This window comes from Phacochoerus africanus, chromosome 12 (genome assembly GCF_016906955.1).
Source record: "Phacochoerus africanus isolate WHEZ1 chromosome 12, ROS_Pafr_v1, whole genome shotgun sequence".
NCBI lineage: Eukaryota > Metazoa > Chordata > Mammalia > Artiodactyla > Suidae > Phacochoerus > Phacochoerus africanus.
Window position 1 is genome coordinate 19,638,674 of NC_062555.1, and position 117,491 is coordinate 19,756,164.

Below are 117,491 nucleotides of genomic sequence, written 5' to 3' on the forward strand. Positions count from 1 at the left end.
TCTGCCTGCCTCACTCAAACTGAAGCAATAATACAGTAAAGATCAGCGAGATGCCCCATGGGGAGGGTTTTGTAGAGTGTTCATGACCACGACTCAGCTGAGGCCTGCCCCTGGCGGAGGCTAAAAAGCCCTCTGGGCATAAGCACCTCTGCTCTTTGCAGGTACATACTGCTGAGTTGAAAAATCAAAGCCCAGAGAGGTTATAAAGCTCTTGCTGGAGGTTAAGCCACTAATTACGGACTCAAATGAAGACACATTCAAGAATCTGCACCCTTCCTAGGGCTGGAGATTTGACCCAGAGTGGGGAGGGACCTGCCTGAGCTTGTGCAGTGTGCCAGCCACAGAGGCACCCTGACCCCCACCCAGCCTCGCGTTTATAACGAAATGTTCACTGAGCCACTCTTATGGGCCAGATACCAGGCTGGTGTTGGGGGAGCAGAGAACAAGTCAGATCCAGCTTCTGCCAGTCTCCTGGCAAGTACACAGGGATCCCATTCAGCGCCTAGAAGGTGGGCTGGGAGGGGGTGGCCTGCAGGAGACCTGACCTGCTCTTGGACTCAGGGCTCCTTTGGGGTGTTCATAGCACACTTCTACATGGGACAGAACCTATCTAGCTCAGGTCAGGAACTTCAGTGACTGTGTGGGAGAAAAGGGGATGTCACCTGGATGGGGGTGGGGTGGGGGTTGTTCCTGTCTGGCTCCAGGACATGAAATGCACTCAGACACAGTTCAGTAATTTACCTGAACAGACTCCTGCTTTGAGGAAACGCTGGGGCTACAATAGGAAGAGCCCCCACCCCCCACCCCCAGCTTTTTAGGGCTGTACCCTCAGGCATATGGAGGTTCCCAGGCTAGGGAGCCAATGAGAGCTACAGCTGCTGGCCTATACCACAGCCACAGCAACATAGGATCCAAGCAGTGTCTTTGACCTACACCACAGCTCACGGCAGTGCCAGATCCTTAACCCACTGAGCGAGGCCAGGGATTGAACCCACAACCTCACGGTTCCTAGTCGGATTCTTTTCTGCTGTGCCACAACTGGAATTCCAGAAGAACCCTTTCATTTTATTTTTTTATTTTTTGGTGGTGCCAGTGGTGTGGGGCTGGGACTGAACCTGAGCCACAGCAGTGACAATGCCAGATCCTTAACCCACTGAGCCACCAGGGAACTCATAGGGAGAAGCCTTTCAGAGTCTGAGATGGGAGCTCCCTAAGTAGCTCAGCCAGGCCCTCCTCATCCAGGCCCCTGCAAACTCTGCCCCTTTAGCACTCAGACCCAGGGGCTCAGTACCCCCAAGTAAGAGATACACACACTCAACCATATTCTCCACAAAAACTCACTCCTTTCTGGATGCGCCAGAGGCTGAGGTGGGCTCACGTTTTTCTGATCCTCTCCTAACCTAAAGCTTTACAAAACAGGAATTCCCATTGCTGTGACTGAGTGATATCTAACCCAACTAGTATCCACGAGGACGCAGGTTCGATCTCTGGCTTCCTTCAGTGGTTAAGGATCCTGCGTTGCTATGAGCCCTGGTGTAGGTCACAGACACGGCTCGGATCCTGAGTTGCTGTGGCTGTGGCACAGGCTGGAAGCTACAGCTGCAATTCGACCCCTAGCCTGGGAACCTCCATATGCCTTGGATGTGGCCCTAAAAAGGCAAAAAATTAAAAAAAAAAAAGTTTTGCGAAACATCTTTGGGTCCAAGATAAAAGCTGTCCCCAAGTCGCCACTCAGACCGGATCTCTCTCAGGCCCTTCCTGGAGTGAGCCAAACTGCTTTTTTCTTCCACACCCAGAGTCAGCATCAGATGCTTCCTAAGTAAGGCTGGCTCCAGGAAAGGAGGGTCTTTCTAGAACTGGAGCATCCAGGTTTCCCCCAGGGAAATTCTGGGCATATTCTGAATCCTTCCAAACCTAGAACACACGGAAGATTAAAAAAGTTTGACAATGGCTGTACAATAAATACAGACACCGTTAATTTAAAGTCCTAAGGTTTAGCAATGGTAATTTCTGCTGAGCCACAATGGGAACTCCTGAACTGTTTTCTTAAATCCCACTCAGGGACACTCTTAGGGCTATGGCTGCAACTGGGAAGTCTCTTCCCAGACTTATAAAAGAACAGTTCCCAGCTGACCCTCAGACTGGCTCTTTGCCACCAGGGCGGACATGACCTCTAGCACCTCCTCCTCTGGGGAAGACTTAGCACCAGATCCCACAAAATTCCTATGGATGCCCCAGGTCTCTACAGAGCCCCCCAAAACTTGCCCAGGATGATGGGGGAGAGGAAAGGAACTTCTGGGTGAAGAACTGTTTGCAGAAGGAAAGCAGTGCAATGAGAAGCTTGATTTTCTCTCTTCTAGCTCTTCCTCTAGTCCCTGGCTTTGGCAGGGGGCAGGGAGGGAGGGGTCCCTGTCCCCAGACTGATCCCTGGCACTGGGGCTTCAGGCTCTCTGACAGGCCCTGCTACTTTACTTTTATTTTAGTTTAGTTTAGTTTAGTTTAGTTTAATGTCTTATTCTATTCTATTCTATTCTATTTTATGGCCGTATATGGAAGTAATCAGGCCAGGGATTGAACTAGCACCTCTGCAGTGACCTGAGCTGTTGCAGTTGGATTCTTAACCCACTGTGCCACAGTGGGAACTCCAGGCCCTGCTTATTCTTGCACGTATCTGAGGTCCCTCTTCTCCCAAAGTCCTTCTCATGGCCTACCTAAAGCCTGCCCCCCTGCAAGTCTCAGCCCCGCCACCCATCATCCAGGAAGTGTCCCTGCACCCACCAAGCCTGCCCTCTTCTCTCGACGTCCTCTCCACCCCACCCCCCCATCCTCCCATGGCAGAGTCTTCTGTGGTTGTGCAATAAATGCTGACTTGGTGGCTGTGATTTGTGCAGCTTGTGGCAGAGTCTGTGGAGGAAAAACCCAGCTCCTGATCATGCTCATTTCCAGGACCGCGCCCCTTCCTCCAGACCAGCTCCAAATACCGAGTCAATACAGCATTTACTGCACAACCACAGAAGGCTCTGCTGTGGGAGGACAAAGCCAGCAGGCGCCTCTCTCCTCTGGGTTCATAAAGCAAGTGCCACCTCAGGCCAGCAGTTCCTGCCTCTCCAAAGCCGTATTTTTGTCCTCATGCTCAGTGTGTCTTCTACTTCTTTCAAAGATATTGCCTATTGCTTTTTAAAACTTCTTACTCTGGAACAATCTCGAGCATACACAAAAGTAGAGAGAAGAGCATTGTGAATGATTATGACCCAGCTTCAACTGTTATCAATTTATACTCAATCTTTTTTTTTAATGGCCACGCCCATGGCATATGGAAATTCCCCTTCCAGGGATTGAATCTGCCTGCAGCTGTGGTCACGCCAGATCCTTTAAATCAGGACACCAGGCCAGGGATTGAATCTGTACCTCTGCAGCAACCAGAGCTGCTGCAGTTGGATTCTTAACCCACTTTGCCAGGGTGGGGACTTCAATTCATATCCAATCTTTCTTTTGTCTGTCTTGTTTTTTAGGGCTGCACCTGTGGCATGTGGAGGTTCCCAGGCTAGGGGTTGAATCAGAGATGTAGCTGCCAGCCTACACCACACCCACAGCAACACCAGATCTGAGCCACTTCTGTGACCTATACCACAGTTCACAGCAATGCCGGATCCTTAACCCACTGAGCGAGGCCAGGGATCGAACCTGTATCCTCCTGGATGCTAGTCAGATTCATTTCCACTGAGCCACAATGGGAACTCCCATACCCAATCTTGTTTCTCTTATATTTCACCTCTTTTCCCCGACCCCCAAAATTGATTATTTTGAGGCAAAGCCCAAACATCTTATTATTTCATCTGCCAATATTTCCATGTATCTCTAAAAGACAGTCTTTTAAAAAATATAATACAGGAGTTCCCGTCGTGGCGCAGTGGTTAACGAATCCGACTAGGAACCATGAGGTTGCGGGTTCGGTCCCTGCCCTTGCTCAGTGGGTTAACGATCCGGCGTTGCTGTGAGCTGTGGTGTGGGTTGCAGACGCGGCTCAGATCCCGAGTTGCTGTGGCTCTGGCGTAGGCCGGTGGCTACAGCTCTGATTCGACCCCTAGCCTGGGAACCTCCATATGCCGAGGGAGCGGCCCAAGAAATAGCAACAACAACAACAACAACAACAACAAAAGACAAAAGACAAAAAAATGTATATATATAATACAAATCACAATAACTAAAAAATATTATTAGCAATTCCCTAATATCATCATATCATCTTGTATCTAATGTTTAAATGTCCCACCTATTTTTTTTTTTTCTTTGCTTTTTAGGGCCGCACCCACAGCATGTGGAGGTTCCCAGGATAGGGGTCGAATCAGACTACAGCTGCCGGCCTACACCACAGCCATAGCAATGCTGGATCCTTAACCTACTGAGTGAGGCCAGGGATAGAACCTGAAACCTTAGGGTTACTAGTTGGATTTGTTTCTGCTGCGCCACAACAGAAACTCTGAGAAATGAATTTTTACGAATGGTTTGTTGGCATCAAGACTCAAATGTTTCATTGTGTTGCCGTGTCTCTTTGGCCTCTTTTTTAATTCTAGGTTTTCTCTCTCTCTCTGCCATTTATTTGATGAAGCAGCTGGTTTTGTCCTGAAGAGTTTTCTACAGCCTGGGTTTATTTCGTATTCCTGTGGTGGTATGTGACCAGCTCATGTTCCCTGTATTTCTTTTGGACTGGCAGGGAGCTCTAACAGCTGGATGAGATTCTGGTTCTAAATTTTGGAAAGAATGATTCATAGGTGGCCACGTGCATTTCCACAAGGAAGTAGAGTTAACATCCATTGCTGCTTAGGTCCACTATTTCATTAAAAGTTGCTGGAGTTCCCATTTTGGCTCAGCAGTAACAAACCCAACTAGCATCCACGAGAACGCAGGTTTGATCTCTGGCCCCATTCAGTGGGTTAAGTATCTAGCGTTGCTGTAGCTGTGGTATAGGCCAGGGGCTGCAGCTCCAATTCGACCACTAGCCTAGGAACTTCCATATGTCACAGGTGTGGCCCTAAAAAGCAAAAAAAAAAAAAAAAAAAAGTTGCAGTTGGGGATATTCTAACTAGCATTCCTTTTTGTATCAGCAGGATGCTTGTATAAGGAGAAACTGTTCTTTATCAAGAGTTTGTACAAGGACCTAACGTATAGCATAGGGAAATCAATATTCTGTAATAACATATGGGAAAAAAGATTGCATATATGTATATGTAAAACTGATTCACTTTGCTGTACAAATACAAATTTGTATTTGAAACAAATACAACATTGTAAGTCAACTATACTCCAATTTAAAAAAAAAGGTAAAGAAAAAAAAGAGGTTGTTTCCCTTGAATCACAGTTACACAGAAAAGGCAGGATACACACTTGCTTTTTTCTCTTTGTTTCCAGTTTTCAGAATAAAGGGTTTGTTCCCTAGAACCCTCTGAGGCTGATGAAATTTTGGGTTTTGTGATCATTATGAAATAATGGATTTTAATATACTTGATGGGTTTCAATCTATTGCTCCTGGTATTCTTTTTTTTTTCCTTCGCGGCTGCCCCGAGGCATGTGGAGTTCCCAGGCCAGGGATCAGATCTGAGTCACAGTTGCGACCTACACTGCAGTTGCAGCAACACCGGATCCTAACAAACTGTGCCAGGCTGGGGATTGAATCTGTGTCCCAGGACTCCAGAGATGCCGCCAATCCTGTTGTACCACAGTGCCAACTCCTTAGTATTCTTATTGGTGTTCAAACTGTCCCAATGTTTGACCAGCACGAGCCCCTTCTAATTCTTTCTTGAGCATGATCCCTCAGCAGTGCTCAACAGTTTTGCCATTTTCAGACATGAATAAATATTCCAGAGCCATACATTTGCTGTCCCAGGCCTAGAATGAGCCGTTCCTCGAGGGAACATTTTTTTCCTTTTAATAGCAAATGGCATATAGAGACCAAAAGTTTCAGTGCTAATGAGCGTAAATAATCCTAGAATCAGCAACCGAATTAAAAGCAGGGCCCCTTTGGCACCGTGTACATGTGATAAAACCAAGGCGAAAGCATATTTTTGGCCATGCAAGGGAGTGGGCTAAGTCTAGGTCTATGCCTGGGGCCTCAGGGTGCTGGGCCAGCTGTATGGGGTGGGCTTCTCTCGTGCAGGATGGCCATTAGCCCAAGAAGCCAGGCTGAAAAGCAGAAGGCCCTGCAGTAAGGAGATTCTCTTGCCCATGCTGGTACTGCAGCTTGGGGCCCTGAGTGGAGTCCGCACTGTCTGAGAAAAGAGGAGATCAAGGTTACTTCCTCTTCCATCCAAAGGAGTCTGTGTGCTGGGACTGTGAAAAGCTCGATGTCCAGCCGCCTGAGAGACTGGATCTGTTTATTTAAAACTACCCTTCCTGGAGTTCCCTGGTGGCTCAGTGGGCTATAAATCCTACTGAGAAGGTCATTGCTGTGGCTCTGGTTACTGGGTTTGATCCTTGGCCCGGGAACTTCTGCTTAAAAAAAAATAAAACCACCCTTCCTTATCACATGTACACGGTGCCAAAGGGGCCCTGCTTTTAATTCGGTTGCTGATTCTAGGATTATTTACGCTCATTAGCACTGAAACTTTTGGTCTCTATATGCCATTTGCTATTAAAAGGAAAAAAAATGTTCCCTCGAGGAATGGCTCATTCTAGGTCTGGGACAGCAAATGTATGGCTCTGGAATATTTATTCATGTCTGAAAATGGCTAACATGGATTAGAATCTATTTGAGGAGTTCCTGTCGTGGTGCAGTGGTTAACGAATCCGACTAGGAACCATGAGGTTGCGGGTTCGGTCCCTGCCCTTGCTCAGTGGGTTGACGATCCGGCGTTGCCATGTGCTGTGGTGTAGGTTGCAGACGCGGCTCGGATCCTGCATTGCTGTGGCTCTGGCGTGGGCCGGTGGCTGCAGCTCCAATTAGACCCCTAGCCTGGGAACCTCCATGTGCCGAGGAATCGGCCCAAGAAATGGCAAAAAGACAAAAAAAAAAAAAAAGAATCTATTTGAACGTACCTTATTTTATCCTATATCTGCCAAACTGGACTATCTTTAGGTGGTATTTTACTTGCACAGTTTTTCTGATTTTTTAAATTATTATTATTTTTTGGTCTTTTTAGGGCCGCACCCACAGCATATGGAGGTTCCCAGGCTGGGGGTCAAATCAGAGCTGCTAGTGCCAACCTATACCATAGCCACACCACACCAGATCCGGGCTGTGTCTGCAAACTACACCACAGCCCATGGCAATGCTGGATCCTTAACCCACTGAGCGAGGCTAGGGGTTGAACCTGCATCCTCATGGATACTAGTCAGATTTGTTTCTGCTGAGCCATGACAGGAACTCCCAGTTTTTCTCATCTATTATAGGCTTATACTATATCTAGTAAAAGGCAATATATTGGAAATGCATACGTATACATGCTGGCTGTGACACAGAGTCTAGAATTGATCCTTGGTTACATGGGGTATCTGCTAAAACTTACATTACTTGGAGGCAGAAAAGATAGGCATTGGAAGTTTCTGTGGTTTCCTGACACCTCTCTCTCTACTTGTCCTGGTTCAGTTTAACTTCATGCAAAACACGTGATATGCACTAATTCAATCCCACAGCACACCCCTCAGAGTCACAATTCTGAAGCTATGTTTCATTACCTCCTAAGAAAAGAATACAATGATCAAAACGAAATAGCATTTAAGCCAAAAGGCAGTGTGGAAAGTATCATTAACCTTTAATCAGCACACAGTCACACTGTCACTTTGGAGAAAGACCATTCATGAAAGCTACAGGAATATTTCCCACACTACTCAGCCAAACTTATATGAAACTGGCAGAAAATTGAGGTAATCGTTTTGATGACCCGGGGTTCGGTTTAAACAATAAAAATGAGATTCTAGAATTCAGATCTACTGTATGATTTTGCATCACCTAAGTACCTCTTTGTAGCTACATATAAAAACTATCATGGACCTAGCGATTATGGGACTAAGTCAACCAGACAAAGACAACATCACTTACATGTGGAACCTAAAAAAAAATGATACAAATGAACTTATTTACAAAACAGAAATAGACCTTCAGACATAGAAAACAAACTTATGGTTAACAAAGGGGAAGGTGAGGAGGGATAAATTAGGAATTTGGGATTAACATTACATACTAATGCATATAAAAGAGATAGCCAAGAGGGACCTACTTTATAGCACAGGGAACTCTACTCAATATTCTGCAATAACCTATAAGGGATATATATATATATATCTGAATCACGGTGCTGTACACCTGAAAATAACACAATGTAAATCAACGATAATTCAATAAAAAAATTGTCAAAGAATTATTTACTGGATGATGGTATCATGATGATATTAGAGTGATTTACTGTCAAATACAGTAGCCATTAGCCATATGTGGCTACTTAAATTTCAACTACTTAAACTAAAATAAAATTAAACATTCAGTTCCTTGGTGGCACCAGCCCCATTTAAAGTGCTCAATAGGGAGTTCCCGTCGTGGCGCAGTGGTTAACGAATCCGACTAGGAACCATGAGGTTGCGGGTTCAGTCCCTGCCCTTGCTCAGTGGGTTAACGATCCGGCATTGCCGTGAGCTGTGGTGTAGGTTGCAGACGCGGCTCGGATCCCGTGTTGCTGTGGCTCTGGCGTAGGCCGGTGGCTACAGCTCTGATTTGACCCCTAGCCTGGGAACCTCCACATGCCGCGGGAGCGGCCCAAGAAATAGCAACAACAACAACAACAAAAGACAAAAGACAAAAGCCAAAAAAATAAAAAAAATAAATAAAGTGCTCAATAGGCATGTTGCAGAAATATATGTCAGACAAGTCTGAGGATCAAATTCTCTGTTCGTTGTCTCCGTTTTTCTTTTCAAGCATGTAGATATAAACATGGAAAATTTACGGTTTCCTTTCTCTGAGGTTGAAATGTTCTGTAACTTTATTACTCAGCTCTGGGAATCGGGGCCATGAAAAACATGCAGAAGCATCTTTCCTACTCAGAAGCTTTTGGGTAAAAATAAATCGAAAGAAGAAAAGGAATCATCCTTTTAAAAAATGCAACATGCTGGGTTCAAAATCTGTTTTGTGTTTGTCATTTGAATTATATGACGTTGCCAAAACACCAAAAAAAGCCTTCTTACCATTTTATAAAAGCTTCTTAACATTTTATCACTTTGCTGGCACATTAATACCTTTGGGGGGGGGGGGGCGTGATGTCTCTCGATCTCTTGTAACCTCTGGTTCTGAAATAAACTTCAGAAACCGAAGAGGCCGAGGCAGCAGAGGAGAAGAAATCAAAGCGAGGCCAGGATCAAAGGGGCAAACAGCTCTCGGATCTCAAGGTGGAAGTAGAGCCATCGACTCCCCTGGGCTGCCTTTTCCTGACTCTCTCTTTAACAAACCCCCGGGGCTCCAGAGCCGGGCCTCAGGGCAGCGCCGAAGGGAAGAGGGTACTTAGCACTTGGAAAGGCAGGCCTCTGTGATGTTCAGGGGAGTCAGTGGCAGGAGCCATGGTGGGAAATGTGGAGGAAGCAGAGCAGGACAGCAACCCTGAAAGCCTCCATCCTCCTCGGCCTGGGCTACCAGTCTTGGCTCCACAGAATAATCTTTTCTTTACCTACCGCTTTTCTCCTGCAGTTTTAATTATATTCACTAGTCTTCCCCGCTTCTACAGGGAGCGGCCCTGAAAACTGTCTTCCATTGCAACTTGTCCTTTCCTGTGTCTACTGCAATAGGCCTTAAGGACAGAACAAATTGAAATAATGACCAAAAGCTCTCAGCAAATCAAGTGGTGAGGAGCGGAGCAAATCAAGTGGTGAGGGGAATCTGACCCCTGACCTCAGTGAGCCTCATCTTCAGCTAACCCTGAACTTCGCTTTGAAACTGGTAAACTGACTCGCTTTGGTAGAAGGCAGTACTTTACAGAGTCTGTTTAACATGTACTGAAATTTCATAGATTAACTATTTTAGGAAAATAACTTGCAATAATTAAATTGTCAAGGATCGAGCTCTTTCTATTTTGTATTTGGAGAAATAGAAGAATGAGCAAATTATTCGTTGTGTGTTTGCAGCAAAGTAATTGAGTAAGGAATCTAGAACTTGGACTTAGCAAAATCCACTTATGATTTTCAAGGTGTCTGTCGAACAAACGAGCTGCAGAAAGTAACTGTAGAGGGAAGGTACACTTCAGAGCTTCTGTAGAGACCCTATAGAGCTTACCTCTTGCTGACCTTAGTCAACAAAAATCCCAGGAGAACTGGGAAATCCATTCCCACAGTGAATTAATATCTCTCTCCAGGTACATGACATTCCACGCTTTGCTTCAATTTTGAAGAACTACCTTTTTTTAAAAAAATTCGGATTTCACCAGTTTTTCCACTAATGTCCTTTTTTTCTTTTCCAAGGACCCATTCAGAATACAACATTGTACTTAGTTATCAAAAACACACACACACACACAAAAACAGGCTTTAAAAGTGTTCTTGGAGTTCCTGTCGTGGAGCAGTGGTTAACGAATCAGACTAGGAACCATGAGGTTGCGGGTTCGGTCCCTGCCCTTGCTCAGTGGGTTGATGATCTGGCGTTGCCGTGAGCTGTGGTGTAGGTTGCAGACGCGGCTTGGATCCCGTATTGCTGTGGCTCTGGCGTAGGCTGGCAGCTACGGCTCCGATTGGACCCCTAGCCTAGGAACCTAAATATGCCGTGGGAGCGGACCAAGAAATGGCGAAAAGACAAAAAAAAAAAAAGTGTTCTTAACGCAACAGCAAAAAAGCCAACAGCCCAATTGAAAAATGGGTAAAAGACCTGAATAGACATTTCTCCAAAGAATATATACAGATGGCCAATGAGCACATGAAAAAATGCTCAACGTCACTGATTATTAGAGAAATGCAAATCAAAACTACTACAAGGTACCACCTCACACCAGTCAGAATGGTCATCATTAATAAGTCCACAAATAAATTCTGGAGAGGGTGTGGAGAAAAGGGAACCCTCCTACACTGTTGGCAGGAATGTAAACTGGTACAACCACTATGTAAAACAGTATGGAGGTAACTTAGAAAACTATACATAGAACTACCATATGACCCAGCAATCCACTCTTAGGCATATATCTATCCAGACAAAACTTTCCTTGAAAAAGACACATGCACCCGCATGTTCATTGCAGCACTATTTACAATAGCCAAGACATGGAAACAACCTAAATGTCCATTGACAGATGATTTGATTAAGAAGATGTGGTCTATATACACAATGGAATACTACTCAGCCATAAAAAAGAACAAAATAATGCCATTTGCAGCAACATGAATGGAACTAGAGACTCTCATACTAAGTGAAGTATGCCAGAAAGAGAAAGTCAAATACCATATGATTTCACTTATATCTGGAATTTAATATATGGCACAAAGGAACCTTTCCACAGGAAAAAAAAAATCATGGACATGGACTTGTGGTTGCCACGAGGGAGGGAAAGGGAGTGGGATGGACTGGGAATTTGGGGTTAATAGATGCAAACTATTACTTTTGGAATGGATAAGCAATGGGATCCTGATGTATAGCACTGGGAAGGATGTCTAGTCACTTGTGATAGAGCATGACAATGTGAGAAAAAAGAATGCATACATGTATGTGTGACTGGGTCACATTGCTGTGCAGTAGAAAATTGACAGAACACTGTAAATCAGCTATAATGGAAAAAATAAAAATCATTACAGGAGTTTCCATCGTGGTGCAGCGGAAATGAATCCACCTAGGAACCATGAGATTTCGGGTTTAATTCCTGGCCTCGCTCAGCGGGTTAAGGATCCGGCATTGCTGTAAGATGTGGTGTAGGTTGCAGACGCAGCTCAGATCCTGAGTTGCTATGGCTGTGGTGTTGGCCAGCAGCTACAGCTCTGATTAGATCCTTAGCCTGGGAACCTCCATATGCCTCAGGGTGAGGCCCTAAAAAGACAAAACAAACAAACAAAAAATCATTACAAAAAAATAAAAAATAAAAATAAAAAAAATGTTCTTAGGTGGTTCCCATTGTGGTGCAGTGGAAACGAACTTGAAAAGTATCCATGGGTCTGGTCCCTGGCCTCTCTCAGTGGGTTAAGGATCTGGCATTGCTGTGCGCTACGGTGTAGGTCACAGACGTGGCTCAAATCCCGAGTTGTGGCTGTAGCTCTGATCTGACCCCTAGACTGGGAACTTCTATATGCCTCGGGTATGGTCCTAAAAAGCAAAAAAAAAAAAGAAAGAAAGAAAGAAAGTCCTTAGAGCAGTCCCTTGGTGGCTCTATCGGTTTTAGCGATTGGCATTGTCACTGCTGTGCCTCAGATCCCTGGCCTGGGGAGCTTTTGCATGCCCCAGGCGCCACCAAAAAAAAAAAAAAAAAAAAAAAGGTAAAAATGTACTTAGGATAGTAATATAAACCCATGATTTAAAAAAATAATAAAGTAGCATCAAAGGATATAAAATAAAATTTCCCTCTCCAAAGCCTCACTCCGAGGTCCAGCCCTGGGTTTTCACTGTCTCCTTCTTACTGAGGGTATTTTTTTTTTTGTCTTTTTGCTATTTCTTTGGGCCGCTCCCACGGCATATGGAGGTTCCCAGGCTAGGGTTGAATCGGAGCTATAGCCTACGCCAGAGCCACAGCAACTCGGGATCCGAGCCGTGTCTGCAACCTACACCATAGCACAAGGCAACGCTGGATCGTGAACCCACTGAGCAAGGGCAGGGACCGAACCCGCAACCTCATGGTTCCTAGTCGGATTTGTTAACCACCGTGCCACGACGGGAACTCCTGAGGGTATTTTTTAGGTTTATATAAGCACACACCAATAAAACTTCATTTTAAGCAAAAGGAGACAGGGAAAGGCTGAAATCTTATTTCAACATAGAAGACTGTAATTCTGTACCAACTCTCAGGAGAAGTCCTAAGAAGATAATGCTGGTTTGGTCAGTTTGGAGGAATCTCAAGCGGCAGATTGAACACTGCAATTTCTTACCAGCGGTTTAAAAGACAGATTTCTTACCAGTGGTTTCAAAGACTGTCCTATATGTTTAAAGTCCTTCATCACTTCGTCACCGGGCACTCCATTTATCTCTGCAGGTCCATTTTCCTGGCCTTACTGCAAACTGGCGGGCTCAGGGGCCCCTCACCAGTGAGCAGACAGCAGCCAGGGACTGAGACCTGGACAAAGGAACTGGGAGTGGGGAGGGGGGATTTCCACACAGACCAGAGAATTCCGATGCCTCTTGACCTCCGGGCGGAGTTTCTGGGTTGCTAGGCCATCTGGCTGATAAGCCTTAGCTGGCAGCCAGCAGCCAGCAAACCCTTGGTTTCCTCGCGAGATTGGTCTCCTGGTCTCAGAGTTGCAGCGGTGGAACTCGGAATCTGCATGAATCTGGCTCAATCACCACCGCCTGGGCCCAGTGTGTCTGAAAAAAAAAAACAAACCCAAGGCTGGAGAGAGGGGCAGGGGGCTTCACCTGCCGCTGAGGCTGGCAGGGGGGCTCAGCTGGGGCCCATGGGTCATGTCTGGAGGGCACCTTGGCATAGTCGCTTTGGCGTTATTTGAGCCTCATCTAGATTGTGGAGTACTTCTTATTCTTTTTCTTTTTCTTTTTTTGCTTTTTAGGGCCACACCCGCAGCATATGGAAGTTCCCAGGCTAGGGATCTGATCAGAGCTACAGCTGCTTGCCTACCCCAAAGCCACAGCAACATGGGATCTGAGCCATGTCTTCGACCTACCCCGCAGCTCACTTCAACACTGGATTCTTAACAAGGTCAGGGATTGAACACGAATCCTCATGGATACTAGTTTGGGCTCATTATTGCTGAGCCACAATGGGAACTTCCTACGGAGTATTTCTTGATCTGTAATACTGGGATAGGAACACCTACTTCATAGGTACACGCGTAAAGCACAGTCTAACCCAATTCATAAGTGGCTTTTGAATGAAGGAATGAAGGAAAAATGAGAGGGTCTGACCTCCCATCCTATACAACCTCTGCTTGAAAACCTCAGTGACCTGGCTAAGGAGTCCGAGAGGAAGGAAGGAGGAGGGAGAAAGAGAAAGATGGGGCAGGGGTGGGGTAGGTGGAGGACCAGGCTGTGAGAAGGGTCAGACTGCCTCTAAGACCCTCAAGTGCTATACAAGGTCTGGGACACACTTGCGGGGGTGGGGAGGGAATCAAGCACAGAACTTCTCTTTGCAGAAGCCCCAAGAAGGTCCACCCAGAACAAAAATTTCTAAGCTCCTTTGAGGTTATCTTGCACATTCTGGAATGGATAGAGACAGGTGGGGACTGTGGCCTGAAAGAATCTCCCAATACAGAGCCAGTAAATGGTCCTGGGGAAATCAGGGCTCAGGTTCTGGGAGCAAGAAGACCTGGGCCTCTGGGCTTCTCTCCTGAGACGTGCATGTGGTGAAGCACTTCCCATACTGGACCATGCAATTCCCTTTCTATAAAGCAAATTCAGTGGCATCCATTTCAACAGATGTTCATGGAGGGTTAAGCAGGATGCCTTGTACATGGCAGATGTACAAAGCAGACACTCTTAAACTGAGTGGTTCCTGCTCTCGGAGGACTTTATAACTTCATAATCTAGGAGAGGACACAGATACATAAACCATAACCACAGGACAAATCAGGATAAAGCGGGGGCCTTAAATGAGCCCAAAGGGCAGAGACAAGGAGTTGAAAATTTGTGGTACTTCTTTCATCTTCTCCCTTCCAGCCAGATGATTCAGAGGCAGTGTTGGGTATCTCCAGAAAGGCCAGACCATGAGCCAAATAAATGCCTCTAGAAAGGCACACTCTTCACCCTGCTGTGACAGTGGCACCCTTATTCCAAGGCCCACCAGGACATTCCAGACAGGAGGGTCCCCTCCCCTCCAAGGTGAGTTTCCTGCCTCTCTTTGAGGTCCTTTATCTGCACCCCCTGCTTCTGATTCAGGATTTGTTCAGGAGGCTTGCAAAGGTCAGCGGCAGGGCTGTTTGACCAACCTGGTACAGGGTCTAGCACATAGCAGGAGGAGTAAATAAATATCGTGGATGACCTCAGATGGGAGAGCGGACAAGGCTCACTGACCTGGTCATGAGAGACACGGCTCCAGGCCCTTCCACCCTGAGTGGGTGACCTAACCCAGGAGGAGGGCGGTTCGGCCCACGCATTCGGGATCCCTGGCCTGGGGGTGGCCCCTCCGGGAGCAGACCTGCCCCGGGGGGATGTTGATTGCGGTGGCGGAGGCTGGGCTGGCGGGCGGATGGACGAGGGAGGGGGCGGAGGGGCGGAGGGGACCGGGGCCCAAGTTCACGCCTCCCTTCCTACATCCCACGAGCAGCGGAAGCGATTATTCCCCGCAGGCGTCTGGCGGGGCGGGGGGCGGGCTCGCACCCCGAAGACACACGGGCCTCCCCACGTCCACTCCTTTGATCGCGCCGCCGCCCAGGGCCCCCTCCCTCGGCCCCGGGGCTGTATAACTGGAGGCCGTGCCTCTCCTGGTGGCGCACTGGGGTCGGGCAGCGATGGCCACAGCGGAGTCCAAGCAGCTCCAGTTCGGGGACAGCGCCGCGCCGCCCGCCTACCGGCCCGCCCACGCCGGCGGGGCGTTCCTGCCGCCCCCGAGCCCCGCCGCTGCCCTGCTCCCCGCGCGCCCCTCTGATCCCGGCCCGGAACGCAGCACCCACGCCGCTTTCGCTGGCTTTCTCGGGAGAGGTCCCAGGCCCGCTGCGCAGACCCCCGCCGGCCTGGGCCCGCCTGCGCCCCTCAAAGGCGCTGCCGTCCAGTCGGCGTCGCAGCGCCGCAAGCGCACGTCGTTCAGCCCGGAGCAGCTGCAGCTGCTGGAGCTCGTCTTCCGCAGGACCATGTACCCCGACATCCACCTGCGTGAGCGCCTGGCCGCGCTCACCCTGCTTCCCGAGTCTAGGATCCAGGTGAGCGGCTCCGGCCAGGATTCCCCGGGCGGCACCCCGGTGCCACTTAACGTGACGCTGGGCAAATTCCTTCCCTGGAGCCTCAGTGTAAAATCAGTACCTATTGCCTAGGGTGATTGTGAGGTTTAAATGAAATAATTTAGGCGCACTCTCAAAGACTTGTATCTTTCATTGCTAGGAACAGGGCTCCTCCTCCGAGGCTAGCTGGTCTCTTGATCAAAAAGTGTATCCTCAGCAGGAAGGCGGTGGGAGGTATTTTCACACTTTTTCCTTATCCAGGAAGGAGAGACAGGGACAGTTGGTTTCCTCTGGTATGAGAATGGTAACTGAGACAGTGCAGGGCTGGTTCACTAAGTTGCTCTCTGGGCCCCTCCGCCAGATTTTTGGCGGGTACTGGGTCCGGAATTTGGGTTGGAAAGGATGTAGCCTCTTAGGGTAAAGACAAGCATATGGAGCTTGTCTTGAAAAATATAGTGCAAGGTGCGTTTATTGCTAAAGTAATTTTGATCAAAATCCTAAAGCTTGGTGGTAATGAGAAGCCTGCCTTTTTTGCCTGTTAGTCTGTAGCACTGTGGTCCGTTTCTACTTAAAGTGAAGCTTTAAATTTTCAACAGCTGGCACAGAAGCTTCCTAGGCAGGACAGGTCCCTGGGTAATTGTGGGGAAATAGTAAAAAGAGAAATTTATTCACATAAGTGAATGAAGTCCACTGAGCAGAATATCTTGTAATTAATTATCACTTTCAAAAACTGATTTTCCAAAAAAAAAAAAAATTTTTTTTTTGGCCAAGTCTGCAGCATATAGAAATACCCAGACCAGGGATCGAACTCATGCCACTGCAGCAGGTGCCCAAGCTGCTGCAGTGACAACTCTGGATCCTTAACCTGCTGTGCCGCAAGAGAAGCCACAAGGGAACTGATTTTCCAAATTATTTTAATGCTTATCATCTTTAAGCATAGCAGCATTTTTTCCCTAAAATTCTTTATTTCTGTGGTCTGAATTTTCATTGCAAATGTCCCTATAAAAGTATAGCAAGAACTAGGTGTTTTTTTTTTTTTTGAGCTTTGCAGTATTTTTAATACTTGTATGTTATAATTTCACTATTATAACCAGTGATTTCTTCCAAAAGTTATTAATATATATGAAGGATTCTGATATCTGCATAATTTCCCCACCAAATTCTCTACTGATTCTTAATAGTTTATAGCTGTTTCATGTTGATTCACGTCCCCTTCCAGATGTATATTTGTATGGTCTGTACTTACTAATAATTTTGCCTTCTCCTTTCCAATATTTACACTTCTTTCTTTCCTTTTTTAAATTTTTTAATGATTTTTATTTTTTGCATTATAGTTGGTTTACAGTTTCTGTCAATTTCTACCCTACAGTAGAGTGACCCAGTCACACATGTATACACATTCTTTTTCTCACATTATCCCCCCTCACGAAGAACTAGGTGTTATTCCAGTTTTGCACCTGGGAATGGTGGGGCTGACAAAGCCACATGCTCAGACTTTGTGCTTTGCAAAAACCATAAAGCTCTGGAGCAGGGAGCCAGGACATGTTAAACTGGAACTTATCAACTATGAAGGTAAGAGTAGCATAAGGACTCCAACCAAAAGTAGTCTCTCCTCTCTTCCAGGTGTGGTTCCAGAACAGGCGTGCCAAGTCGCGCCGTCAGAGCGGCAAATTCTTTCAACCTTTAGCCAGGCCTGAGCTTTTTGTCCACCACTCTGCTTGTGAAACGGAAGGGAGATATTTGAAGCCCCAGCTGCCTCTGGAGGTAGATGTGAACTGCCTGCCCGATCCCAGCAAGGTTGGAGGGAGCATCTCAGACCCTAGCTCCCAAGGTCAGAATTTCGAAACCTTTTCTCCTCTCTCTGAAGACATTGGTTCAAAGTTGGACTCATGGGAAGAACACATCTTTTCTGCCTTTGGTAATTCTTGAGGAGTCTGGAGAGTTCAGGATGAGCTCAGATGAACCATGACTGACAGCCAGGGAGACACACACCAGAATACTGTCCTTTCTGGCTTCTGTATTAAGGACATATCCATGTTAACCTTGGTAATGGTTTTGAGTCATCGCTCACCTGTGAAGCTTCCCCCCCCTTTTGCCCGTGAACCTTTGCCCATGGCCTGTTCTTTCTTCAGAGTACACACCTCCTAGGAGTTCTGGCATTTATTTTTACCAGTGCATCTCCAAATCTGCGCATTCATTTTGGTCTGCACGCCTGCTCCCTCTTACCAGTCCTTTTGTTATTTTTCAGAGTGGCTTTTCAGAACTCATTTCCTTCGCAAGAACTCTTCAGTTTAACTCAGTTTCCCCTTATGCTTCACTGCTTTTGTCCTCCTATGGTTCCTCCAAGGCTTAGAATCCTAACCTCATGCTGACCCAGATCCTTCCATCCTCATCCTCTCACCAAGATTTACTACCTTGTAAGTTTGGCCTGTCATCTTTACACTCATTTGTAGTGCCAGTGATTTCTGCATCAGATTATTCAAGAGTAGCCTCCATCTGCTACCAAATTCTGAAACTATTGGGTTACCTTTCCAGATAGCCTACAGAACAGTTATGCACATCTTTTTTTTTTTTTTTGCTTTTTACGGCCGTGCCTTCGGCACATGGAAGTACTCAGACTAGGGGTGAAATTGGAGCTACAGCTACCAACCTACACCACAGCCACAGCAACACCAGATCCTTAACCCACTGAGTGAGGGCAGGAATTGAACCCCCATCCTCACGGATTCTAGTCAGATTCATTTCCTCTGAGTCACAACAGGAACTCCAAGTATGCACATCTTCTAAAGGTCACCATCCCAGTATATGCCTATGTCTCAAAGCCAATCCTCTCAGTTTTGGAACTAAATGATCACCTCTCTTCTTTCAGAACACTCTAGACCTTCCTCTTTCTGAAGGTGTAACTTTCTCTAATCCTGATTTTGTACTTGTATCAATCACTCCAGCATTACCCTTAGCACTTGTTATTGTACTTCTGTGCAACTTTATTATTAAATGTTTTCCACAAATGTTTCATTGTAATTCCTTTGGACAGCACTTAGTACAGCGTGTCACTCCGTAATTGCTCAGTACGTATTTTATGGTCATGAAAAACATTTCTCAAAGAAAAGTTTCTGCAAATGTAGTTGTTTCCCCCCACACACACACCAGCAGCATGTGGAAGTTCCCAGGCCAGGGATAGAACCTGCACTGCAGTCCCAACCTGCTCCAGAGCTGTGGCAACTCCGGATCCTTAACCCGCTGTGCCACATGGGAAATTCCTTTTAGTCTAGCAGTGAAGGATCCGGTGTTGTCACTGCTGTGTTTGGGTTCAATCCCTGGCCCTCGAACTTCCACATGCCATAGACCTGGCCAAAAAAAAAAGTCTATCTGGCTTGTTCAAAGTTTAGTAACATGAGTCTTTTGGTTTCAGGGATTTCTCTTTCCCAATTTATATGATAAGAATGTATGTAAATTACTGTTTCTAAGTTAGCCTGAGATAAATTATTGTTTTGATATTTTGAGGGTTTTCAGACTCCTGAGGATAAAGGGAAACTGTATATGAGGTAATCATAGGTGAGGTTTCTTTGTAAGCTGTGGAGGAGGCTCATGAGAAGCCATGGCTGGGGCCAGGACTCATGTCTTGATGGTTACTAGAAGAGTCTGAGCTATGTTTAATGTCTTAGAGATTATACATCCAGTTACCCTATTTTTCTTTCTTCCTTTTTTTTTTTTTTTTTTTTTTGCTTTTTAGGGCCATACCTGGGGCAAATAGAGGTTCCCAGGCTAGGGGTCAAGTTGGAGCTGCAGCTGCCTCCCTATGCCACAGCTCATGGCAACGGTAGATCCTTAACCCACTAAGTGAGGCCAGGGATCAAACCTGCATGCTCATGGATACCAGTAGGGTTTATTACCCACTGAGCCACAACGGGAACTCCCAGTTACTCTAATTTTCATAGAGGTGTTAAATGACTTGCAGTTTTTAGAGTAGCAAATACACTATTAAAAGCAACCAGGACACAGTTGAGGAGCAACTTGACTTCTGAACCTCTAAAAACTGTCTGGAACCAAAAATGAGATGATAAACATAGCATATAGGATTGAACCTGCGTCCTCATGGATCCTAGTTGGGTTTGTTAACCGCTGAGCCACAAAGGGAATTCCAGTTTATTAATTTTATTACTGCATTTACATTGTGTTATGCTGTTTTCCCCAGTGAACAGTTTAAAAATTTACAAATATTTAAATCTTGTCACAATTTTGTTTTCTTTTTCTTTTTTGGCCACCCCATGGCATATGGAGTTCCTGGGCCAGGGAGCAGATCCAAGCTGTAGTTGCTGCTACAGCAACACGGGATCCTTAACCCACTGTGCCAGGCTGGGGATCGAACCTGCATCCCAGTGCTCCATGGAGGCCTCTCTGATCCTGTTGCACCACTGCAGGGAACTCTCACAGTTTTTAATGTGGGATCCTTTAAGAAGAGCAGTCCACACTGCTCTCAAACTAACTGCTAAATGTATTACAGGCATTACGTGGTTAATCCTCAGAACTGCTGTATAAGGTGCGGACCATTTCTTTAAAGATGAAGAAATTTGGAGTTCCCGTCGTGGTGCAGCAGAAACGAATCCGACTAGGAACCATGAGGTTGCAGGTTTGATCCCTGGCCTCGCTCCATGGATTAAGGATTCAGTGCTGCCGTGAGCTGTGGTGTAGGTTGCAGATGCGGCTCAGATCTGGCATTGCTGTGGCTCTGGTGTAGGCTGGCAGCTGTAGCTCTGATTAGACCCCTAGCCTGGGAACCTCCATATGCCATGGGTGTGGCCCTGAAAAGACAAAAACAAAAAACAAAACAAAACAAAAAAACAAAAAAAAAGAAAGAAAAAGAAAAAAAAGAAATTTAAGCAGTAACTGACAATCACATGGCTAATAAATGACACCCAGGACTCAAACCAAAGACTAAGTCAGTCCACCATTTACTCACAGCCATATAATGCTGGCCATATTGGCTTGGCCTTTTTATCAACAATAAACCAAATGATATTATTTAGTCAATTAACAGTCACAGTGATATTATTTAGTCAATAAAAGTCACAATGATAATTGATAGGTTTAAAGGCTACTCCTGAGTCAGAATTTCTGCATCCAACTGAGTACTGCCTCATCTTTCAAAGCCGTCATCATGGAGGACCATACTTTCCCTCCAGTGACATCAATATTGCTTAGAGCGCTTTTGAAACTCTTATTTGTTCATTTGTTCTACAAATATTTGGTCCCTATGAAAGGCACTTTCTCAGGGCCTGGAAGTAAAATGGTCAGCAAGATCAGAAATTAGGCCAGTGTGGAGACAGAAGAAAAAATATAAAGTTGCAAATATGACAAAGTGCTGGAAGGAGAGGTACATGAGGACCTGAGGTGATTGTTGTGCTCAAAGAACTCTTCCTTGAGAAAGTAATGCTGAAGGTAATATGTGTAGGACCATTAGCGCAGTTACCAGGTAAAAGGAGAGGGGACATACCACATAGAAGATGCAAAGGCTCTGTGCAATAAGGAGCAGGATGGAGAAACTGCAGGGGAGGACAGATCGTGTATGACTGTGTAGGTCTTGTTCTGAATTTGTCCTGAGAGCCATAAGACTTTCAATGGGGATAACACGAACGATTCTGCATTTTAAGAGTGTGGCTCTGGCTGCATTTGAGCAGAGCTGCATGGATACTGGGAGGTGGCTTAGGATATGACCGCTGTGTTTTAGGCTAGTGAAGAGGGTGGCTGGGCTGCAAGTACTGGTGATAAGGAAGATGCGGAAAGGTGCATGAACTCAAGGGAAAAAATTTAACAGGCAAGTTTTTTTTTTTGGAGATTTTCAATGGTATCAAGTAAATGTGGTTTTTGGAATTAAAGGTAATTCAGAACTGGATATACACAACGCATGTGCTTGCTTGCTTGGTGACTCAATCAGACAGCTCACTCCAAACGACTACTTTCAACCATACGGTTTTTTTCTTCCTTAAGCAAAAATAAAATTCATACATATTTTTAGGTATAGTTCTTGTCACCAACACATGACACTGGAAGATAAGGACAGTGCATAATGAAATATGTTCAAAACTAGGTATAACTACAGTGTGACAAGTTAGCCTTAAGAATGTAAAAGAAAAAAAGTAAAAAATGTTTACTTAATTCTAGGCAGAATTTTTTTTTTTGTCTTTTGTCTGTTGTTGTTGTTGTTGTTGTTGTTGTTGTTGTTGTTGCTATTTCTTGGGCCGCTCCCGCGGCATATGGAGATTCCCAGGCTAGGGGTTGAATCGGAGCTGTAGCCACCGGCCTACGCCAGAGCCACAGCAACGCCAGATCCAAGCCACATCTGCAACCTACACCACAGCTCACGGCAACGCCGGATCGTTAACCCACTGAGCAAGGGCAGGGACTGAACCCGCAACCTCATGGTTCCTAGTCGGATTCGTTAACCACTGCTCCACGACAGGAACTCCAATTCTAGGCAGAATATTAAAAAAAATCAACCTTTCTCTAGGTCTGCAGTCAAGCAAGTAACTTACTTGCTTAGTGTTTTCCATAGTGATGACTCAGATGGGAAAACCCTAAAATAATATTGGAAAGTATTGAAATTCAAAATGACTTGGTGATTAATGTGCACTGTTTCTTCCAAAATATGTAATTTACTGGAAATCTTTTTTTTTTTTTGCTTTTTAGGGCTGTACCTGCAGCATATGGAGGTTCCAGGTTAGGGGTAGAATTGGAGCTGTAGCCGATGGCCTACACCACAGCCAAAGCAATGCAGGATCCGAGCCACATCTTCGACCTACACCACAGCTCATGGCAACGCTGGATCTTTAACCCACTGAGCAAGGCCAGGGATCGAACCTGTGTCCTCATGGATGCTAGTCAGATTTGTTAACCGCTGATCCCTGACAGGAATTTCTAGTGGAAATCATTTTTAAAAACTTTAAACATTAGGAATACTTATCAACTTATATTATTAAATGAAAATGTAGATGATATTACTTTTCATAGATCAATTTATTTAGAATTACAAATATTAAGAATAAAAGATTTATGCATTTCTTAATTAACATAACAGTTTAGCTAAATATAAACTCTGCACTAAAGTTCTGCAGTGGCACAATATCAACAAAGAATATGGAAGCATTTTTAAACTATACAAAAATTTCAAATGGAAAATAATCTTGTTTCAGTTTTATTATACATTAACATATAAAAAGTCTCATTTTATGAGACATCTAAAAGAATCAAAGCCACTTCTACTGCTATATCTTAAACTCCAAATCTGAAAACAATTTATTATATTTTGACTTTATAATAATATTCTATATTAAAACAGAGAAAATTCCAAATACACACTTTTTACAAGATTGACATCTTAGGCAGGGTTTTCCTTAAAAAGCCAAAAACCAAAACCCAAAAAAACCCATAACCAAATACAAACCTTTTGCTCCATTTCCTAGCACTAGCTATTTTATTTGTTTTCCTTATAAAATCTTTTTACTTTATAAATTGTGTATTGTTGGATTTCAACCAGTAATCTGGTTCAAAAGTTGTGCAAATAAACAAAAATATGAAAATAGTGTGTTATCAGTCTTTTTTTTTTTTTTAAATAAATCTTGTAACAATAGTACTTTTTGCCCTGAATAGACGGGAAAAGACATGCCAAATCCATTTGCTGAAATTAAGCATCTTGCAGTAATGTTTCTTTCCTGCTCCTTCATTTTCTTTCAACAGACAAACAACAAAGGTTTCTTTTATAAATTATGATAAATTAAAATATTTATTATAAAATGATCTATAGAACCATGTCACATTGCAAGTATACATCATATATACTTGTAAAGTCCATATTTCCCACCTTTATTCCAGTGGCTTCCTTAAAATGAGGACTTCCCACATCTCATGATATTATTTTTTGAAGACTGAGATGGTGATCAACTAAATGAATTGGAGTTGTAATTTTCTAGGTGGAATTTCCACAATGCCATGCATAATGCACAAAAAGGCCATGTTTCTTCATGTTCTCCACTGCAGTAATTGTCTGCATGGGGTGGGTTGAATTCATGCATAAAAAAAAAAAATGGTCAATATTCTTCCACGAAATTGTATTATGTTCAGACATTTTCAGTTTAAAAATACTTGCTAATAAACATATGTAACATAAGCAAGTGCTATTGCAGCTGAGTAATAAAAGAAAAATAAATATAATGCTCGTCAGCAATGCTGGTTTAAGAAGCAGTACAGTATATTGAAATGCCTTATTTGGAGATTTAAATTTCCCTTGTTTTTCCAGCAGTTAGGGTATTTGGTGTTGGAAGCCTACATAAAGGAAGATAACTTCTCAAAAAAAATGTCCTATGCAGTTGGAATAATTACATCTTTTACTCAGTCTCTGTTGGTGTTATTTGCTGCAAAGGCATGTAAGTTTCCCATCTGGCTCAGGCCACTCTGAATATGTGCAACGTGAATCTCTACATTATTCTGAAAGCAACTGTAAAAAAGAAGAAACGTGGTTAACCACCTTGTCTCACAAAGTTAAGAAAAACAATTTCTAAAAAAGGAAGAGCTGAATTTTAATTAGGAAATAGCTAAGATAATGATCCAGGTAATAAATCTTCCCTTTACATTAGCTATAAGTCTACTTCAGTACTAAGTGAAAAAGTGTGCTGGGAAGAAGCTGAGGAGCCATGGCAGCACTGGAAAGAGGCCTCATCTCTTTGTGGAAGCCTCACTTCTAGGGTGAACGCCCGCGCTAAACCCAAACATAAATACTCTATGTCTTCTGACTTCTTTGTATTAAAATCCGTCTCAAATTTCTATTCTCAACAGACTGGATGTAACTGAAAAGCTCATTTACAATTTACTTATAGGATAAAAGCTATATGACTAGGAAATAAATATGCATAATTTTTAAAGCGTGTACTGGAGATCACTATGAACTTAATATGAAAATGAGTAGAGTACATCTTATGAATTACCTGATATTAGAAGCATCTATTGTACTCTTGATATCATTTAATGAATCTGTAAGTGATTTGAATTCAAAGGAATTCAGGTCTCCTCCTTCTGCTAGACACTAAAAGAAAAAAAATTCAAAATTTAATTGAATTACAGTTCAAACTGAGACCCCCAAATACTCTAATACCTGGTTTAGTTTTTTAGCAACGAATTAGCATAGTTTATTTAGGTGTCAAAATTAAGAAAACATTCTTAATACTTTCTCAGAAAATACTTCCAAAATTTACCTTAATTTGTAATAAAATAGCTGTAAGCCTGGAGATTAAGTCTGTCAGATTGTCGTTTTCTACACAGGGCTGTCCTGTTGATGAATTTGCATGCCGAACAATTTCCTGTGCTTCTTCCTCACACCTTCGTCTCATATCTGTCGGCTGATCTGCTGGCTGCAACCCTTGATCTGGAGCAAGCTGAATACAGATGAATGAAACATAAGCTGTACATTAATAAGGCCATGATAATTTCTGTGTGTCTATGCCCTGTTTTCAGATTTGGATATTTATAAAACTAGCATTTATAACAAAAATGATGCTCACTCTTTTTTTTTTGTCTTTTTAGGGCTGCAGCTGCGGCATATGAAAGTTCCCAGGCTAGGGATCAAATTGGAGCTATAGTCACCAGCCTATGCTACAGCCACAGCAACGCCAGATCTGAACCATGTCTGCAAGCTACACCACAGCTCACGCCAATGCTGGATCCTAACCCACTGAGTGAGGCCAGGGATTGAAACTGCATCCTCATGGATGCTAGCCAGATTTGTTTCCACTGAGCCACAACGGGACTCCATGATACTCACACTTCACCTTAGGAGTTTTTCCTCCTCTAACAGTATTTATTTTATTTTATTTTTTGTCTTTTTGCTATTTCTTGGGCCACTCCCTCGGCATATGGAGGTTCCCAGGCTAGGGGTCTAATCGGAGCTGTAGCCACAGGCCTACGCCAGAGCCACAGCAACGCGGGATCCGAGCCGCGTCTGCAACCTACACCACAGCTCACGGCAACGCCGGATCGTTAACCCACTGAGCAAGGGCAGGGACCGAACCCGCAACCTCATGGTTCCTAGTCGGATTCGTTAACCACTGCGCCACGACGGGAACTCCTTTTGTTTTTAAATTTGTTTTATATTTTTGGTAACTTTTAATTTTGATATACTTTCAATCTTCTAAAAAAGAACGGCACAAAAAAAAATCTTGATAACCTTTTACCTAGATCACTAACTGCTCATGGTTTATTGTGTTTCATTTAACATTTCACCTTTCTCTCTCTGTATATATACATTTTCCCTTAACCATTAATTTGAGAATTCGAAAACACTCTTTACCCCTAAATACTCAAGCTTGTATTTACTAAGTCCATGGATATTCTCTTACATAACCACAGTGAAATGATCACAATCCAGAAATTTAGCACTGATATAATAGCATTTTTCTAACAGTCCACATTCAGATTTCATCAACTGTTCCAATAAGGCCTTACACAGCTATTTCCCCCCTGAATACATTTGGTTGTCATGTTTCTCTAGACCCTTTTTGTCTGGTCCTTCATGACCTTGATATTTTTGAAGAGTACCAGCCAATTATTTTGCATAATATCCCTCTATGTGGGTTTGTCTGTTTCCTCTTGATTAGACTGAGGTTTTACATCTTTGGCAGGAACACACAAAAGTGATGCCGAGTTCTTCTCTGTGCATGGTGCTCTGGAGGCACATGATGTTTATCTGTCCCACGACTGTGGATGTTATCTTTGATCACTTGGTTAAGGTAGCTATGTGCCTCCTAATCAACAGAGAGCTTCCTCAATTTTTCTTATAGCAGCACAGTGCTCCACTGTGGGATGTGCTCTAAGTTAGTCAGCCAATTCCCTACGTATGGGCGTTTAGTTTTTTCCCCTAATATTTTGCAATTACCATAACACTGCAGTGAATAACTTTGTCCTCTAGCACACATTTTTTAATTGAAGTGTACATAAATACATAAAAGAACGCAAATCATAATGCATAAGGGTTAATAAATATTCACAAATCAAACATGCCTGAGAAATCAGCATCTAGATTAAGAAACAATATTACGGAGTTCCCTTGTGGCACAGCAGGTTAAGGATCTGGCATTGTCACTGCAGTGGCTCAAGTCGCTGCCTGGGTGAGGGTTCGATCCCTGGTCTGGGAACCTACACATGCCATAGGCATGGCCAGAAAAAACAAAAAATAAACCAGAATATTACCAGCCCCTCAGAGGCCAACTGCCATCTTCCAGTACTCCAAGGGTAAACCCCATCCTGACGTCTAGCATCATATATTAGCCTTTGCTGGCTTTTAAGCTTTACATAAATGGAAACATGCATTATACATTCTTTTGTGTATGACTTTAGCTGTTCAATATTTGCATGTTCTCATATGACTAAATATATTCACATGTTTGTGAGTTCATCCATGGTGCTCTAAGTAGATGAGTTCATTCATTCTTACTCCTGAGAATTCCACTGTATATTATGTGACAGTTTACTGATTCATTTCAGTATTTATGGGTATTTGGGTAATTTCTAATTTTTGGCTAAACTTTATCTAGCCATATCTATATATATATATATATCTATAATGAACAGAGATGCTATGTATGTTCTAGTGTGTCTTCCGTTAAATATGTGTTTGGTATATACTTAGAAGTAAATTGCCTAGTCATAGTATTCTCTCTGATATGTTCATATTTTAAAATCAATATTAAAAAAATAAAAGGGTGCGGCCCTAAAAAGAAAAAAAAAAAAGCTAACTGTTTAAGAATCTCATATCACAAACAGAGGTGGCTTTAAATAAACCCATGCATTTATGGTCAATTAATCTATGATGACAGAGAGGCAAGAATGTACAATGGAGAAAAGATAGTCTCTTTAATAAATGGTGCTGGGAAAATTGCACATCTATACACAAAAGAATGAAATTAGAACATATCTAACACCATACACAAAAATAAACCTAAAATGGATTAAAGACCTAAATGCAAGACTGGATACTGTAAAACTCCTATAGGAAAACATAGGCAGAAAACTCTGTGTTATGGAAACAAAGGCAAAAATAAACAAATGGGACCAGATCAAACTTACAAGCTTTTGCACAGCAAAGAAAACCATAAACAAGACAAAAAGACAACCTATAGAACGGGAGAAAATATTTGCAAATGATGTGACCAACTAGGGATTAATTTCTAAAATATACAAACAGCTTATATAGCCAAGTAAAAAAAGCAAAAAAAAAAAAACCCAACTGAAAAATGGGCAGGAGTTCCCGTCATGCCTTAGAGGTTAACGAACTTGACTAGCATCCATGAGGACGAGGGTTCGATCCCTGGCCTCACTCAGTGGGTTGAGGATTTGGCATTGCCGTGAACTGTGCTGTAGGTCATAGATGTGGCTTGGATCCTGCATTGCTGTGGCTGTAGTGTAGGCTGGCAGCTATAGCTCTAGTTGGACCCGTAGCCTGGGATCTTCCACATGCCCCAGGTGCAGCCCTAAAAAGACAAAAAGCCAAAAAAAAAAGAAAAAGAAAAAGAAAAATGAGCAGAAGACCTAAACAGACATTTCTTCAAAGAAGATATATAGATGGCCAGTAGGCACATGAAAAGATGTTCTAATTATTAGAGAAATACAAATCAAAACTACAATGAGGTGGAGTTCCCATCATGGCTCAGTGGTTAACGACTCCAACTAGGAAGCATGAGGTTTCGGATTCAATCCCTGGCCTCGGTCAATGGGTTAAGGATCCGGATTTGCTGTGAGCTGTGGTGTAGGTTGCAGACTCGGCATGGATCCCATGTTGCTGTGGCTCTGGCGTAGGCCGGTGGCTACAGCTCTGATTAGACTCCTGGCCTGGGAATCTCCATATGCCACGGAAGCGGCCCTAGAAAAGTCAAAAAGACAAACAACAATAACAACAACAACAAAACTACAATGAGGTATCATCTCATACTGGTCAGAATGGTCACCATCAAAAAAACTACAAATAATAATTGCTGGAGAGGGTGTGAAGAAAAGGGAACCGTCATACACTGTTGGGGGGAATATAAGTTGGTGCAACCATTATGGAGAAAAGCAGGGAGCTTCCTTAAAAAACCAAAAATAGAGTTACCATATGATCCAGCAATCCTACTCCTGAGAATACATCCGGAAAAGATGAAACTCTAATTCAAAAAGACACGTGCACCCCAATGTTCATTGTGGCACTATTTACAATAGTTAAGACATGGAAGCCACCTGAATGTCCAACAACAGAGAAATAGATAAAGAAGATATGGTGTTATGTATACAGCACAAGGAACTAGATTCAATACCTTTTTTTTTTCTTTTTTGTCTTTTTGTATTTTCTGGGGCTGCACCCGGGACATATGGAGGTTCCCAGGCTAGGGGTCGAATTGGAGCTGTAGCCACCGGCCTACACCAGAGCCACAGCAACGTCATATCTGAGTCACGTATGCGACCTACACCACAGCTCACAACAACACTGGATCCTTAACCCACTGAGCAAGCCCAGGGATCGAATCTGCAATGTCATGGTTCCTAGTCAGATTTGTTAACCACTGAGCCACGACAGGAACTCCTAGATTCAGTATCTTGTAATAACCTACAGTGGAAAAGAATCTGAAAGAATATACATGAATCACTTTGCTGTATACCTGAAACACTAAATCAACTATACTTCCTCCCCCAAAAAAGAGGTGGCTTTACTGGAAACATATAACCTCTAAGAATGCAAATGCACGAGCATTCTAAATTCATCACAATCATTTAATTCTTACCTTGTAGCAAGAAACTAAAATTTTAGGTGGAAATTTGAACCACCTTCATATCTACAATTGTATGTCCATGATAATGATAATTCACAAATAACCCTATAGTCTATGTGGTTGAAGTTCAAGAAGGAAACAAGATTTAATACATAGCATGACCATAACTTTGTGAGAAAAAGCATTTATATTAAAAAAAGATTAGGAGGAAATAAAACAAAATATAGTCTTTGGGGTAGTGGAATTAAGAAAAGTTATTTCTCTGGATTTTTCTACATTTTTGGAGAGCTATACTCATTTGTATTCAAAGAAATAAAAACTCAATAGATAGTTCACTGTGTGTAAAGCATTCTTAAATGTTGATGCTGTAAGGAATATATACATATATATATAAAATATGGATCTGCTAAAGGATTTTATAAGGACACTGGCTTAGTTTGGATTTTCTGAAATGTGATAACAGCATTAAGCTTCAAATAAAGAGCAGACAGCACAGCCCCTCAAGGGAAATTCATACAAATTACCTACCTCATAGCAGTACTGTTGAACCTTATGTAAAACTTTGTTTAGGTCCTTGTTCAGTTGCTCAAGCTCGAGAACAATTGTTGCATATCGCCGCTGAAATTCAATGCCAATGGGCATGGAATATGATTTCTGAGAAGGAAAAAAGTCAGATTTTGATAAACTTTTAAAACAATGCAATTTTAATTATCTAATAGGATATTTGACTTATTAAACTGAAGGTAATTAAAACTGTCTGTACTCAATTTTATATTTCTATGTGATAATGTTTTACTGTTATTTTGAAGAGTGTCTTTTTCTTAGGAGCATCATTATGTCTGTCATTTACTTTTTAAAAAACAGAGCTCTTTTATATATAACTGTGTATATCTATCTGTATCTATATACATAGAGAAGGATTACATGAAATAAAATTGTTCAATACATATATATTTCTTATAATCTTCCAACTTTTTCATTTTTTTTTTTTTTTGGCTATGCCTGCAGCATGCAGGAGTTCCCAGGCCAGAGACTGAATCTGGGCGACAGCAGTGACAATGCTAGATCCTTAACTGCTAGGCCACCAAGGAACTCCCACTTTGTCATTTTTTAAAATAAAAAGTTGTTAAAAATTATATGTATTCATTTGAAATGTTCTAGTTACTTAAACTCAATTGATTCTCCATCTGCAATCAATTCGTTATAGCATAATGGATGAGAGCATGGGTGCCAGAATCAGATTATATGTTCAAATCCCAACTCTATTACTTACTAGCTGTGTGACCTTAAGCAAGTTCCTTAATTTCTCTGTGCCTCTATTGCCTCATCTGCAAGATGGGGATAATAAGAACATCTACCTAATGAGATTATGGCAAAGCTTAATTGTAGCATACTATACAAATCCTAGTATACTGCCTCCCACATAGAAAATCGCCAATGAATATTAACTGTTATCATCATTGCCACCATTCCATATTTGCTTCCTATCAGTAAGTAAAATGGACTTTGATTCCATGATTCCATTTCCTTTCCTCTATTCATAAAACCTCCAAAAAATTACACTATCCATTCCACTCCAGCTGCAAATGCTGCAACGAGACTTCTTCAGTTAAGCCAAATTTTTTTTTTTTTTTTTAAGGGTTGTATCCATGGCATAAGGAGGTTCCCAGGCTAGGGTCACTGAGTGAGGCCAGGGATCGAACCTGAATCCTCATGGATACTAGTTGGGCTGTTATAGCTGAGCCGTAACAGGAACTTCCAGTTAAGCCTAATTTAACCACATTTCTTTTTTTTTTTAAGAGGATTTCCAAGAAAGCAAATCATCATGTATGATTGTTTTTTTTTTTTTTTTTGTCTTTTTGCCATTTCTTGGGCCGCTCCCACAGCATACGGAGGTTCCCAGGCTAGGGGTCGAATCGGAGCTAGAGCCACCGGCCTACACCAGAGCCACAGCAACTCGGGATCCGAGCCGCGTCTGAGACCTACACCACAGCTCATGGCAAGGCCAGATCCTTAACCCGTTGAGCAAGGCCAGGGATCGAACCCAAAACCTCATGGTTCCTAGTCAGATTTGTTAACCACTGAGCCAAGATGGGGATAATAAAAACATCTACCTAATGAGATTATAGCAAAGTTTAACTGTAGCATACTATACAAATCCTAGCATACTGCCTCCCACATAGAAAATCTCCTGAATATCAACTGTTATCATTGCCATCATTGCCAAAACTACTACTCACACTAGCTTCAAATCACAGCATTATAATTGTTTAACAGAAACCTTTGGAATTCCCTTCGTGGCTCAGAGGTTAACAAACCTGACTAGGATCCATAAGGATACATGTTTGATCCCTGGCCTTGCTTGGTGGGTTAAGGATCCGGCATTGCCATGAGCTGTGGTGTAGGTTGAAGATGCAGCTTGGATCCCTTGTTGCTGTGGCTGTGGTGTAGGCCAGCAGCTGCAGCTCCGATTCAACCCCTAGCCTGGGAACTTCCATATGCTGCTGGTGCAGCCCTAAAAAGCAAAAAAACCCACCCCAAACAATCAACCTTGTTTAGTCTTAACATTTTTCAGATGAGATCATCTGAAAAATGTTAAGACTGAACAAGGCTGATTAATGCTAATGTTTCATTTAACAGCACCCATTATTAATGCTAATGTTTCGCTTAACAGCACCCATTATTAATAAAGTGCCAGGCACTGTTCTAAATGTTTAACAGGATCTCACTGAATCCTTGCTACCACCTCATGAGAAGGGTACTAAATTATCTCCATTTTACATTTGGAGGAATCTGAGGTCCATGTACCACAGCCAATAAGTGGTATGCATGCAGGATCTGAAACTAGTCAGTATTCCTCCACCACTGGGTCTGATGCACTGAAAGAGGAGGAAGGGAAAGAATGTCATAGGGGGATTAAGAAAGGGGTTAAGTCATTTTAAAAATATTTTTTATTTTGTAAATTTAAAAATTGTAATATTTTAAAATTGAATTATAACTGACATATAACATTCTGTTGGTGTATAACATAATGATTCTATATTTACATGCAAAAGCTCCTGGGCCAGGGATCAAACACATGCCACAGCAACGACAATGCTGGATCCTTAACCTGCTGGACCACTAGAGAACTCCTGTGTCATATTTTAGATTCTACATGTAAGTGATACATATGGTATTTAGTTTTCTATATGAGTGATACATATGGTATTTAGTTTTCTCTTTTGAACTTACCTCACTTGGTAGGATATTCTTTAGCATTCATGTTGCTGCAAATGGCATTATTTGAGTTATTTTTGTGCTTGGTGTGAGGGTGTGTTCTAATTTCACTGATTTACATGCAGCTGTCCAACTTTCCCAGCACCACTTGCTGAAGAGGCTTTTTCCCATTTTACCTTCTTGCCTTTTTTGAAGATTAATTGACCATAGGTGTGTGGGTGTTATTTCTGAGCTCTCTACTCTGTTCCCCTGACCCATGTCTGTTTCTTTCTTTCTTTTTTTTTTTTTTTTGTCTTCTGTCCTTTTTAGGGCCTCACCCGAGGCATGTGGAAGTTCCCAGGCTAGGGGTCTAATCAGAGCTGTAGCCACTGGCCTACGCCAGAGCCACAGCAATACCAGATCCAAGCCGCGTCTGCAACCTCCACCACAGCTCACAGCAACGCCGGATCCTTGGCTCACTGAGTGAGGCCAGGGATGGAACCCGAAACCTCATGGTTCCTAATCAGATTCGTTTCTGCTGTGCCACCATGGGAAATCCTCCATGTCTGTTTCTGTACCAATACCACACGGGTTTTTTGTTTTACTTTTTATTTTTTGGTCATGCTCACAGCATATGGAAGTTCCAGGGCCAGGGATCAAAACTTGAGCAGTAATCCAAGCCACAACAAACTGGATCAAGCAGGTTAAGCTGGATCCTTAACCTGCTGTGCGACTAGAGAATTCCAATACCACACTGTTGTGATTACTGTAGCTTTGAAGTATTCTCCTCAGTCTGGGAGAGTTTTGCCTCCTGCTTTGTTCTTTTTCCTCAGGACTGTTTTGGCAATTCTAGGTCTTTTATAGTTCCATACACATTTTTGGATTATTTGTTCTAGTTCTGTGAAATATGTAGTGGGTAATTTGAGAGGGATCACATTAAATCTGTAGCTTGCTTTGGGTAGTATGGTCACTTTAACATTAATTCTTCCATTCCAAGAGCATGGGATATCTTTCCACTTCTTTGAATTTTCTTTAATTTCCTTTATTAATGTTTTACAGTTCTCAGTGTGCTAAGTCTTTCACCTCCTTGGTCAGATTTATTCCTAAGGTTTTTTTTTTTGTGTGCTATTTTAAGAGTTACTGTTTTTGTACATTCCCTTTCTGATATTTCATTGTTAGTACACGGAAATGCAACTGATTTCTGAATTTTGATCTTTTATCCTGCTACTTTGCTGAATTCGTTTGTCATATCTAATAGTTTTTATATGGAATTTTTAGGGTTTTCTATATATAGTACCATGTCACTTGCATATGGTGAAAATTTTACCTCTTCCCTTCCAATTTAGATAACTTTCATTTCTTTTTTTGTCTGATTGCTGTGGCTAGGACTTGCAGTACTATATTGCAAGTTGAATATTATTGAATACTATTGAACATTAGTGGTGAGAATGGGCATCCTTGTCTTGTTCCAGATTTTAGTGAGAAGACTTTCAGCTTTTCTCCATTGAGTATTTTATTGGCTGTGGGTTTGTCTTAAATAGCTTTCAGTAAACCTTCTATCTTCTTTTTTTTTTTTTTTTTAAATCTTTTTAGGGCCACACCCACAGCATATGGAGGTTCCCAGGCTAGGGGTCAAATCAGAGCTGTAGCCGTTGGCTTACACCACAGCCAAGGCAAAACAGGACCTGAGCTGTGTCTGAGATTTACACCACAGCTCATGGCAATGCCGGATCCTTAACCCACTGAGCAAGGCCAAGGATCAAACCTGTGTCATCATGGATGCTAGTCAGATTCATTTCTACTGAGCCACAATGGGAACTCCAGCTTGCAATAAACATTCTTGTATGCGCACTTTTGCCCATAAGCATGATTAATTCTCCAGAATGATGCTCTCCAGAATGAAGCAGAGTAGCAGGTTCATCAATTTGGCCAAGTTGCCTTCCAGAAAGACTTCAATAACTTACATTCCCACCTATAGTGTATGAGTGTGCCCATTTCTCCACACATTCTCTAATGCTTTATTTGAAATATTTATAAATCTGACAGAAGGGACTAGTTTGAAAATGAATAGAAGATAGAAGAGGTGTAAGTTGTCTTCAAATATTTAATTTAATTTAATTTAATTTATTTATTTTTGTCTTTTTTAGGGCCACACCGTGGCATGTGGAGATTCCCAGGCTAGGGGTTGATTGTTTTGTGTCATTGTTTTGACAACTCCCCGCCTCCATTTTCTCAGTGCTGTCTTTCTGAGTAAGTATCCTATCAGACCTTTTGGATCTTTTTGGATTGGTCCTGTGTCTCTCATATTTCCCATCTCCACTTGTCAATCATACATTCTGAGAAAGTTCTTCAACTTTTTCTACTTAGCTTTCCATTGAAAATATTAAAAGTTTTTGGAGTTTTCTTAGCAGCTCAGTGGTCAAACAAACCTGACTAGGACTCATGAGGATGTGGGTCCAATCCCTAGCCTCACTCGGTGGGTTGGGGATCCAGCGTTGCTGTGAGCTGTGGTATAGGTTGAAGACATGGCTTGGATCCCACATTGCTGTGGCTGTGCCATAGGCTAGCAGCTATAGCTCTGATTTGACCCCTAGTCTAGGAACTTCCATATGCCGTAAGTGAGACCCTAAAAAAAAAAGCAAAAAAAAACTAGCTTTCTATATAGAAGTTTAATACATCCAATGTTATATTTATATCAAGGTATTTATTTATTTATTTATTTATTTTTGTCTTTTTCGGGCTGCACCTATGGCATATAGAGGTTCCTAGGCTAGGGGTTGAATTAGAGCTGCAGCTGCTGGCCTACACCACAGTCACAGCAACTTGGGATCTGCCCCATGTCTGCAACCTACACCACAGCTCATAGCAGCGTCAGATCCTTAACCCATTGAGCAAGGCCAGGGATTGAACCCGTGTCCTCATGGATACCAGTCAGATTCATTTCTGCTGCTCTACAACAGGAACTCCTAAATGGTATCTTTTGAAATTTAATTTTCTAACTGCTTATCGATAATACACAGAAACACAATTGTTTGTTTGTTTTTGTCTTTTTGCCTTTTCTAGGGCTGCTCCCTCTGCATATGGAGGTTCCCGGGCTAGGGGTCTAATCAGAGCTATAGCCACTGGCCTACACCACAGTCATAGCAACGTGGGATCCGAGCTACGTCTACGATCTTACACCACAGCTCACAGCAATGCCAGATCCTTAACCCACTGAGCAAGGCCAGGGATCGAACCCACAACCTCATGGTTCACAATCGGATTTGTTAACCACTGAGCCATGACAGGAACTCCCACAATTGCTTTTTAAAAAACCTGATCTTAGAGTTCCCATTGTGGCATAGCAGAAAAGAATCCGACATGGTGTTGCAGTGAGCTGTGGTGTAGGTTGCAGACATGGCTCAGATCTCAAGTTGCTACAGTTGTGGTGTAGGCTGGCAGCTGCAGCTCTGATTAGACCCCTAGCCTGGGAACTTCCATATGCCGCAAGTTTGGCCCTAAAAAAAAAAACAAAAACAAAAACAAACAAAAACCTGATCTTGAATTTGTCAACTTTGCTAAACTCATTTATTAATTCTAATGATTTATTTGCAGTTTCTTTTAGATTTTCTAGGTATACAACTACATCATCTGTGACAAAACAGTTTTGTTTCTTTTTTTCTAATGTTTATAGCTCTTACCTCATTTTCTTGCTTTATTACACTGGCTAGGCCTCCAGTGTACTGTTGAATAAAAATTTTGCTAGTAGCCTCCCTTATCTCATTTTCAATCTTTTTTTTTTGGTCTTTTTTTGCCATTTCTAGGGCCGCTCCCACAGCATATGGAGGTTCCCAGGCTAGGGGTCTTATCAGAGTTGTAGCTGCTGGCCTACACCAGAGCCACAGCAATGCGGGATCTGAGCCGAGTCTGCAAACTACACCACAGCTCACGGCAACGCTGGATCCTTAACCCACTGAGCAAGGCCAGGGATCGAACCCGCAACCCCATGGTTCCTAGTCAGATTCGCTAACCACTGAGCCACAAGGGGAACTCCATCATTTTCAATCTCAAAGAGAATGTTTTTAACACTTCACTAATAAGTATGATATTTGATGTAAGTTTTCGTGATAAATATTCTATATCAGGTTAAGGAATTTTCATTCTATTCCTAGTTTGATAAGAGTATTTGTTTTTCCATTATGACAAGACGTTTAATTTTGTAAGATAGATTTTCTGCATCTATTGAGATGATCTTGTCTATTTTCTTTACTTAAATTACACTTAAACTTTAAAAAAAAAAATAAGTGATTATCTTCAAGAGTCTTACCTGCTAGTCTTTTAACCAAATATCTAAGACAGTTTTATAGTTTGTTTAAGGGTTAATAATACATACTCTTACAAGCTTGGCAACTTTATAAAACAAATAAAAGGAAAACTATATCAGTCTCTTTGGAAAATAGCATGGCAGTTACTCAAAAGGTTAAACATAGAGTTAACATATGACTCAGTAATTCCACTTTTAGATATATACTCAAGGGAAATAAAAATACATGTCTATGCAAAAACCTGTACATGAATGTTTGTAGCCTTACTCATTACAGCTAGAGTGAAAGCAACCCAAATGTCCATCAACTGATGAATGGATAAATAAAATGTGGTATATCTATAAAATGGAATATTATTTGGCAATAAAAAGAAGTACTGAGACATGTTACAACATGGATGAGCCTTCAAAACATCATGCTATGTCAAAGAATCCAGTCACAAAGGACCACATATTGCATGATTCCTTTTCTTTAAATGTTCAGAATAGGTGGATAGAAATTAGATTAGTGGTTACCTAGGTTTGGGGTAGAGCATGGTTTGAGGGGAAATGAGGAGCCACTGCTAAAAAAATACAAAGTTTCTTTTTAGGATGAAGAAAATGCTCTAAAATTGATGGTTAGGATGGCTGCACAACCTGCAAATTAAACTGTAAACTAAAAACCACAGAACTGTGCACTTACTGTAAATGGGTGAATTGTACAGTATGTGAATAATATCTCAATAAGGCTGTTATTAAAAAAAACCCTGCCTTTTAAAATAGGCTACTATAATTAAGCACGGTTTCCTATCAATCCCTCCTATAATCAACTAAATCAACTAATGTGCTTTAGGTTGTCATATGTGGGTTGAGTGTAGCACACAAAATGCATTCTACTTTTTTTTTAATGGATTATTTTTGAAGATTGGTGAACTGGTAAGCAGGTTTCTGCAAAGATTCATAATCTCAAAAATAAAAGAGGGCTGACAAATATGATCAGACAATTCTGACAACATATTCAGGTCAAGAAAAGACAAACGTTCATAGAGGTTGACTGAGAGGGAAGGACCACAAAGAACATAGTACCAAGAGTTTCCCAAAGCCATTAATTATGGTTTTAAAAATGTTTAAGATAGAGGAGTTCCCGTCGTGGCGCAGTGGTTAACGAATCCGACTAGGAACCATGAGGTTGTGGGTTCGGTCCCTGCCCTTGCTCAGTGGGTTAATGATCCGGCGTTGCCGTGAGCTGTGGTGTAGGTTGCAGACGCAGCTCGGATCCCACGTTGCTGTGGCTCTGGCGTAGGCCAGTGGCTACAGCTCCAATTAGAGCCCTAGCCTGGAAACCTCCATATGTCGCAGGAGCGGCCCAAGAAATAGCAAAAAGACAAAAAAAAAAAAGTTTAAGATAGAATGTTCAGGGATAAATGCCCTTTCCTACTTTTGAATTATTATTAATATCCATGTACGATAAATTTCCAAAGTGGAAAAGCAATTATCGGAGAGTGATTGAGGCTGCTAGTGCAATATTTACTTTTATATAGTGTTGAGGCAATTCAAATCTATTTTAATAAATTCCACATGCACTATTATGTGGATGCTCTATACATGCATTTAAAAAATATTTTAATAATCCAAAACAGAAAAGGCATATTGAAGTTAATTAGCTTAGTCAAACTTTCACTGATTTAAACAGATTATAGTCTGACCAAGAAAAGGAAGCTCAAAGCTTTAACTCTGAATGAACTTGATAAAAACTTCTTAGATGTATGACTGAGAAATCTGTCATTGTTGTATCATAAAATTGACAAAGTATTTTAAAGTAATTTCCACCCCTGCCCTTTGCTTTACAAAATGAAAATCTGAATGTCTAACTTCATATTTTGACAACTTTGGCTTTAATTTACTTTTGCTGGGTAGAGTATGAGAAAAACAGTTAAGCTGTCCAAAACTAAAGGAGACTATTAGACCAATGTTCCATTTTCTTTACAAATTCCATCACAAAACATACCTTGGACAAAGTAGTATGTCCAGTCCTTTAAGGTGAAGAAGTTAATTTCTCAGGTCATTTTGATAAAAACAGAGTATAAAGTAGCTCAGTTTCAAAATTGAGTTAAATTAATTATTTAAAATTAAATATTTGTTAGGACAGAGACTGGGTGGGGATAGGGTAGATAAAATTACTTTTGGTTAGTGCTAAAATCACTTGAGGTTAATGTAAATATTCAATTAGTTCAAAGTCAGCTGTCAAACAAATTGTCAGCCTTTTGAAAGTACTCCCCATACCATACCAAGTAGCTTAAATACTTTCTACTTTGCGTTTAGTTTTCAGTAGTATTACTATGATATGTCCAGGAGTCAATATCTTTGTATTTATTCCATTAGGATTCAAAGGGATTCTTTTTTTTTTTTTTTTTTTTTTTTTGGTCTTTTTAGGTTCACACCCGAAGCACATGGAGGTTCCCAAGCTAGGGGTCCAATCAGAGCTGTAGCCACTGGCCTACACCACAGCCACAGCAACAAAGGAGCCGAGATGCATCTGTGACCTACACCACAGTTCAGGACAACACCGGATCCTTAACCCACTGATCGAACCCACGTTGTCATGGATACTAGTCAGGTTCATTAACCGCTTAGTCAGGACAGGAACTCCAAAGGGATTCCTGAATTTGTAGCCTGTTGTTTTTTGCTAGTTTTGGAATGTTCTTAGTCATTAAAATACTCTTTTTTGTCCCACTCTCTCTCTTCTCCTTCTGTTGTTCTATTAGACATTTTAGACTCCTCACTATAGTCCTTATTTATCTTATCCTCTCCTCTGTATTTCCTATCCATTCTTCTCGCCAAGCTTCATTAATATGTTCTTCTGATGTTTTCAGTTACTGGCTCTCTTCAGCTGTTCCTATTCTGCTGTGGTTATATCTACCAATTGAGTTTTTTTTTTTTTAATTGATGAACATTATTGGCATTAAGACTATAACAAAGTTCATCCTAAAACATTCTGCAATGCAAAATTATTTCACTCAAGGAGTGTTTAATAATTTGGATGCCAGGAATTACAAGCAATTTTCAAAAGCAAAGATTCTCACTTTCATAAAACTTTATACATCATTTGAACTAACAGATATTTATACTGCTAAAATCAAACAGGCATCATTTTCAAACATTCTTGTATCATGATTTTATATATTACATTATTTATCACCATTCTTCACCACTACACAAATTTTGTCATACACTTGCACCGTTCTCCTTTGATTTCTGATCTTCATCTTCATTCTTAACATTATCCTTCTTAAGAACAGTGTAGATTTCATCCATTACTGTGGATAAGTTTCTGATTGCCTTATTCAGTTGGTTTTCAAATTGCAAATTCATGTTTCCTGAAGTCTTTAAGTTCTGTAACTAAGGTCCTTTTTCACTTCTCTGAGTTCACCAGAGAGGTTTTTGTTGGAATTCTCCAAATCTAATGTGGTTTTTTCATCTTCATCCATCTTTTCTTCAAGTAACTGTAGCTTCTGTCCTACTTCAGCTCATACCTTTTCACTCTTTTCCAATTTTTGCAAGAGGCTTCCTATATCTACCATAGCACCATTATACACAATAAGGCCAACATTTTCTTCCACATCCTTTGATTTCTGTTTACAGTTGTTGGAAGTAACAACCTGTTTCCTAGCATATCTTCCTGCAATGCTTCAGATTCTTCATGGTTTTCCTCATCTTTTGAGGTACCTGTTAATTTCCAGTAAAAGCGAGACTCATGGAGGACTACTTTATTAAGGAGTTTCTTTACCTGAGTCTGAGAAAGATGTAGTCCAAGAATATAAAGTATTTCCTCCAAATCTTTTTCAAGAAGGTAACCACGATGGCTTTGGTCAAAATAAACAAATGCCACTAACAGATCCCTATTAATTGTGATCATCTGAGTCTTTTCTTTTTCCTTATCTTTAGAGGGCCTCTCCTTGCAGTATATCTACCAATTGAGTTCTTAATATTGATCACTGTAGTTTATTTCTAGAATTTTAACTTGGTCCATTTGTTGTTGTTTTCAGTTCTCTCCTAAAATTCTCAACTTTGTCTCATCTCTAAATAAATTAAACATTTAAAATCTATGTCTACCCATCTAAAAATGGGCAGAAGATCTAAACAGACAATTCTCCAAAGAAGACATACAGATGGCCAAAAAACACATGAAAAGATGTTCAGCGTCACTCATTTTTAGAGAAATGCAAATCAAAACCACGATGAGGTACTACTTTACACCAGCCAGAATGGCCATCATCCAAAAGTCTACAAACAATAAGTGCTGGAGAGGGTGTGGAGAAAAAGGAACCCTAGTACACTGTTGGTGGGATTGTAAATTGGTGCAACCACTGTGGAAAACAGTATGGAGATTCCTCAGAAAACTAAACATAGAACTCCCATTTGATCTAGCAATCCCAATCCTGGGCATCTATCCAGAGAAAACCACGACTTGCAAAGACACATGTACTCCAGTGTTCATTGCAGCACTATTTACAATAGCCAAGACATGGAAACAACCTAAATGTCCATCGACAGAGGAGTGGATTCAGAAGAGGTGGTACATATACACAATGGAATATTACTCAGCCATCAAAAAGAACGAAATACCAGCATTTTTAGCAACATGGATGGACCTAGAAACTATCATGCTAAGTGAAGTCAGCCATACAATTAGACACCAACATCAAATGCTTTCACTGACATGTGGAATCTGAAAAAAGGACAGAGAGAACTTCTTTGCAGAACAGATGCTGACTCACAGACATTGAAAAACTTATGGTCTCTGGAGGAGACAGTTTGGGGGGTGCGGGGATGTGCTTGGGCTGTGGGATGGAAATCCTGTGAAATCAGATTGTTATGATCATTATACAACTACAGATGTGATAAATTCATTTGAGTAATAAAAAAAATGAAAAAAATTAAAAAATTAAAAAATAAAAACGGGGGCAGTGACTTCTGCCCTGTCAGTTAAAAAAAAAAAAAAAAAAATCTATGTCTAGGAATTCCATTGTGGCTCAGCAGGTTAAGAACCTGACATAGTATCCCTGAGGATACGGGTCTGGTCCCAGGCCTCACTCAATGGGTTAAGGACCCAGCATTGCCATAAACTGCAGCATAGATCACAGATGGGTCTCGGATCCAGTGTTGCTATGGCTGTTGGCACAGGCTGGTAGCTTCAGCTCCAATTCAACCACTAGCCTGGAAACTTCCATATGCTGCAAGTGTGGCCATAAAAAGGAAAAAAAAAAAAAGAGAGAGAGAAAAAAAAATCTATGTCTAAAATACCATTCTCTGTAATCTGCCATTGTTCATATTTCCTTTTGGTTTTTATTAGGGTTATCGTGTCTCCTATTATGCCTAGGATTTAAAATTGAGTACAAAGGAGTTCCCGTCGTGGCGCAGTGGTTAACGAATCCGACTAGGAACCATGAGGTTGCGGGTTCGGTCCCTGCCCTTGCTCAGTGGGTTAACGATCCGGCGTTGCCGTGAGCTGTGGTGTAGGTTGCAGACGCGGCTCGGATCCCGCGTTGCTGTGGCTCTGGCGTAGGCCGGTGGCTACAGCTCCGATTCAACCCCTAGCCTGGGAACCTCCATATGCCGCGGGAGCGGCCCAAGAAATAGCAACAACAACAAGACAAAAAAAAATTGAGTACAAAACACTATATGTTAAAAACTGTAGGAATAATTTTAAGTTTATTATGATATTATATTCCTCTAAGAGGACTTACATTTATTTCTAGTGAGTTGCTTGGGGCCCTAGAGCTCCTTAACCATCTTAATTCAATTTCAGAGATGAGATGATCGAAGCTGGGCCGATGTAGTATTTTTGGGTCTCAACCCAGAACACGGAAGGTTTACCAGCTTCCCTCAGCCCTTACTGGGTCTCTGGACCCTAACTTCTGTCATCCCCACCCTTGAAAGCCTTTCAATACCACTCAGTTTCTCAGCCATCTTTTCTGGAACCTGCAGAAGCCCCTAAGGAAAAACCAACTCAAGTTCCCCCTTTGCAGTTTACTTCTTTCCCCAGATACTATCTCTATAATTCTTTAATACCTTATTAATGCTCTACTGCCTCCAAACAGCTTATTTTTATATTTTAATCCAAAAGAAACATCTGTTCTAAACTACTTAGATTAGGAAAACTAATCCAAATTAACTAGTCTACCATTACCGAAAGAAAAAGCTGCATTAACTTTTCCCAAACTGTGTGTTCAAATTATTTACAGAAACATCTGTTTCTTTCTCTCCTTTTAACTTGGGTAAATGCCACATTCACATTCTGCCACTGGGATGAAGGGGAATAAAGAAACAGAAATCGAATCAATTCCTTATAAAATACTGTATCTCACTTCTTTGCTCCTCCATCATGTTTGCAACTCTATGTCTAGAGTCTCTTCAGGGTTCCAATAAGCAGCTCAGCCAAATACACAAAACTATATGGACAAGGACATTTACATTAATTCAGTATAATAATGGAAATACCTCAAATATCCATTAATAGATTATATAAATAATGATACAACAAAGAAATTTTGAGAGTAAGATAAGTCAATATATAGTGACGTAATTCCATTTTTATTAGAAAATAATTTTCTTTCTTTTTTTTTTTTTGCTTTTTAGGGCCACACCTGTGGCACATGGAAGTTTCCTGGCTAGGGGTCGAATCAGAGCTACAGTTGCTGGCCCACACCACAGCCACAGCAATGCTAGATTCGAGCTGTGTCTGTGACCTCCACCACGGCTCATGGCAACGCTGGATCCTTTAACCCAATGAGTGAGGCCAGGATGTAACCCACATCCTCATGGATACTAGTCAGGCTCAATACCGCTGAGCCACAGAGGAAACTTCCTAGAAAATAATTTTCAAAGAAACTTGGAAGCAGACTCCATCTAGGAGAACACTATGAATAGCCATACACCAATAAACTAGACAACTGAGAAGAAATGGACAAATTTCTAGAAACACACAGCTTGCCAAGACCGAGGCAAGAAATAGACAATTCGAACAGCCTGATCACTAGAAGTGAAACTGAAACTGTAATTTAAAAACTCCCAGAAAAAGCATGGAAAACAGACTTGTGGTTGCCAGGGGGAGGGAGAGGAAGTGGGATGGACTGGGAATTTGGGGTTAATAAATGCAAACTATTGCCTTTGGAATGGATAAGCAATGAGATCCTGCTGTACAGCACTGGGAACTACATCTAGTCACTTATGATGGATCACGATAATGTGAGAAAAAAGAATGTATACATGTATGTGTGACTGGGTCACCTTGCTGTACAGTAGAAAATTGACAGAACACTGTAAACCAGCTATAATGGAAAAAATAAAAATCATTAAAAAAAAAAAACTGCTAGAAAAGAAAAACAAAACCATGGTATCAAAACCAGACAAAAACACTGCAAAAAAGGAAAATTATAGGCCAATATCTCTGATGAATATAGATGCAAAAATCCTGAACAAAATATAGCAAGTCCCCAACAAATACACAAAAAGGATCTTATACCATGACGAAGCTGGATTTATCCCAGGGTCAAAAGGATGGTTCAACATATGCAAATCAGCCAATGTGATTAAACTACATTAATAACAATGAAAAAAAGACAAAAATCACATGACCATCTCAATAGATGTAGCAAAAGCATTTGACAAATTCAACATCTGCTCACGATAAAAACTCTCACCATAATAAATAAAGGCTATTTGTGACAAACCAACAGCCAATATAATACTCAACAGTGAAATGCTCAAAGTCTTCCCACTAAATTCAGGAAATAGTAGCGAAAGTCCTAAACACAGAAATCAGATAAGAAAAAGAAATAAAAGGTATCCAAGTAGGAAAGTAAGAGGTAAAACTATCACCATATGCAGATGACAAGATATTCTGTAGAGAACCCTAAAGTATCCACTCCAAAACTACTAGAACTAATAAATGAATTCAACAAGGGTGCAGGATATGAAATTAATATATAAAAATCCTGCTTAAAACTGCATCCAAAAAAGGAGGGGGGGAGGGAGCAGGAAACCTAAGAAATAAACTAACTGAGAAGAGGAGATCTATATACAGAAACGTGTTGCATTTCTATAGACTAAAATAATGAATTATCCAGAAAGTTAAAAAAAAATCCTGCTTTGGAGTTCCCGTCGTGGCACAGTGGTTAACGAATCCGACTAGGAACCATGAGGTTGCGGGGTTCGATCCCTGCCCTTGCTAAGTGGGTTAAAGATCTGGTGTTGCCGTGAGCTGTGGTGTAGACGCAGCTCGGATCCTGTGTTGCTGTGGCTCTGGCGTAGGCTGGCAGCTACAGCTCTGATTAGACCCCTAGCCTGGGAACCTCCATATGCCGCAGGAGCAGCCCAAGAAACGGCAAAAAAGACAAAAAAAAAAATCCTGCTTAAAATTGTGTCCAAAAAAGGGGAGGGGGGGCAGGAAACCTAAGAAATAAACTAACCAAGAAGAGGGAAGATCTATATACTCTGAAAACTATAAAACATTGATGAAAGAAACCTAAAATGAGCAAAAAGAAATAGAAAGATATCTCGTGCTATTGGATTGGAAGAATTTTATCATTAAAATGGCCATACTAGCCAAAGCAATCTACAGATTTAATGTAATCCCTATTAAAATACTTAGGACATATTTCACAGACCTACAGAAAATAACCTTAAAATTTATATGAAATCACGAAAGACTCCAAAGTGCCAAAGCAATCCTGAGGGGGAAAAAAAAAAAAAAAACAAGAGCTGGAGGTATGATTCTCCTAGACTTCAGACTACACATAACAAACATAGTATTGGCACAAAAAGAGACACATAGATCAATGGAACAGAATAGATCCCATAAATAAATAAATGTATGCATCTCCAGTAAATTAATCTAAAATAAAGGAAGTAAGTATATATAGTGGAGAAAAGACAGTGTCTTCAACAAGTGGCGCTAGGAAAACTGAACACCCACATGTAAAATAGTAAGGGTAGACTATTCTCTTTCACACCATACACAAGAAACCAAAATAAATCAAAACAAACCAAAATGAAACTATCAAATGGTTTAAAAACCTAAATGTAAGCCCTGAAACCATAAAACTCTGAGAAAAGAAGAGAGGCAGAACACTCTCTGACAGAAATTATAGCAATATTTTCTTGGTTCAGTCTCCTAAGGCAAAAGAAATAGGAGCAAAAATAAACAAATGGGACCTAATTAAATTAAAGTTTTTGCATAGCAAAGGAAACCACAAAGACAACCTATTGAACAGGAGAAAATATGGGCAAATGATGTGATTAACAATGGCTTAATATCCAAAATACACAAATAGATCATACAACTCAATATCAAAAAAATAAACAATTCAATCGAAAAATGGGTAGAAGACTTGAACAGATCTTTTTCCAAAGAAGATATGCAGATGGCTAACAGACAAATGAAAAGATACTCAGCATTACTAATTAGAGAAATGCAAATCAAAACCACAATGAGGCATCACAAAACACTGGTCAGAATGGCTATCTCCGGAAAGTATACAAACAACAAATGTTGGAGTTCCTGTTGTGGTGCAGTGGTTAATGAACCCAGCTAGGAACCATGAGGTTGAGGGTTCGATACCTGGCCTTGCTCAGTGGGTTAAGGATCTGGTGTTGCCTTAAGCTGTGGTGTAGGTCACAGACACGGCTCGATCTGGCGTTGCTATGGCTGTGGTGTAGGCCAGTGGCTACAGCTCTGATTGGACCCCTGGCCTGGGAATCTCCATATGCCGCAGGAGCGGCCCTAGAAAAGGCAGAAAGACCAAAAAAAAAAAAAAAAGTTGGAGAGGATGTAGAGAAAAGGGAACCCCCATTCATTGTTGGTGGGAATGTAAATTGGTGCAGAACAGTATGGAGGTTCCTCAAAAATTTTAAAGTGATTACCATATGATCTAGCAATTCAACTCTTGGGTACATTTCCAGAAAACAAACAAACAAACAAAAAACCCACACCGGTTCAAAAAGACACATGCACCCCAATGTTCACAGCAGCATTATTTACAATAAAGACATGGAAACAACCCAAATGCCCAGCAACACTGGTTTAGGAAGATTGGTTTAAGATGATTGGTTTAAGACGATGTGTGATACATATACACAATGGAGTACTAGTCATAAAAAAGAATGAAATAAAGCCATTTGCAATAACATGGATGGACTCAGAGAATATGCTCAGTGAAATAAGTTAGAGAGAGAAGGACAAATACTATATGATAACAGTTATATGTGGAATCTATGATACAATACAAATGAATGTACATGCAAACAGAAATAGACTCACAGATATAGAAAACAAACTTGGGGTACCAAAAGGGAAAAGAATGAGGGGAGGGACAATTTAGGGGTATGGGATTAACAGACACAAACTATCATATATGAAATAGAGAAGCAACAGGAATATATTGCGTAAGGGAGTTCCCGTCATGGCACAGTGGTTAACGAATCTGACTAGGAGCCATGAGGTTGCAGGTTCAATCCCTGGCCTTGCTCAGTGGGTTAAGGATCCGGCACTGCTGTGAGCTGTGGAGTAGGTCACAGATGTGGCTCGGATCCTGTGTTGATGTGGCCCTGGCACAGGCTGGTGGCTATAGCTCTTATTAGACCCCCTAGCCTGGGAACCTCCATATGCCGCAGGAACGGCCCTAGAAAAGGCAAAAAGACGAAAAAAAAAAAAAAAGAATAAATTGTGTAGCACAGGGAATTATACCCAGTATCTTATAATAACCTATAATGGAATATAATCTGCAAAAAATACTGAATCACTATGCTGTACTTTTGAAACCACAATATTGTAAATCAACTGTATTAAAAAAAAACCCCAACTAAACAAAAATACTCATAGAAGAAATCCATATGCTAAACATAAATACATATTTATAGCACATACTAAACTAAATAATATTTATCTATTTCTGTTTTCTCATTAGTTTCACAATATTTGAATTTTTATGAGAATTATTCTGTAATCATAAATAATATAAATTATCAAGCCCATCAAGCCAATTAGAGTTCTACAGAGTTTTCACATTCCAAGAAGCCAAGCCAACAACAAATCAGGCCTTTATTTAAAAGCATGTAACCCCCTGGAGGTGTCACTCTCCCCTGAGAAAAAAAAAGTAGGCAACACTAAATAGGCTAAGTCAGGTCTAATACTTTAAGATGTGGAACAGGGAAAAGTCCTAGCTAGCGACATGAAAGTAAAATAATTTGATTATACATCAAGATGGAAGAGATGATAAAATGATCAGGGAAAATGAAGTAGGGGAGCACTGAAAGGTGTAGAATAAAGGATAGAAGTAGAACTGATGGAAACCAAGATAAAAATTAGAGTCCAGTAGGAAAGAAGCGAATACAAAGCATTTTTACGTTTAGGATATGTAATGGCAATGTGTTACGGCTAATTTTTTTCAATTTTTGATAGCCTGTGTATCTGACAATATTAATTTTTTATCACGCCTAAATGAGTTAAATTGGGATCAAGAAACCTGCTCTGGTGTTTGTACTACTAAATAGCAGCATAACGGTTTTTTTTTAGTTATAGTTGATTTACAATGAAAAGCATAATCTTAAACAAAAATGCCTTGACATTTCTGATCTTCAGTTTTCAATCTCATTATAATGACAGGTTCAGGAGTTCCCGTCGTGGCGCAGTGGTTAACGAATCCGACTAGGAACCATGAGGTTGCGGGTTCGGTCCCTGCCCTTGCTCAGTGGGTTAACGATCCGGCGTTGCCCTGAGCTGTGGTGTAGGTTGCAGACGTGGCTCGGATCCCGCATTGCTGTGGCTCTGGCGTGGGCCGGCGGCTACAGCTCCAATTCGACCCCTAGCCTGGGAACCTCCATATGCCGCAGTAGCGGCCCAAGAAATAGCAACAACAACAACAACAACAATAACAACAACAAAAGACAAAAAAATAAAAAATAAAAAAATAATAATAATGACAGGTTCAAATTTGATAATTCAAAGTCATGTTCAGATAAAAAAAAAATCCATAATACTAGAAGAGGACTGTTCGTTTAGTTAGGTATTTACCTGACCAGTTGTTTACCCACAGCTACTCCTTGCACCACTCCAGATAAGAGGTGACTAATGCCATAACTCCCTATTCCCACATTCACAACAGAAATTGGTAATTAGCTGCCCACCTCTGCGCCAGGCCAGTCACTGAGTTCTCCCTTACTTTCATACTTCCCTGCAACCATTTTCAACAAATCGAAGATGGTATTTGAGATAAAACCTATTCACCATCCTATAAATCCATAAGAGAGTTATGACTTCCAATACAATTCTAAAACTTTCTTAGTGAATATTTTCTACATTCATTTCTACATAGAAATTTTGAATATTTCTACACAGAGATAGGGAGAGCAAATTAGGATTTAAAAATAACTATTACCTCAAAGTTTTCTTTAATAAAATACTTTAAAATCCTCAGATATAGAAATCCCCACCATTTTATTTTATTTATTTCATTATTATTATTTTTTCTTTTTTGGCCACACTGGGCTTTGGATCAAACCTGAGCCATAGCTGCAGCAATGTTGGATCCTTAACCAGCGCCTCCACATAGACAAGCCAGACCATTAACCCATTGTACCACAGCAGAACTCTCTCATCATTTTAAAATGATACAAAAAAACAGAGAAAAACAAAAATATCCTTACCAGTTTTTCTGCTTCTGTGTTCATTTCCCTTAATTTCTTGATATGTTCCTTTTTAATCATGAGAATTTTTGATAATCTGGTCTACAGACAAAGAAGAAGAGATGGAGTAACAGAGGCACTTAAGTATATCACACAGACATCAAATTTCTAAGTTTTCAATAAGATATTTTAGGAGATTTTAGTGTTTCAATATAAATAAAGCACAGATATTTTATATGTATATGGCTGATGAGCTGAGAGGAAGATATTTTAAAATCCATTGTAACCAGGACATATCAAAAGGACTATTAGGCTTTCATTGGTCCAAAATGGAATAATTTGTGGACCAATCAGAATAATAATTACAATGAAGTGAAGTATGAACATGTTAAAATCCATGAGTTCAGACTGATAATTAAAAAAAATTAACTATTGTTGGGGGAAAACTGGTGACCAAAGTGGTAAGCAGAAAACAAAGTCAAGCGTTTATCCTGCCTTTCCTATACAAAGTATGCCATTAAGTAACCAAATAATAGATTAGGGGAAGATTTTCTTTAGTGAACTATTTCAGCTAATAAACAAAGAAAGAAGGACAGATCTAGAATAACATCATTTTTCAATCCTAATGAACAAATGGATCTAGGCATTGATAATTAGTAGCAGCTAACATTACATTTAAAAAAAAAGTTAAAATAATATGGGTATGCCATCAGAACACAAAATCACCCATAAAAGTAGTCAGATAAAAACAAGTAAACCAACCAAATAAAAAAAACCAAATCAAATCAACACTTTATATTCAATGAGCAATTTACATGAAATACAAATGACAGAACAACCTGGAGGATATCACAAGGATTTAGTCAGCAAATCCAGACTTGGGAGACTCTATAGACAAATAATCCAGTTTCTCCAACAAATAAGTTAATAAGGAAAACGAGCAGTCAACATTTAAGGGACAATTGGAAAACTAAAATGCTCACTGGATATTTGATGAAATTAAGAAATTTTTGGTTAACTTTTTATTCTTTTTTTGCTTTTTAGGGCTACACTGAGACATATGGAAGTTCCCAGGCTAGGGGTTGAACCAGAGCTACAGCTGCTCGCCTACACTGCAACTCAGAGAAACATTGGATCCTTAACCCACTAAGCAGGGCCAGGGATCAAACATGCATCCTCATGGATACTGTTGGGTTCCTTATGCTGAGCCACGACGGGAACTCCTCTTGCTTATTGTTGATAGAAAAATCATGGATTTCCTTCTAATTCTTTTTTTTTTTGTCTTTTTTGCTATTTCTTGAGCCGCTCCCACGGCATATGGAGGTTCCCAGGCTAGGGGTCAAATCGGAGCTGCAGCCACCGGCCTACGCCAGAGCCACAGCACTGCCAGATCCGAGCCACGTCTGCAACCTACACCACAGCTCACGGCAACGCCGGATCTTTAACCCACTGAGCAAGGGCAGGGATCGAACCCGCAACCTCATGGTTCCTAATCGGATTTATTAACCACTGCGCCACGACGGGAACTTCCCCTTCTAATTATTTTCAAAAGCCCTCTCTAAGAAGTGTTAACCTTATTAGATTCCTTAAAACCCCTAACCCCAGGAAAGAAAAAAATTCCCTTAGAAAATTCACTGTAAATTATGAATTATGAAACTTGAAAAAAATGTTTATTTTGTCATAAAAAAAGGAACAGAAAAAGATAAAAACATACCCATTTATCTCGCAATTTAATATTAACAAGAACAATTTTGAGTCACATAAAACTTTACATAATACAAAAGACAAGTACATAAAAGAACTTTTATTTTTACCTCTTGGCTTAAAACAATGAAAGTAGTGTTTTAACTAGCCTTTACACATAGATTTTGAAGTTAAAACTAAGCACTGCAATCAAACATTTAAGCACCAATAAAAATATCAATACTTTAGAAGTAGTGCACTAGTATTTAGCTTCTTACTCCCTCTACTGGTAAGTCTCTCCGTCTCTCCCTCCCTCCCTTCTCTCTCTTCTCTCACCTCTCTTCTCCCCTCACCACTCTACTTGTCTGAATATGACATATTAGCTCTGTTTTACTTCCACTATTAAAAGAAAGAAAGTCTTTAAAAAATAAGTGTCCTATTTATGAAAATAATAAGCCTTCACTCTTTCTATATTTTAAACTTTTCATTTAAAAATATCTTATCCATCTTTGGAAGCCAAAAGGCATAATTCTGTATTCCAAAGATAATGAACAACATATAACTAACGAATAAAAAATGCTATACATTGGAGTTCTTGTCATGGCTCAGCGGATGAATCTGACTAGTATCCATGAGGAGGCGGGTTCAATCCCTGGCCTTGCTCAATGACTTAAGGAACCGGCATTGCCCTGAGCTGTGGTGTAGGCTGCAGATGTGGCTCAGATCCCTTGTTGCTGCAGCTCTGATTCCACCCCTAGCCTGGGAATCTCCATATGCCAAGGGAGAGCCCTAAAAAGACTGAAAAAAAAAAAAGAGCGAAAACAAATACTGTATACATACACACAAATGACCAGACTTTTCCTCAAAATAACATTAACTGTAAAAGGTAACACTGTGAATATTTTAATGGATTGTTAGACACATTTTTATTTATAAAGACTCTATCCAAGCCACATAGTTTTTCTTTTCAAAAAAAGGAAAGGAGGGAGTTCCTGTCATGGCTCAGTGGTTAATGAATTCGACTAGGGACCATGAGGTTTTGGGTTCAATCCCTGGCCTCGCTCAGTGTGTTAAGGATCTCATGTTGCTGTGGCTCTAGCATAGGCCAGCAGCTAGAGCTCCAATTAGACCCCTAGCCTGGGAACCTCCATATGTCATAGGTGCGGCCCTAGAAAAGGCAAAAAGACCAGAAAAAAAAAAAAAAAACCACACACACACAAAAAAAACACAAGGAAGGGAAAAGACACAGAACAAACATGATTAGACTGATTCAAAGTAAGTAATTTATTTAATACAATCTTCAAAATAAAGAGCTCATTCTATTCTTCTGAGTTGAGTCAGGCTATTCAGGAAAACTGTTCTATATAATAATTCTAACAACACTGTAAGTCAACTATACTCCAATAAAATTAAAAAAAAAAAAACAATTCTACACTTGTTTCGATTTACCATTAGATGTCTTTGTGTCTAATTACTAAGTACTTAACAAATGAATAGCTATTTCTAGTCAGAAAAGAAAGTTCCTACTAACCAGAGAGCTGGCCAACATATCATAATTGTTGAGGTGCTGATAATGCCAGGATGCACTGAGGTTACTAAATAAAAACTTATTTATTTATTTTTTTCTTATTTTTTTTTAAGGGACACACCCATGGCACCTGGAGGTTTCTAGGCTAGGGGTTGATCTGGAGCTGTAGTTGTTGGCCTACACCACAGCCACAGCAACGCAGGAGTGAAGCTGCATTTGTGACCTACACCACAGCTCATGGCAACATCGGACCCCCCCCTTAACCCACTGAGCAAGGCCAGGGATTGAACCTGCGCCCTCGTGGATGCTAGTCAGATTAGTTAACCGCTGAGCCACAACAGGAACTCCAAAACTTTTATAGTCATACAATTTATAACAAAAAAACATTCAGTTTCACAGGGCATATGCCAGAATGTTAGAGTCCCTAACATCGCAAAATAATAAGAACCAAATCCAAGAGAAGTCTAACAAAAAAGACCACTAAGTCTTTTTTGGCTGTTACCCCTTATTTTCAAGCTTTGTTGGAAATAACAGAGTTCTTAAAACCAACACAATAATTTTTAAAAGTGCAAAAACATTTGGTCCTAGAAAAATTTTCAACTTTAATAACACAAGAGACTTTTTTTAAAAACAAATAACTAAAATATTCAGAGCAATTCTTACCACTTGGATAAGGAATTCTACTGGAAAACCACCTAATGTTTCAGTGTCAGAGCCAGAAATTTTACTTCTCCAAGGTGACTGTCCTAATAAAGGATCATTATCCTACGGGAATAAAAGGGAATGATTTAACCATTAACTGTTCAAAAGAAGTATCTTATTTTTAGATAAAAATCAAACTCTACTATAATTTTCTGTTAAAAACCCTACAAAAAGAAAAATATTTCCAGAGTTGGAGCAACTATTTTATTAAACTATTTTATTTAATATCTGACAACTCAAAATAATGTGGGCACCTCCTGAAGTTACTGCAACAGATGTATATGTCATAAGAACAAGTTTACATGCATAATAATCATTTAAATTATTGGTGCTATTTAAAAAATATTACTTACTGTAATTGGTGACTGGAGAGGAGGAGTATAATGTAACCGTGGTGGAGTCATAAAAAATCGAGAAGGCCGCTGTTTTTGTCCAAAGGCAGCAATTGGCATGGTCTCATGAGAATCATTACTCTTTGGGAAAAGAGAACAGTCCTGACAACTTGAAGAACTTTAGCAATCATTTTAGCTTTATAAAGACTTTACTTCAGCTTTAAATGTACACTAGTTTACATGTTAGGATTTATTATAAAATATATTAACCCACAAAGATCAAAGGGCTAGAACTTTTTTTTTTGTCTTTTTTAATCTTTTCTAGGCCCGCACCCATGGCATATGGAGGTTCCCAGGCCAGGGGAATCGGAGGTATAGCCGCCAGCCTATGCCAGAGCCACAACAATATGGGATTCAAGCCACGTCTGTGACCTACACCACAGCTCACAGCAACACTGGATCCTTAATCCACTGATTGAGGCCAGGGATCGAACCCGAAACCTCATGGTTCCTAGTTGGATTCGTTAACCACTGAGCCACAACAGGAACTCCAGGGATAGAAGTTAAGTCAGAGTATGAATAACTACTTTGCAACTAACAGGCTGAACCCACAAAACAGAAGAAAGTGATTTATAAAAGAAAAGAAAGTGACCTATGACCTTTGTTGTCTCTGTGTTAAAGATTATCTGAATATTACCTCCTGTAATTAAAGTCAGTTCTTATCTGGCCAGGGAGAAATGTTTGGGTGATCTCATAGAAGAAATTACATTAATGAAACAGAAAAGTTATTTTCCTTTTTTGAAAGGGGAGGTTTAAAGTCTTTATCCTTTAATGAAAAAATTTAAGATTGGTGTACTTTGCTCTGTATTTAGTCCAAATTTTCTTTCTCTCTTACTCCTTTCTAAAAGTACATTTGAGGAGTTCCCGTCATGGCTCAGTGGAAAAGAAACCTGTCTAGTATCCATAAAGATGCAGATTCGATTCCTGGCCTCACTCAGTGGGTTAAGGATCCTGCACTGTTGTGAGTTGTGGAATAGGTCGAAGATGAGGCTCAGATCCCACGTTGCTGTGGCTGTGGTGTAGGCCGGCAGCTATAGCTCTGATTCGACCCTTAGCCTGGGAACTTCCATATGCCTCAGGTGCAGCCCAAAAAGTAAAAAAAAAAAAAGGTATATGATTTCCATGATATTGCTAAGTCAAGCATGATTTTTTTTTTTTTTTTTTTGCCATTTCTCAGGCCGCTCTCACGGCATATGGAGGTTCCCAGGCTAGGGGTTGAATCGGAGCTGTAGCCACCGGCCTACGCCAGAGCCACAGCAACTCGGGATCCAAGCCGCGTCTGCAACCTACACCACAGCTCACGGCAACGCCAGATCGTTAACCCACTGAGCAAGGGCAGGGACCGAACCCGCAACCTCATGGTTCCTAGTCGGATTCGTTAACCACTGCGCCAAGACAGGAACTCCTAAATCAAGCATGATCTTGAACTAATGGTCCAATAGTTTAATGGGCTACATCAGCAGTACAAAAGATCTGGATTCAAGTCTCAATCTGGCAAGATCCAGCTCAAAAGCCTTGAATAAATTATCCTGATGTACTTCTGTCTCAGTTTCATCACACAGTAAGTGGAGGTAATTCATACCCACCCTGCATATTCTGAGGATAAAATTGGAATGTATAAAAACATATTTTGAAGTGCATGGTGATACTTCATACTTTTTTTTTTTTAAGGCCACACCCACGACATATGGAGGTTTCCAGGCTAGGAGTCCAATTGGAGCTACAGCCTACACCACAGCCACAGCAACCTGGGATCCTTAACCCACTGAGTGAGGCCAGGGATCAAACCAAAGTCCTCATGGATACTAGCTGGATTAGTTTCCACTGTGCCACAATGGGAACTCCAATAGCTCATACGTTTAAAGTCATTTTGCAAGAGGACTATACCAAGAATTAAAATGAAAATGTTGTATAGCTTATTCCCCAAGATTATTTAGTGAAGAGTGATCAGTTCTGTCACACTACAGTTTGGTATTGGTACAAGAGCGGTACAAAAGACAGACACTAGCTTCTGGAAAATGTGGAAGACTTAAGTAGTTCTGCTCCAGGGATCTAGTAGGCAAGGCTGGGAACCCCTGAAGACCTCTTCTTCTGTGAGATCTTGATGCCATCACAAATACAACCCTTAAGAAAACTTAACAAAACATATTTAACAGGCATAAAACACAAGTATTACGAAATAATACTTACAAGAACTTCATAATCAGGGACAGTATGAGTTCCAAGGCCTGCCCTATCAAAAGTTACTCTATAAGTAGCATTAAGAGTATCCACAGCATCTATTTGTCCAGTGAACAGACCATCATGAACACCACGTAATCGTGCTGAGAAAAGACACAAAAAGGTTTAGGATGTTTAGGAGATACAAAGAAGTGTCAAATACAAAACTGCTCCAAGTATGTGACTTTAAATGGAGAAAGTACAGTATTGTTAGTATTTATTATAATTTCAAAAAAGGATGCACTTTATTTTAGATTTACTGGAACAATGACAAAAAAAGCTGAAACAAAAAGCAAAACTATAAATGGTGATCCTTAATTTGATATATGAATGAAATCATATATCTACCAAACTCAGGGGAAAATATTTTAAAATCATCGCTTTAAATCCCAAACTGCAAAAAAAAAAAGTTAACAAAAGAACTTAGGTCATTATACTCATGAATGAAACAACAGGAGTAGTTCAAATGAAAAAAAGAAAAAAGAAAATAAGACAAGGGTGCCAGGCAGAAAAGATACACCAGGCTTCATGGAGTTCCCATTGTGGCTCAGCAGGTTAAGAATCCAACTAGCCTCTGTGAGGATGCAGGTTTGATGCCTGGCCTCACTCAGCGGGTTAAGAGTATTGTGGACCTGGGGATTTCCCATCATGGCTCAGCGGTTAACGAATCTGACTAGGATCCACGAGGATGCAGGTTCGATCCTTAGCCTTGCTCAGTGGGTTAAGGATCCAGCATTGCTGTGAGCTGTGGTGTAGGTCGACTTGGATCTGATGCTGCTGTGGCTGTGGCATAGGCCAGCAGTTATAGCTCTGATTCAACCCCTAGCCTGGGAATTTCCATATGCAGTGGGGCAGCCCTGAAAAAAGACAAAAAAAAAAAAAAGAGGACTACTGTGGATCTGCACTTTTTTTTCTTTTTTAAAGCAAATGTGAGGAAGGTGGCCAAGATGGCAGAGTAGGAAGACCTTGAGCTCACCTCTTCCCACAAGCACACCAAAATTACAACTATTTACAGAGCAACTATTTTCTTTTTCTTTGTTGGCCACACCTGCAGCATGGGACTGAACTCCGTCCACAGAAGTGACCTGAGCCACATCAGTGACAATGCTTCACCACCAGGGAAACTCCTACAGAGTAACTATTAACGAGGAAAACCTGAAGACATGGAGAAGAGATGTTTTACAACTAGATATAAAGAAAGGACCCCACCAGACAGGTAGGAGGAACAGAGACACAGGTAGTCAAGAACTTCACTCCCCCACGGGTGACCCACAAAGGAAGGATTATCACAGCTGGAGAGGTTGGTCCTCCTCAAGGAGCCAGGGAGCTGAATTCCATGTGGGGCTCTCCAAACCGGAAGTCCTACACTGGGAAGACACAACCCAGAAGGTCTGACTTTGAAGGCCAGCAGGGCTTACATTCAGGAGAGTCAGAAGGCTGTGGGAAATAGATTCCTTTTTTTTTTTCGTTTTGCTATTTCTTTGGGCCGCTTCTGTGGCATATGGAGGTTCCCAGGCTAGGGGTTGAATCGGAGCTGTAGCCACTGGCCCACGCCAGAGCCACAGCAATGCGGGATCCGAGCCACGTCTGCAACCTACACCACAGCTCACAGCAACGCTGGATCGTTAACCCACTGAGCAAGGGCAGGGACCGAACCCGCAACCTCATGGTTCCTAGTCGGATTCATTAACCACTGCGCCACAACGGGAACTCCAATAGACTCCATTCTTAAAGGGAGCACACAAAATCTCTCACGTTCCTGGACCCAGAGCACTAATTCTATAGACCCACCTGCTGATTTTGGAGAGCCTCCCTGAGAAACAGGAGGCAACTGGAGCTCACCCGGGGGACAAAGACACTGGTGGTAGTCATTTCTGGGAGCTTGTTCAACCACGAGGACACTGGTGCTGGCAAGCGCCATTTTTTAATCTTCCCTCTAGCTTATTCTTACAGACAGGCTGAAACCCAGCCCGCCCATCAGCCTGTCTGTAAGAGGACTGTGATGCCTCAGGCCAGGCAATTAGCTGGGAGGGACACAGCCCCACCCACCACCTGGCTCGCCTGGAACTCCTGAGCCCATTGCTACTTTAGGACCTGGCCTTATCCACCAGAGGGCCCAGGACAGGCCACCGACACCAAGACACCATGTTGGTCCCAGGACCCCACAGGGTCCTGATACCAGAGACCCTGGGACCTGGCTTTGCTCCCTACCTGGGGATCAGCCTCACCTACCACTGGGCAGGTACCAGCCCTCAGACATCCTGGCCCTGCCTAGCAGGAATCAACACACTAACTCTAGGAGTTCCAGGGCCCTGCAATGGGAGACCCTGGGACTGGCTCCACCCACTAGTAAGCCAGCACTAGCCCCAGGACCCAGCCTCACCCACTAGTGGGTGGCCATCAGCCTGGGACCCTCTAGGCCTCCAGGCGGGCAACAGACCTGGGACCACTATATCACTACAGTCTACTGTGCCAGGACCCAGCCCACACAGCTGCAGGATGGCACCAGCCACAGACCCATTGAGCCCTGGCCCCACCCACCAGCAGGCTAATGTCAGCTCTGGGACACTTTGGGCCCTCAGCCAGCTGCCCTAGGAATTACCTCCCACCCCCACCAGTGGTGGGATACTAGCCTAAAGAACATCAGGGGCTCTGGCCTGCCAACCAGCAGGCTGACTACAACCACTGGACACCTTGGGCTGCTCAGCCAGTAGCCCCAGGATCCAGCTCCACTCCCTAGAAGCCTCACACCAACTTTGGGATAACCCAGACATAGCTGTGCCAGGAACTGGCCCACCCAGGAGCACTAGATCTGGTACCCCAGCCATAACTACCCACCTCGAACCCAGCTCCCCCCATCAGTGGGCCAGCACTAAGCCTAGGCCCCCTCACCCTCTTCTACAACCAGCCCCACCAACCAGCAGACAGCAGCCTTCCCAAAGGCAGAGCCTAACAACCAACCAGAATGAGGGCCAGCCATACCTACCAGATTGCCCAGAACAGAAAGACCCAGACAGTCCACACAGGGGGCAATTCTAGAGCACACAGCAGCCATTAAAAAAAAATCTTTTTAAAATTTATTTTATCTGAATAATTTCCATTCAACCACTGAGATATCCCCATTAATTATGATCATATTTACATTTAAATTCTTTCTTTTTTTTTGCTGTTTTTAGGGCCACACCTGTGGCATATGAAAGTTCCCAGGCTAGGAGTCAAATCAGAGCTGCAGCTGCCAGCCTACAGAAATGCACCAGCCACAGAAATGCCAGACCCAAGTCGCGTCTGTGACCTACACCACAGCTCGAAGCAAAGCCAGTTCCTTAATCCACTTAGCAGGGCCAGGGATCAAACCCACATCCTCATGGATACTAGTCAGGTTTGTTTCTGCTGAGCCATAATGAGAACTCCATACAGATGGACTTTTAACAAACTGCACCACAGCAGGAACTCCCCTCATTCGTTCTTTCTTTCCTTACTCTTTTTTTTTTTTAATGGCCACATCCACGGCATATGAAAGTTCCCAAGCCAGGGGTTGAATCGGAGCTGCAGCTGCAAGTCTATACCACAGCCACAGCAACATCAGATCCAACCATGTCTGCAAGCTGCACCAACAGCTCATGGCAATGTTGGATCCCCAACCCACAGAGCGAGGCCAGGGATGGAACCCACGTCCTCTTGAATAACAGGCAGGTTCATTACCTCTGAGCCATAACAGGAAATCCACCCCTCATTATTTCTTGTATTACATAAACTGTAATTTTAGTAAAACAAATTATTAAGGATTAATTTAAACTTGAGATTTTGGTAGTATTTTTTTCCCTCAATGTTGTAACTAGGTGGACATATAGAATTACAACCTACAAATTTAGAGAATTTACATCTTTACAAAACTTTGAGCAAACTATCTACTGAATAATTTAGTTTTATTCAGGCACTAGAAATGGAATATTTCTAAACTAGAAATGGAATATTTCTACAGATCACAAGAGCAATGGTGTTTGTGAACTGACCAGGTAAGACTGGTTAGAAAAGAAAATCAATGATGTGGAAGTAAAAATAGAATTCAAAAATTTTTTAATTTAAACATTACACTTGGAGTTCCTGCCATGGCTCAGTGGTAACGAACCCAACTAGTATCCATGAGGACACGGGTTCAATTCCTGGCCTCATTCAGTGGGTTGAAGATCCAGCATTGCCGTGAGCTATGGTGTAGTTCACAGATGTGGCTTGGATCCCATGTTGCTGTGGCTGTGGCACAGGCTGGCAGCTGCAGCTCCGATTCCACTCCTACCCTGGGAACCTCCATATGCTGCAGGTGCAGCCCTAGGGAAAAAAAAGGCATTACACTTATTCCAGTGCTTTTTTTTTTTTTTTTGTCTTTTTGCCATTTCTAGGGCTGCTCCAGCGGCATATGGAGGTTCCCAGGCTAGGGGTCTAATTGGAGCTATAGCCACCAGCCTACGCCAGAGCCACAGCAACTTGGGATCAGAGCTGCGTCTGCAACCTACACCACAGCTCACGGCAACGCTGGATCCTTAACCCACTGAGCAAGGCCAGGAATTGAACCCGCAACCTCATGGTTCCTAGTCGGATTCGTTAACCACTGAGCCACGACGGGAACTCCAAATTTTAAATTTCATCTTTGTGGAAGTTTGCTTTAGTTTATACTGTAGTAGACACTGCTTTGAACAGATACACTTTTATCCAACTATTTTATTTTTTATTTATTTATTTTTTATCTTTTGTCCCTTTTAGGGCCACACCCATGGCATATGGAGTTTCCCACGCTAGAGGTCTAATTCGAGCTGTTGCTACTGGCCAACGCCAGAGCCACAGCAACGCCAGATCCAAGCCACGTCTGCTACCTACACCACAGCTCACAGCAACGCCGGATCCTTAACCCATTGAACGAGGCCAGGGGTCAAACCCACAACCTCATGGTTCCTAGATGGATTTGTTTCCCCTGAGCCAAGATGTGAATTCCTATCCAACTACTTTAAAAAACAGACTTCACTGATGAAGCTACAGCAAGCTCTACAGTATACTGCAGCTGAACTAGAGTTGAAGCTTTCTGAAGAAACAGTAACCTCTACAGTGTACTGCTACAGAACTGGAGTTTTAGCTTTTTAAATTTAAAGGTCACTTGTCTAATAAAGGTTATCTCTAGGAAAACCTACAAGTCAAAATAGTAATAAATTTATCTTCACTTACCTGTAACTTTGGTTCCAATAACCAGGGGCAAAGGAATTTCGTCTGGGAGATCTTTGAATTGTGAAACATCTGCAACTTTCCTTTGTTGTAAGAGCCTTATTTTCTGCCGTTTCTGTTTTAATGCTGATCTCTCTTCCTCAAAAAATGCAGAAGAACATCTAGAATAAATTATAAAAATCGTATAAACTGATAACTATCCTACATAAAAAATTCAAGTCAGACCATCCCTCTCCACACTCCCTTTATTCCTCTCATTCTTTTGAGTACTGTATTTAAAAATGAGTTGTTAGAAATAATGTTTTTCTCTTCAAAGTAAATTACCTTTATATCTTTTTAAAAACAGGCTTTACGAGACTAAAAAAATACATCAACAAAACTAGATTCTCCCTTCAACAAAGCAGGAGGATTTGTTCAGCATCCTTAGGCAAAACTGCATCTGGATGCCAGGTTTCTTCTTATGAACAAAGCACGATTTCAATATTCTATTCAGAAGAACATGATATTTTCCTTGTAACTCAGTGAGAATACCAATATAGGAATTAAAGATGAGACTTGGCTCCACATAAACTTTTGTTTTCTTTTTAAGGCCTCACCTGCAGCATAGGAAGTTCCCAGGCTAGGGGGCAAATGGGAGGTGCATCTGCGACCTACACCACAGCCTGTGGCAACACCGGATCTTCAACCCACTGAGTGAGGCCAGGGATCAAACCTACATCCTCAGGGACAATGTTGCGTTCTTAACCTGCTGAGCCCCAATAGGGCTCCGTCACCGCATAAACTTTTAATCATACTTCTTATCTTGAAGTGTGAATACTGAATCTACACTTTAGGGTCTGTCTTACTCCTATTTTCAAATTCTAGGATGAACCAAAGGTATTTAAACATAGTTTTCATGCCATGAGATACATACCCAGGAGTTCCCGTTGTGGCGCAGTGGTTAACGAATCCGACTAGGAACCATGAGGTTGCGGGTTCGGTCCCTGCCCTTGCTCAGTGGGTTGACGATCCGGCATTGCCGTGAGCTGTGGTGTAGGTTGCAGACGCGGCTCGGATCCCGAGTTGCTGTGGCTCTGGCGTAGGCCAGTGGCTATAGCTCCGATTAGACCCCTAGCCTGGGAACCTCCATACGCTGTGGTAACAGCCCAAAGAAATAGCAAAAAAGACAAAAAAAAAAAAAAATCCAGAAAACCTTCACTACATTCAAGATAATGAAGACATCTATTAGCCCTCCAACGTTCCCTTGCGCCTACCCTATTATCCTTCCCTTGCTTCCTCCCACTTTTATACCCAGTCTCAAGCAATCACAAAGTTGCTTTCTGTCATTTTAGTTTCTTTCTTCTAAAATTTTATATAAATGGAGTCATCTAGTATAGTCATCTTTTGTCAGGCTTCTTTCAATCAGCTTAATTATTCTAAGATTCATCCATGCTATTGCATGTATCAATGGCTCATTTCTTTTTCTTGTGACATATCCTAGTCTATAGATGCATCTCTTTGTTTACCCATTCACCTATCGGTGGAATTATGGGTTATTTCCAGGTTTGGGTTATTACAACAGAGTTGATATGAACATTTGTGTGTGGGTTTTTGTGCAAACCTATGCTTTAATTTCTCTTCATTAACGTAGTGGAATAGCTGGGTCACATGGTCCTATATGTTTAATGTTTTAAGAAAAAAAGAATCCAAAAACTACCAAAGAAGATATACAGATGGCAAAGAAGTGTATGAAAAGATGCTCAATACCATATGTCATCACAAATTACACAACGATGAGAAACCTCCACACACTTACAACCAAAATCTGAAACAGAAGACAACTTCGAATGCTGGTGGGGATATGGAACAGGACCTCATTCATTTCTAGCGGGAATGCAAAGTGGAAGACAGTTTGGCAGCTTCTTACAAAACTAAATACACTCTTACCATAAAATCCAACAATCACACTCCTTGGTATTTAACCAAATGAGCTGAAAACTTAGGTCCACACAAAAATCTGCACATAGGAGTTCCCGTTGTAGCTCAGTGGAAACAAATCTAATGTCCTTGAGGATATGGGTTTGATCCCTCACCTCGCTCAGTGGGTTAAGGATCCGGCGTTGCCATGAGCTATGGTGTAGGTTGGCAGCTGCAGCTCCAACTCAACCCCTAGCCTGGGAACTTTCATATGCCACGGGTGTGGCTCTAAAAAAAGAAAAAAAAAAATCTGCTGCTATAAAAGATGTTTATAGCACCTTTATTCATAATTGCTAAAACTTAGAATCAACTGAGATGTCCTTTAGTAGGTAAATGAATAAACTGGTATATCCAGCACTAAAAAGAGTGAGTTGTCAAACTGTGCAAAGTCATGAAGGAACCTGAAATGCATTCTACCAAAGAATATGAAAGAGGCCAATGTGAAAAGGCTACATGCTGTGTGATCCAAATATACGATAACATTCTGGAAAACGCAAAAGCTATGGAGACAATAAAAGGATTTGGGGGCAGTGAAAATACTCTGTTAAATATTATAATGGTGGTCATATGCCATTAAACATTTGTCAAAACCCCAAAGAATGTACAACACCAAGAGTGAACTCTAATGTAAACCATGGATTTTGCATGATTATGACACACTGATGCAGGTTCATCAACTGTAACAAATGTACCCCTCTGATAGAGGATATTAAAAATGGGGAGAGGCTATGTATGTCCTGGAACTGGATCTATATGGGAAATCTCTGTATCTTCCTCTCAATTTTGTTGTAAACCTAAAATTGCTCTAAAAAATTAGTCTTGGAGTTCCCGTTGTGGCGCAGTGGTTAATGAATCCAACTAGGAACCATGAGGTTGCGGGTTCGATCCCTGCCCTTGCTCAGTGGGTTAAGGACCCGGCGTTGCCGTGAGCTGTGGTGTAGGTTGCAGACGCGGCTCAGATCCTGATCCTGCGTTGCTGTGGCTCTGGCGTAGGCCGGCAGCTACAGCTCTGATTAGATCCCTGGCCTGGGAACCTCCATATGCCACGGGAGCAGGCCCAGAAAAGACCAAAAAAAAAAAAAAAAATTTAGTCTTTAAAAAAAAAGAAACAGTTTTTTTTTTTGTTTTTGGTTTTTTTTTGGTCTTTTTGCTATTTCTTGGGCCGCTCCCGCGGCATATGGAGGTTCCCAGGCTAGGGGTCTAATCAGAGCTGTAGCCACCGGCCTACGCCAGAGCCACAGCAACTCGGGATCCGAGCCGTGTCTGCAACCTACACCACAGCTCACAGCAACGCCGGATCCTTAACCCACTGAGCAAGGCCAGGGACCGAACCTGCAACCTCATGGTTCCTAGTCGGATTCGTTAACCACTGCGCCATGACAGGAACTCCAGAAACAGTTTTTTAAGAGTGGTTATACCATTTTATATTCCCATCAGTGGTGGATATAATAGTTCAAGTTTTCCTATAGCCTCACCAGCAGCTGGTATGCTTAGTCTTGTAAAGTTTCAGCACTGTGGTTTTAATTTGCATTTTTCTAATGACCAATTATGTTGAATATCCTCTCAAGTGTTTATTTGATATCCTTATATCATTAGTGAACCATCTACTCAAATCTTTTGTCAATATGTTAAATGGGCTGTATGATTCTCATTACTGAATTTTCAGAGTTCTTCATACATTCTGGATATAATATACACTTTTAGATATCAAATTTTATTTAAATAGTATTTGTGCATAGTTAATACATTCATAGACTTCTAATTTAAAGTTTCAAAAGACACTGAAAACTGCTATCTCTGTTCCTCAGTTTCCTGTTTTTGTCTACCAGAGGATTCTGATTGTAAGTTTAATACATGTCCTTCATGATATTTTGGGCATACACAAGGAAAAAATGTTTATGTTCTTTTCCTATTTTTCTCAAACGACTACAGTATCCTGTTGTGTACTTTGCTTTCTTTCTTTCTTTCTTTCTTTCTTTTTTTTTTTTTAGGTCTATACCTGAGGCATATGGAAGTTCCCGGGATAGGGGTCAAATCAGAGCTGCAGCTGCTGGCCTACACCACAGCCGAGCAATGTGGCATCCGAGCGGTGTCTACGACCTACACCACAGCTCACGGCAACCGCCGTATCCTTAACCCACTGAGCAAGGCCAGGGATTGAACACACATCTGCATGAATACTAGTCGGGTTTGTTTTCACCGAGCCATAATGGAACACCTATTTTAATTTCTTTCTTTTTCTTTTCTTTTTTTTTGTCTTTTTTAGGGCTGCACCCTTGGCATATGGAGATTCCCAGGCTAGGGATTGAATCAGAGCTGCAGCTGCCAGCCTTCACCATAGCCACAGCAACGCAGGATCTGAGCCCCATCTTCGACCTATGCCACAGCCCACAGCAATGCCAGATCCTTAACCCACTGAGCAAGGCCAGGGATTGAACCCACACTCTCGTGGACACTAGTCGGGTTCATTAACCACTGAGCCATGACAGGAACTCCCTAATTTGCTTTCTTAAAGAATCTTAGCAGTCACTTCTATATCAGTACATAAGAAACTTCCCTTGATTTTAAGTTAAATGATTTGAGTTTTCTACTATACTGAGGTACATTAAATAATCATTCCCCTATTTATGGACACTTAAGTTTTTGCCAATCTTTTGCTACTATAATACTGCAAAACTAATTTTATTCACATCATTTTACCCACATACAAGTATTTCTGTGATATAAATTAGAAGTACTAGGTCAAAGGGTATGGAAATTTGAAATTTGACAGATATTATCAAATTGCCATCCACAGAGGTCATATAAATTTAGTCTCTCACCAGCAAGAGTGACTTTTTTACCACACCACTGCCAACCTAACATACTAAAACTTTATGAACTCTGTAGATCTGTAATTAATAATAGCATCTCAGCATACTCTGATTTTATATTTCTCATTATGAGTAAGACTGAAGTCTTTTTATTATTATTTATTTTTCTTTTTAGGGCTGCACCTGCGCCATATGGAAGGTCCTGGGCTAGGGGTGGAATCGGAGCTGCAGGAGCCAGCCCATGCCACAGCAACAGCCACAGCAATGCTGGATCCAGATCCGAGCCGCATCTGCAACTTATGTACAGCTTGCAGAACACGGATGGGATCCTTAACCTACTGAACAAGGCCAAGGATGGAACCAACATCCTCATGGACACTATGTCAAGTTCTTAACCCACTGAGCCATAACTGGAACTCCAAGACCAAACTCTTCATCTGTTTAGAAGACTCAATTCTTTTTCTTTTCTTATGTACTGTCTATATAAACAGATATTTTTATTATGGGTTATATGCTTATTTAAATTGATTCATAGTTCTTCACATATTAGAAAATTAATCTGGTACTAAAAGCTATAAATATTTCTGTCATTGTCTTTTGACTTTGTTTATGGAATTTTTGGGTGAAAGAGCAATGCAACATGTTCTAATTTTTATGAAGTCAAATTTATCAACATTTTCTTTTATGGTTTCTCACTTTGGGGCTTGTTAGAAAGACTTGCTCCAATTTAAGATCAATCAAAACTCTCCTACAGATTTCCCTAGTAGTTTTACTGCTTTGTTTTAAAACATTTGAATCTCTGATCCTTTTCAAATCTTTTCTGGTGTAAGTATGAGGTATAAAACCAACTTGTGTTTTCTTAGACTGCTTCTGAGTAATCTCAGTATCCATTAAGGAAATTAACTTGCTTCTCCCCTATGTGTCTGAGATGCAAACACTACTATCATGCATTAAATTCCTGTAGACATCTTGGATTCTATCTGGACTTTCTCTCCTTTTATATTCATGTTGCTATTCATGTACCCCTACAACATCATTTTGATTATGATCACATTACAATCTACTTTAATATCTGATAAATGTAGCCTCCCTTCATTACTTGCTTCTTCAGAATTTTCCTGGATCTTCCTGCTTGATTTCTCTACTCTAATATGTGAATTTTAGAATTAGTTCATCTGGTTAAAAAAAAAAGTGGAGGGGCTACTGATATCTTTTTATTGGGACTGATTTTAGGATGCTGAGTATTCCTACCCAATATTCTCATTTCTACCCTGCAAATTTCCCATTAAGCTCCTTCCTGGTATTTTATTTTACTTTTTTAAAGGATATTCCAGGAAGTATACTGTGTCAATAATTTTGTAGTGTAACTCAACTTCCTGAGAGGAAAGAAAAACTACAAACTTGTGTTGAAAATAAAGACTTCATTTCAACTGTTAATTTACCTTGATGAAGTAAGGGCTATAAAATTCAACAATGTTATGGAGGTCCCGTCGTGGCTCTGTGGTTAACGAATCCAACTGGGAACCATGAGGTTGCGGTTCGATCCCTGCCCTTGCTCAGAGGGTTAAGGATCCAGCGCTGTGGTGTAGGTCGCAGATGCAGCTCGGATCCCGTGTTGCTGTGGCTCTGGTGTAGGCCAGTGGCTACAGCTCCGATTCGACCCTTAGCCTGGGAACCTCCATATGCCAAAGGAGCAGCCCAAGAAAAGGCAAAAAGACAAAAAAAAAATTCAACAACTTTATGGCAAGATAATAGAGGATAAGTTAACAAAAGAAATATTATAATGACACTTGAATTGCAGAATTATAACAGATAAAATGTATAGTGACTAATATCTCATTCTGACCATAATTAGAAACACTGTAGCTCAATGTACTCAAACATGTAAAGGCACAGCAGAAAGCCCCCAAATGGCCTGAAGTAATTACCAAAGACCATAGATTGCCTGTATGAAACATACTATCGCACCACATTTTAATTTGTTCTCATGAACTAGGGAAATATTTAAAACGTCAGTAGCAATGTCACCTTTCAATCCAACGTGTCACCTTTTTTACCAACAGAAATCATTAAAACTAAATTCCATTTCTACTTGTCCAAGTCACTTTATATTTCCAAGCCGTCCCTGAATTTCCCCACAAATTAAAATGAAAGTCTTGGAGTTCCCGTCGTGGCGCAGTGGTTAACGAATCCGACTAGGAACCATGAGGTTGCAGGTTCGGTCCCTGCCCTTGCTCAGTAGGTTAACGATCCGGCGTTGCCGTGAGCTGTGGTGTAGGTTGCAGACGCGGCTCGGATCCCGCGTTGCTGTGGCTCTGGCGTAGGCCGGTGGCTACAGCTCCGATTCAACCCCTAGCCTGGGAACCTCCATATGCCGAGGGAGCGGCCCAAGAAATAGCAAAAAAAAAGACAAAAAATAAAAAAAATAAAATAAAATAAAAGTCTTCCATATGCTTTTATTAGACAGAATATGAGAACTAATGACCTAACATTCTGCAAAATTTCATTCAGAAGTAATATAAGGTTTTCTGATGTGTAAGATAATACTAGAAAAGGAAAAGTAGTTTCACATGAAAAGTAATTCTCAGAAAGTAATGTATTGGATATATTTACGTGATTTCTATTTTTATATAAAGTACAATATGCATTTGTGGATGTAGTTCCTATTGTGGCTCAGTAGAAATGAATCTGACTAGTATCCACCAGGACACAGGTTCAACCTCCGGTCTCGCTCAGTGGGTTAAGGATCCAGCATCACCATGAGCTGTAGTGTAGGTCGAAGACACAGCTCCAATCCTGCATTGCTGTGGTTGTGGTGAAGGCTGGCAGCTGCAGCTCTGATTTGACCCCTGGCCTGGGAACCTCATGTGCTATGGGTGCAGCCGGGAAAAGACCCCCCCCCCCAAAAAAAAAGGTACAATATGCATTTGTGGAAGGTCTCGAGGTGATAAAAAGTTTTACAAAAGATAATAACACAGTATATATCACCTTACAGCTTCATTAAATGCTTTTTTTAGTACCTTGTTAAATATTTTTTGAAACATGGTGGAGCATATATAACAAAATTTTGTTCAAAGCCTGTGATCTGAACAAAAATGAAATTGTGCAATTATAAGATACATAAGCATAAAAAGCACCAACATTAACATTGGTCAATAGGAAATATTTAACATATAACTAATTATTCTGAAAAGCTATGTTTTGGTACTAGGCCTTTTGAAGATAAAAAAATCAATATGATAATGCTACTACCAACTAATTTACTAATTTTATTTTAAATAAAAACATTTTTACCTCCGGGGTTTCCCCATAAGTCGCCTGATTTTTCCCCACTCTACTCTTGTTAACTTTCTAGTTTTCAAATTAGGAAAAGATTCCTTTAGACATACACAGAAATCATTGTCGCCTTCAAAAAGTGGTCTGTAAAACAAAAATAGTATTTTAATAGTTAATATACAATGTGTTACTTAAGAGACACAAAATTCAAAACATCCATTTCAATTTACAACATATTAATCACAAGAAGCCAAACTTTCACTTCTATATATACAAAACAGGCACAAATTCCAAGTGCTAGAATTAAACTAAATCCTTTGCATTTATGAAACAAAAAATGTGTCAGTTATTCAAAAAATAGTATGTGTGCTTGAGATTTCAGGATGCACCTATTTTTGTTAAATCTGTTCTAGGAATCTACCTCTGGGAAGCTATCCTAATACTATCATTATATCTGGTGAGGATAAACTGTGTTAGCTACAAAGTATCTTTGTCCCAAAGGCAATACCACCAAGAAGGAATTCTCTTTGAGACTTAATCAGTTTTAGAAAACGGGGTGATTCTAGAGGGTTAGATCTGTTCTTAGGAAATCTAGAACTCAGATCATACTAGGACACCCTGCAAGCTCTCTTAAGCTTATGGAAATCTTTGTGGACAAAAATAAAAACAATTTTATTCGTGAGCCTGTGAAACCAGAAATCAGTCTTAGCAATGACACATAAATGTCTTGAACTTAAATGTGAATGTCCATGAGATCACAAGCTTCAGAGCAGGCAAATGGTAAGAGCAGAGAAAGGAAATAAAGATAAGTAGCCAGCAGAGTTTGCAGTGTGGTGCAGTTGAAGGATCTGGCATTGTCTCTGTGGTGGTGTGGGTTTGATCCTCCCACATGGCTCGGCAGTAACGAATCTGACTAGTATCCATGAGGACACAGGTTGGATCCCTGGCCTCGCTTAGTGGGTTAAGGATCCAGCCTTGCCACAACTGTGGTGTACGTCGCAGCTGTGGCTTGGAGTCAATCCCTGGCCCAGGAACTCCCATATTCTGTGGATGCAACCAAAAAAGAAAAAAAAAAAAGTAGCCAGCAAAGCAAGCACCACTGATTGGCATGGATTAGATTAGATTAGACTGCAGGGTGGATGAAAAATCAGAATTTTCGGAGTTCCCGTCGTGGCTCAGTGGTTAACAAATCCGACTAGGAACCATGAGGTTGCGGGTTCGGTCCCTGCCCTTGCTCAGTGGGTTAACGATCCAGCGTTGCCATGAGCTGTGGTGTAGGTTGCAGACGTGGCTCGGATCCTGTGTTGCTGTGGCTCTGGCATAGGCTGGCTGCTACAGCTCCGACTAGACCCCTAGCCTGGGAACCTCCATATGCCATGGGAGTGGCCCAAGAAATGGCAAAAAGACCAAAAAAAAAAAAAAAAACCAGAATTTTCCTCAATAAATTCTATTGCTGAATTACTAGATTTCACTCAAATTTCTTACTATGTTGTACATAAACTTTTATGTTTAACTAAAATGCATAAATATCATCCCCCAAACAGAAAGACTATCCTAAAAATTTTACTGAATCATTTTTACCATTAGTAACTGTTTCTCTACTATTATACTAGCCTTTAAAATTCTCAAGGAGTTCCCATCATGGCTCAGTGATTAACAAACCCAACTAGTATCCATGAGGATACGGTTTCAATTCCTGGCCCAGCTCAGCTGGTTAAGGATCTCAGTGGGTTAAGGATCTGACATTGCTGTGAGCTGTGGTGTAGGTCCCAGACACCGCTCGGATCCTGCACTGCTGTGGCTGTGGTGTAGGTCCCAGACACGGCTCGGATCCTGCACTGCTGTGGCTGTGGTGTAGGCCGGCAGCTACAGCTCCCATTCAGCTCCTAGCCCGGGAACCTCCATATGCCACCAGTGCAGCCCTAAAAAGACCAAAAAATAAAAATAAAAAATAAAATAAAATAAAATAAAATTCCTGAGATTTATAAAACAAGTCACATTCACTGCAAATAATGGTGCTTTGTTTTGGAGTCTCTCCACTCCACGGTCTTTGTAAATTATAACATAGAAATTATACTTTTATTTGATTTTTCACAAAAAATGTATAACAACTTCTTTCCCAAAAGGGGGGAGGAGAAAAGAAAACTATGAAAAATGGAAACTAATCAAACTAGAATGAGAAACAGAAAAAGAAATTCAGGAAAAAAAAAGAAATACACTTCTAGAAAAGGTTGAGGCTTTTAATATTTGAAAACCTTAAACTTCTGGTTCAAGTGATATTTATGACGTGAGCCATGATACATACTTATCTATATTTGAGTAGAACCACTCATATATGCACCATTTATGTGCTTTGGGAAGCTTGAGCAAGTTACGTAATCGAAAACCAATCTTCTGTGAGGCCTTCTTATCTGGCGTTGACACTGCTGCCGTAAATTTCTATACAATAAAAAATTAGAGATTAATTATAGTTCCACTAAGTAAAAATGAACATCTGTAACACTGAACGAATTTGTAAAAAGGCAGATATGGTTATCTACTCAAAAAGATTCAACAATATTCAAAATGGAATATTTTGTTACTACTTAACAAATAAATGTTCTGCTTATTTTTTACAAAAGTAAAGCCTCCAGCTTCCTAACATACTTTAACAAGGAAGGTGAAATCTTTGCCACCACCATATTTGCACTGCAGTACAATTTCAATTTAGGTATGCAGAAAGAGAATTATAAATATATTCCTAGAGTTCTTGGGCCAGAAAAGACAAGTAAGAACTCTTGACACTATTGTGAGAGAGACGGAGAGAGAAAGAACATGCAGAAAATATCACTCATTTGTATGAATTTTTAAAATGCTTGGAAAGGAGTTCCTGTTGTGGCTCAGTGGAAACGAATCTGACTAGGAACTATGAGGTTGCAGGTTCGATCCCTGGCCTCACTCAGTGGGTTAAGGGTCCTGTGTTGCCGTGAGCTGTGGTGTAGGTCGCAGATGCAACTTGGATCCAGCGTTGCTGTGGCTGTGGCATAGGCCAGGAGGCAGCTGTAGCTCCCATTAGACCCCTAGCCTGGGAACCTCCATATGCCACGGGTGCGGCCCTAAAAACACAAAAAAATAAAAAATAAATAAAATGCTTGGAAAGATATTTTGTACTCAAGGATTGGAAGAATACTGTTAAAATGTCCATACAACTCAAAGCAATCTACAGATTCAATGTAATCCCTATTAAAATCTCAACGGCGTGTTTTTTTGCAGAAATAGAACAATAAACAGTAACATTTTTATGAAACTACAAAACAACCTAAATTACAAAGGAATCTTGAGGAAAAAGAACAAAGTTGGAGGCATCAGCTACAGGAATCCAAACAGTATGAGACTAGCACAAAAATGACACACAGACCAATGGAACAGCTTGAGCCCAGAAATAAACCCCATGCATATATGGTCAACTCATATTTAACAAAAATACTCAATGAGGAAAAGACAGTCTCTTTGATAAATGATGTTGGAAATGGTTTTCATGTGCAAAAGAATAAAACTTCTAAAACTTCCTGTCTTATACCATTCACAAAAATTAACTCAAGAGGGATTAAAGTCTTAAATGTAATAGGACCTGAAACCATTAAATTCCTAGAAGAAAACACAGGGAAAAATCTTCTTGACATTAGTCTTGGCAATAATTTTTTGGAGATGACACCGAAAGCAAAAACAACAGAAGCAACAATCAGCAAGTGGGACTACATCAAACTAAAAAGGTTCTACACGGCCAGAGAAACAATCAACAAAATGAAAAGGCAGCCTACAGAATAGGGGAAAATATCTGCAAAAATCACATATCTGATAAGGAGTTAATATCCAGGAGTTCCTATCGTGGCACAGCGGAAACAAATCCAACTAGTATCCATGAGGATGTGGGTTCAATCCCTGGCCTTGCTCAGTGGTTAAGGATCTGGTGTTGCCATGAGCTGTGGTGTAGGTTGCAGGTGCAGCTTGGATCCTGCCTTACTGTTGCTGTGGCTGTGGTCAGAGCTGTAGCTCCAATTAGACCCCTAGCCTAGGAATCTCCATATGCTGCAGGTCCAGCCCTAAAAAGACAAAAATAAAATAAAATAAAATAAAATAAAATAAAATAAAATAAAATAAAATAAAATAAAATAAAAATTAAAAATGGGCAGAGGGAGTTCCCATTGTGGCTTAGCGAAAACTAATCTGACTAGTAACCATGAGGACGAAGGTTCGATCCCTGGCCTCGCTCAGTGGGTTAAGGATCCAGCCTTGCCACAACTATGGTGTAGGTCACAGACATGGCTTGGATCTGGGGTTGCTGTGGCTGTGGTGTAGGCCAGCCGCTACAGATCTGATTCTGATTCAATTCCTAGCCTGGGAACCTCCATATGCTGCAGGCACATCCCTAAAAAGACAAACAAACAAACAAATATCCACAGAGGCTGAATAGACATTTTTCCACAGAAGACACACAAATGGCCATTGCATGAAAAGGTGCTCAACATCACTAGTCATGAGAGAAATGCCACAGTGAGATATTACTCCACATCTGTCAGAATGACTACGATCAAAAAGGCAAGATATAACATGTGGGAAAACAGAGAATTCCTGTGACCTGTTGGTAGAAATGTAAATTGGTCCAGCCAATATGCAAAATAGTATGGAAGGAAACTCCCTGGTGGCTCAGTGGGTTAAGGATTCAGCGTTGTCACTGCTGGGGCTCCGGTTACTGCTGTATCATGAATTCAATCCCTGGCCCTGAAATTTCAACATGCCACAGGCACAGCAAAAAAAAAAAAAAAAAAAAATTTAATTTAAAAAACAACAACAAATGGCATGAAAGTTCTCAAAATATTAAAAATAAGGTAACACATGGTCCAGTAATTCTATTGCTGGGTATTTATCAAAAGGAAATGAACTATCTCCAAAAGATACATGCACCTTCATGTTTATTGCAGTATTATTTACAATAGTCAAGGCACAGAAACAACTTAAGTGTCCACTAATGAATGAATGGATGAAGAAACTATGGTGTATACATATGTAATATTATTCAGCCATTAAAAAAGGAAATTTTTATTACCCAAGGCAATCTACAGATTCAATGCAATCCCTATCAAAATTACCAAGGACATTTTTCACAGAACTTGAACAAAATATTTTAAAGTTTGTTTGGAAGCACAAAAGACCCAGAATAACCAAAGACATCCTGAAAAAGAAAAATGGAGTTGGAGGAATCAGGCTCCCTGACTTTAGACTATACTACAAAGCAAGAGTCATCAAAACTATATGGTACTGGCACAAAGACAGAAATATAGATCAGTGGAACAGGAGAGAAAGCCCAGAATTAAACCCACACACCTACAGTCAACTAATCTGTGACAAAGGAGGCAAGAATATACAAGGAGAAAAGACAGCCTGTTCAATAAGTGGTGCTGGGAAAACTGGACAGCTACATGGAAAAGAATGAAATTAGAACATTTCTTAACACCATACACAAAAATAAACTCAAAATGGATTAAAGACCTAGATATAAGACCAGACACTATAAAACTCTTAAAGGAAAACATAGGCCAAACACTCTCTGACATAAACGACAGCAACATCTTCTCAGACCCATCTCTTAAGAGTAATGACGGTAAAAACAAACATAAACAAATGGGACTTAATTAAACTTAAAAGTTTCTGCACAGCAAAGGAAACCCTAAACAAAACGAAAAGACAACCCAAAGAACGGGAGAAATTCTTTGCAAATGAATCGACTGACAAGGGATTAATCTCCAAAATTTATAAGCACCTCCTACAGCTCCATACCAAAAAAAAACAAACAACTCCATCAAAAAATGCGCAGAAGATCTAAACAGATGATTCTCCAAAGAAGACATACAGATGGCCAAAAAACACATGAAAAGATGTTCAACATCACTCATTATTAGAGAAATGCAAATCAAAACCACGATGAGGTACCACCTTACACCAGCCAGAATGGCCATCATCCAAAAGTCTACAAACAATAAGCGCTGGAGAGGATGTGAAGAAAAAGAAACCCTGCTACACTGTTCGTGGGATTGTAAATTGGTGCAACCACTGTGGAAAACAGTATGGAGATTCCTCAGAAAACTGAAAATAGAACTACCATTTGATCTAGCAATCCCAATCCTGGGCATCTATCCAGAGAAAACCATGACTTGCAAAGAAAGACACATGTGCTCCAATGTTCATTGCAGCACTATTTGCAATAGCCAAGACATGGAAACAACCTAAATGTCCATCGACAGCAGTGGATCAAGAAGAGGTGGTACATATACACAATGGAGTATTACCCAGCCATTAAAAGGAATGAAATACCAGCATTTTTAGCAACATGGATGGACCTAGAAATTATGACGCTAAGTGAAGTCAGTCAGACAGTGAGACACCAGCATCAAATGCTATCACTTACATGTGGAATCTGAAAAAAGGACACAATGAACTTCTTTGCAGAACAGATACTAACTCACAGACTTTGAAAAACTATGGTTTCCAAAGGAGAGAGGTTGGGGGGTGGGGGGATGCTGGGGGCCTGGGATGGAAATGCTATATCATTATACAACTATAAATATAATAAATCCATTGAGTAATAAAAAAAATTTTTTTAAAGGAAATTTTGCCATTTGTGACAACATGGATAAGCCTTAAGGACATTATGCTGAGTGTAATACATCAGAAAAAGATAAACACCATATAATCTTACTTATGTGTATAATCTGGGGAGAAAAAAACCCACCTCACCCCCCAAATAAAAACCCAGTGGACACAGAGAATAGATTGGTGGTTGCCAGAGACCGAGGGGGGGGGGATGAAATGGACAAAAAAGGTCAAAATGTACAAACCTCCAGTTATAAAATAAATAAGGTGTGAGGATGTCATGTACAGCACAGTGATTATACTGTACCATATATCTGAAAGTTGCTAAAAGAATAAATTTTTAAAGTTCTCATCACAAGAAAAAAATTGTGTAACTAAGGTGACGGATGTTGATTAGGCTTACTGTGATGATAGTTTCACAATATATACAAATAGTGAAATCATTAGGTTACAATACCTGAAACTAATATGTCAATTATATCTTTTTAAAAAAGCTTAAAAAACACCATCAGAACATCAAAAGAACACAACATAGCCAAGCAGAACTCATGCCAAGCATACAGAATGGGAATTCTCTGGTGGTCTAGTGGTCAAGGATTTCGTGGTGCCACTGCTGTGGCTCAGTTTCAATCCCTGGCCCAGGAACTTACACATGCTGTGGGTGCAGCCAAAAAATATATATATATATACAAGAATGGGCCAGTTTAAAAAAACACCTATTAATATAATCCACCATTATTAAGAAATCAAAATAATAAAAATCACTTCCACTGATGCTAAAGACATTTGATAAAATTCAATATCCATCTTTAAAAAATACTCTTAATGGAATAAAAAGAGACAAAAATGACTGAAAAAAAAAAAAAACCAACATGCCAGCCTCCCTCCAGAAGCGTAACACTGAGTACGCCAGCGCAGTGGGCACCAGCTTCCCTGCCTATGGACCCTAGAAGCTACTGGGCCTCAGCTCTCTGATGTACACTTTTCCATTAGAAGCTCTTCGAAGGGACAAGCAGTTTAAAAACAGTGAAATGGGAGTTTCCGTCGTGGCGCAGTGGTTAACGAATCTGACTAGGAACCATGAGGTTGCGGGTTCGGTCCCTGCCCCTGCTCAGTGGGTTAACGATCTGGCGATGCCGTGAGCTGTGGTGTAGGTTGCAGACGTGGCTCGGATCCCGCGTTGCTGTGGCTCTGGCGTAGACCGGTGGCTACAGCTCCGATTTGACCCCTAGCCTGGGAACCTCCATATGCCGCGGGAGCGGCCCAAAGAAATAGCAAAAAAGACCAAAAAAAAAAAAACAAAAAACAACAACAGTGAAATGGAAAGCAAGTGTTGTGGTCATCCAGAGTTATGCTCCTCGTCAACAACATATACATTCCTGCCGGGGCCATGTTCACTGCTTTAAGCTCAAGTTGAATCCTACTCGTAAAATATTCAGCCAATGAAGAAAAACAAACATGATTATCTTCCAACTACTGTGAATGTGTGCTCAGAATTGGTGAAGTTGGTTTTCTGTGAGCTTGTGTCTTTCTGAGTTATAAAAAAAGATCATCAAAATAGAATCTTGAGATGTAGTTCCTAGAAGAAATTCTCTAATTTCATGGAGGTGGTCCATTACCACCTTTCTTTATTTCCTGAATAATTTGATTGTCTTCTATGTCCTTTCCTATCTTCAGCCTGCCATGGCTTTTATCTTCTCAGATTTTAACATTATAACAACAGCTTTTTATTCAGAATAGAGCTGAAATATGTAACTTGTTATGAAAGCATATATCATATTTTAAAAACAGCACAGCCTTGTTTCAGATGATATACCCTCTGAATAACAAGGCCAGGACTGTCTTCCTAATTGGCTTGTTGTATTGGGCATATTATTTAAACCATCTGGAAAGGAGCTGCAGTGCTAGCCTGTCTGAATCCTCTGCAATTTAATGTCTGATATGTTTTCTCTTAATATCTTGGGAAAAAAAAAAGAGATGATTGACTGGGTTTTAATTCTTTTAATTTTTACTGCCAGATTTTCAATGAAGAATTCATTAGCTTTTTTGTTGTGGGGGGTGAAGAATCTCTATATACTTAGCCTTAGAACCAAGAAGTTTCTAAAGTAAGTTTTTTGTCTTTTTGAGGACCGCACCTGCGGCATATGGAGGTTCCCAGGCTAGGGGTCTAATCGGAGCTACAGCTGCCAGCCTATGCCACAGGCACATCAACTCCAGATCTGAGCTGAGTCTTTGACTTACACCACAGCTCACGGCAATGTCGGATCCTTAACCCACTGAGCAAGGCCAGGGATCAAACCCACAACCTCATGATTCCTAGTCGGATTTGTTTCCGCTGCACCACGACGGCAACTCCCCAAATTCTTTTTTATTAAATTATTTGAGATGAGTACCTGATTTAAGCTCTATCTGGCAGAGAATTTGCATGAGGAATCTAGTCAAAATTATAGTTAATAAGAATAACAAATTTTCAAAATTTCCAAGTGTTATCACTAAATTTTCCTATCTCCAAGAGGACCTTGGAGCAGCAAATGGAGGTTCCCAGGCTAGAAGTCGAATTGGAGCTACAGCTGCCGGCCTGCACCACAGCCACAGCAACTCGGGATCTGAGCTAAGTCTGCTATCTACACCACAGCTCACAGCAACGACTGATCCTTAACCCACTGAGTGAGCCAGGGATCAAACCCACAACCTCATGGTTACTAGTCAGATTCATTTCCACTGCGCCACAACGGGAACTCCTAAACATTTTTAAGTTTAAATAAGCTCTACTAGAGTTCCAATCGTGGCGCAGTGGTTAACGAATAGAAAAGTCAAAAAAAAAAAAAAAAAAAAGGATCTGCTAAAAAGCAAAGGCCAGAGTGTCCCAAGGTCATACAGGATACAGGTATTTAACTCGTTTAATTTGTTACTTGATGATAATGATGAGGATAATGATAAAAATAAAATTAACTTTTTGTTAAAAAAACAAACAAACACATATATATATTTCAAAAGTAGTACCTATAGGAAAATTTTTTTTGTGTGTCTTTTTGCCATTTCTTGGGCCGCTCCTGCGGCATATGGAGGTTCCTGGGCTAGGGGTCTAATCAGAGCTGTAGATGCCAGCCTACGCCAGAGCCACAGCAATGTGGGATCCGAGCCGCATCTGCAACCTACACCACAGCTCACGGCAACGCCAGATCCTTAACCCACTGAGCAAGGCCAGGGATCGAACCCGCAACCTCATGGTTCTTCGGATTTGTTAACCACTGAGCCACGACGGGAACTCCAGAAAATTTAATTTATTTGGTAAATGCTTATATTAGAGCAAAAGAATGATCTCAAATAAATAACTTAACTTTCTACCTTAGGAAATATGAAAAAGAACAAAGAAAACCCAAAGCAAGCAGAGGAAGAAAATAATAAAAATTAGAGCAGAATAGAAATAAAAAATAGAAAACTTAGAGTACCCATTGTGGCTCAGCAGAAACAAATCAAACTAGTATCCATGAGGATGCTGGTTTGATTCCTGGCCTTGCTCAGTGGGTTAAGGATCAGGTGTTTCTGTGAGCTGTGGTGTAGGTTGCACACATGGCTTGGATCCTGCATTGCTGTGGTTGTGGTGTAGGCTGGTTGTGGTGTGAGCTGGCAGCTACAGCTCCAATTCGACCCCAGGACTGGAACATCCATATGCCGTCGGTATGGCCCTAAAAAGAAAAGAAAAAAAAAAAAGAAAACCAATTGAGAAAAATCAGTAAGACCAAAAATTCTTTGAAAAAACCAACAAAATTGATACACCTTTATTTTAGCAAGACTGATCAAGAAAATAAAAAGATGAATACCTTCTTAACCTGCAAAACACATTTCTCCCCATTCCAATCCAAAGGTTAACATCATTTTCAATGTTAAAATTCTAAAAAATTCTCATTAAAGTGAGGAATATGACAAAGATGTTGATTATCATTCCTATTTTTTTAACATTGTTTTGATGGAATTAGCCAATTAAACAAAAGGAATGAAAACTGAAAAGAGAAGATAAAAACACCATAATTTTTAGGTGATAATGACTTCTCCAAAAAAACTCAACTAAAGGAGTTCCCATCGTGGCTCAGTGGTTAACGAATCTGACTAGGAACCATGAGGTTGCGGGTTCGATCCCTGGCCTTGCTCAGTGGGTTAAGGATCTGGTGTTGCTGTGAGCTGTGGTGTAGGTCGCAGACTCGGCTCGGATCCCGCGTTGCTGTGGCTGTGGCATAGGCAGGAAGCAACAGCTCTAATTAGACCCCTAGCCTGGGATCCTCCATATGCCATAGGTGCAGCCCTAGAAAAGACAAAAAGACAAAAAGACGAAAAAAAACAAAAACAAAACTCAACTATAACTTTAACTATTCCCCAAGAAAATCAACTATAACCATTAAAATTTTTAAGATAATTTAATAAAGTGGGAGAATACAAAGTTGATATACAAAAATCTCTTTAAAAATCATTATCATTTCTATATATACATGAGAATAAATTAGACAATAAAACAGAAGAAATATCCTGTTTATGACAGCAAAAATGACAAGAACAAAAATATTAAATACCTAGGAATACACTTAAGAAGTGTGCAAGATTGGAGTTCCCATTGTGGTGCAACGGAAATGAATCTGACTAGTATCCATGAGGACATAGTTTTGATCCCTGGTCTTGGTCAGTGGGTTAAGGATCTGGCGTTGCCATGAGCTGTGGTGTAAGTCAGACACAGCTCAGATCTGGCATTGCTGTGGCTGTGCTGCAAACCAGCAGCTACAATTCCGATTAGACCCTTTGCCTGGGAACCTCCATATGCCACATGTACAGCCCTAGAAAGACCAAAAAAAAAAAAAAAAGTACAAGATTGACACAGAAAAAAACAGTCTACTGAGGGAAAGTAAGGCTCAAATAAGTGCAACTACAACCAGTCCTGGATGGGTAGTTTCAATGTTACATTTCATACCCCCCAAATTAATTTATATTTGTGCAATATCAATGAAAATCCCAAAAGAATTTTTTTCCTAGTCAAGTTGATTTTAAAGTTCATGCGGAAAAATAAATGTGGAAGAATACTTAGAAAAGTCTTTAAAAAGAGTAAGTAATAATGTCATATCAGAGATTAAAACAATTAAAAGTTACATTAAAACAATCTGACACTAGTACATACAAAGACATACTAGACATAAAGAGATAGAAAGCCTAGAAATAATCCCAAATATATACAGGAATTTAGCTTGTGATGCAGGCAGCATTTTAAACAGACGTATAAAAAATGGATTACTCAGTAAATGTTACTCAGGACAACTTAAGTAGTCCTCTGGAAAAAAAATCAGGTTGCAGTCATACTGCATTCCTCACTCCAAAATAAATTCCAGATGGACTAAAGATTTAAACATTTTTAATGAAATAAGAAGAAATATAAGAGAATTCTAAAACTATAAATTTTAGGCTAGGGAAGATCTTTATATGAGAATAAAATCAAAAAATCCTTAAAAGGAAACACAAGTTACATCCAAACCTCAGAATTTTTTCAATCCTCCATGGTGAAAAATATAGAAACAGAACAAAAGACACTGTGCCACTGTGGCACAGTTGGTGAAGAATCAGACTGCAGCAGCTCAGGTCACTGTGGAGGTGTGGGTTTGACCCCGTTGCCTGTGCAGTGGGTTAAAGGATCCAGCATTGCCACAAGTGCAGTGTAGGTTGCAGCTGCGGCTTGGATTCAATCCCTGGCCTGGGAACTTCCTTATGCCATGGGAGCAGCCATTAAAAAAAAAAAAAAAAAAAAAAAAGCAAAAAAACTACAAACTCTGAAAAAAATTATAAGCAGTATAAGTAACCAAAGGGCTAATACTCTTAATATATGCAAAATTCTTTCAAACCAATAAGAAAATTAACAACATTCTAATGAAAAATGGGAGAAAGACAGTTTATGGTAAAGTTTTTAAACATATATGAAAAGTATCTCAACATCACTCACAGATGAAATGACAGCTTAAGCAAGTGAGATGGTAGTATCAGATCAGCAAAAATCTAAATGTTTGGTTATATACTGAGTTGACAAGCATTAGGGAAAACAGGTACTGTGATATATTATCAGTTGAAAAGTATAAACCAGTACAACTTTTTTTTTTCTTTTTTTTTTTTGTCTTTTTAGGGCCACACCCACAACATATGGAGGTTCCCAGGCTAGGGGTCTAATCGGAGCTACAGCTGCCAGCCTATGCCACAGGCAGAGCAATGCCAGATCTGAGCCAAATCTGTGACCTACACCACAGCTCATTGCAACACCAGATCCTTAACCCACTGAGCAAGGTCAGAGATCGAACCTCCAACTCACGGTTCCTAGTCGGATTAGTTTCTGCTGTGCCACGACGGGAACTCTGACAACCCCTTTAGAGAATAATTTGGCATTCTTAAAAACTTTAAATGTGCATATTCTGTGATCCAGCAATTAATTCCACATTTTAGGCACCTGTCCTAGAAAAACACTTGTAAATTTATACAAACATGCTTGGAATATTCACTATAGTATTGTTTGTAACTGAAAATTTAGAAACCATTTAAATGTCCATAAATAGGAGAATTTATAAATAAGTTATGGTATAAGATTGAGTACTGCGTAACAGCAAAAAGAAATGAAGCATTGAAGCCTGTCTATTTAAATCAGTCAGCATGGCCAGATCTCAAGAACAGACTTTTGAGTGAAAAAATAAATTACAAAATGACGCCTGATACAGGATCATGAAAATAATACCATAAAATATAATTTTAAAACTACATACATGAACAATACCATGTATTTTCTATGAATACATATACAAAGTTTTAGAAATATTTAAAAGGTCTAAAAGGACAATAAAACTATAGCAGTTACCAATGGAAAAGGGAAATAGACCTGGAGGGTGGGTGGAGGTCAAAATTAACTTTTTAAGAAGTTCCTGTTGTGGCTCAGTGGCAATGAACCTGACTAGCATCCATGATGACACAGGTCTGATCCCTGCTTTGCTCAGTGGGTTAAGGATCCGGCGTTGCCATGAGCTGTGGTATAGTTTGCAGACACAGTCCAGATCTGGCGTTGCTGTGGTGCAGGCTGACATTTGTAGCTCCAATTCGACCCCTAGCCTGGGAATTTCCATATGCCATAGGTCCAGCCCTAAAAGACCAAAAAAATTAACTGTTTATGTATTTATTTATTTATTGGCTGCCCCACAGCACATGAGTTACTTACTGGGCCAGGTATCAGATCCAAGCCACAGTTGTGACCCTCACTGGCAATACCAGATCCTTAACCCACTGCGCTGGACTGGGGATTGAACCTGCATCCCAGTGCTCCAGAGATGTCGCTGATCCTGCTGCGCCACAGTGGGAACGCCTATTTATTTATTTATTCATTTATTTTCTTCTTTGACCGTTGCAGAAGTTTCTGGGCCAGGGATCAAACCTGTGCCACAGCAGCAGCCCAAGACCTTCAGCGGCAACACTGGATCCTTAACCCACTGAACCACAAGAGAATTCGAACTTTTTATTTTTTACTATAAAACTTAACTGTGGAAAATTACAGATTTATAGAAAACTTGCAAAGATAGTAGAGAGCTCCGATATCCCCTTCACTCAGCTTTCCCTAATGTTAACATCTTACATGACCATGGTTTGTCAAAACTAAGAAATTAACATTGGTACAATCAGATTAACTAAATTATAAGACTTTATTTGGATTTCTCCAGTTTTTCGAATAATGTTCCTTTTCTGTCCCAGAATCCAAATCAGGATACCATATAAAATTAACTTTTTTTTTTGCTTTTTAGGGCCACACCCTCAGCATATGGAAGTTCCTAGGCTAGGGGTCGAATCGGAGCTACCGCTGCCAGCCAACACCAGAGCTCACAGCAATTGAACCCGCATTCTCATGGATCCTAGTCGGGTCCATTAACGGCTGAATCACAAAGGGAACTCCCAAAAAATAACTTTTTAATTGTTAAAAAAAAAACCCTACTTGGGAGTTTCCGTCCTGGCTCAGTGCTTAACAAATCCGACTAGGAACCACAAGGTTGCAGGTCCGATCCCTGGCCTTGCTCAGTGGGTTAAGGATCTGGCGTTGCTGTGAGCTGTGGTATAGGTTGCAGACGCGGTTCAGATCCCGAGTTGCTGTGGCTCTGGTGTAGGCCGGCGGTTACAGCTCTGATTCGACCCCTAGCCCGGGAACCTCCATGTGCCACGGGAGCGGCCCAAGAAATGGCAAAAAAGACAAAACGAAAACAAAAACAAAAAACCCTACTTAAAGTAGGTTTCTTTTTTTAAACAATTAAAAAGTTTATATATATATATACATATATATACACACACACACACATATATAAATATATATGGTCACAAAGACCAGAGTTCTCCGTATGCGTGAAAATTTTCCTATAAACAGTTGGAGGGGAAAAAAAACTTTAAAAAACTTTGGAAATTTAAAAAACCTAAACAGAGTTAAGTCATCCAAATTATCCTAATAACACAGCTCTTCTAAAGTCAATACATAAAGCAGAAATCGACAGAACAATGTATATCAACCATAATAGAAAAAATAAAAGCCTAAAAAAAATTTTTAAATAAAGTCAATACAAGAAATAGTTGTCATTCACCCTTATATCCAACATCTACTGAGCCAAGTAATGCACGCTGTGTATTAGTTGCAAGTGGGTCAAATTTTTAAGTTGAATCTTAGATGCTACTATGTATACTTGTCCTTGACGTTAAAAAAAGTTTATATATTTTCATTCATTTTACAGAGAATGAATATATTTTACTATTTGAAAAGATCATAACTGTATAAAAAAGTTATTTGGATTTTTTTTTGGTAGGGCATATTGGGAATATATGGGAATATATAATTCCCACCTATACCCTTGCTTTATTTGATGCCAAATCCTAGGTTGAGAAAAAAACTATCTTACTATGATCATCCTACTGGAAAATCTTATAACACTTTTGAAAAAAAACATGAAAGGGAAGTAGGGAACAACTATATCAAAAATTATAAATTTCACAGGAGAAAATTACCTTAAAGATGAAATTTCCTTATCTAATTTTCAATCATTTCTTTGATTCTTACATGTCCCCTATGACTTTTCTTTAAAAAAATGTCAAAAATGAAAAAGGAAATATGATTTCATGCATAAATTTTGGGATAAAGGGTATCTTCAACATTCTTCCCTCAGTGATAAAGTAAAATAATTTCTTCCCCTTGATTTCCACGCACAACTGCAAACTGATTCCAATATGACAAAGCCACTTGCTTAACATTCACTATCTCCATGCTTAAAAGAAAAGTGTTAATACTGGCTCTCTACTCTGGTTTAAAGTCCATCAATAAAATAATGGCTTTTTTTCGGTAACTAAAATAGGAGCTGAGCTGAAGCAGTGATTTCAAGAAAAGAACCTGTTACTCAAAATGGGATAGAAAGATAAATATAAACTTTACTATGCTGAGCGACTGCTCACTTCCCTTCAATGAACCAAAAATTTTAATATATATTTATTTATTTTTTTTTTTAGGGCTGTACTCGTAGCACATGGAGGTTCCCAGGCTAGGTCAAACAGAGCTACAGCTGTCGGCGTACACCACAGCCACAGCAACACAGGATCCAAGCTGTGTCTGCGACCTACACCACAGCTCATGACAATGCCAGATCCTTAACCCACTGAGCAAGGTGAGGGACTGAACCTGAGTCCTCATGGATGCTAGTCAGGTTCGTTACCACTGAGCCACAACAGGAACTCCCCAATGTAACAAAATTTTAGCACACACATACCTGTGGAACCCTCTGGTTCCTTTTAGGTGATCTTGTATTTATTTGTCTGTCATCTTCTTCAGAAAAGAGCCGACTTCGTTTTGAATTTCTGAAAGGCTATGAGAGAAATTTTTGTATTTAATGCAAAGACCAAACACTTCCCACTATTGTTCTAAAACATAACTCCTAACTTGGAAAATACAGCTAACTGTAAATTGTCAGCAGTATGGAAGGATGAAGAATGGGTAATACAAAGCACAGGAAGTCACTATAAATAATTTTAGATTTTAGAAAGTATAAAGACACGTATTTATTATGCAATTTTTTTGCAAATGAAACCTATCTGATAATTAAGACTAGAACCTAGTCTTCTTTGTACATTACACTGGTAATCTTGAATGCTGAAGACAGGAAAATTAAGTTCTGGAAATTCCAGTTCTCATTATGTTGGTGCTTGGATTAATACCAGTTGGGTATTTTACATGATATGTCTGTTGCATAGGGCTGGGCTAGGACAAAGTTACTAGATCACTTTAAAGAGTAAATCTAAATGTATATAATATTATAGTAGATCTGCTGTCAAAAATTGATGAATTTCCACCTGTAAGTAAAAATGTAAGATACCTACAACAGATCCTTGATAAGTGCTTGAAAGTATATCATACAATTAAGGATGTATAATATGAAGCATCTTCACAGTCCACCTCAGGTTCAGAGAATTTATTAATAGAGAAGGACAGAAATAATATCCCAATAGCACCATATCCTTTTTCAAATCCTTCTCCCACGTTTAAGATAGTTCCATGCCTAATCAGAAGCAGGTGCTTAGGGCTTGACAACATGTGGGAAGCATCTAAATGGATCGATCAAGGCTAAAGGTATGGACTCTTGAAATTGAACCCACTGAGAGCCTCAACACTGCATAGTCCTGAGAGGAAGTTCCCCTCCCCTGATTGTGGGCAGAGAGGAGGACAAGAATGACATGATAGACTCAATAAGGGTGTGGAGAGTCCTGCACATTCACTGTGGCCGGCTGCCCAGGCTACTGGGACAGCTACTGTGTAACCCAGCTCCAGGCTTGTTTCATAATTGACCTCTAAAATTTCCCAGCTACCTGGCTAGACAGGGGATGAAGAGAGGCCCCGAAAACTGTTAAGTTATGCCAATTATATGCTCATCTTTACATCTTACCTCTAAATGCACTTAGCCTTGGCCAACACAAGATTTCAATTATCTTTCCACTTATTTATATATGTTTTTGCAGGGACCAGAGCCACATACGATTTATTTTTAAAAAATCTACAGGAGTTCTGGTCATGGCTCAGTGGTTAACGAATCTGACTAGAGACCATGAAGTTTCGGGTTCAATCCCTGGCCTCGCTCTGTGGGTTAAGGTTCCGGCGTTGCTGTGAGCTGTGGTGTAGGTTGCAGACGCAGCTCAGCTCCTGCGTTGCCGTGGCTCTGGTGCAGGCTGGCAGCAACAGCTCTGATTAGACCCCTAGCCTAGGAACCTCCACATGCCGCGGGTGTGGCCCTAGAAAAGACAAAAAAAGAAAAAAAAATCTACTAAATTATTAAAAATCTATTAAAAAGTTAAGATTTTATTTTTAATTTTTTTATTTTAATTTTTTGTCTTTTTAGGGCTGCACCGAGGCATATGGAGTTCCCAGGCTAGGGGTCTAATCGGAGCTGTAGCCGCTGGCCTATGCCACAGCAATGCCAGATCCAATACACATCTGTGACCTACACCACAGGCTCACAGCAATGCTGGATCCTTAATCCACTGAGCAAGGCCAGGGATCGAACCTGCAACCTCAAGGATACTACTCAGATTCGTTTCCACTGAGCCACGACGGGAATTCCAAAAGATTTTAGGTTGTTGGAGTTTTTTGATGTTGCCTATTTAAAGAAACTACAGTTACTTTACAAATGCTTAATAATGACCAGTGTATCACAGGCTACAGATTATCTAAATATGATCAAATACTACTCAATGACAAAAAGACACAAATGCTTCAAGTTAGGGAAAAAACCTTGGAAAAATTTTACAGTGCTGTCTGAATGTGCACCTAACAATAATACAGACAATTTAGCTACCATATCCTAAAGTGTAACAAAAAAAAAAAAATGTAATTCCTTACCATTTCCACAGCAGAGGCTGTATTCCTGCCTTTCCAAACAGGTGTTTTTTGTAAAGAATTGTACTTTTCATTCCATGTGTTAGATAAGCTTCCCTCTGTAATAAATTATTATTATTAATGAGATTTAAGTTTAGTCCAAAGGATTTCATACCATAAACACTGCCTTTTTAATAACAGCAATATATCTGAAATATTTACCAATATAGAAAAAATATACTGACCATAATATTTTTAGTTTATTACAAAGAAAAATCTCTTCTGTATTTTTTCATCAAACTCTCTAAATAATTTGACAAGGCAATGCTATTCAAAAGTACTAAATTTTCATATTAAAACATGTGTGGCTTGTTTCGCTTTGGTTTTTAATAATTTCTCTATTCTAATTTATCAAGAAGTATCTCAGTATAATCTGATTGTAAACAGGCAAAGAAAAATGGAAAAACCTCCTTTAACCTTGAAATGTTTTTTTGCTTCAAAGTGTGAAGGCCTTGATATCTAACAATGAAATGTGTGGAGTTTCTGTTTTCCTTAATCAAAGGAACATTTTCAGAGTTGTCTGCAACCCTAAAAAAATCCAATCAATTAATTAAACATATTATCAAAATAAAAGTGAGGTTTATTTATTTATTTTTTTGGCCTGACCCACAGCATGTGGAAGTTCTTGGGCTGGGATCAAACCCATACCACAGCAGTGTCCTCAACCACGGCAGTGATGATGCTGAATCCTTAACTATTAGGCTACCAGGGAACTCCAAGGTGAGTTTATTTTTTATAAAAAGGATACGTTTACACAGAGATATGTTTACATATAGAAAACTGGAATGAATATACATAAGTTATTTTCATTTCTTTCTAATTACTCAACAACATTTTTCTAATTTTTTCCTATAAAAAGTTTATATCACTATATATATTTTTTAAAAAGAGACATGGCTTTAATATTGAGAAAAAATTAATGGAATATTTTTTCTTTCTTTTTTTTTAAATGATTTTTAGGAGTTCCCGTCATGGCGCAGCAGAAATGAATCCAGCTAGGAACCACGAGATTTCGGGTTTGATCCCTGGCCTCATTCAATGGGTTAAGGATCCAGCGGTGCCGTGAGCCAGTAGTGTAGGTCACAGATGCGTCTTGGATCTGGCATTGCTGTGATGTAGGCCGGTGGCTACAGCTCTGATTAGACCCTTAGCCTGGGAACTTCCATGTGCCATAGGTGTGGCCCTAAAAAGAAAAAAAAAATTATTTTTTCCATTATAACTGGTTTGCAGTGTTCTGTCGATTTCCTACCGTACAGCCAAGTGACCCAGTCACACATACATATACATTATTTTTCTCACATTATCCTCCATCCTAAGTGACTAGATATATTCTGGAATACTTTTTCAGACATATATTTAAAGAAGGAGAAAAGAAAAGAGATGGGATGGGGTTGATCCTGTTAGGCAAATAAGATAAACTAGGGTAATCCTGAAAGTTCAGTGTTCTCAAGCCAGAAGGACTTAATTTGGATGTACCCACCCCAAGTACAATACAGTAGCTTTAAAAACTAGAATGACTAATGAGGAGGCACAGTGGGTTAGGGATCCGGTGATATCACTGCAGTAGCTTGGGTCACCGGTGTGGCTCGGATTCCAGCCCTGGCCTGGGAAGTGCCACATGCCATGGGCATGGCCAAAAATAAAAATAAAAATGAAAATAAATAAATAAATAAAAGTACTAATGAAACTCTAAGAATATCTGGATTGGTTCTAAATTTACTTACCTAGTAGAATCTTGCTCCAGAAGTAAAATTTCATAATAAATTACATTAAGAGTGTTGATCTAATATACTTACAGAAAGAAATAGCAAGACTAAGGAACATGTCAATTTTTTCTCAGAAAAAGTACTTTCATTTTAAGAGACTTCATTCTTTTAAGAGACTTACATTATTACTTAGAAGAATTCTTAAAAAATAAACAATTATCTAAAAATCCAGCTTAGCCCAATTGTTAATAAGTGATTTAAATCTAGTAAAAAAAATGTCTGGAATGTTTAGTTAGAAAGTTCTTTAATCAATAATTCTAGGGGGAAAAAAACCAAGGGCCAATTCTCCATATGAATTTAAAGTTATCATCAGTGAAACCCAATATTTAAAAGCTATAATCAATCATAACACAGAAAAGAAAAATACTATATCCAAATTAATTTAATGAATTAAAGTCCTAATTTATGCTACACCTAAAGAATCATGCTGTGATTCTTACCTTTTAAACTGACAAGAGCTTTTGCTGAAGAGCCTGTAATTAAAACAAACCAGTGTTACTTCATAATCAAAATGAGAGAAAAAGAACTTGGTTGAGGGGTAAAAGTGATCCATTTAGTTTAGCAATGTTGAGTTTGAAGTGACAGTGGAATGTGCAATTAGAAATAGCTAGTGGGGGGTAGTTCTCGTCGTGGCTCAGTTTACGAACCCAACTAGTATCCATGAGGATGAGGGTTCGATCCCTGGCCTTGCTCAGTGGGTTAAGGATCCAGTGTTGCCATGAGCTGTGGTGTAGGTCACAGATGCGGCTCGGATCCCATGTTGCTGTGGCTGTGGTGTAGGCCGGCAGCTCTAGCTCTGATTCAGCTCCTAGCCTGGGAACCTCCTCCATATGCCGTGGGTGCAGCCCTAAAAAAAAGGCAAAAAAAAAAAGGAAGAAATAGCTAGTAGACAATTCATGCTATTGACCAGAACTCAGATAACATAAGGAAGAAACAGAGGCATTTGGGAGTCTTGTCTGAAGTTATGAGAACTTGAGAGCTTTCCAAAAGAGAAAAATGTAGAAAAGAAAGGAAAGAGAAGAGTAGGGGCAGAAGCAACTTGGGATCCTGATCCAGAAGTGTGCTGGAGAAAGAAGAGAGAAAGTGAACTGACATTTATTGAGGCAAAGATCAGAATTGGTAATAGAGTGGAGAATAAAGAAAATGGAAATGATACAGGGACTGTCGTAGCAGACAACAAGGCCCTTGGAAGTCTGGAATGGAGATATGTGCAACACTTAAAGATCCAAACTGGATTGGATTGGGGAGTTCAGAGCAGCCAAGAGGAGCTAGCATAAAGTTGGAGGGGTTCACTGACTAAAACATTAGTGTACGGCAGAATAACCAGGAAGCTCCTTAGACATGCACAATCTGTATGATTAATAAAGGTTCACAGGGGATTCTGCTGCAGGGAACACTCAGGCCCACTTTGAGAAACAGTGATCTGGTGTAAAGGTTTGAATCTATGGGTGAAAGGAAGCAGGAGAACTGACAGGGAAAGAAACTTTTATGAGAAAGGGAGAGCACTAAACTGAAAATCTCAGAGTTGGATATGTACACTGCAAAGAAGTTCAAACCATTTGAAAAATAATAAAGGATGATCTCTCTCACTTACATGGGACATCTAAAGAAACCAAAAAACTGCACCAAATTCCTAGATACAGAGAGCAAATTGGTTGATGCCAGAGGCAGGGGTGGGGAATGGGCAAAGGAGGTGAAGGAAGTCAGAAGGTACAAATTCCTGGGGATGTAACATGTGGCATGGAAACTAGAATTAACAATACTGCACTGTATATTTGAAAGTTGCCAACAGAGTAGATCTTAAAAATGCTCATCACAAGAAAAAAAAAATGTAACCATGTGGTGATAGGTGTTCATTAAACTTACTGTGGCAACTGTTTTGCAATATATACAAATATCAAATCATTACGTTGTACACCTGAAACTAAAACAATGTTGAAGTTCCTATTGTGGCTCATCAGGTTAAGGACCTATGTTGTCTTCAGGAGGATGTGGATTCCATCCTTAACCTGGGTTAAGGATCCTGCATTGCTGCAAAGCTGCAGTGTAGGTTGCAGATGCAGCTTGGGTCTGGTGTTGCTTTGGCTGTGGCGTAGGTTGCAGCTGCAGTTCCAATTTGATCCCTGGCCCAGGAATTCCCAAATGCCCCAGATGCAGCCCTAAAAAAAAAAAAAAGTAAAAAAATGAATACAAAGTTACATGTTAATTATATCTCAATAAAAGAAAATAAAGTAACAGGAAGAAATCCTTTTTATGCTCCAAAATAAAAATTATTCATAGAATTATCAACAAGCAAAATCTCCCCCCCCCTTTTTTTTTGGTCTTTTTGCCACTTCTTGGGCTGCTCCCGCAGCATATGGAGGTTCCCAGGCTAGGGGTCCAATCAGAGCTGTAGCCACCGGCCTACGCCAGAGCCGTAGCAATGCAGGATCCGAGCCGCGTCTGCAACCTACACCACAGCTCATGGCAACACTGGATCCTTAACCCACTGAGCAAGGCCAGAGATCAAACCCACAACCTCATGGTTCCTAGTCGGATTGGTTAACCACTGAGCCACTACGGGAACTCCAAAATCTCCCTTTTTAAATTTAAAAAACCGTTTAGAACACCACATTTTTTCTTTTACTATAGTCAAATTATTATTTATCATTCCTCATTTCAAAATGTGTTTTAATTTTAGAACCAGTTATTTCTCATCTCAGATACTGTGACATTAATGTATTTATTTATTTAGTCTTTTTAGGGCAGCACCTATGACATGTGGAGGTTCCCAGGCTAGGGCTCTAATCGGAGCTGTAGCTGCTGGCCTACACCAGAGCCATAGCATTGTCAGATCCAAGCCTTGTCTGTGACCTACACCACAGCTCACAGCAATGCCGGATCCTTAACCCACTGAGTGAGGCCAGGGATTGAACTTGCGTCCTCATGGATACCAGTCAGATTCATGTCCGCTGACAGGAACGCCTATTTATTTATTTATTTTGCTACACCCATTGCATGTTGAAGTTCCTGGGCCAGGGACTGAACCTGCACCATGGCGGTGACCTGAGCTGCTACAGTGAAAATGCCAGATCTTTAACCTGCTGTGCCACAAGAGAACACCTATCTGTCTATATTTGAAAAAATATAATCTAAGATCAAGCAGTAGTGATGTTATGTGAAAGACTGGCCAATTAATTATATGGAGAAAAGACAAATCTGTTAAATGGCTTGTTAAAAATGTCTATAAACATCTATAAGGGTCCAGTTCATTACGACATTTTGCAAAACACAAAAATAAATAAAGAATGATCTCAGGGAATAAAGTATGATAGAGGAACATGAACTAAATACAAAAATCAAAAAGACAGGTTAATCCTCCTTGGTGTTTAATAAAAGCAGTGATGATTTATAATTCATATAAATGGACAACAGACTTTAAATGAGAAATAACAGATAAAGTATCGCAGTTCTGGCTATGGAGTATTTTTACGCATCTCAGATTGCTAAACCTCAAATGACATCTCTGCAAGGCAGATCCAAAGTCTGTAGAAGAGATAAGCCACCAACATCAAAGTCACTCTTGCTTTCCCCTGACTCTCTTGCCTAGAGGTCAAGAATGTTTAACAGCTTCTATATGGCAAACTGAAGTTTAATGACCATAGGCAGTTAAGTCGTAGGGAGAAAAGTGGGGGATAGAGGCCGTACAGTCTTGCTAAAAAACCTCAAACAATGCAATACACCTGGGAAGCAGCAACAGTAGACAGGGCACACACCAACATAGCTACCAAGCAAACTGCGGTTCATTTGAATTAAAGCAGTAACCATTCCTGCATTCAATGGGCAGATGTAGAGTGTGGACTGCATCCTTGCGCCTGCTCTAGGCACCGGGGATACTGACAGCACAAAAACAAAGGTGATGCTCCTGATGCTCCCCTGGAATTCACCTGCTAGTGAGGGGACACAAACACCTATCAAAGGATGATAAGTACTACTGGGAAAAAAAAAAAAAAAGGCAGGATAATAAGGATAGGGAGTGTGGAATGGGGGCTGGTGGAAGGAAGAGTATTTTTCTCTAAGATGCTCACAATTAGCTTCTCTGAACGGTGCTATCTGAACACAGATCTGAAGGAAGAGATATGAGTTATTAAGGATATTCATTCCTGCACCATGAAGGGGGACTAAATCTTGCAGTTTCTGACCCAGCACCTTTAACCTTCTTCCTTTCTTGAGAGGTAGTATAGTTAACCATCTGGTTAAGAACACAGATGGAGACTAGCTGTGTTTGAATCTTGGTTCTGCCATATTCTTACTGTGTTATCTTAAGCAAGTTACTTAACCTCTCTAGCTACTTATTCTTCTTTTGTAAAATGGGGATTAAATGAGTTCGCATATCTAAAAGTTAGCATATGCACAAAAAATGCATATAATACATGACTCATATCATGCTTGTTGTTAGTATTACTTTGATCAATCAATAAAAACTTAGGCTAAGAACATTATTTTCAGGCAGGTGAATGCAATTAAGTTAGAATCCTGCTTTAACTGGATATGTTCATTCATTCAACATATATTCACTGAATACCTGCCAGAGCACTATTCTGGGGACTGGGGCTAACTGAGGGAAGAGATAGACAAAGCCTCTGTTCTCAGGAGCTTACACTGTAGTGGGACCAGATACACAATAAATAAGTACATCAAAAGACAACTACACAGACAGCAGTGTAAACAAACAAGGTTTGGCAGCAGGAAACAAACAAGAGAACTCAGTGCAGGGAGTATCCTAAACATAGGGTACTTAGGGAAGGCTTCTCTGAGGAGGTAACATCTGAAAAGAGCCAGCCAGGAGAGAAGAGGAAGTCAAAGCAACGAGTCAGGGAAGAAAAAACAGCTGGTAAAAAGAGCCCTGAGGTAGAGCATTTAGAATATTCAAGGAAGGGTAGGGGGCATTGTACTGGAGGAGATGCTGGCAAGCGAAGGGTGATATGAAAAAAGGTCAGGAAAGTAAGCCAGCTGTTATGCATGGAACTAGAACACAAGCATGAAATAAAATAGAAATGGTACCTGCTCTGGTGGGGCTTCTAACCAAAGCTAGGCAAACAGTCACAGTAACAAACGTAAAGCTGCAACTGTGACAGCTGCCACCAAGAAATTGTACAGTGGTATGAAAAGTTTTAATAAGAAGATGTAATATTTGTCAGGGAGGACAGAAGCTTAAAATGAGATCCAAAGGATAAACAGAAGTTAACTGGAAGTGAGGGGAAGAAAGAGCATTCCACGTAGAGAGAACAGCATGTGCAAAGGCCCTGCAAAGAAGAAAGCTGGGGAGCACAGGGGATGAAAAAGGTCCAGTTTAGCTCAAAGGGTAGAATGAGAGGAACAGTGGTACAAAATGAAGATGGAGAGGTGGGGAATGGCCAGATCACAAAGGGTCTTGTAGTTAGTAAAATGTTTTCAGCAATAGGATGACATATATACATTTTGAAAGGCTGCATGAGGGGTGGGGGTGCATTAACCGGAGGCTAAAGTGATTAGTGCAGAAGAGATGGTGACAGCTTGGGCTAGGATGAAGGCGAGAAGTAGATAAAACAGACTTTTAGAAGGTAAAAGTTACAAGATTTAGTAAAGGCTTAAATATGGGAAGTGTGAAAGATAATCTCTATTTAGGTTTCAGATGAATGAATAGTGGAGCCATTCATTTCAACAGGAACTACTGGGAATACCTTGGTACTGGGGTAGGATTATGAGCTAGATCTTGAACCCATAAAGTCTGAAGGGCTTCTGAGGCACCTACGAGGAGATGTGAAATAGGCAAGAGGTATTAAGCCCAGAAGCCCAGAGGAAAGATAGGGGCTGAAGACCGTGTTGGTTACCTCATTAGTAAGAGTACTTACCTCAACTGGAATGAGGATTAAACAAATAAATGCATTAGACATGCTTTACACAGCATCTGGTTCACAGTGATAAATAAATGCTAGCTTTTATTATTGATGATGTTATAATCGTTACTGGATAATTTATAAGCTACCCCTCTTGACTAAAATTGGCAAAGAAATATACTGCTACTGGTAGCATCAAACTGAAATCACTCTCCCTTTTCAAGACTGCTCCAGTTTCCTTAACTATGCTTCTAACTCTACATTCAATTCCATATAAATTATTTATATATACCTGACCTGTGGCACTCTGACAAACCAGGTAAAGCAATCCCTGCTTTCAAAAGGCGTGGCCAAGCTAAACAAGACAAATATCCAAGCTAAGGTGCACGCCCACACACGCCCCAGTGCACCAGAGATGTCACAAGTATAAACGATTATGACATATAGTTTCAGAGTGTAGCTGGAATTTGAACCCTAATATGAGTCCCAAGTGACTACAAAGAACCATAGCAAGTCCTCGATCAATGTTTACTGATAATGAGCAAATATTCTAAATGACAGCAAATATTCTAAATCAGTTTACTGATAATGAGCAAATATTCTAAATGATAAAAGATATTTTATCACCTCTTGGAAGTCCCAGGGGGACTGGGACTTCCAAGAGGTGATAAAATATCTCTATGACAAAGAGAGCAAGGATTTCCAGCTAACAACCACACTGTCTTTAGTAGGCCCACCTTTATTTAGGAGCATCCTGAATCACAATCAATTGCATTCTTCAAGAAACAATAAAATTCATTGACAGTCTGTAGTTGTGCCTCGTCCAATACAGTAGCCACGAGCCACACCTGACTATTTAAACTTAAATGAACAAAAATCAAGTGAAATTTAAAATGCAGTTCCTGGAGTTCCCGTCGTGGCGCAGTGGTTAACGAATCCGACTAGGAACCATGAGGGTGCAGGTTTGGTCCCTGGCTTGCTCAGTGGGTTAACGATCCGGCGTTGCCGTGAGCTGTGGTGTAGGTTGCAGACGCGGCTCGGATCCCGCGTTGCTGTGGCTCTGGTGTAGGCCGGTGGCTACAGCTCCGATTGGACCCCTTGCCTGGGAATCTCCATATGCCGCGGGAGCGGCCCAAGAAATAGCAAAAATAAATAAATAAATAAATAAAATGCAGTTCCTTAAGTCACTCTAGCCACGAGTGAAGAGTTCCACTGCCGCATGTGGCTAGTGGCTATTCTACCGGATGTGGCAAAATAGAACATTTCCATCACTGAGAAAGTTCTATTGGAATTCAGCACTGGCCTAGAGCAAATTTAAAACACGAACTCTCTTAATACAACTTTTCACCAGTTTGGCAACTTGAACTTGCAACTTTATAACACATTAAGAATATAATGACCTCAGCAAGGAATAAACAGAATTGGCTGTACGCAGTTCTCATTTTTAAAGTGTCTTGCACAGATTTAACAGGGATCGACCTTTTTGTTTTTATTATACTAAAACTCTCACAAAAGATGTGTATACATAAACTGAATAGCAAGTGTGGCTCAGGAACCCTTTTGTCATTAATTAAACGATTTGCCTTTTGATATAGTTTATACGATATTGTAAATTACAAATTAAGTTCTATTGCACTTACACTACCGGATTAGTGCTTTTACTTCCTAAATACACGGGAACATCCATGTCTGAGATGGCAGGATGAATAAACATGGTTAAGTGAGGCAATGCACAAGGGGTGTCAGGGAGAGGGCTGTATATGCCTGCTGGGATGGTCACATCCATGCATCAAGGTACCCCCATGATTCTTAAGACACAAACGCACAGAAGAAAGTCAGTGGGATGGGGGCCACCTGAACACGTGTGTACCCAGGATGGATTACCTCTGGAAAGATCCACAGCCACCTGTGGTCCCAGGGGAAGGGGCCAGCCCTTTGACACGGAAACACTTCCAGGGGTGGACACACCGGAGGAGGGAAGGCGAAGGCGGTGATGATCACAAGTGCCTGCAGCGGCAGGAACTGTGACAGGACAGGATCCGAGGCCAGGGCAAGACGAAGGGCCGTGACCACCCCCTCCCCAGCCGGAGCCCGGCCCGGCCCCCGGACGGGCGGGTTACATAACCCCGCCAGGCGTCCCTCCGCGCCGGGCGAGCGGTGCAGGCGGCGAGAACGGCCCCCGCGGCTGGTGGCCGCTCTTCCCCCACCGCGGCCAGGGGCCCCGCGTCGGGCCAGGGGAGCAGCCACCGCCTCCGCCCGACAAGGGCTGGGCCCCCGGGCTTTCGGTTTCCGGCCCTGGCGCTCACACAACCCCAGAAACCAACACTCAAGACACCATAACAAAGGCGGCGACGCGGCGGCAACACCGGGGTGGGAGGACTCGGGGACCACGGCGGGGCTGGCAGTCAGCCCACCTGCCCCGCGGAGGGTAGGGCCGCCTGTCCGGGCCGATGCAGCCCAGGGGCAGGCGGCCGGCGGGAGGAGGGGGGGTGCTTTGAGGTGCTACTCACTCTCGTCAGGCAACTGGTCGAGCTCCGCCATCTTGAACGAGCCGCGCCGCTTTTTCAAAGGCTGCCCGCCGCGGTGCATTGTGGGGCGGAGACTGTCTTTGCGAGGGAGGTTCGAATGCGGAGCTCGCCGCCCGCGGCGGGGCGCCGCGCTACTCCCGCCGCGGCGGGCTGAGGCGGGCGGGGCTCTGCCCGAGCCCGCCCGGGGAAGGGGTGCCACGGAGGAGGGCCGCGCCTCGCCCCTCCGCCCCCGCTCCCGGCCCGGCCGGCAATAAGGGGAGGGAGGCCGCACCGCCAGGCCCGTCTCGCGCCGCCCCTGCCTGGGCCCGGCGCTGGAGCGCGGGGGGAGCGGGAGGAGCGGTGCGAGCTGCCGAGTCCCGCCCGGCCCCGCTCCCGGCGCGCGTTTCGCGTCTCGAGCTGCAGCTGCGGGAACTGCAGGCTGTTTGTTCCGAGTGGGGAAAGGGAGGGAAGAGGGGAGGCAGGCCCCGGCCGGCTGAGGGGGGCGGGAGGCTGCACCTGTGGGCCCGGCGCGGGGAGAAGCCCCCGGTTCTTGGCCGCATTGCCGGAGGCGGCTGTACTCGAAGTAAAATTTTCACGGCTCCCCGAGCCCACGTTTCTCCGGCATCTCCATCCCTCCCTTCTCCGGAGAGCTGGGGGAGGAGGGCCGGGGAGGAGGGCTCAGGCCGCGGCTGCCCCACAGCTTGCCCGCCCGGGACTCGGCTCCGGGTGCCCCTCGCGAGCCGGGATACCCCTCCGGAACGTCGACACCCGAGTTGTGCGTGGAGCTTGGAGGGGAGACCTTGAAAGGTCATAAAGTTAGTCTTTGAGCTCGGCGGCCAGAGAACTGTTTTGCTGAGCTCTTTCATCCGTTCACAGTAGACGCTGCAGTGAGCTGGGAGAGGATTACAGAACCAGAAGCAGGAGACTTGATGAGGATACAGGCAGAACCCAGCAGTGATACTTGAAGATGATGAAGTACCCTGATCGACATGTTTTGAGAACCCTGAATGAGAATTCAATCAGTTTTCAAAGAAGCCCAGGGAAAGATTTCACAATTCCTGTCTATAATACTGTCCAATAATCAACCTCTCTTGCTTTTCAACAGTGCATCTAACAAATGTTATTAAGCTCCAGTCCTTTCTCTCCAGGGCTGGGGTGGGCGGGATGGGATAGTTAAGCAATGAGAATACAGCAGGGGTAAATTCCAGAAACTAAAAAGTTAAAAGCTGGTTGTTTGAGATGACAGCAAGACAGGCCAGCCCAGGCCAAGGAGCTAGACTTGCTAAGAGCCCTGGAGCAGTGGAGAGGTCGGGTTTTCAAGTATAGAGCTGGCATGTTTCCATCTGTGTTGTAGAACCAAAGTATGGGAAATGGATTGGAGTGTGATAGGATGAGAGTCCTGGAAACTAGTCAGGAGGAAGCTTGTTGGAGCAGGCAGGCAAAGGGGAGCTGTCTGTACCAGACGTTCAGAGGGTGGACTTGAACCCTAAGGCCTGGTTGGAATTCTGGCTGCTAGTTGTATTATCAGGCATGTTTGTTTCTTAATCCTCTGTGCCTCAGTGTAAAATGCAGATATTAACAGGGCTGTTTTGAAGATAAATGACTTGATAAACATAAAGACCTTATAATAGTTCCTAGAACACATTTTGGCTCAAATGTTAGCCGTTATCACCAACCCTTTGGAATAGGGAGCACCCCTGGATGCCAGCTTTGTGCCTTGGGTAACTGGATGGTGCCACTTGCTGAGGTAGGAGGTGAAGTATGGTGTGAAGGGGGTGTGTGAAAAATTCAATTTTACAAAGTAATCCTTCCTTCATAGTGAACTTAACCCTTCCTGTGCCTTTTAATCATATTCTGATCTCCCTTCCAAGAAGATTAAAAACCACTGATCCCTGTGGGGCACATCCTGTCAATTTGGAGATCATTTCAAAAAAGTCAACCCTCTGAGAATGAAAGAAGAGAAATAAATGAACTGAGATAAGCTAGAGGAGTGGGAGAAGTAAAAATTTTGTAAATGTAACCCACAGTCAAGGTACCATTAGACCAAGGCAAACCAGGTTTTATCTTCAGACAGTTTTCACACATACACAATAGTGGGTCTGCTGTTTAAAACAAATATTTTTAGGCTATTTCTCTGATAATCTGCATTTTAAACAAGAACCCTAAATGGATCTTCTCACAGTCTGAAACCTGAAGCTGTTTCCTACTCTCAGATCTACCATTTATTAGCTGTGTGACTGCAAACAAGGCGCTTAACTGTATATACATTTTTGGCCACGCCCATGGCATGTAGAAGTTCCTGGGCCAAACCTGTGCCACAACAGTGACCCCAGCCACTGCAGTGACAACACCAGATCCTTAACCCACTGTGCCACTCGGGGCTCCTTAACTATATTCTTTTCAGTGAGCTTATTTATTGGATATTTATGAAAGAGATTTTATAATCATTGGTTTACTTGATTCCCCCCCAAATCTGGTATCTTGTAAACAAGGACAGCATTGACCAGGTGATAGAATTAGGAATCTCAGAGCCTCAGTTTCTTCCTCTGATATGAGGAAGGTTGCTAAACTTCCTTCAATTGTGTATTCAAGTTTACAATGGCATGATTATATGTGTGTCATTGTTTGCTTAAAGAAAAAAAACCTGGAGTTCCCATCATGGCTCAGTGGAAACGAATCTGACTAGCATCCATGAGGTCGCAGGTTCAGTCCCTGGCCTCGCTCAGTGGGTTAAGGATCTGGCGTTCTGGTGAGTTGGGGTGTAGTTCGAAGATGTGGCTTGGATCCTGCATTGCTGTGGCTGTGGTGTAGGCTGGCATCTGAGTTCCAGTTCGACCCCTAGCCTGAGAACCTCCATCTGCTGAGGGTGCAGCCCTAAAAAGACAAACAAAAACAAAACAAAACAAAACAACCGCTTAACATTTCAACAAGTACACTAAGTCATGAAATAAATTATGAGAAAAATAAAGCCACGTTTTAGGGATATTGTTTGATCATTTCCAGTCCTATGGCTCATTTATCAAATGTTGAGTTATTTCTTTGTTAACTGGTGTGCTTCAAAGGACACGATCAAGAAAGCACAAACACAACCCTCAGAATGAGAGAAGTTATTGCAAATCATGTATCTAATAAGGGACTTGTATCCACAAAATGTAAAGAAACTTTAGAACTTGAATAAAAAGACAACCCAATTCAAAATGGGCTAAGTGTCCAAAAAGGATATAATAAGCCAATAAGCACATGAAAAAAAGCTCAACAGCATTAGTCATTAGGGAAATACAAAACAAAACCACAATGAGATACCACCCATTGGCAAGGCTATAGTTAACAAGAAGATAATAACAAGTGTTGACGAAGTTGTGGAGAAATTGGAACCTTGGTGTACAGCTAGTAGGAATGTAAAATGGTGCAGTCACTATGGAAAACGGTATGGCAGTTCCTCAAAAAAATTAAATAGGAGTTCCCATTGTGGCACAGCAGAAACGAATCTGACTAGTATCCATGAAGATATGGGTTCAGTCCCTGGCCTCGCTCCATAAGTTAAGGATCCAGCATTGCCGTGAGCTGTGGTGTAGGTTGAAGATGTGGCTTGGATGCCACGTTGCTGTGGCTGTGGTGTAGACTGGCAGCTGTAACTCTGATTTAAACCCTAGCCTGGGAACTTCCATATGCCACAGGTGTGGCCGTAAAAAGCATAAAAAGAAAAAGAAAACGAAAAATTAAATAGCATAACCATATGATCTAGTAATTTTACTTCTAAGTGTATAGCCAAAGGAATTGAAAGAATTGAGAAAATACATGTACACCCATATTCATAGAAGTATTATTCGCAATAGTTAAGAGATGGAAGCAACGCAGGTGTCCATTGATGAAGAATGCATAAACAAAACGTCATCTATTCATACAGTGGAATATTATTCACCAGCCTTAAAAGGAAGGAAATTCTAACATATACACACTATGGATGAACTTTGAAGACATTATGCTAATAAGCCAGTCACGAAAAGACAAACACTGTAGGATTCCACTTACATGAAGTACCCAGAGGAGTCAAACTCATAGAGAGCGAGTATAATGATGGGAGCCAGGGACGGGCAGGGGGGAAATTGGGAGTTACGGTTTAATGAATTTGGAGATTTAGCTTGGAAAGGTAAAGTTCTGACATAGATGGTGGGGATATTTGTGCAACAGTGTGAATGTATGTAACACCTCTCAATGGTACACTTAAAAATGGTTAAAATGGGAGTTCCTGTTGTAGCACAATGGGATCAATGATGTCTCTGCAGCGACAGGGACTCAGGTTCTACGCCTGGCCCAGCACAGTGGGTTAAGGATCCTGCTTTGCCAAAGTTGTGTTGCAATTCTGGCTCCAATTAAATCCCTGACCCAGGAACTTCGTATGTCATGGACTTGTCAAAAAAGAAAAGAAAAAAGTTAAAATGGAAATTTTATATTATGTCTATTTTATCACTTCAAAAAATACATATTGCACAAAAAATATACACAATGTGATCTTATTTACCAATATACGTGCATAGACTAAAATATACAGAATGAGGGAGTTCCCACAGTGGCTCACTGGTAACGAAAACAACTAGTATCCATGAGGACATGGGTTTGATACCTGGCTTCACAATGGGTTAAGGATCCAGCATTGCCATGAGCTGAGGTGTAGGTCCAAGATGTGGCTCAGATCTGGCATTGCTGTGGCTGTGGTGTAGGCCGGCAGCTGCAGCTCTGATTCTACCCCTGCCTGGGAACTTCCATATGCCATGGGTGTGCCCCCCCAAAAAATACACACACACACACATATATATACACACAGAGAAAAAAAAGTATAAAATGGTGGCTGTCTCTGTAGGATTATGGGTTTTTTATTTTCTTTATATCTGAATTTATCATTTTTCTATAGTAAGATTTATGTTACTTTCATAATAAAAGTGTGGTTGTTGAAAAAATGATATATGATAATAATAATGGAGTATTATTCAGCCATAAAAAGAAATGAAGTTTTAATACATGCTACAACTTAGGACCTTGATAGCATTATGCCAAGTGAAAGAAGCCAGTCACAGGGAGTTCCCGTTGTGGCTCAGCAGTAACAAACCCAACCAGTATCCATGTGGATTCGGGTTCCATCCCTGGTCTCTCTCAGTGGGTTAAGGATCCAGTGTTGCCGTGAGCTGTGGCATAGTTTGCAGATGTGGCTCAGATCCCGCATTGCTGTGGCTGTGGTGTAGACCCGAAACTACAGCTCTGATTTGACCCTTGGCCAGGAAACTTCCATAGGCCATGGGTTCAGCCCTTCAAAAAGAAAAAAAAAAAAAAAGATGAAAGAAGCCAGTCACTAAAGTCCATACATTATATGATCCCATTTATATGAAATGTTCAGAGTAGGCAAATCCATAGAGACAGAAAGTAGATTAATGGTTGCCTAGGGCTTAAGTTGGGGAGACAGGGGAGGGTTTGAGGGGGAGAGTTGGGAGTAACTGCTAAAGGAAAAACGTTCCAACACTGGCTAATTGCTGTGACGGCTGCACAACTCTGTATATATACTAAAACCCACTGAACTGTATGTGTTAAACAAATGAAGTGTATGCTATGTGAATTACAGCTCAATAAAGCTTTTACATGAGAAATCTTATTTTCAGACTTTTTGGTTTTGTCTCAAACGAAAATCTTTGGTAGTCACTTTTGGTCCATTCCTTTTCTAAGGCACTTAATTAAGATGCAAAGTCAACCGTAGTCTTCTGGGCAATTTGAAACAATAGCTGCAAACAAAAGACCAATATCAAAGTGCTCTCCTTTCCACACTGTCTTTTCTGCCAAACATTCCACTTACTACTCTGCAAACTGTGCTGGAAAGAGAAGCTGCTTTTCCTGTTGGACCCAAGTGGCCACAGGAAGATGCAAATTGAATTCTTGACAGATCCCATTTCTTTAGAATGAACTTTTGGAGGGTCATCAAATACCTGTTTCTCCTGAAACACAGGTAAAAGTATCACTGGGTTTAAAACACACACACACACAACAACAACAGAGAAGGGGATCATTAAACCTATTTCCTAGTACGAATTAAATGAGATCACTCAGGAAAAATGTTTAGCCCATAGCCCAGCACATAAACACCAGCTCCCTGCCACTCTTTTCTGCATCCTGGTCTCCTAAATTTTATCAAGAAGGAACTAACTGTTGTTAGTTGTATTTCTCAGAAAATACTTCTAAAGACATTATGCTCAGCAAAATTTAGTGGCGTATCCCAGGTTATTTAGGGAGGTCTCTTTGTTTTCACTCTGCAAAATGGAGCTAAGCCTAAGGAAAAACATCACTTCATTGAAGGAATAGTAGCAACCTCTTTCACCAGCTATCTTTGAAACAAACTATGAAGAAGTTGCAATAGATTATCCCACAGGAGGGAAAGTAGACACATTCACCACACAGATGAACACATTGTCCAGAATTTTCTAAATGAATGGGGGACATTAACTAGAAAGCACATGGGACCAGACTCTCCAAGAAGGGGTGCTTTGTCATTGGAGCTGCTCAAAACAGAAAAATGGCTTAATGAAGAGGATTTACGGATTCTAACCTGGAAAGATCATCCTTCAGGACATATGTGAGTCCATGGAATGTAAGAAAATGTAAGAGTTGAATAATCATTGATTTTGCTTTTTCCTCCTAATACACAGATTCTAAGCAATTCAAGAGGGTGTATCATCCAGTAGTTGATCGGCAAATATTTCTTAAGCACCAACTGTGTCGCATGCATTAGGCAACCATCAATGTGACTTAGTGCCTACCCTTACAGATTGTATGGTCTAAAGGAAGACACAGACGCATTTTGAAGGCAATTAAGGTAGTGTGATGAGTGTTACCATGGGGTGAAGGACAGGATAGAGGAGCACAGAGTGTAGAGGAGGGGGAGCAGGAGAGTTTTCTCAGGGAAATGATCTCTGAACTGAGACCCGGAGAATGAGAAGTTGGGGAAAGGAAGTGGAAGAAGAAAGTATTGTTATTATTGGCAGAGGGTCACATGCCCTCTGTGCTAGCCCAGTGATCCAAAGGATCACCCAGAGGTGAGAAAATAAATGACTTTTATTCCAGGAGTTTTAAGTAGTTCAGGATGGCTGGAGAGTTTAAGATCTGGCAAGAGGAAAAACTAGAGAAATAAACAGGGATCATACAAGAGTCAAAGGGAAATTTTATTTTTTTATTCTTTTTAGGGCCACACCTGCTGCATAGGGAAGTTCCCCGGCTAGGGATCGAATCAGAGCTGCAGCTGCCAGCCTACACCAGAGCCACAGCAATGCGGGATCCTAGTTGCGTCTGCGACCTACACCACAGCTCATGGCAACACCGGATCCAAGCCTCATTTGTAACCTACAGCAGCTTACAGCAACGCTGGATTCTTAACCCACTGAGTGAGGCCAGGGATTGAACCTGCATCCTCATGGATACTAGCCAGGTTCATAACCCGCTGAGCCACAGTGGGAACTCCTTTTAAAGTTGGGGTGTACAGGGCAGAGGCAGGAAGTAACAAATGGAGTCTTTTTTGTTGTTGTTGTTGTTGTTGCTATTTCTTGGGCCGCTCCCGCGGCATATGGAGGTTCCCAGGCTAGGGGTCTAATCGGAGCTGCAGCCACCGGCCTACGCCAGAGCCACAGCAACGCAGGATCCGAGCCGCGTCTGCAACCTACACCACAGTTCACGGCAACACCGGATCGTTAACCCACTGAGCAAGGGCAGGGACCGAACCTGCACCCTCATGGTTCCTAGTCGGATTCGTTAACCACTGCGCCACGACGGGAACTCCAACAAATGGAGTCTTGACTAGCTTCTGGTGGGTGGGTCTGCACCCCCACGCGTGGTCACGTCCTCAGGCCCTGGGGGTAGAACTTGGCAGGAGAGTCCCCCTCATGGGATCCTCGGCCTGTGGGATAAGAAGAGCTACTGTAGTGGAGAAGGTTAAAAGGGTGAGCGGACGCCTCCGAAACTTCCCTCCTTCCTTCCCCTTCCTGCCTCCTTCCCTCTCTCTCTCTCTCTTTCTTTCTCCATCTACATCTCCCTCTCCCTCTTTCTCTCTTTCTTTTTCTTTCTCTGATTCTACCCCTAGCCTGGGAACTTCCATATGCCACAGGTGTGGTCCTAAAAGGCAAAAAAAAAAAAAAAAAAAAAAAAAGAAAGAAAAGAAAAAAAAGAAAAAAAAGAAAAATTCCTTCCCGAAAAGTCAATGCCAAATTGTATGTACAGCAGGGTTACCACTGAAACATCTGATATGGAAAAAAGACTGGAAAGAAATATACCAAAACATCAGTAATGGGGAGCTTTGATTATTTGGTTAGTATTTGGTAATTATTGGTTATTCTCTTTTTCTTTTTTCTGGTGTACATAATTTTAGGCCTTAGATTCTTTTGCGTGCCTGTGATAGTTGTTATTTTGCATACCCATCACTGGTTAATACTACCTGCATTTTCCTCAGTTAACTGTCACAATCTGTTGCAATAGGTACCATTATTATCCTCATCTTACTAATATTTCAAGTGTTTAAGGAACTTGCTAGGATCACAGGGCCAGCAGGGCTAGGATCACAGGGCAGTCAGGCAACTTATGCTCCTCAGTACAGAGTGACTGTGACAGCTTCAATTTCCTTTCTCTTTTCTTTTCTTTTTGGCTGCGCCAGTGGTGTGTGGAAGTTCCCTGGCCAGGGATAGAACCGGCGCCACAGCAGCATCCTGGGCCATTGCAGTAACAACGCCGGATCATTTACCCCCTGGACCCCAAGGGAATTTCCAATGACAGCTTCAATTTCTCAGCGACAGGAGCACCTATCCTCACAAAGTCTCTCTTTTCAGTGAAGCTTCTGCGTGGTGCCTATTTATTAATTAAAAAATGTAAAAACTGCTAACATTGAAAAGAGTGGCACTAAGATTGTATTAGTCACTCAAGCTTCATACATTTTTCTGTTTGAATGAAATACTTTTTATTTGTCAAATTAAAAACAATTAAACAATTAGTTGCACTTCAAATTCTACTGCATTCATGACATGCTTGTCTCTGAATCACAAAAATAGAAATTATTCAGCCCGCAGCAACTGCCAGGCCTCTCTGACTTCACCCACCACAATGTCATTAAGTCTGTCCACATTTTTGTGCCTAAATAAATTCTCTGTAAATTTTGAGACCCAACGCCTACATTCTACGGTCTCTTCCGGAATCATTCCAGTTACTCTGCTGATTTTCTCTACTCTGTACCCCGAAGACATAATGGCCCTGACCCTGTAATTTGCTGCTTTTTTTTTTTTTTCCCAGGGCTGCACCTGTGGCATATGGAGGTTCCCAGGCTAGGGGTCAAATCGGAGCTGCAGCTGCTGGCCTACACCACAGCCGCAGCATTGCAGGGTCTGATCCACCTCTGTGACCTACACCACAGCTCACAGTAATGCCGGATCCTTAACCCACTGAGCGAGGCCAGGGATTGAACCTGCATCCTCGTGGATACTAGTCGGGTTTTTAACCTGCTGAGCTACAATGGGAACTCCTTTAATAACTATCTCTGCATTCACTGCCTCCAGACCTGGTCCTGGAACTGGTTCTTTCTCCTATTACCTTCATCTTTAATTCTAGTCCTTTACCTGGTCCTCTGGTTTCAGCAAACCATGGTACCTCTCCATTAATCATCATGTTTAAGGTCTCAATGTTATTCAGCACCTCCTCTAACTTAATTTCTTCTTGTATCATTCTAATTCCTCTTCTAAAGCATAATTTCCTCCAAAATGATGTATATGGGGTTTTGCCTATTTTTGGCTCTTGGCTTTTTAGTCCCCTCTTCTTCTGTCTTTGTCTTCATGTTCTGTTTCATTTGTTCTTCACATGTCATTGTGCCTCTGGGGAAAACACACACACTCACTGAACTCTTTCACTACAAGGAGGAAAATCTTTTAAAGTCCTTTATGTATTGGGTCCTTTATATATAGATAATTCCTACCTATGGAGTTCCTGTTGTGGCTCAGTGGTAACGAACCCAACTAGTATCCATGAGGATGAGGGTTCTATCCCTGGCTTTACTCAGTGGGTTACGGATCCAGCGTTGCCATGAGCTGTGGTGTAGGTCGCAGACGTGGTCCGGATCCAGCATTGCTGCAGCTCCAATTCAACCCCTAACCTGGGAACTTCCATATGTTGATGAACTTTGTAACAAACATACAGCCCTTGCTCAAGTGACTTTAAACAATAAAGAAAAGGAACTGTCTCCGGTAACGCAACACTGAATCTGGGAGGAGGGCAGCCTCAGGCTGGTGGGTGTGCAGTTTAGGGAGGTTATCAGGAGTCTGGGGCCAGTTGTCCCTCTCCTGACTGTGCCTTCCTCAGCAGGTGTGGCCAAAGAAAGTAGAAGGTATCAAAACGTTCTATCACTAGGTTACATTTTATAGCTTTTTAGGAGACACATTTTCAATATGACCTATATATATATATTTTTTTTAACCAGAGAGTGAACATACATGTGTGCCTTTATGTAATGCCATCCTGCATTGTAAGATTTCTTTCAGCCATGCCCGCAGCATATGGAGTTCTCAGGTCAGGGATCGAACCCGTGCCATAGCTGCGACCCAAGCTGCTGCAGATCCCTGACCCGCTGCGCCATAAGAGAACCCCAGAAATGTTTTTCTTAAAAAAGCCAACACACACACAAACACACAAAAAAATAAAATAAAAAGGAGTTCCCCTTATGGCTCAGTGGAAACGAACCTGTCTAGTATCCATGAGGTTGCGGGTTCCATCCCTGGCCTCACTCAGTGGGTTAAGGATCCGGAGTTGCTGTAAACTGTGGCATAGGTTGCAGAAGTGGCTTGGATCTGGAGTTGCTGTGGCTGTGGCTTAGGCTGGTGACTATAGCTCCTATTCAACTCCTAGCCTGGGAACTTCCATATATCACACTTATGCCCCTTTAAAAAAAAGACAAAGAAAAAGCACCTTCTAAGTGCTCACAGACCCAGTTTAGGAAGCCTGGTCTCCTCATTCTAGCAATGTCTTCTCAGGCCCTCAGCTCCCTTCAGTGACTGACTAACCATCAGCCCTCAGAAAGGCAAAGGCAGGCTGGACTTCCAGTCTCCAAGCCCTGCTGAACTGTCTTTTAACTTTCTGAGGGACTTTGCATAAAAGGCAATCTTCATGTATGCAGGCTGATGAGTAAGAAATATTATGCTGGAAAACACAGGTTCTCCACCTGCTCCATTTCAACCTGTGATGGGAACTTGGACAGTTTCTCTGAGACTCCGTTCCCGCATCTGCTATTTCACACTCTCTTGTCATAAGAGACTGTATGTGAAAATGCCAGAGTAGGTTCTTGTTAGCATCTGTGGTTAATTTCTTCCTGATGCAGCCCATCAACCAGCAGCAGTTCAGGGGATGAACTGGAAAGCTAAGCTTTCTTTCATTCTCACAAAGAGAGCAACGAGGGGAGTTCCCTGGTGGCCTGGCGGTTATGGATTTGGCGTTGTCACTGCTGCGGCTTGGGTTCAGTCCCTGGCCTGGGAACTTCCACATGCCTCAGGCACAGCCAGGAAAAAAAAAAAAAAAAAAAAAAGAGAGAGAGAGAGAGAAAGCGAGAGGGAGAAAGACAGAGCGCGCAGAAAGGGTAAGTGTGTCCAGGATACGAGGCCGGCCACCTGCCTGTCACCAGTGGGGAGCAGGGCAGGAGCGGGTGTCACCATCTGCTTCTCACCGCCCTCCATTAGCACTCAGCCTCCTGGCTCGTCCCCAGCAACTCAAGAGCTTTGACTGCCTGCTGGGTCTATAGTCTGGGCTCTGGTTGGTTCAGAGAACAAAATCCTTTAAAAATTATATTTCTGGAATGCTTGTAAAGCGCTCAGCAGACGCGTAGATCACAACAACTCAAAGCTTTTGTTATTGGCTCCAAACCAAAGTTGCACACTGGCTTATTCAAATCTAAAAAGCCCAACCTGGTCTCTGGGTGAGTACCACACGGCTAAAATTAGCCCAGCCATCTGCTGAGACAGCAGCTGGGCTATTCTGAGCCCCGGCAGGCCTGGCTGGAAGTGGGGCTGGGCCTGAGGGGAGCACGGTTGGAGAGTCTGGTCCCTTGACCGTTCAAGGGTCGTGATGGGGAGGGATAGGTGGATGAAGCCACACTGAGAGGGGAGGCCAGTGTCAGAGCAAGGTTTCACGGGAGACTGAAAATGTGGGCCTAAGGTCACCTGTATGGTCTTGGTCTCTTCTTCCTGACTGTCCAGCAGCTCCCAACCAGTGCCTGGTTTCTTTGTCCTGGTCCTTGGTTTCTCCTTTTCTACCTGGAGCTTCCTTGTGGGTATTTTTTTTTTTTTGTCTTTTTAGGGCCACACTGGCAGCATATGGAAGTTCTCAGGCTAGGGGTTGGATTGGAGCTGCAGCTGCCGGCCTGGGCTATGGCCACAGCAATGCGGGACCCAAGCCTCGGATCTGTGGTGCAACCTACGCCACAGCTCGGGGCAATGTTGGATCCTCAACCCACTGTGCAAAGCCAGGGATCAGACCCAAGTCCTCATGGATATTAGTCAGGTTCATTAACCGCTGAGCCACGACGGGAACGCCTTGGAGCTTCCTGTTTGGACTCACACCCCAGCAAAAGAAAGCTCTGGGATTTCAAAAATAAGGGCTGAGAAGGTCCCATTGTGGCTTAGCAGTAAGAAACCTGATTAGTATCCATGAGGACGAGGGTTTGCACCCTGGCCTTGCTCGGTGGATGAAGGATCTGGTGTTGCCGTGAGCTGCAGTGTAGGTCACAGAAGCGGCTCAGATCTGGCATTGCTGTGGCTTCGGTATAGACGGGCAAATGCAGCTCCAATTCAACTCCTAGCCTGGGAACCTCCACATGCCAAAGGTGAGGCCCTAAAAAAATGGCTGAGATTTACTGAGGGCTTATCAAGGTCAGGAGCCACGCTAAATACTTGACAGGGATTAGCACACATTCTCAAAGCAACTCAGAGGTAAGTACCAAAAGATGTCAGGGATTTAGGGAGTTCCCATTGTAACTCAGAGGGCTGAGAACCTGACTAGTATTCATGAGGTTTTGTGGTGCCAAAAAAAAAAAAAAAAGATGTCAGGGATTCAGATTGGCTTGACTTATTTTTCTGCAGTTAAGAGAAACCTTGGTTGGGAGTTCCCGTCGTGGCTCACTGGAAACGAATCTGACTAGCATCCATGAGGATGCAAGTTCAATCCCTGACCTCGCTCAGTGGGTTAAGGATCTGGTGTTGCCGTGAGCTGTGGTGTAGATTGCAGATGTGGCTCGGATCTGACATTACTGTGGCTGTGGTGTAGGCCAGCAGCTACAGCTCTGATTTGACTCCTCGCCTGGGAACCTTCATATGCTGAGGGCGAGCCCCCCCACACACACAAAAAAAGAGAGAAAACTTGGTTGAAAGGGCGCCAAAGACCCTGAGAACAAAGGAGTCACAGGGGTTCTCTCCTTTGGGCCCCGAACCTGGCTTTCCCAAAGCGGAGTCCATCACTGTTCTCCAGAAGGAGCTGAAGTCTCCCTCAGAGTTCAGAATCCACGGAAGTATGTACTGGGTGAGGACCCAGGGTGGGGGTACAAGTGCAATGTGGTGACATTTACAGACACTCCATAAACAGCAGCCAGTTTATATTTATAGCCATTCTAACCCACCGTCTCCAATCCCAGGCTCAGGCCAGTTCGGCCAGTTGCCTACAGCCCCCTAACTGGTTGCTTCAGTCATTTCCATACTTGGCCATGAAACCAGTTGTGACCTGGCCCTTCTTCCACCATCCATTTCTTGTTTCCTCTGCCCTCAGCCAGACCTCAGCTGATCTGTGTTGGACCTGGTGAAGTGCCCAAACCTTGTTGCTGAGGGTCTGAGTCTCAACAGCCCCACCACGCCCAGGGGCTGTGGACTGCCAGTGACCTTTGCTGCTGGACATGGCAGCTAAGAGGAGCCCCTGGGCTGCAGACACTGCCTCTGGGCTCTATGATCCAGACATGACCCAGTTTCCCACGTGGTAACCAGTCACTCCGGCCAGTGGAGTAACCCTCTCTGCTTGAAGGACCGTGGCCTTTTAAGAGCTGGAAACAACCAGGCAAAAGCCTGGTCTTCCAATTCAGCAGAGCCACTGTTGTGGCCCCGAGGGAAAGCACTTCCCCTTGGGCCTTAGCCCTTCAAACCAGCAGAGCTGGCGGGAAGCAGAGCTTCTGGGAGTGGGTGGGTGTCAGAGGTGATAAGAGCAAGCAGCTACACTCACTCCACCCCTTTGTTCCCAGACCACAGATTGGCCTCTGATTTAAAGGATGTACTACGTTTTTGTTTTTGTTTTTTTCTTTTTAGGGCCACACCCAAGGCATATGGAGGTTCCCAGGCTAGGAGTCAAATCGGAGCCATAGCTGCCTACGCCACAGACACAGCGATGCCAGATCTGAGCCACATCTGCAACCTATACCCCAGCTCGTGGCAACACCGGATCCTTAACCCACTGAGTGAGGCCAGGGATTGAACCTGAATCCTCATGGATACTAGTTGGGTTCGTAACATGCTGAGCCACAATGGAAACCCCTCCTTTTTTGTTTTTTCTTTTTAAGGCCACAACTGTGGCACATGGAAGTTTCCAAGCTAGGGGTTGAATTGGAACTGCAGCTGCAGGCCTACACCACAGCCACAGCAATGTAGAATCCTTAACCCACTGAGCGAGGCTAGGGATCAAACCCAAATCCTCATGGACAGTATATTGGGTCTTAAAAGGTTGAAGCACAATGAGAACTCCAAGCATGTAGTAGGTTTTATAAGCTTGAACCCCATCCCTCTCAGGCACTGTCTCACAGCCGGTGCCATCAGGAACTATTCCACCTTCCACCTGGCCACTTCTGGGCGAAGGCGTGTTCAGCAAAACCAGTCAATTCAAGAGCACGAGCCCACTGCTGCACCACCTCTGCAGGGAGATGAGTCCCTTGACCCCCAAGCAAGGCTGCAGACAGCATGGTGGGGATTTGGGCTAATGTCCAGGTGTCCCACCACCAGCACTGCACCAGTCAGCAACCTCTTACATGAGGAAAATGTTTACAGGCCACATTTTCTTCTTACTTTTCAAAACGAGTCTCTAAAAATATATCCGATTATAATCTAGATTACCTACTTTGGAGACTAGAAAACAATGAGAAAACTGGCCCAGAAAAATGGGCAAATAGGAATTATTCTGTGGTGCAGTGGGTTAAGGATCCAGCGTTGTCATTAGAGTAACTAAGGTTGCTGCTGTGGCGTAGGTTCGATTCCTGGCCCAGGAACTTCAACATGTCTCGGGCACAACCAAAAAAACCCACAAAGGAGTTCCTGCCATGGCTCAAAGGAAACGAATCTGATTAGCATCCATGAGAATGTGGGTTCAATCCCTGGCCTTGCTCAGTGGGTTAAGGATCCGGTGTTGCTATGAGCTGTGGTGAAGGTTGCAGGCATGGCTCAGATCTGGTATTGCTGTGGCTGTGATGCTCTGATTTGACCCCTAGCCTGGGAACTTCCATATGCCACAGGTGTGGCCCTAAGAAAAAAAAAAAAAGAAAAAACTCCACAAAAACAACCCACAGAAAAACAAAAAAAAAGAGGGTGGGGTGGGGGAAATATAGGCTGCTGTCCCCTGTCCCACAGAGGCTAAGTGGGGAGGTGGTGGGATGCTGTCCATCCTGGTACCAGACCAGCCAGCAGCCCTCAATGTGTCACAATACAAAAGGCCCTATTTAAAGTGGTAGGAACACCATTCCTTAAAAAGGCAAATCTGCCATTTGGAAGCTGAAATACTGCTGGAAGGGGGAGGAGGTAATGCCACTTTGGGAATCCTGAAATCCTTGAAGTAGCTGGGTGATGAGGAGTGTAATAAAACCAGCCCAACAGGTTGAAGGTGTCCCATTCCTGATAGTCCGATCTCCGTGGAATGAAGACTTGACATTCCTGGAGAAGGTCCAAGGTCAACGCAGCTCGCAGGCTTTCAGCGTGACACTGATCACACAGCAGCACCCTGCACATGCCGGGGCCAGGCTGCCACTGGGCTGCACTCCGGGGCCCGCCTCAGAACACAGCGCTTTCAGCCTCACCTGGACACCAAGCTCCAGTCTCATCACTATAGCAGCTCCACAGGAGCGCTCTGGGCTGTCTGGTTGAGCTGTTCTTCTCCTCCAAAAGTGAGCAGCAAGAAAGAACTTTCTGCCAAACCAAAACCTATGGGTGAACACTTCGCTACAATGTGCTGGGCTTTTGCTCAGAACGGTGAGAGCCACGCGCATGCGCCACAGCATGCCGAACAGCGCGGACTGACACGTGAGCCAAGTGCCGCAGGGGCGGACACTGTGGCATGTGCCTCCGACGGCGTTTCCCTGCAGGGGCAGGAGGCGGGCAGCAACTGGACTTACCAAGCACTCTGTGCTTCTGTGTAAGGTCGTTGTATTTTATGGTTTGTTTTGTTTTGCTTCAGGGCTGCACCTGCAGCATTTGGAGGTTCCCAGGCTGTGGCTCTGGTGTACTGCTGCTAGCTTACACCACAGCCACAGCCACCCAGATCCAAGCCATGACTTCAATTTACACCGCAAGCTCATGACAACGCCATATCATTAACCCACTGAGTGAGTCCAAGGATTGAACCTGCAACCTTATGGTTGCAGGTCAGATTCCTTTCCACTTCGCCACAACAGGAACTCCAGGCTGGTTTTTTTTTGTGTTTGTTTTTAAAAACAATTTTAAATTACCCAGCTACATCTGAGCTGCTACCCTGAGTTTGTGTAAAGAAAACCAAAATATGAACACTAAAACGCAATAATACAGTTGGGTTCCTCTTTTAGAGAAAACTGTGGAATCAGAAAATGTGACTCTCTTTAAGCAAGAAATCAGTTTTGATTACAGAGAACCCATTAAGCAATCACTTCCATCTAGAAATACTGTTTAATCAGGTACCGTGGAGGAACTGTCTTCCTCTGTGCTGACAAAAAGGATGAAGACTACAGAATATTCAGCATCTAGGGAGCCTTAGAGTGTCATTAAATGCCTGGCTAATCAGGACGGCCTCACGTCAATGGTGCTAAGAATTTTCATCAAAACTTAAGGACATCCTGCTGTACAGCACAGGGAACTATATACAATCACTTGGCATAGAACATGATTGAAGAGGATATGAGAAAAAGGATATATATGTACGCATAACTGGGTCACTTTGCTGTACAGCAGAAATTGACAGAATATTATAAATTATAAAGAAAGTTAGGACACTGAAAATAAGACAGATTCTTTTGTTGATTTGCCCAAGCTTCCATTACCTGAACGCAGACACCCTAACTTAAGTCACAAACATGGCTAATATGATGGAAGTCCCGTCATGGCTCAGCAGAAATGAATCTGACTAGTATCCATAAGGTTGCAGGTTCAATCCTCTGGTCTTGCTTAGTGGGTTAAGGATCTGGCGTTGCCATGAGCTGTGGTGTAGCTCGCAGATATGGCTTGGGTCTGGTGTTGCTGTGGCTGTGGCGTAGGCCGGTGGCTACAGCTCCAGTTTGACCCCTACCTAGCCTGGGAACCTCCATATGCCACAGGTGTGGCCTTAAGAAGACAAAAAATAAAATAAAACTAAAAATAAAAGACAAAACATGGCTAATATGGGACAAAGCCACAGTTCATAAATTGCACCTGTCATTACAATCACTTAAATGAAGCTCAACTCAGAGAAAATGTATTTTTCTTCTTTCTTGTCTTTTTAAAAAACTTAGTTTTTATTTTTTAGCTTTGTAGGGCCACACTCTCGGCCTATGGAGGTTCCTAGGCTAAGGGTCCAATTGCAGCTGTAGCTGCCAGCCTACACCACAGCCACAGCAATGCCAGATTTGAGTAGTGTCTGCAACGCACACCACAGCTCACAGCAATGCTGGATACTCAACCGACTGACCGAGGCCAGGGATTGAACCTGCAACCTCAAGGTTCCTAGTCAGATTCATTTCTGCTGTGCCACGACGGGAGCTCCTATTCTTTCCTGTCTTTTTTTTTTCTTATTTTGTCTTTTGTCTTTTTTGTTGTTGCTATTTCTTGGGCCGCTCCTGCAGCATATGGAGGTTCCCAGGCTAGGGGTCGAATCAGAGCTGTAGCCACCGGCCTACGCCAGAGCCACAGCAACACGGGATCCGAGCCGCGTCTGCAACCTACACCACAGCTCACGGCAACGCCGGATCATTAACCCACTGAGCAAGGGCAGGGACCGAACCCGCAACCTCATGGTTCCTAGTCGGATTCGTTAACCACTGCGCCACGAGGGGAACTCCTTTTTTTTTCTTTTTAAGGCTTCATCTGTGGCATATGGAAGTTCCCAGGCAAGGGGTAGAATCAGAGCTACAGCTGCCAGCCTACACCTCAGCTCATGGCAACACCGATCCTTAACCCACGAGCGACACCAGGGATCAAACCCGCATCCTCATGGATACCAGTCAGGTTCGTAACCTGCTGAGCCACAAGAGGAACTCCTCCTTTCTCGTCTTGAAATATGTCTTCTGTTTCTCTAACCAAAGAAAAGGGGCAACTTTTGGGGTGAAGATGGCAGCTTCTCTTGCCTGTGACTCTCCCTTCTGGCCTACACTCCCCAGCCTCTGTAAAAGGTCCACAGTGTCGTAAGATACCACCCTGGCTTTCGGGGGATGAAAAGTAAATATTTAATAAGCCTCGTATTCACATATGTAGTAGGATGAGGCAATACAGTAGCTGTAAAATAATATCCCTTAGAAGAGAAGAACATGCTGACATGTGTTCTATCGCCACTGAGTATCTGATAAACTGAAGATAAAGAAGAATGCCCTCTATGCTGGGTTTTCTGTCACTCAGGCCAGGCATTCCTATTAGGCCCTGCTGTTTGTTGCCTGGCACATTCTGCGGTTTCAGATATGAGTACAAACGACCTCCCCCCAAGTCGCTGTGGCCCTTGCACCGTGAAGATTAACCAGATCCATAATCAGAATGAGACTAAAACCACAATGCAGCAATACAGAAGCCATTCCCATTTTAATTCAAGAATTACTACTAGCCCTGGGGTATTTT

General features: G+C 41.7%; 2 protein-coding genes across 2 annotated transcripts; one reads left to right on the forward strand and one right to left on the reverse strand.

Moving 5' to 3' along the window:
- The first annotated feature begins 15,418 nt into the window (after window positions 1-15,418).
- On the forward strand, window positions 15,419-18,563 carry MIXL1 (Mix paired-like homeobox). Its single transcript, XM_047755041.1, has 2 exons — window positions 15,419-15,966; window positions 17,608-18,563. The coding sequence occupies exons 1-2, from the start codon at window positions 15,559-15,561 to the stop codon at window positions 17,911-17,913; spliced, it is 714 nt and encodes a 237-aa protein (XP_047610997.1). The 5' UTR covers window positions 15,419-15,558; the 3' UTR covers window positions 17,914-18,563.
- Window positions 18,564-22,983: 4,420 nt separating this feature from the next.
- LIN9 (lin-9 DREAM MuvB core complex component) lies at window positions 22,984-98,580 on the reverse strand. Its single transcript, XM_047755240.1, has 15 exons — window positions 98,434-98,580; window positions 90,506-90,538; window positions 88,264-88,358; window positions 86,144-86,239; window positions 72,022-72,155; window positions 69,735-69,860; window positions 61,675-61,832; window positions 56,431-56,564; window positions 54,202-54,321; window positions 53,810-53,911; window positions 49,957-50,037; window positions 30,300-30,425; window positions 25,230-25,409; window positions 24,963-25,060; window positions 22,984-24,475 (listed from the first exon to the last, which is right to left on the reverse strand). The coding sequence occupies exons 1-15, from the start codon at window positions 98,510-98,512 to the stop codon at window positions 24,370-24,372; spliced, it is 1,668 nt and encodes a 555-aa protein (XP_047611196.1). The 5' UTR covers window positions 98,513-98,580; the 3' UTR covers window positions 22,984-24,369.
- Window positions 98,581-117,491: the final 18,911 nt, after the last annotated feature.

Coding starts and splice junctions, on each gene's coding strand:
- LIN9 (XM_047755240.1), bottom strand. CDS start 98,512: ATGCACCGCGGCGGGCAGCCTTTGAAAAAGCGGCGCGGCTCGTTCAAG. Junction 86,240..88,263: donor CAGCCTCTGCTGTGGAAATG/GTAAGGAATTAC, acceptor TTTCTCTCATAG/CCTTTCAGAAATTCAAAACG. Junction 50,038..53,809: donor TAGAATTCCTTATCCAAGTG/GTAAGAATTGCT, acceptor CTTTGTCTGTAG/ACCAGATTATCAAAAATTCT.
- MIXL1 (XM_047755041.1), top strand. CDS start 15,559: ATGGCCACAGCGGAGTCCAAGCAGCTCCAGTTCGGGGACAGCGCCGCG. Junction 15,967..17,607: donor TTCCCGAGTCTAGGATCCAG/GTGAGCGGCTCC, acceptor CCTCTCTTCCAG/GTGTGGTTCCAGAACAGGCG.